A 144,179-nucleotide genomic window follows, 5' to 3' on the forward strand; every position below is an offset into this window, starting at 1 on the left:
AGCTTTGAGAGTGCTATATCCTTGTGTCAGAAATGTAGTACCAGTCAATGGTTTTTGATCATTTTCTATGCCCGGGCTTCTGTTTCTGGTCTTAGGTGGGAATCCTACATAAGGGTAGTCTGTGGATGAGTGTCTATCGTGGATCTGCACAGGAAGTTGAGAACAAGCCACTGTGTGTTGTCATTCCACTAACAGGAAGTGAAAACAAACACCAATCTAGAAGGAAAAAAGGAAATATAACTGAAAAGTCATCTTGCATTCTGAATGGCGTGGATGGATAGTGAGCTTGTTTTTCTAGCCAACAATTAGGTGGCACAGATAGTCCGAATAGGTCATATAAATTTGGAACAGCATATTTAATGTTTTGAAAATCTTTTTAATTTAGATTTTGTGATCATTGAATGTGTAAAAAAGGGGAGCTTTCTCTAGTGTCCCATTTAGATTTTTTTCTGTTTCAAATTCATGGGATAATTTAATAGAACCTTTGCTGCCAAAGCTGACAAAATTGCCTTTTTTCTTTTCTCTGTCTCCTGGTTGCTTTTTGCAGTTCTAGCAACGGGTATCCGAAGCACCTGTTTTCCCATGGAACCCACTCCACTTCTTAACATCTCAAATTCATGACGAGACTGATATTCCATTTCCTGGGTGGGTGTTCTGACCCTAGCTGTGTCTGTTATGGTTAGGCTTGATTCCAAAGTAACAGAGACTCAAGGATAGTGGATTAAAACACATTAAAGTTTATTTCTTATTGAAGAGAAGTCCAGAAAAGGTAATGGTGTAAACTCTTGCAAAGAAGTAACCATTCTATAGATAGCAATTTATCTTAAAAAAAAAAAAAATAGAAAAAAAAAAATAACCATTTGAAGGTACTGGAAAGAGACCCAAAGCAGGCAGAAACTGGAGGAGATTCGACTCTTGAAAGAGTAAAGCCATGGCATAGAACACATTTATAGTGCTTTTCTCTTGAAGGTGTTCTCCAGTCCTTAAGCTGCACCACCTAGAACTCAATCAGCAAGTGCAGTCTTATTGATTTTAGGTGTCTAGAGGGTAGAGTGCAAGCCATGTATAAATTTCTAAAGGGAGAAAATCTAAACAGAAGAGAAACACAGAGGAAAGGAGCTCCAAAATCTGCATTAAAGTCCTCAGCTAATCTTTGGTCGGCACTGTGTATTTGTGACGGAATGAGAGGATGCCAAGGAAGGACACCAGTGGGGAAGACTGAAAGAACTAAGCAGAGATTTAAGGTCTTGGCCATCAGAGGGGAGAACGATCTTAGAATCTGAGTCCTGCCAAGTTAGAATGGCTTGGTAAATACCTCAGGAAGCACTGAAATTCCAAAAGAACCATGTCTTGAGAATTCAGACTGTCTCAGGACTCACATTAGAAGATGAGCAAAACCATGCAGACCCATAAGAGCAAAGGTGAAGCCGTTCTTCCACAAGTACATAGTGATCAGCCAGAGATTTTTATTGCCTGCTAGATCAACAATCAATACTTTCCTGAGGAATGTACAGAATCCCTACAATTCAGACTTCCTAAAAAGTATCATCTACAATTTCCAGCATAAAATTCAAATTATTAGACACACAGAGAACCAGGAAAATACAATCTATATTCCAGAGAAAAATTAGTCAAAAGAAATAGATGAGAAGACCAAGATATGAGGTTTAGCATAAAGGACTTTTAAGGAATTAAAGGAAAAAAAAATGATCACAATGGATGAACAGATGTGGGCTCTCATAGAAACATAAAAACTATCTAAAAAATGAAATAAAAATTCCAAAAGTGAAAAGTAGAAAATTTAGAAAGATAAATTCATTGTCTGGGTTTAACAGCCCCTGGGAAACTCATATAAGCCCCTGAACTATTGCTTCCAGAATCAAAATTCTAGGATCAAATAATGGTTTTTGCCTTAAAATCCCATGATCTTTCTTTCATTGTAATGCTTTCATTTTTTCTAGTAATCCTGACTTTTTATTCATTGGGTCTAAATTGTTTTATGCAACTTTCCTTACTAGATATGTTTCTGAACGATCGCATGCAATATAATATTATATATCCAATTATACTTAAAGAAACATTTACTGACTTTCCGTAATGTTTAAGAAAGGAAGTTGGAGAGAAGACAACTAACATAACAGCTGTGGTTATAAGAGTGTGACTACTGTAATTGTCAGTGTACATTTAAATTTTGTTAATTTTTCAAATCATTACTCATAAGGAAATTTAAAGATAGTCTCCTGTTCTGTAGTTCAATGTATTCAAAAACAAAGTGTAAAATCAACTAGCATTGTGTTTTGACGAGGCAATGAAGACTTCAGAGCAAGCTGAATCTAAGAATATGGGAATTTGCTCAGTTGAGTAAAAAATTTAAAATCAGGTGGGACAGACACGGTAGGAAGGGGAAAACACTTTGCAAGCATTTTTACATGAATATAAAGAAAATTTCTGGATGTGTGTGTGTATGTGTGTGTTTTGTTTTTTAAAAATTTTATTTACTCATTTGACACACAGAGAGAGAGCACAAACAGGTGGAGCTGCAGGGGGAGGGAGAAGCAGGCTCTCCACTGAGCAGGGAGCCTGATGCAGGGCTCCATCCCAGGACCCTGGGATCATGACCTGAGATGAAGGCAGATTAACAGACTGAGCTGCCCCTCTGGATGTGTTTTATTTCATGTTCATAAGCGGAAGGAGCGCTGCTTGAGCTTCTTTTCTGGGGGATATGCAGACTGAAGAGTACTCCTCGGTGTTGAAACGTTACAAATGTAACTCTTTGCTTATAGATACTGGCACTAGAAAAGGAAAAGAAATAAGAAAGCGTCTGAGGCCCTAAGCATACCACTCATGTCAACTAGGTACTGGAATGGAAAAACAGGACAATCACCTCATCGTTTAAGGCAGAAAGGACACGCAGCATTCCAAAGAATGACTGAAGGGGATGTAGAATCACATGACTGGATGCCTTCACTGTCTCTGAAAACAAAAGAATGAACAACCAGTGGCCAGATAGGGATGTGACCTTTAACTGCAATACCAGTAGTAACTAACTGCATGTCTCTGGGCAACAGCCTTAACCTTTTTGCCCCTTTGTCTCCTCCTCCATAAAACGAAGCAAGTTAAGTTTGCTAGATCATCTCAAAGTCCTTTCGATGTTCTTTGATTCCATGAATTTTCATAAAAATTGTAATTTTCCCAGTGTGGCTTCTGGATAAGGGTTAGTGCTGTCTTTCTGTCTGATTCGTGTAAAAATGTATGTAAGGGGATTTTTGGTTGACATTTGAAGCGATGAAGGAGGACTGAATTCATTCTCCACTCACGCCATTTGCTGCCTATAAGTTCACAAAGCCTGTAGCAGTTTGTTTCAGCAATAATACAAAGTAGATATTTAAGGTGAATGCTTCAAGTTCTCAGGCTGTCCAGAATTCAGGTGAAGCTTAAAGCAAAGAGCACTGATAATCACGCCTCACTTTTGGCTTAAACTTTGTATCTCTGTGGAAAAATCATCATTCATAAGCACAGGTGAAATCAACAGTAGGTTTAGACAATGTGATTCTGAATGGGGGATGACATGATGTGGTTTATGGAATAGTGAGCTCTGAGAACCAAAAAATCTTGGGTTCTAATTCTGGCCCTTACTAACTTTGAAACTGTGGACTTTTATGAACTTCTCAGTAAAATGAGGAATCTGAATCCACTCATTTTTTTTTCTCTTCAGTTCCAATACTATGTTCCATTTCAATTTAATTGCAAGTTTGGCAATATTTTCTGTGCTGTGATTTGAAATAAAAATTCTGATCCAAATAACTAGTATTTTGTGAGCAACAAATAAAACCACTCAACCACAAAGATGGCAAAACTGGGGCACATTCTGAAGGGTTTGGGATGGTTTCCCCAAGATATAAATTTAGCAAGCTAAGTGAGCTCTGTGTAGACTTGACGCACCGGTCAATGTCAACTGAGCTAAAAGCATTAATGCCTATTAACATGGGTAGTGTCTGAGTCCTACTTCTCTGCAATGATTTTATTATAGCCATGAAATTTGTTGATTTTTATTGTATCCATGAAATAATCTAATTATGTGGGGGAACTTCATTATCCACTGAGGCACAGTATATTTAGGTGTAAGTTACATTACTACCGACAATAAAATCATTTAAATGGCATTTTACACATTATTACTTATTGTGGGTTTACATTTTCCTGAAGTATTATACAAAATACAGAGCTTACTAAGATTTAATAGGTTATATTAGGATAATTTTGCAATATCTTCTTTGATAAGCACAGGTTATAAAATACCACCTCAGACACTGCCAACTTTCCTAGGTATAGATACATAAAGAGAAAAGAACTTCATTTACTTTACGGACATTGGGGCAGAATCTTTAGGGTAAACAGATTCTTGTAATTAAACTCGTTTTGAGCTGTTGTTGGTCATGGTGTTTTAACTTCAAACCCTTTGCCTGCATTGCGCAGGAATGACTCACTCGGATGCAATGCGGGCATCCATTGTGCCCTTGCAAAACTAGGTTGTGGTGATTCGTTCATAGGAAATCATTAAGCAAGTTGAGAAAATGTAATTTGCAGGTGAACAATTGTTTCTTATTGGGTGGATATGCGTGTGTCTGGAGGTTACCCTGGGATTTTCCATTTTACCACCTTGGCTTTTTCCAACATGTTCTTTTTATTCACCTTTAAAAAAGTAACTTGCCCTTTTCGAGCCTCATTGTTCTATATCGAGTTAAGAAAGAAAAAAAAAATGTTTTCTAAATTCCATGATGACCTAAGTGGTAGAAACACTGGATTAGAAATTCCTCTTGCAGAATCTAGGAGATATCCTTACTCTCACGCTTGAAATGGTCTAACCTCTCTCTCTCTCTCTATATATATATAGATATTTCCAGTTCCCAGGATGAAACATTCTAGGAGCTCTGACTTGCTTGCTTTCTGGCTGAAAACAGTTAAACATGCTGAAGAAAAATTAAAAGAATTTTCTGAAGTGTCTCAATCATTTGACAAAAAAGTACAGAATGCTCCAGTCAAAAGATAAACAGGGGAGACGGCTCATACCTTGAGGGCACAGCTAAACTGAAGTTTTAGTTTTTATGGTTGTTTGTTGGCTTGAGGGATATCAGACAAAACTCGGGGCCTTACAATGGGGAAAAGTTGAAAAGAATCCTCCTAAAGTTGGCAAAGTATATACTCTCAATTTAATAAGCTGGAAATAAACCTAACACTCCTCCACCAATAGTTCTGAAATGAAGAGCACAGGATCAAAACTTGGGCTAGAAGAAAAAAAAAGTCTTTAAGAATTTATTACTACAAGACATCACCTACACTACAGGATTGCAACACAAATCTGTATGTTTGTTGGTCCAAAAACCCCTAAGGAAAAAAGGACCTCAAAGTCTTGGGTGTGGACTGTCCCAGGTTCCTTTGAGAAGTAAGTACAATCCTCTGTATAAAAACACATAAATTTATCTCAAGCCTCAAAGAATTTATAAATTCTAAGAAACATGAGCTTTCAGGCAAAAATTATGACCTCCCTCTACCCCCACCAATGCACCATAAGTGAGAGGCAAAAATAAAACAAAGAGAAAAATTATCTACAGAAAGATGTCAGAATATGAGAATTCCTAATATAAACTAAATGCATATAATGTAATTAAACAAATCAAAAGGGGATTGGCTGTATTAGTACCAATTAGCTTTAGTAAAAATCAGAAGTATGAATAATGACCAAGCAGATTGTACAAAGAACCCAGTGGGACTTCAAGAAATGAAAAATATCATAATTAATATAAAAAACTCAACAAAAATATTTGATAGAAATTTATTTTGGTAAAGAGAAAAACCGTGAACAGGAAGTCGGAATGAAGGGAAATTATCCAGAAGGCAGTACTGAGCAAAGAGGAAAATAATAACTTTTTATTGGCATTCCAGAAGGGGAAGAGAGAAAGAGATAAAAGAGACAGGGGCAATATTTGAAGTCATAATAGTTAAGAAACTTCTAGAATTAAGGAATAACACACCACCTACAGCAGAAGTCCCGTAATACTGGAAACACCTTATGTATTTCCCTGGATACTCGCAGCCTTATCTGTCACCTTGGGCCCCGTCTCTGCTCTGCCTCAGCCACGTGGACAGCAGATGGAGACTGGGTAGACCGAGGGAGGTACTGCCTGCATTATTGGCTGCTTGCTTGAGATGATAAGCCCCTCACGTTTGGTAGACACTGCCCAACCAGACTGATTTTAGAGACTCTTCTCTCTGCCACTTTTGACTTGTATGAACTGCTATTCTGTAGAATGGGAAAGCAGGCCTTTTGTTTTTTTAGAGAGAGAGAGACAGACAGACAGACAGACAGAGAGGTGGGGGGAGGGCCAGAGAAGAGGGAGAGAATCCCAAGCAGTCTCCATGCCCAGTAAGGGCTCGATCTTACAACTCTGAGATCACGACCTGAGCTGAAATCAAGAGTCAGAGGTTTAACAGACTGAGCCCCCCGCCCATCCCCCCCAACAGAAGCCCCAGGAGCTGACTTTTTAAGCTATTACCAAAGGCGCCAGATGATTTAACCTACAAACTCGGACTAATCAGATATAAGAACTGGGAGCAATCTTTACAATTATGCTTTGTCTCCTCTTCCCTCCACCGAACTTTCCGAGGCACTGTTTGCAGGGAAAAAAAAAAATAGCTGTTCTGGAGATGTCCCGAGTAGCTCAGCAGACACACCTGGTGGTGTGTGAGGCTGGCTGTGTCTCACACTGCGATGCTGTATGAATTCATCCCCGGAGTAGGGATGCATCACCTTGCACTGTTTCCCACCCTTCCCGGCCTCACCTGGTTTTTCCCTTACTCCTTCTACTCTGGGGGACTGTCTCTCCAATAAAGCATGACTCTTTAATATAGGTGTGTCCCATGCTCAGACTCTTTTACTAGAGCACTGGGACAAAGATACCATTGAATCCGAGGTCAGATTCAAGAATAAAAACACAGCCAGATGCATCGAAGTAAAATTCCAGACACCCTACACATAGAAAAAAAAAAATCTTAAAAGCAGCCAGGGACAAATGATAGACCCACTTTAGAGAAATGACAATTGCTGTAACAAGTGAGTTCTCAAAAGAAATAAAGACAGAAGAAGGCAAATTTGATACTCAATGTTCTGAGAGTCAATAACTGAAAATTGGGAATATATTCCAAGAAGAAGGACCAACTAAAACTTTTAAAACAAATAAAAAGTGAGAGAGAGTGCCACAAAAAAACCTCACCAGAGACAATTCCCATATATCTCTAGCAGAAGGAAAATGATCCCAAATGGAAGGTCTGTGGTGCAAGAAAGAATAAATGCAAATAAAATGAGAAATGTCCATGTCAGTGTAGATAAATACTGACTTCATAAAACAACAATACTAAAGGCATGAGGAGTAAAAGTAATACATGTAACAGTATTAAAATACACAAGAGCTTTATCATATTCATAAGGAATACTGGACACTGGAGAAAGTGCAGGTATTTAAAATTTTGGAAGGAGGGTAAAGATGCTGATTGAGGATAACGATGTCTACGTGGCCATGTTACACTCAGAGGAACCCAGATAAAATGACTGCAGCTTTCTTGCCTGAAATCCATGAACAAGAAAGCACTGGGACAACTTCTTGAAAATGCCGAAAACAATCGAAAGAAACTGTCCATCAAGAATTATTGATCAAAAACAAATTTCTAAATAAAGATGCAACAAAACCATTAAAAAAAAAAAGCCTAAGGTTGATAGAATTGGACACTAGTGTTTCTGCATTGTAAAAAATGTTCCAGCAAGTTCTTTAGGCAGAAAAAAAAAAAGGATACTAGGTGGTAACATGTATCTATACAAAGAGATAAATAACATGGAAATGGTATGTGTACGACACATATATAACACTCTTCTCATTTTCAAAATTTGTTTAAAAGATACTTGACTATTTAAAGAAAAAACATTTATTATGGGATTTATAACATTTCCAAGTAAAATATAATACAACAGAAGGTCAAGGACCAGCAGGAGGAAGTGAAGTATACTGTTTTGAGATTCTTATGTTTGATGTGAGGGAACAACATATTTTTGGAAGGTACATATTATAAATTTGACAACAACTCCTAAAACCCTAAAATGAAGAGTTATTTATAGTCAATAATCCAATGAGTAGAAACCTTCATTTACGATTTTCGCTGCTCTGATACATTATGCTGGTTAGCTCACCAGAGTCCACACTTCCTATGCTCCTCCACATTCAATCCATCCCACAAGCAAAATGCAACCACCTAATCCAACGTCCCCCAAATTCTCAACCGACTGCAGTATTAACTCAAGCCTCAAATCTCATCTGTGTCTCCTCAGCTCAAAAGTCCCAAATCTCATCATCTAAACCATCTAGATTAGCGATGGTTAACACTTTGGGTGTAATCCTTTCAGGGGTTGAAGCTTCTCTCCACCTGTAACACTAGAAAATAAGTTGACGGCCCCCCAAATACAGTGCTGGTCTAGACACAGGATGAGTTACAGATATTCTCATTCAAAAAGGGAGCAAATTAAAGCAGAAAGGGAGTCACTGATCTCAAGCAATTTTGAAATCCAACTGGGAAAACCCCATCAGATTTCAAGGCCTGGGAATTACCTTCTGTAGTCTGGGGATCTGCCCTCGGGGCCCACAGCTCCGCCCTTGGAGTCATCCTTCTCTTTCCAAGGGAAGGTAGAGCGCGCTTGACGCTGGGTAGTTTTATTAGCTTGTTTCCTGCCTGCAGAATTGAGGGAGTCTCATTTTTTCTCTGTCATTTTGCCTTCTTTCTGTCTTTTTCCATATAAGCTGGCAGGGTGTCCACTGACATACATTCGCCATACCTTGTGGATCTCCCATGCAGGTGTCATGGGAATTCACTTGTACTCAATGGGAAGTACTCAGTGTACCCACTGATCTCTCCTGGGTAATCCCATCTCTAGTTCTTGCTTCTGGGAAGATGGCAGAAGGGATCTCTCAGAGAGGCCTTATCTCTTATATCTCAAGCCTTTGTGTGACTGAATGTTCTGACCTTTTGATCATTTCAAGGCACTAGCAAAAGTTATTCATAAAGACTCTTGGTTTTCTATTTGGAGCAGGCATTTTTTTTTTTTTTAATAGTAAATCTCCTAATTTAGAATCTTTTACATACTGGAAGACTGAGAATTGCCCAAAACATCAAGTCCTGGCTTCTTTTTGCTTAAAGGTTCTTCCCTCAAACTTTTTCTTTCCTTTCCTCTCATGTTTTGCTTTAGGCAGCAAGAAAAAAACAGTCTACACCTTCAACATTATGCTTGGAAATATCTTCAGCTAAATTTTATATATATATGTGTGTGTGTGTGTATGTGTGTGTATATATATATATATATATATATATATATATATATATATTTTTTTTTTTTTTTTAAGATTTTATTTATTTATTTGCCAGAGAGAAGGCACGCAAGAGCCAGAGAACACTCGCAGGGGGGAGTGGCAGGTAGAGGGAGAGAGAGGAAGAAGCAAGCTCCCTGTGGAGCAAGGAACCCCACCTGGGGCTCAATCCCAGAACCCTGGGATTATGACCACAGCCAAAGGCAGAGCTTAACCGACTGAGCCACCCAGGTGCCCTGAACACCCCTATTTCTACCGATAGTCTGTTCAAGTCAGTCTAGGTTTCTTCCTCTATATCACATGCCTCCAAATTCCTTCCATCTTTGCCCATTGTCCAAGTCCAGAGACACTTCCAAATGTTTAGGTACATGTCATGGCACTGTCCCACTTCCACTACCCAAATCTGTATTTGTTTCCTATCGCTCCTGTGACACGTGACTACAGACGTAGTGATTTAAACCAACACAAACCCTTTTAGTTCTGGGGACCTGAAGCTCAAAATGAGTATTTCTGAGATAAAGTAAAAAATCTGGCAGGACTGGTTAATCTGAGAAGTTCCTAGGGAAAAATATGTTTCCTTACCTTTTCAGCTTCTAGTGACTGACCACTCTCCTTGGCTTGGATGCCTTCCTCTCATCCCTCCAACATCTTGCTTCTACCATCACATCTACTACTACTGGCATCCCTTTCTTAATTAATTCATTAAGATACTAAGATACCTTGGGACTATATTGGACCCACCTGGACAATCCAGGAACATCTCCCCATCTTAATTCCCTTAAATTGCTCACACCTGCAAAGTCCTTTTTACTATGTCACTTGGGCCCATTAATGGGTCCTGGGGATTAAGATGTGGATATCTTTGGAGTAACTTTGTTCATTCCACCATAGTAGATAAAATGAAATAGTAAGAAGTTCTCAATTTGAAAGGCAGGGAAGGAGGGAAGAATAGTTGAGACAAATAGAAAACAGAAAAACAGAGCCTCCAAGCCAGACATTTCCGTAATCACATTACCAAAAAATGGCCTAGACTCTCCAAATATGGGACAGAGAACATCAGATTGGATAAAAAAGCAAGATTCAATCATATCCTTCCTGCAGGAAAAAAAAACTTTAAATAAAAATAAAAACAGGGTGCCTGGGTGGTGCAGTTAGTCAAGACTCTCTAAGTCTTTGTTTCCACTCAGATCTGATCTCAGGGTGGTGAGATGGAGCCCTGTGGTGGGTTTGCACTCACTGCAGAGTCTGCTTGAGTTTCTCTCTCCCTCTGCCTTTCTCTGCCACACTCCCTCTCTAAAATAAATGTTAAAAATCTTTAAAATAAAATAAAATAAAAATTAAATACAGTAAGAGCAAATGGGAGGGGAAAAAAAGATACAACATGCCAAAACAAATCATACAAAATCTGGAATCACTGTATTAGTAGCAGACAATAGAGTCATCAGTATGAAATATCTCTCTTTATGCCCAGTGACATACCTTTTCCTGAGTCAAGATATAATATTGCCAAGTATGTATATTATTGATAACTAAGCTGCAAAACCAAGCTTCTTTAAAGCATAAAGACGATGACCTAGGATCTTCTGAGAGGATTACTTCTACTGATAGCTGACATTTCAATTTAAGTGCCCAAAGCCAGGGGGTGCCTGGGTGGCTCAGTGGGTTAAGCCTCTGCCTTCAGCTCAGATCATGATCTCAGGGTCCTGGGATCGAGCCCCACATCGGGTTCCCTGCTCAGCAGGGATCCTGCTTCCCCCTCTCTCTGCCTGCCTCTCTGCCTATTTGTTATATCTGTCTGCCAATAAATAAAATCTTAAAAAAAATAAAATAAATGCCTGAAGCCAGAAGAAAATGGAATAAATACTTTAAATGATGAAATTAATAACTGCTAACATAATTCTGTACACAACGTACATATTCAGAAATGGACAAGCGAATCAAAGAAATCCTTTCCAGTAAATCTGTACTATGTCTCTCCCTGTGTCTGAGTCTGTATCTCTATCTTTCTTCAGAAAAAGAAAAAGATTCCTGATGGAAACATGAAAATCCAGGAGGACAAGAGCAAATATATGAATCAAAAAAACAAAACAAAACAAAAACAAAAACCAACCCATATCAAGGATGGCTAATGAATATAGGGAGTAAAGCTTATTCTAGTTACTAATCAAAGTGATGATAGTGAAAACCAAATCAGTTCCTTTAGATTTAAAAAAATTTAAAAGCCAGACAATATCAAATTCTGGTGAAGGCGTGGATCACTAGAAAGCTTGACCTGCTGGTGGGCATGTAAATTGACACATTTATTTTGAAAAATCTTTTGACATTATTGATAAACTTCAATATAACCTGATTTTTTTTAAGGGCACTAAAAGCCAACAACAAAATTTATAGCAGAACTTTTTGACAGTAGAAAATTGGAAAAAACTCAAATATCCACAGCAGTAGAATAGAAAAATAGACTGAAGGATATTCATACAATGGGTTACTACGTATTGGTGAAATTAGAAATGCTAGATCAATTTAGCCACATGGGTCAATCTCAGAAACATTAAAAAAAAAAATGCCAGAGAATGTCAAAAGAAATATTTTCAATTCAACTAAAGTTAGAAAATGTGCAAAACCCAGTAACATGGCGTAGGGAGGTGTCTCAAATGGTCTGCAAAATGGCTGACAATACTGGAGCCATCTGGATAAAGATCATTCTGTTTCTGTACTTTCACCCTAATTGCATAATTTCTTAATTTATTCTGCCTCACCTCGTCCCATCTACAACCAATAATAACCACAGCGGAAATCTTTTATAAATTTAATGCAAAGTTCAGACGTGGGAGAAGGACTTCAAGAAGCGACTTAAGTACTGAGATTCACAGTTCTGTGCTCTTAGAGTTTCTCGATCTTAGCACTATTGATATTCGTGCTGGGATCATTCTTTGTTTGGGAGGACTTTTTTGTGCAAGTAGGATATTTATTGGCAGTATTTCTGGCCTCTACCCATTAGATCCTCATCTTCAGACATTGTTAATGTCCCTGGGCAGGTGAAGGATAGCAAAATAATTGCCCATGGTTGAGAACCACTCTTTTAGCTACCACTGGTGGAAGATTATATTTAAAAAATGAGCCTTCTTCGGAGTTTCTCGAAGCATGCCAGAGATGCGTATGGGAAAGATTTGTTATGTTAGTATTTGCATTATAGAAAGCTTTGGAGGGCTTCCAGGAAGTTGGACAGTCTTTGAAGTCCTGTACAGAATTTTCCTTTGGTAAATCCTGGTCACCTGAGGAAGAAAAGCTTACTTGGTGTACCTTTAAGATATTCAGGGAAAAGTGGGGAGGGTGCGCCTGGGTGGCTCTGTCTGTTAAGCATCCAACTCTTGATTTTGGCTCAGGTCATGATCTCAAGGTCATGAGATCAATCCCCGAGTGGGCTTGTCCCTCTCCCTTCCCCTCTGCTCCTTTCCAACGACCCCTTCCTCCCTCCTTACCCCCCACTTCCACTTGTGCATGTACACACACATTCTCTCTTGTGTCAAAAAAAAAAAAAAAAAGATATTCAGAGTTTAGGTATATTCCTAAAGTGTCAGGCAGGACATCATCAGAACTGCATGGGACAGGATCCGGCACTATGGCCATTTTATTCCATTTTCTGACTCAGTAAGTGTCATTTCGTGAAGACCTCAGGATTAATGCATCCTGGTTCCAGATTGAAATTTCTCATTAATATTAACACTCTCACGGTCTAGGACATGTTTTTTGTTTTTGTTTGTTTTTTTGTTTGTTTGTTTTAGCTTTCTTCCCTTCCTCCCTTCCTTCTTGCCTCCCTCTCTCCCTCCCGACCTCCCACTTTTCCTTCCGTTTCCTTGTTCCTGCCCCACTGTCAACATTATCTCCTTTCCCTTCTTCTCCTCCCACCCCTTCTCCCTTTTCTCTTTCTCTTTTTCTTGCTTTCTTTTCACAGATCCTTCTTTAAATATAGTATGATATAGTATGTATGCATCTCAACATGTAAAAGAAAAGTTGGGATGTTCAGTCTCCCCTCATCACTCCCCCCATAGCTGACCATCCATGGTGGTCCCTGAAGTAATTCTAAAAAATATTTTTTTTGTGCATGAGTAGATACACTGGAAATGAAGAGAGCTCTATGGTACCCACTTTGAAATCACTGACATAGGAGAATATATATGAATATATACATAAAATACATAGACATACAGAGAAATCTCAAAATCGTAAAAAATGAATGAAAGATACAGGGTTCTGCTCAGTCAAGAAAATGGAGAATAGACAGAGGTAAGTTCATTAATATACAATACAGCATGTAAGTAATTAGTGAAAACAGAATTTTCAATATTCTAGTATTTGATTGACAAGACCTCTAATTCTTTGAATTAATCAGGGCAGGCCATTTATTACAGAAAGCCAGTGTTGTGTTTTGGAAAGAGCTTAGTACCCAAATATCTGTTTTGGCTTGAGCTAACCTCTGTTTATGGCCCTAGGAGAATCCACTGCCTGACTCAGATTTTTGGTCCAGATTGGAACTAAGAGCCATGCCCACCTCTGAGAACAGCTTGGAAAATTACATGAGCTTATACATCTGACAGTCACATATAAAGTGTTGTTCCACAGAGTATTGAGTCAAAAAGATTTTGTCCAATTCCCCTTTTATTCACCCTAGAAACTCAAGAAAGCCGAGTGCTCGAGTCTCTTTCTTATGTATCAAAAATGAAAATCTAAAGTTGTTCTATCTTTAAAATTTATGAACTCCTTTTTCCACATAGAGCATCCGACGAAAGGCAAAAGTAGAGACGTAAGTGTATTTTGCCATCACAGTAGCCCAGATTTGAATCGAGCCCCTTTGTGTTTTTGCTATGGCGCTGATCTGCGCGTGGTGACATGCCCTGGGTTCCTCTTTAGCTGGTGGGAACCGGCAGGGTTCTCTGAAAATTATTTATAAAAAAATTGTGGCTGCTTTGAAACTAGGGCAACTGGTATCTTGGGCTTCATCTGTTTAGTACTTTAGACTTGGTCCTGATGTTACTGTTCATGTATTAAAGATTGGCCGTGAGCCTTCTGAATGTCAGTGTATGCGGACAGATGGCCTTAGGTCCTTAACCATAAATGCTAACTCTAAAAAATGATGATTTTTTTTTTTTTTGTGACTAAATACACTGAAATTGAAAACAGCAGGAAGGTAGAAACAAGATGTGTTTGCTTTCTTTCTTTCTTTTTTTTTTTCCTTTGAGACTGAGCAGGTTTGAAATGTAAATGGAATGAAGAAAGGTACCTTGCAGGTTGCAATGATGTAAACTTGACTTTCCTAAGACTTGGAATAGTTCCTCTTCAGTAAGATGAATCTGATCTTTTCTTAAATAAGGCTCAAGGGAATTTAGAACTATATAAATATGCTTTCAAGAAAAGAGGTTCTCAGCAGCCTTTTCAAACGGTTTCAGGTGAAGTTGTTGAAAGATCACATTCTCTTTTTTCTATGTGAAATTCAATGAATATTTCATTAAGGACTAGTAAATAGAATGTTGAATTTTTTTCTATTGAATGCTAATATAGTTTGTATTGTCATTCTAAATGGGTGAGAATGTTGCCAAGAGATTTATAAACCTTCAGATGCAAGAGATGCTATTATATGGAAGAGCTTTTTTTTTTTCATTTTTCATAGACCAAGTACATAAAGTAATACCTGCTTTTGTGTTTTCCAAGCTGTGACAAACTGTTGATGACTAAGAATTACATTACCATGACCGTTCTTATAAAAGCAAATGAAAAAAATGTATATTTTGTCTTGATTTTTTCTCTAATTTTAAATAATTCTTAAACATGAGGATAAGGAACTCTCTTATGATACGTTCAACAGCCAATGTTCTTCTGGATTTAGGAAAAAGCCCATTTATGATATTTTTAAAACTGTGGCTCTGTCTTTATCAGTTAATTCTGTCACACTTTAAATGGACAAAAATAACATATAAAAAAAAGAATAAAATCTGAAAAGAGTATCTGATTGTTTTCAATGTAACATTTCAAAGTATTGCAATTGCCCCTCAATATAATAACTAATTTTTATTTTATTTATCCGAGCTAATGAAAAAGTAAATAAATACAGTGGGAATGGCACCATCCACACATAAGATTTAAGTTCTTTCCAGTTTGTTTTAACCATTTAAGTATGAGGTCATCCAGGGGCCAAAGTCAGGAAATTCCTAGCTAATGCCTGCATGACATGCCTTCATTTGATGTGATTTTGAAGCTGTTTTGTCAACATTCACTGAAGATAAATCATATCACTTTTAAAACAAGTATAACCTATCAGTTACCTCCACCAATTGCTATAAAATTAACATGAGGGATTTTATTTTGCTTTCTTCCATAATATAACTGACTTCTCCAACTTCTTTTCATAATGAAATGTTCATTGAAAGACAAGTTTTCTGAAATGAGACCCAATGCATTACAAACTGTGGTAGAAAACTTGTCTATCCCCTCTTCAGAGGCTGAAATCAGTCATTGTTATAATTTTCCCATCATCAACAACATTCTGCTTTGAACTAAGTTTACTGTAGGTTTGTTTTTCCTTAAAATCGGATATATTCATTGATATTTGCAAATGTTTTCTATTTCTCAAACTAATGAACAGATTGACCACCACAGAAAGTCCAACTTTTTAGCAATTGTAGGTTAACAATGATTTGCATCTTTTGTATAGTTTCTTTTATTTAATTGGAAACAGAGTTCTTTGCTTCCCTAATATTGAAAATGAATTTTTGAAGTGCGCTAAGTTTGTGTGTTCAGTCTATATAGAAGCTCCTTCTCACATAATCATGTAGGATAAGACTCTAGTCTGGAAATTAGGTTGATGCTCTAAAACATCTTGGAGTATTAGGGGCTGGGGCTATTCAGAAACATCATTCTGATACAGGGATCACAAAGACAAGGTTAGACCGGCTGGGAATTGTGCATAGGTAGGTGTCAGGTGAGAAACTAGGTAGGGCTCAGTAGGAGTTCAAGCCCGGTGAACACACTTCAGACTCAACCACAGAGAGCATCTTTATTGCTTGGTTCAGTCCACCAGTCACCAGTCCGACACTCCGGCTTTCCATCCAACTGGATTATTCATAATGTGAGGAAATTTGGACTCAGAGGAGAATAATGACATGCCCAAGGTCATACTATCACATAGAGCAAGACTTAGATGAGACTTCCTGCTCATAATCGAGGTTTATAAAGCAGAGTCATGTTTTCATAAGCCTAGTGCCACATACACATGTTGCAGATTTCTTGTGGTGCCGTATGGGTGCTGGGGAGATGGGCCACCTACTTCTCTCACACAGAAAATGGAAGAGTAGCATGTGTTGAGTTAGTAAATGAAGTGGTCCTTAAGGTCTAGTGGGATTTCTCTTTGGAGACATGGAGACATACTGTTGGTGTTCTCATTTTCACAAATGTAGACTTGTTATCCATTTAAATGAGAGCAGTGCACGGTTATATCACACAAAATGTTTCCAAAATGATTTTAGAGAGAAAGAGCTTATCCTGTCATATAAATCAGATATGATTTGTTGTAACAGGCAGCATTTAAGAAATCTGAATTAATATATTGTTTCCAGTGCAAAAATTCCACGCGCTTTTAGAAATTCATGAAAGTATTCAAATATATATTAAAATATCTATCGATTTTTATTTATTTTGATGAAGCTAACATCTTGTCCTACTGGAGTCATTGGCTCTTACACAGACCATACCTCAAAGATGTAGCTAAAATCTAAAGTGTTAACAAAATAATGCTTGTGTGTACTTTTATGTTATGAAATGCATCCTCAATGTTTTTGCTTTAGGCACTGCTTTGTTAAAAAAAAAAAAAAATTCCCAAATTCTCAATTTAAGAAAATAAAGTCTCTAAAGGAAATGTCGTAACTGTTAAATTTCTACAGAGGTTAAAAGGAAAAAAAAAAAAAGCTGTGATCACTTGGCAAGAAACTACACAGAACACTCACTTTGATGAAACTTTATGAACCTGAAAGACTGGCTTCCTTACCTCAGTTTGCTCATAAGCAAATCTCCGGGAATAAGAAGAGAGATGAGGTTTTGTTGTAATTGATCTAAGGATCTGATAAGTCATGAAACATATTCTGTAAGCTGCACACATTCAAATTTTCATACATAGCATAAAGGAAAGAAGACCATAGTGTAGACTGACACTGTCCTTCACATATTTGCAGAGGCCATAATGTGAATCATTTATAATTTCACAATTAAATTAAAAATTAATGATATCTAGAACACACAACACTTACATAGAGAACACAGTGGATAAATGTCGAACTGAACTTGTTCTAGGGCTCCTGTATCCCTTTTGTTGTTGCATAACTGTAAATCCTAAGACTGGATCAAAAGAAACAAACAAACAAACAACCTATTTCAATAAAGGAAGCACTTTAGCCTAAGTTTGGCTTATAGGAGACCAGAAATCAAAATCAACCATGTAAATGGAAAAGTCCAGAATTGAAGAAGGACCTCCACGGGGCTGACTGTCAGCACCTCCATTAGTTAGGGTAAAAATACGACCAAGCAATTGCTCCTTTTACTTGGTGTTTTACTTTTCCAGACGTTCAAACCTCAGTCTATCAGGTGGATTCTCCTCAGGGAAGTGATTCAGTTTAGACAAGCCCTGTGGCTGTTCTCTGTCCTCTTGGAACACTCTGGAACCAAATGATAGGTATGTGAAAGGCAGTGGCTTTCCCTTTGAACTAGGAAATAGGTTTAGAGCAACTAACAGAGGTGCTCTATTGAACAGTTAATAATACTGGTGTAATTTCAGTGTTGTCTTATTTCTAATGGTGTGGTTGGTAGGAAAGAGAGGCACAGAGAAAGCTTACAGTTAAGGTCAAACTGCCAGAAATGCTGCTGTTCTCACATAGTTTCACTTTGATCATTTTTTATTAAAGAGTATTTAATCTTATTTTATTAAATTGTCTTCTACTTACAATGCAATAGCTAATGATGTTTATATTCCTAAAACTTCTTTTTTTCTGTTACTTTCAGTTAGCTAAACTTCTTTTTTTTTTTTTTTAAGATTTTATTTATTTATTTGACAGAGAGAAATCACAAGTAGGCAGAGAGACAAGCAGAGAGAGAGGAGGAGGCAGGCTCCCCACTGAGCGGATGTGGGGCTTGAACCCAGGACCTGGGATCATGACCTGAGCCGAAGGCAGCGGCTTAACCTACTGAGCCACCCAGGTGCCCCCAGTTAGCTAAACTTCTTAAACCAAGTTTGCAAATTAGCACAGTCTCACAGTTGTAGGATTGAAATAAGGTTTCATGAATTGAAATGAAAATTACGGTGCGGGGGGCTCCTGGGTGGCTCAGTGGGTTAAGCCGCTGCCTTCGGCTCAGGTCATGATCTCCGGGTCCTGGAATCGAGTCCCGCATCGGGCTCTCTGCTCGGCGGGGAGCCTGCTTCCCTCTCTCTCTCTCTCTACCTGCCTCTCTGTCTACTTGTGATCTCTCTCTCTGTCAAATAAATAAATAAAATCTTAAAAAAAAAAGAAAATTATGGTGCGGACGAGTACAAAATGATACTCAATGTTCTAAACTTGCTGTACTTTGCTAGTAAATTCTCAAACCACTGATAGAGGAAGACAGGTAAAAATGGTATAAAATAGTAAATATTTGCAATTGTCCATTTTTCTAACCTCTCAGTAAACTCCACTAACTTTATAATCAATGTATCAAAAAACTAACAACATAAAACCTATAATCCAATTATTGTAGATATAGTATGGATATATATTAAAAAATAATTTAGGTAGTTGCAATTTTCTGGGGTATGCTGTTTTGGTATTATACTATGTTTCTAAATTAAACTACATTTTCAATGATCTTGCTTCTAATAGACAGAAATTCATTAAAAGCATTTTTTAGTTGGAAAAAAATGTATTTTAAGAAAAAAAATTTTGTTAGAGCTTGACCAAAACACATGTTCAGAGCTAAGTCCAACAGTAGTAAAATAAATCTCTTGTTTATTAGAAATAGGAAACTGGACCTTGCAAAAGAACAAATATATCAAATAAAAAGGGATACAACTTGGTTTAACCTTTCAAGTCGCAAAATGTGTAGAGTAGTTAACCATATTACACCAAAGGTACTAAGTGAATAAACATGTATTTTTGACCCCAAATACCTGACAAAGTGGGTCTGTAAATAAATGTGTTTTTAAGTCAGAGTATTTACAAAGTTGTCCTTTCCTTATCTGTCAGGAATCAACACTAATGTGCTTCTTGCTCCACTGGATAGCATCCAAAGCAACAAAACCATTGAAAGGAATTTAACTTCCTTTGCTGGTGAGGTGATAGTGACCTCATCAACTCCAGAACAGGAAACTGGATAGCTCTAAAATCAGCTGTTTCCAGGAAGGGGAAAAAAAATCTATTTTTTTGGGTCACTACATGGTAATTTCCTTTTTACCTATCTCTCCTTTGTGCTTTATGAAAATGGTAGCTCTGACAAGGGTTATGGGATTTTTGTAGTCAGTAGCATGTCTATTTCACAAGATAGCCTAAGTCACAGGAAAACGTGATTAGTATTTAAGAGTAAGAATTGTGTTTACCTTTCCCAGTTTTTACATTGCAACAAAAAGGTACATACCATGGAAAATAGGTCTTCTTTAGCTATGAAATTCTTTATGTCAATTTTAACATATTCAGAATTTCTCATAATCTAAGTAAAAAAAAAAAAAGATTCTATCTGTTCAAAGGAGAATTTGTGATTTTTGTGTATATCCACTATGTAATGTTATGTTGGATAAATAGCTAGGAAACAGAAGCCCACAATGTGCAAATGAGACAGAAGGTGTGGTCACAAATAAAAAGTACCACGATCTTTCCAAAACATAAAAATGCTCCGCCCACCCCACCTTCCATGGTAAACACGGTAGTGAAAATCCTCTCCAAAATATTAATCTCTGACCTCAGAAAAAAATAACATTACCTGTTTGCTTATGGAATTTATTTTTAAATTTTAAAATTTAAAATAAGGATTAATTGCTGTCTTGCTGCAGTCTTCATTAATGAAGTCAACGATAGATTTCTCCCACTTTCACAGTCTGATCTGTTCAGCACCCAACCACTGAAGCTGTTATGAACCCAGCTTGATTTTGACATAGACTTGGTCTGAGCACCTAGGGAGAGCCACTCAGTAAAAGTGGTAATACCAGATTTCACTTCTCTACAGACTGTAAGTAAATGAGGAGCTGGTTCCCACAACTTGAAAATGCAAACATATTTCAAAACCTTCCGCCGTCCTCTAAATGCCGGTTGCTCTAACACTGGGAGCGGGCTCCTTCCCACGTATGCATATGGGCTTGGGAAGTGTCCAGACTCATCTGTGCTCCAGCAGACTCCGTGAAACAGGGCTCCTGCTCTCTACCTGACTCCTGATGGAGTGATTGCCCAGAACTCCTTTTTTGAGCAAGTGAATTTTTATATTCAAGAGGAAGTGCTTTTTTTTTTTTTTTTAAGATTTATTTATTTATTTGACAGAGAGACAGTGCACACGCGTGGGGGGAATTCAAGGCAGAGGAAAAGAATCTCAAGTTGTCAAGTAGACCCCCTGGTGAGTGCAGAGCCCGATGCCAGCCTTGACCTCAGGACCCTGAGATCATGACCTGAGCCGAAATCAAGAGTCCGACGCTTAACCCACTGAGCCACCCAGGCGCCTCCAGAGAAAGTGCTTTATACAGCAAGCAACACCACCTTAGAGATAACAAAAGGCATCCTCAAGATGCAGGAGAGATTGGGCAGAGCCATAAGACAGTACCTGCAGTGGAAGTTGTGGTTGCAAAAGTGGAGAATGGTAGCTTCTGAATGATTCTGGATGCGTGCGTGCAAAACAAAACAAAACAAAACAAAAAAAAAAAACAATCCCATTAACTTGACTCTCAGATGGTCTCAGACACAGCACAACTGCTGTGTTCCTTCTACTGGGCAACAGGAGTGAACAGGTCCGTGTTCTCTGGACAGCTTGGAGAAGTTTGCAACTCAGGGAAAGTCAGTCGTGTTTATTTTTGTGGGTAGACGTCACGTAGTGTGTATGTGGGATGGGAATAACAACCCTGTTCGAATATCACTTTGAAAACTTGCATACAAGTGTGAAGTAGAATCGCATTACTATGATGTAGCTTTTGGCAAATGTACTGTAAACTATCGTAAATAAGTGATCCCGAGCAGGTACACAAATAAATCTGCTTTTGCAGGAGACCACTCTGCACATTTATTAAAATGCAATTCCCTATTATATTAAATTTCATGTTGGGGAGCTTTTCTTCCAAATCTGGAACTTTTTTAACGAGGCTGTCCTTTGCTTCTGAGAAGGCCACTGCTATTTATTTCTATGTCTTGCCTGGGAAACACAAAACAGATATAAAAATTAAGTCCGTGTACTGCATATGATGCAATAATTATAATTTAGATGACCAAGGTGTAAAAAGGTCTAAGTGTTTGAAAACGGCGATCTTTTTCTCCTATAAATTGTTTATGTTGATTAGATGTATGCTACCATGTTTGCGTGATACTTTTCGTAATTAAACAGGAAGTATATAAATACATTTTTGTATTGCTGTGAACGTTTACAGGAATTCCTCACATTTAAATGGTGAAAATACAAGCTATTTGGTATGAACTGTATCATGAACTCATGGTTTATGTACATTTTCATTAAATACTAATTGAAATATCCTAGGTATGGAAATGTTTAAAAAAAAATAACTGAGGGCAGAATCAAATTCCTTAAATGATTTCTATCGAGGAGCTCAACTCCAGCACTGGAGAATTATTTCTATTTTTCTTTTGATTTATTTTTGTCTTTCTCATATTGAGTTGTAATATTCTTAGTATTTCTTAGTGATATTGAAAAAGATGTTCATACTCCTTGATTAATAGTTGTGATCTTAACATTTCATGAATAATGTGAATTCGGGTATTTGCATCTTTAGGGATTTGACTGTCGTCGCTTTTTCTACAATGACATAAATTCTTCAATGGTAAAACATGTGTGTAGCTAATCTTAGGTAAGATTTCTAATTTTTCTCTAAGTCAGTATTTCTCAGTGGGCTGTAATGCTTGGTCAATTCCTTGGTGTAAAAACACAGCTTGCCCCCCTCCCCATTTTTTTTTTAAAGATTTTATTTATTTATTTGTCAGAGAGAGTGAGCACAGGCAGACAGAGTGGCAGGCAGAGGCAGAGGGAGAAGCAGGCTCCCTGCTCAGCAGGGAGCCCGATGTGGGACTCAATCCCAGGACGCTGGGATCATGACCTGAGCCGAAGGCAGCCGCTCAACCAACTGAGCCACCCAGGCGTCCCCCCCTCCCCATTTTTAATGAAAATTTTCTAAGCTAAATTCAATCCTCCAGTGCTGTTAAAAATTAAGACTTATTATTGGGTGCTTACTCAGTATTTATCGGGTACTTTGCTCAGTATATGAGCACGGGGGTATCTTAGTGAATCCTTACATAAAATCTACTGGTCATTTGTTGCTTTAGTTTTAGTGTTAAGGAAACTAAGGCATTGAGAGTTTAAATAATTGGCCCAAGATTATACAGCTAACGCATAGAAAAACATAGAAAAAAATTTTAACCTGTTTGTCTGACTCAACGGTGTAAAGTTAAATTGATAATTCTCTCTAGAATGACATTAGAGATATGCCTGACTGTAGATCTGTTAGAGATCATCTCACTACCTTCAGTAATCACAGAAACACTCCTGCAATGAATGACTTAAGGTTTGTAGAACATCTGAAGGTAGGACAATGGATGTTCCTGGAAGTAAACTTCGCAAAGTCATCTTGCCAAAATGAATATTTTCATAAGGATGAAGTATTGTTCGTCCAGTTATTAGTTTCTAAAGATATATGAAGATTTTTTATGATGACTTTTTTGCACATGAAATAAATATATTTAGCAATTCATGGCAGACACATGAGGATAGTCGTCAGGTCTTTGCGGTAAGTTATGTACACAGTCCGACTCCACCAGCTACCCAAGCCAGCAAACCCGCACACAGTTAAAGTTAGATTCTGGCTCATGAATTTTCTTATCTTGTTGGTATTACACGGTACTAAGAGTAAGTGGGTAAAAGTTACCAAATTCTTCTGAGTGTCTCATTTTATCTACTTTCCTAGCCCCAGTTTAGCTTCCTTCTGTTTGTCATCCGTACTGTGTTCAGCCAAAATTTCTGGTAAATTCTTGTGCCTTTGTTTTAAACCCTTTATTTTTCCTAACTGATTTGAACTTAAAGTTTAGATTCACAAGAAGTCCTTAATATTCTGGTGTCCGCACACCATTCTAACCAAATTTCTCAATGTATTTGTACAAATTGTCTAGTCCAACCCCTCTGGTTTGTAGTCTTGAATGTTCTGGTCTCTGTGTCTTCCATTTGGCTGGGATAAACTTATTTCCCATTGTGATTCCTTTAAGATCTATTTGAAGAATCATCACCTTTGGGGAAGTTCTTTGGCTGAGTTAAGTGTCCTCCCCTGAGCATTTCCTCTGAAATGTGTTAACATATCAGGCATATTTATAATATACATGTATCACACAATATTGTGCTTATTGTTTTATAACTCTCTTCTAGAATATTCTGACACTTTTAAGGGCTAGGACTCAGTTCTGGTATTTACTGAATTATGAGAAATGTGCTCAACTCCATAATTTCTCAAATGCTTAATATATAGCACAGATGTCCAGTACGCACGAGAACAGACCACTGAACTTAATGCATCCTGTAAAACAAGTCTGATCATTTTATTTTTTCCCATCTGATACAATTTTGTCTTTTTTCCTGTGTTATCAACTATAGTCACCATATTATGCATTAGGTCCTCAGATGATTACAGGTGAAAGTTTGTACTCTTACCAATCTCTTCCCACTCCCCCCCCCCAATTTCAATATGCAGCGATTTCTCAATAAATATTTGATGATTGGGTAGTAAATATTTTCATGGGAATCAACAAAAAAATGTAAAAAACCAAATCAATCCTCTGAAGGGTAAAATGTAAAACTCTAGGTGATCTCTCACTTGTTCCCTTTAACAAATATGAAACAATTCCAACGGTGTATCAGTATGGAAGACTACACGATTCTATGCTACGTTAATGAACACTAAATACACGTAACGGGAATAATTTTTTCCAACCTGAGTTTGACTTATAGTCACTTATTCTCTTTTCCTTTTACAGGTAATAAATCAAGTTTAATACAAAGGCCTGGTTCACACATTTCCTAGGCATCTCCTTCGTGTAAAACCATTGCAAATGGGCTTCGTAGAAAATGAGGTGTTCCATATTTTATGATGATATTGAGGGACGCTCTATTCTTTTAGTAAATGTTATATTGAGGGGGGTTCCCTCAAAAATTTTAGTGGTTAATGTCTAATCTATTAATTCCCTCAGCATGACAGCAGCAAACAAGTTTTTAAGGGCTTCCTGAGTATAAAATCTGGACCCAAATCTCTAGCTATATAATTTCATCAGCAGGAAGTGCCTTTTTGCAGACCTTACTGCTGGTCTGATAAAACCACTGATTCTGCTGCTGTTGATAAACTCCCTACATTAAAGTCTTCAACCTTCAACAATTTTCAATTCCAAGCAAAACCTAACAATTTTATTTTCTGTGTGCTTCTCATTTACCCAGAGTAATATGCTGTCCTTTCCCATAGCGTATCAGGTTGGCTCAGCTCACGATGGTGAGAAAAGTCTCCTAAGGTTCATTTTCCAGAACACTAGCTGCTTAACATTGACTGGATTGAAACTCTTCTTCCCCCAAACTAATAATGAAGGTGCCCTTACATTTTCAGCCACGGTGGAATGAAAAAAGCCAGACTGATGGCTAACTTACAGTCAAACTTTCTCTCTCACCCATGGATTTTCAGAAAAAGCTACGCCATAAAGCCCTCCTAGGACTTTTAAGCAGAAAAAGCTAAAAAAAAATAAGAGAGAGGGACCCTCGCTGAGGGAAGCATGCTTAACTGGGCCATGTGTGACCACGGGTCAGCTGTGGAAGGTGGATGCCAGTATCCAGTGAAATCAGAACTGAGAGGGAGAGAAAATTTTAAGCTTAATTTCAGAAATCAGATTCAGCTGCAAGAAGACCTCTGTGGGGGGGGCAAGCATCAGATGCAGCACGAAACTGAGGCTGGGGTGCCGGACGTCAGATACACCAGAAACCAGTGCAAGTTTAACAGGGACAGGAGAAGAGCTGTGTGTCCGTCTATTCCTCCTCACTGATAAACATTTCTGGAGAGTAGGGTGGTACAAACATGCTTCTCTATAGGCTGACACAGCAATCATTTAGCTTCTGTGGGTCAGAGGATCCTGTGAACAAAAAATTGGGCACGGACGCACATTTTTGGGGTAAGGGTGATGGTGACAATGTCCGGGAGTCTCGGTGCCAGAGGCTCATAGGAACCCTGTCCTGCATCATAAAATGGGAGTGGGCTGGGCGCAAGTGCAGACAACACAGCTGTTTGTCTCTATCTCCAAACCAAGACTTATTTTGGAGCAGAGAATGTGTGAGGGGGCATTTGGAGCTATGCGCTAGCTTTGTTCCTTGAGTTGCAAGATGCATGCTTTAAATACCAGAGACATGTTGGATCCCCGTATTACTTCAGACCCAGAACGGCTGATCAGGTTGGTCATTTGCTTGGAAGCCCATGAGCAAAGCATATTGGCATACACGTTCTGACAGTATTTATGTCAAAGTTCCTTTCCTTTTTTTTTTTTAAGATTTTATTTATTTATTTGACAGAGAGAGATCGCAAGTAGGCAGAGAGGCAGGCAGAGAGAGAGGGGGAAGCAGGCTCCCTGCTGAGCAGAGAACCTGATGCAGGGCTCCATCCCAGGACCCTGGAATCATGACCTGAGCCAAAGGCAGAGGCTTTAACCCATTGAGCCACCAAGACGCTCCCCATCCCCCCGCAATTTTTAAGAGTAAAAAGAGGAAATAATTTGCGAACTCTTCTGACTTCAGGAAATGTCTTCAAATAAATTTGTTTTTCATAATGTTATACATTGATAACCAACTCCCTGTTACATAGACTGTCAGTTTGACTTCCTTTTTTTTTTTTAAGATTATTTTATTTATTTATTTGACAGACAGAGATCACAAGTAGGCAGAGAGGCAGGCAGAGAGAGAGGAGGAAGCAGGCTCCCCACTGAGCAGAGAGCCCCCGATGTGGGTCTCAATCCCAGGACCCTAAGATCATGATCCGAGCCAAAGGCAGAGGCTGAACCCACTAAGACACCCAGCGCCCCAAAGTTCCTTTTCTAGTCAGTTTGGTTCTTCTAATGAAGCCTGGGTTGGGTGCCATAAAATCAGCAATTTGCTTAGTGAAGTTGTCAACAATCGCTTTTTCCCCTCAGCCTGGTGACTCGCACAGACCTCTCCATGGCCTCTCACACACAGAAGTCATTTCAGCTAGAGTCAAAGCAACTTCCCAGAGTTTTTCCACTGCTGCAGGCACTGCTGTTTCAGTTTTTCTTTCATGATTCCCTTAAACCCTCAGCCTTGTCGGGATGACATGAGTAAAGAAGATGCACGGATTGAAACAGTATTTTCATAACTTATACACTGAAAAGGGACGACTTAATAACCAGGGCTGAAGAACCAAGTCTGTACTGTAACAGTACAGTTAGTTCAAAACATACATGAGTGTTTTTAATTTCAGGGATCGATGTTTTATTCCAAAAAGGAAAAACTTTGCATGTGAAGCCCTAGAGAAAAAAAAACCAAATCAGTCGTCAAAGCGTGTGAGAGCCCAAGCACCCTGGTACTTATATATATTCAGTCTTGTGACTCTGAAAACTTTCTTAGATTTAATGTAATTTTCAGTGGGGCTAATCACAACTGACTCATGCCTAATTTTTTTTTAAATTTATTTATGCATTTGACAGACAGAGATCACAAGTAGGCAGAGAGGCAGGCAGAGAGGGAAGAGGAAGTAGGCTCCCTGCTGAACAGAGAGCCCAACTCGGGGCTCCATCCCAGGACCCTGGGATCATGACCTGAGCCGAAGGTAGAGTCTTTAACCCACTGAGCCACCCAGGCGCCCCTTCAAATAAATTTTAAAAGGCATTCTTGCTCGCTGTTAACTTACTGTATAAATTTAGCGATGCCTTGAAAAGACAGAAGAAATATAACTTGTTATTATCTCACTATGCCAACACACAAACTACGTCCTTGTTTTCCCATTCTCTTCTAGTCCTTCACCAGTATATGAAATTCATGACACGACAGTGATGGTGACACCATGCCCTTCCCATGATGTGTTTCCCATCACCTCTACTAAAATAAGACTTCACAGAGCCAGCGAGAAGCCCACTCTCATAATATATATGGCTACTTTGGTTTTAAAAAGCATAACAACCCGAATGACTTTATTTTTTATAAGAAGAAATGAATATAAAGATGGCAGGAAGAATTTAAGTTTGATGTAGGAAAATGATCTGAGGGAGAGATTGGACCAGTGCTCAGAGAAGCAGCTAAACTCCTTAAAGAAAAGATGATCTAAGCACATTTTTCCAAGGTAGTTTAAATGACTGTGTGGCAAAGATGGCAAATGGAGTAGATGACTTTCTGAGGCCTTTTCTGGGCAGATGCATTTAATCATGAATATTCATAGCAAATCATTTCATTAAAACATAGGAGAAGACATGTCTACTTCTCCGCCCAAGAACTGTTGAGTCAGTGAAACAAGTATGAAACAATAATGATTTGGAAATACTTTAAATGAAAGGGTGAGCTCTTACATTCTGTATGGCCCATCATGCATATGGAAATAATGTCCTTTTCTTGGTTAAGGCTGGGGTAAAAACAACTGATTCAGAGCAATTATTTCAAACTATGAGAAATGGAAGTACCGTAAGCCTGACGAGCACCATCAAAGGGTTTTACAATTCATCGAATAAAAATCATAATTTGACTTTTAGACAGTCAGTTGCCCTTGCATTTTTTTCAAGTTCAGTTATTGTTGAGCTTACTCGAGTTATCTCTTTTTGCCAAGTACAGACAGCAAAATTTAAGGCCACAGCGTATAGAAAAATAGATTTGAAGCTTAGCCAGGGCCACTTTGGATATTTCCAGAAAAATAAATACAAACTTTATTTTAGTTGGTGGGGCAGGGGAGGCATGCATAAAAGATAAGTAAATGCATTTTCATGACAACCATAACAGGACTGGCAGAGAAACAGTCTTTGGGATTTCGGAAGTTAGAAAGAGATGTGACGATGCCTCCTTCCTTTTACCTACCAACTTTTCTTTAAAAAGGAAGGGAACAATGAAAGAAGAATAAATTTCCCTGGAGTCTAAGGGATGAGCGTCTGGTAAAATGAACATAACTGTGGTGTTTTCCTTAGGAATCACTTTGAGGCTAGGGGGGCAGTTCTCATAAAGCTAACTGAAATTAAAGTCTTCTTGGTCTAGTTAGGCTTTTCTTAACATGCGACACAATTGTCTACAGTCCCTTGATTTTCCCTGAAAAAGGTTTTTGAGAAAGAACAGAAGAACAGACGAACAGGCTCAGAACACCTTCCCAATCTTGGGATAAAATTTCACTGAACGCAATCATGGTGCCAGTTGTATGGAGAGGATGGTCCGGTTCAAAATAATGTTTATATAACATGGCTGCATGGCTTCAAGATATTTTAAATTCTTTCCTGAGAGCTTCAGTCACTCAATGTTCACTCATCCAAAACCCTTTATATTCTCAAATATCTCAGTCCATTTCACTGTAAAAGCCAAGCCAAGGATTGAGTAGAAGGAGTAAATAAATGTAGGTATTTCAAAGTTTTTATTTTCTCTTCGACTCTTAAAAACTGAAGTGGAGAGCTATTTAACACAAGCAAAATACATAGCTTTCCATTTTAGACTATCACCTCAAACCTTAGAGTTTGGTGCCTTGGAAATCACTCTTTCTTTTTTTCTTTCTTTCTTGGCACTAGGAAAGACTTTGACTTCCTGTATTTTGTCATTGAAGAGATTAAGACTTATAAAGCCCTCAGATTATTTATTTTATCCACAATCAGATAGGATAATAATCTAGTCCTTGTTATTTCAAGTTCATAACTTTCTGTGTTACACAGGCTGCCATTCTCTTTCACTAGAAGTTCAGATCTGGCCCAAAGTCATACATAAGAACGTTTCTTGTTGCTGAGATGTTCAACAAGCAATGTAAAATGAGTTACATTCTTCCAAGGTATTGAATACATTCTGAAAATCATTTAATTGATATCAATTAGCAGTTTTAGATGAGTGGACGAGTATCATGGAGTGAGGATTGAAGCTAATTAATGAGGAATTCTGGGTAGTCATGTTCTTTCGTTGGATGGTTAGACATTAAACCTTGGAGTTGTCAAATGAGCAACACCTTTGCATCAGTATTAAATTCACACACAAAGAAAATTAATTACAGGAAAGCTGTCTCAAACCCACTTTGTCAACTCTCTCGACAGGAAATTCTCACTTAGGCAGGAAAAGTCAAGTACCGCTGTCTTAAAATATCCTTGTTTTTATAAGACTTTTTTTTTTCTTCTGAAGGAGAGATGATGGTGTAGAAGTTCTTTTTTTTTTTAATACAGAGAGCCAAACACATCTGTCTGAAAGATTCAAGTTTAGTGAAATAACAAACCAGATCTTGAGCTAATTCCTATCATCAAGTAGTGTCCCCACTAATGCAAATTGTAAGAACTTGAAATGTTCTGCTTAGCTCTGAATTCATACTCAGATGATAGCTAGGCTCTAGAAAGAGTTATGTGTTTCTTATTTTAGAAAATGGCTAGCCAGGCAGCACCCATACCCCAACTAAGAGTAGGGAAACGTAGTAATTAGCTACAGTCACTCTGGCTCATCTAATTTCCATTTGGAAGCTTCTATTATAACATAATTCCACTTCACTTGTCCTTTTCAAACAAATACATTGAAAGTTTTATTCTTAAGTTCTAATTGCTTGAAAAAGGATCCCTATTTTGTGTAAATATAAATTGTGAGTACTGAATTAAGATATGCTGCTTTAGAGTTTTGATAACCTTGGAAAGGGTATCTGTGACAGTAATTCTCAAGGCCCTTGCTTCAGATCTTCATAATTTTCTGTGAATAGTGCCCTCGGGAACCTCTGTAATGATTCCATAATGTCTTGTGTATTACACAGTTCACCCAATTTTCCAAGGTGGGCATTCTGTTATTTCTCACTTACTCCTGGGAGTTGAAGGCATTGATCATGGTTCTTTCACATTTCTGAGCAAAAAAACAAACAAACAAACAAACAAACAAACAAAAAACCAAAAAACTTTAAAAAACCCATTACTCACTTAGAATTTTGTCTGAGATGTAATTATCTTATTGAAAAATCACCATGTATACTTTGGCCTTAGTAAAATAATAGTGGCAATGCATGGACTTGACTGAACATAAGTTACATGTCTATTAATATTTGAAGGCTATTTCAGATAGCAAATTTTGGTTTTAACCTGAGATTAATAGGGTTAAGTCAGTGGATCACACCAAGTCTTCTACCATTCATCCCCCCCATCCCCCGCAAAATCATCTAGATTTTGGAAGCAGCTCTTGCTTAAATCTCCAATACTATCTAATAACTATGTTGGTAAAGGGAAGACTGGTAAGATTATAAAAATTAAGGAACCTAGATATATACTTGCAGTTTTTACAGGTTAAATTTTAAGGTCCTATGCAACTTCATGTTAACACACATAAAATAATAGATTATTTTGTATAATTCATAAAACAACTGAATTACTTGTTTTACAAATGAAATAACATATATAAAGTTAAAAAATTAAAAACTACTTAAGGAACTTATTTTTCACATATTAATCTTTTGCTGATAAAGTATTATCCATTTGGAAAAAAGAATTACACATTTTCTTTTACTATTCAGCAATAATTTCCTTCATCAAACATATCTTGAGTACAGACTCTATGTAAGCCTGATGAATGGAATATAAAAAGGAGCTCTGAGGAAGAATAGGCAGAGTAAAGAAGGAATTTTTGACAGGGAGGTTAGGAAGGTATGATTGAGTTCTGTTTTCCAAAATACAACCCCCTGATGTGTTGAGAAATACCTCCTATCATAACACATCTAAAAATGAAAGATAAAATCTATGAAACATCTTTTTTCATAGCATGAATGAGGAAGAGGGAAGGAAAAGAGATAATCATAGATAAAAAGAGAAAGTGCTATTCTCTGAAGTTAAAGTAGTGTTGAGTTGGGTTTGGCTTGAAAGATGGGCCAACTTCTGGTGGGCTTTGGGCTGAGTTTTAAGGGAGAACAGGAGAGAAAGCTTAAGTCCCCCAAAAAGTGAGAATTGAAATCAGAGGCCCCTCCATTAAGTAAGAACCTATAATGTGTGACAAGCTCGTAGGGTAAACAAGGAAAATGCACCCATTAAGGAAGAGTTATGTGGACTAACCACTGCCCAGACAAGAATAGAAAAAATCCTCCCCTGAAATCTGCCACTTATAAGCCCATACTCATAGCCGTGGGTGAAATTCACACTATTTGTATGGCCCACAAAATAGCAAGCTGAAAATTCAATTTAATCATGCTGGGTTGGAAGCATCCCAAAGGGCTGGAAGAAGTAAACACAAGTCTCTCCAGTGAAATATATTTTAAACTAGGCCTCAAATTACTTCTGATAAAATTCCAAGGAAATTAGCTCCTATTGAAAAAATTATTAAGTACACATGAAAATAAGCTTTTGTGTCAATAGGAACAACAATTCTTAACTATAAGATCTGCAAATATTTCAGACATTCAAATGATAGCATTTAGAATATAAAATATTTTTAGCTTAATAAAGAAATAAGTGAAAGGTTTGAAAATAAAACATCATAAATAAGAGAACTAAACCTTTTCCAAACAGATCTGAAAAGATATCAAATTGAACATATGGATATTAAAAATATATTAAATGAAATTTTTAAAATTAATGAATGGATTTCTGTTTCCTAAAATATGGCAGACTAAGTTATTTGGACCAACACTGTCACTGAAAATAATTTCAAATGGTAATTAAAATATTTTGTAAACCTTAAAGTCTATGTAGCAAGAAATAATGGGATCAAAATCTAAGAGAAACCAGAAACGTAAGGAGAGAACTCAAGTTGCCTCATCCCTTAAATCATTTGATAATTTCAGAAAAGATGGACTTCATTTCAGATGGATCTTATGTGTATGGAATGAATAAGTTAAAGCCCAGAACTAACAGGAGATTCTTGTTATATTATTGGAAATCTCTATGTAGCCACAATTTTAGAGAAAGGATGAGTCAGAAATAAATCCTCTAATCTCCGGGTCACAAAGAAAGTCATTTTTTCATAGACCATCATAGAAGGAAAAAAAAAAAATAATGCTTCCTAATCCTTGTGTGCATTTTCAATCCAAATTTACATCACCTGAGAGGCCAAAAAAAAAAATTCAACTATAAATTTAGCTTAGATTGTTCCCTGATTGGTTGGGGTGCCTGGGTGGTTCAGTTGGTTAAATGACTAACTCTTGATTTCAGCTCAGATCATGATCTCAGGGTCATGAGATTTAGCCCTCTACTGGGCTCTGTGCTCAACTTGGAGCCCCCTTAAGATTCTCTCTCCTCCTCTCCCTTTGCTCACTCCCACCCCTGCTCATGCTCATGCACTCTTTCTTTCTCTCTCTCTCTCTCTCTCTCTCTCTCTCTCTATATATATATATATATATATATATATAAAATTATATTTTATATTTGTATATATTAAATAAGTAAATAAATAAATAAAATTGTTCCCTGATTAGTAAATTTCCTAGGTGACTGACCAAAGGAAATGCAAGCCATCTATGGAAGAAAGCATTTACTGTCACTACAGGCTTCATAGAGACCTCAAAAATAATTTTTCCAGAACGATGACAGTACACAATCAATAAATAAGTATACAAGGACATTTGAAACCATGGCAATGAGTCATCAGGTTAAGAAAACAAAATAAGACAGACAGCCCAAATGGATGTAAAAACATCAGATGTTAGAAATATCAAATAAAGATTGCAAAACAACGATCTTTACTATGTCTACAAAAACTCTTAAGACAACACTGAAGGGGCACCTGGGTGGCTCAGTGGGTTAAAGCCACTGCCTTCGTCTCAGGTCATGGTCCCAGGGTCCTGGGATTGAGCCCCACATCAAGCTCTCTGCTGAGCAGGGAGCTTGCTTCCTCCTCTCTCTCTCTGCCTGCTGCTCTGCCTACTTGTGATTTCTGTCAAATAAATAAATAAAATCTTAAAAAAAAAAAGACAGCACTGAAAATATCTATATAACAAGCAACTATAAAGAGACAACATATTTGAAAAAGAACCAAATCAATTTTCTATAAATAAAAATTTAATAACCGAAATTAAAAACTCAATAGATGGGATTAGTGCCCTGTTAAACATAGCCAAAGTTATGTTAAGAAAATGTTAGTTGAATGTAGCATGGAGAGACAAAAAGAAAAAAAAAATAGAGAGAGATTATGAGGCATGAACGGTAAGGAGAAAATTCCTACAATGTACTTAATTGGAGCCCTAGAAAGAGAGCAGAGAGAGATTAGGAAGACGATTTTTTTTTTTCTTAGATAATGTTAAGAATCTTCCATAAATGAAGAGAGGAAGGAGTGACACTTTAAAGAAATCAAGCAAATCCCAAAACATACATGCATACATATATACATGCACATATAAATAGTTATATAAATAAATTCATACTTGGCAAAGACATAAAATGAAATAAATATAAGAAATTCCCACCCAGACATAGCATAGTGAAATTGCATCTGGGACTGGGGCTAGGAAAGGGATTACATTAAGGACTGGTAGTTAGAGGAACAGCTTACTTCTCATGTAACAATAAAGCCAAAAGATAGTGAAATAGTATCCTCAAAAACCTGAAAGAAAATAACTTTAAGCTTAGATTTCTATACCCAGCTAAACTATCTTTCAAGACTAAGAAAGAAATGAAGTCAAAATTGAAAGCAGAAGCTGCTAGGCTTCTTAAAACCTAGACCTGGGACTGGCACAGTTTTATTTCCATTGCACGCTATTGATCAAAGTAAGTCACGAGACCAGCCTAGATTAGGCTAGGAGAGGGAAGACAGACAACCTCTTGAAGCATGTAACGTATTTGAAATGGGTAAGGATAGCACTGGTGGTAGCCCTCTTCAGAGGCTATCTTTCATAATGTGAAGAATTCCTCAGGATCATTATGACAATGACAAATTAAAAGAAAAAAATGAGCAAAAAACATGAATATAAAAAACTAGACCTAAGCCAGAATCAATGAGCAGTAGAGTGGTTCAATACTATTTATGAGTGAAATATCATAAAGCAGTGGAAGGAAATAACCTAGGGCTATACTCAACAACATGGATAAACTTAAAATACAATGTTGAGCTAAAGGAGCCATGTATAAAATAATGCAAACTGTTATGTACCATTTATATGCAGTTCAAAAGCAAACTAATGAAACAATGTATTATTTATTCGTTTGTAAATATATGGTGAAATTATTAAAAATGTGACTGATTAAGCCGAATTGCAGAATAGTGCAGAAGAGTGGGAAAGAGAGAGAAATGTGAAGTTCAGTTCCTTAACTGGTGTGTGGGCATATAAATGTTTATTTCATGTTACTACCACTACTACTATTATTATTAATTAATTTAATAACAATTTATAATAATAATAATAATTTAATAATAAAATAATATAACAGGGCGCCTGGGTGGCTCAGTGGGTTAAGCCGCTGCCTTCGGCTCAGGTCATGATCCCAGAGTCCTGGGATCGAGTCCCGCATCGGGCTCGCTGCTCAGCAGGAAGCCTGCTTCCCTTCCTCTCTCTCTGCCTGCCTCTCTGCCCACTTGTGATCTCTCTCTGTCAAATAAATAAATAAAATCTTTAAAAAATAATAATAATAATATAACAATTAATTAGTAATAATTAATACCACCACTATTATTTTTATTATTTAAAATTGCATATATGTGACAGCAACATGCAGAAGAATAAAACTGGAACCACCTTCTAAGATCATACATAAAAATAAATTCCAAAATGGATGAAAGATCCAAGTGTGAGACAGGAAACCATAAAAATCCTAGAGAACACAGGCAGAAACCTCTTTGACCTCAACCATAACAACTTCTTACTACACATGTCACCAGGAGCAAGGGAAACAAAAGCAAACATGAACTATTGGGACTTCATCTAGATAAAAAGCTTCTGCACAATGAAGGAAACAATCAACAAAACTTAAAAGGCAGCCTATAGAACAAGAGAAGATATTTGCAAATGACATATCCGATAAAGGGCTAGTATTCAAAATCTATAAGGACTTATCTAGCTCAACACCCCCAAAACAAATAATGTAGTTAAGAAATGGGCAGAAGACATGAACAGATATTTTTACAAAGAAGACATACAGATAGCTAACAGGCACATGAAAAGATGCTCAAGTCACTCATCATCAGGGAAATACAAATCAAAAGCATGATGAGATACCACTTCAAACCTGCCAGAACGGCTAAAATTAACAGCACAGGAAGCAACAGATGTTGGCGAGAATGTGGAGAAAGGGGAACCCTCTTACATTGTTGGTGGGAATGCAAACTGGTGTAGCCACTCTGGAAAACAGTATGGAGGTTCCTCCAAAAGTTAAAAATACAACCTACAACCCAGAACTGCACTACTAGGTATTTACCCAAAGGATAAAAAAATACACGCATCTCAATGTTTATAGCAGCATTATCAACAATAGCCAAACTATGGAAAGAGCCCAATTGTCCATTGGCTGATGAATGGATAAAGAGAATATATATATATATATATATATATATATATATATATCCATACATACATATATATGGTGCTTATATACATATATATTATACACACACACACACACACACACACACACTGGACTATTACTTCACCATCAAAAAGAATGAGGTGGATAGAGCTAGAGTATATCATGCAAAGTGAAATAAGTCAATCAGAGAAAGATAAGTGTCATATGTGGAATTTAAGAAACAAAACAGATGAACATAGGGGATGGGGAAAAAAAGAGAGAGGGAAGCAAACAATAAGAGACTCTTTTTTTTTAATTAATTAATTAATTTATTTATTTGACAGGCAGAGATCACAAGTAGGCAGAGAGGCAGCAGAGAGAGAGGAGGAAGCAGGCTCCCTGCTGAGCAGAGAGCCTGACATGGGGCTTGATTCCAGGACTCTGGGATCATGACCTGAGCCGAAGGCAGAGGCTTAACCCACTGAGCCACCCAGGTGCCCCAAGAGACTCTTAATACTAGAAAACAGACAGGGTTGTTGGAGGAGGCAGGCTGGGGATGGGCTAAATGCGTGATGGAGATTTAGGAGGCACTAGGTGAGCACTAGGTGTTATATGTAAGTGACGAACCACTCAATTCTACTCCTGAAAACAGTATCACACTATATGTTAACTAAGTAGAATTTAAATAAAAGTTTAAAAAATGAAAAAAAATAAATAAAATTCCATGTATGTTTTATGCATCCTGTTGTACATAGCATATATTTCAGTAAAGAGAAAGAGAAAAGTAAGGTATAAAAACATCAAGTTTTGGGTGGACATGGGGAACAGGGACAGTTCTGTGAAAGGGGAAGATGGTGTTGTCCCATTTCAGAACAATTTATTGATATTTAGTGCCGTTAACCCTGCAAATTGACCCTGATGATGAAATTTAGCTGAGAATCTCTAACCCTAATGTAAAGGAGACATAAACAATGATGCTTATTGCAACATTGTTTATAATACTAAAATCCCAATAAGAAGGGAAATGAATTTTAAAAATTGGCATCATCATACAATTGTGTATCAGTTAAAATTATGGAGCCAGAGTTCGTACCCCAATATAGATAAACTTGGGGAAACAAAATTTAGGCAGTAAAAAAAATCCAGAATGATTTGGAGAATGTGTTACCAATTAAGTAATTTTTAAAATATATAAAACAGTTCTATATAATGCTGATATATAAGAATGAATTAAACATATAAAAGAACATACGACTTTATAATAATGGCTAGCTCTTTGAGAACCCGTGTCTCAGAGACCTCAAATTATAGTTTCCAGTTTACAGGGAGTTTTTATTTCGATGTCAGTGATCTTTAAAATAGAATAGCTGTGCAGTCAGAGCTGAAACAGGTAACCATGGAGTGGGGGGGAGTGTTTATAGGATGTGGGGCACAGTCAAGAAAGGGAAGCAAAGATGCGTAGAGTTCAGGACTGTCTCTGCCTTCCTGTATGCAGCAAGATGGAAAGTAAGAAGGTGAGAAGAGGAAACTGGTTTGACAACTTTGTCTATAGTCTTTGACGAGGTCACTAAAATACTCCAAGGCTTACTATATTTTTGTATAATGTATTCTTCCCAAAGCACTTTGGCATATATTATTAACTACACGTAGAAATGGCCAGGCAGGAAGCATTCTTTTTTTTTTTTTTTTTTTTAAGATTTTATCTATTTATTTGACAGAGGGAAAGAGATGACAAGTAGGCAGAGTAGCAGGCGGGGGTGGGCGGGACGGGGGGGGGGGGAAGCAGGCTCCCCGCTGAGCAGAGAGCGGGATACAGGGCACGATCCCACTGTCCTGGGATCACGACCTGAGCCGAATGCAGAGGCTTAACCCACTGGGCCACCCAGGTGCTCCGCAGGAAGCATTCTTCTAGTGTTACCATTAGAAACCTGAGGACTCCCAAAGTTCAGTGACTTTTCCAAGGTAATCCAACTAGCCAGTGAGACAGCTCAGGGTAGAATTCTTTCCCTCTTAGAACTGCGGTTTTTTCATGCAGCGATCCTCTCTCCCCAATTCTGTTAACCTGCCTTTCAATTCAAAGAGAGTATCACATACGTTTTTATCTCACACAGTTTACTTCCATGTTCAAGAAACGTTTGAATGGAAAGGAAATAGGGTCATGCATTCTACTGATATCAGAATGGAGCAAAGGAAGTTCATAAATCAAGTTGGCAGTAAGTCTTCAGCAGTATATAGGCTTGGGAGTGAGTAAAATACTGCCTCGCTGACTGTGATGATACCTTTAAGGAATGCCGCAGAGTGGTGTGGACTGTGGTAAGGCACACCTGTAAAGTACCAGGTAAAAAAACAGGAGCTGTTTGATCTTTGTTACTCCAGGGAAAAGCCCACCCTACACACCCTCACTTGAAGCCTACGTGTCCTAAGAAAATAAGCCTCTTAAAATGCATCCCTGTCCATATCTCTTCCAGAGATCAAGCATTTGGTCTGATGTGGTTGAAGTTTTATATTATCATTATACTCATTGTGATTTCATAAATACTATATGGGTACCTAAGGTCATGGGGAGACAAGTTCTTTGACAGCCTTACTGAGCTTAGAGCTCATCTGGGAAGTACGCAGATTATATGGTTGTTTTTTTTTAACTGGGAGATGTATTTCCATATACTCAGTTATACAGTTGATGATACCAAAGAGACTGTTTTTATAGGAAGCTTTGTAGCACAGATTTCAGTAAAAAAGTACTCAGAGGTGAAGAGGATGACCACCCCAATCTCAGCAATCTTAGAAAAATTCTGTAGATGACCTTTATTATTAAACATATGAAGAGCTTGAATTTTTCGGAGAATTATAGCTGCTTTATATAACTCAAGGAAGTTTCTCTTAGGGATTTTAGGGATTCCTTTCTACATCTTACCTCTGGAGTCTAGTTGTACTCACTTTTATCATGACCTCCCATCAATAATTCTTCCAAAGATGAAGGAAAGGAGTGAGCAAATGGATGGTCAAGGTGAGAAAATAGTGTAGGGGAATTTGGGGATTCTCAGCTCGTCTAAGAGTAGCAACATGCTTTTCATCTCAGAGTTAAATTCTAAATACACTGGCCTCAGATCTCAGCTCAACACTCTATGTCATATGGGGCATTTCACAACTTGGTCTGCTAAGGACTCTACTAATTCATCTGTTAAATGGGAGTAGAAAGACATTAAGGAGATGTTGCAAATACTGAAGAGGACAACACGAGTAGCAAATAGCAAAGTGCCTGGTACATAGGAAGCATCAAATAATCACTGGCTGTCCATTCCTTTTTTTTTTTTTTTTTTTTTTTTTATTAATTTATTTAACAGAGAGAGAGAAAAAGAGAGCACAAGCAGGGGGAGCAGTAAAGGGAGAAGCAGGCTCCCCAATGCGGAACTTCATCCCAGGACCTTGGGATCATAACCAGAGCCCAAAGGCAGAGTCTTAACTGACTGAGCCACCCAGGTGCCCTATCCATTCCTTTTTAATGTAAATTGTGTTACTGGGAGCGTATTTTTATGGGGGCACCTACTCTTCATCACCAAATGACTCCTCTCTCCATTCCTAGGACACGGATTCCATACTAACCTGTAAGAAGACACCACCTGGTTATGGGACCCCACTGCATTAAGGGCGAGAGTAACTTCAATCTTAACCAAGACTGTAAAACATTAGTTAAGGCTGAAAATGGTACTTAGAAACGAAGCACTGAAAACGGTGCTCTGATTCTTTCTGTCATCTGAGGGAATGTTTTATGACCAGGTGGAGAGAGGGGTGTGAACCGGTGGCAGTCCTAGAACTTTGAAGCTCAAGACTTTGGAGACTCAGACTTACTCCCACAATGCCTGACCACACCCTTGAGTACCACACCTTCAGTTCTCAGATGGGAAATTTCCATTATGAAATGTGTGCATTGCTTAAACTTCAGGGCATTCTTCTCAGAAAACACATGTTTAATTGCATCTTTTCCACCATCATTCTTGAGAAGGCCACCTACATGTTTTCCCCTAAACTTAATTTCTCCTTAGTTTACTTTCATCCCCACACATCCCTAAACAGCTCATGGTGGTTAAGGAAGCTTGATAGGAGCATTTAAAGAACCAAGACTGTTGCAGTTTAAAGAAAAGAAATGATGAATATGTAAGCAGGTAGTTACCATTGTTGACTACTCTGACCATGATCAGAAGGATTCTCTGAGAGACCCCCTGAGCAGGAATTTCGAGGGAGTCGCTCTGCTTCTGCTTCAGATGTGCTCATTTGTTTTCTAAATTGGGGTTTAACTATTCTTTCAGTGAAGGCTGCCAATTTGCTCAAGAGTGACTACAACTGCCTGAGAGACAGACCCCAGGCAATTACCACACACTACGTTATGAGTAAATAAGATGCTTTCTTTTAAAACCCCTCTAAAAAAGAGCTTTACTGTGGCATAATTTCTTTGCCATATTCATCCCTTTAACGTATACAATTCAACACATTTTAGTAAACTGAGAATTGTGCAACCATCACCAAAATCCCATTTTAGAATCACCTCATAAAGATCCCTCAGGCAAATTTCAGTAAAAGCCTGCTCTCACCTTCAGCCAAAGGCAACCAATAATCTATTTTCTGTCTCTATAGATTTACATTTTCTGTACCTTTCATATTAATGAAATCATATAACGTATAGTCTTTTGTCTATGGCTTATTTTACTTAAAAGAATATTTTTGGGTCCATTTATGCTGTAGCAGGGAATATTGGACCAGCCCTCATCCAATCCTGAGGAGCCAAGACTGAGGTGGCTCAAAGAATGAATTCTTCCTTAAGCTGATAACAGAAATCCTGTCTAAGTTTCCAGCCTGCTGACTCGCCCTACAGATTTTCACTTGCAAATTACTAAAATGTGTTGAATTGTATACTTTAAAGGGATGAATATGGCAAAAAAATTATACCACAGTAAAGCTCTTTTTTAGAGGGGTTTTAAAAGAAAACATTTTATTTACTCATAACATAGTGAGTGGTAATTGCCTGAGGTCTGTCTCTCAGGCAATTGTTGTCAGATATCTGCCAATCTGTAGGGCAAGCGGAAATCTGTAGGGCAAGTCAATCTTAAAATAAATCTGAATCTGTGTGTGTGTGTGTGTGTGTGTGTGTGTGTGTGTGTGTGTGTCCTGTTGGTTCTGTTTCTTTAGAAATCTCTAACACATTATTAAGTATGATGTTAGCTGTAGGTTTTCCATATATTTCTTTTAGGAGACTGAATAAATTTCTTTATGTCCCCAGATTTTTAGATACGGGTGTTGTCATTTTTTTTTTCCCCAGGAACTGGTGTTGCAATCTGTCAAATAATTTTTCATGGTCTTTTGAGATGATTGTGTGATTTCTGTCTTGTATTCTATTAATGTTGTAATTTATGCTAATTTAAATTTTGCATGTTAAATCAGCCTTGCATTCCTGGGATAAATCCTACCTGCTTACAGATTGTAGTGCTTTTTATATATTGCTTTATATATGTTCCATTAGGTAATATTTTGTTGACCATTTTTTTTTAAGGTTTCTTTTTATTTATTTATTTTTTTTACATTTTTTTTTAAATTTTATTTTTTATAAACATATATTTTTATCCCCAGGGGTACAGGTCTGCGAATCGCCAGGTTTACACACTTCACAGCACTCACCATAGCACATACCCTCCCCAATATCCATAACCCCACCCCCCCTCTCCCAACCCTCCTCCCCCCATCAACCCTCAGTTTGTTTTGTGAGATTAAGAGTCACTTATGGTTTGTCTCCCTCCCAATCCCATCTTGTTACATTTATTCTTCTCCTACCCCCTTAACCCCCCAATTGTTGACCATTTTTTATGTCTGTACTCACAAGGGATTATTGTTCCGTAATCTTCACTTTTTGTGGGTCTCTATTTGGCCTTAGGGTAACACCATATAGAATGAGTTGGGAACTGATCGAACATATCCTACTTTGCTGAAAGGGTTTCTGGGATATCAATATTGTTCTTCAAATTGAACAAAATTCTTTAAATAGAATTCACCAATGAAGTCATCCAGGCCTGGGCTTACCTTGTGGGTGGGCATTCCATTCTAATTTAATTTTTTTCACCCCTTATTGGTTTATTCAGATGACCTATTTCCTCTTGAGTCACTCTTATTAATTTTTATCTTTCTAGGAACTTATTCATTTCACCTTAATCAATACATTTGTTGATACACAGTTGTTCATAGTGTTATATTAGAAACCTTTTAACTTCTGTAGTGTTCGTCCAGGTTTCTTCTCTTTCATTCCTGATTTTGTTTGTTTGAGTCTTCTTCCTTTGTGCCTGGTTTGTCAAGCTGAACCTTTGTCAATTTTGCTCATCTTAAAAAAAAATTAACTTCTGGTTTCTTCGATTATCTCCATTGTTTTTCTTTCAACTTACTTCTTTTCACTTTAGTCTTCATTATTTCCTTCTCTCTGCTTGATTCATGGGGATGTCTAGGAGCCTCTCCAGTCTCTCCTTAGTGTGCACGCGTGCTGACGCATGTGTGCAGGCTTCCAGACCACCAGGAATATGTGGGAGTTTATCAAGGCCCTTTGTTGTTGTTTTATTATCCAGCTTTCATTGTTAAATTCCTAGGTCTCCTGTCAGTCTGACAGTTTCCCCAACCAGGTCTCAACCTCACACTTGCTGAGACGCTAACATTCCTCACTCATCTGCTACCAAGATCATTACTCTCTCTGACAATGCCCGGGGGCACTGGATCTGCTCCGAATCCAGTTGGCCTCTTTCAGCAGCAAAGCTCGTGGTTCCCAGGACTTGTCTCACCCCAGGAGATCTAACATATTGATCCAACTGAGGGAAAGGACTAAATTGGCCTTAAAGATACTCACTAGTTTTACCTGAGATTTAGTAGTTTTTCTTTAACAAATACTTCTCAGTTTGTTGTGTATCTTTGGTTACTTTCCTAAGGACTGGTAGAGGGGTTTTTGATAATTTTGTCCAATTAGCATTGCTTTTTGTGGAGAGGATTGTATGAGCTCTCATTCTGAAAATCAAGATTGTTGTTTTAAGCCACTAGGTTTGAGAGTCATTGCTTTTTCATTTTCATTTTTATTAACTTTTGGCTATTATTTTAACTTTGAGTATAGTTGACACATATGCTACATTAATTTCAGGTGCACAACATAGTAATTTGACAAGTTTATACACTATGCTGTGCTCAGTACAAGTGTAGTTACCATCTCCCCATATATCAATAGGACAATATCATTGCATTTATTCCTTATGCTGTGCCTTTTATTCCCATGACTTACTCATTCCATATCTGAAAGCCTGTACCTTCCACTCTCCTTCTCCCACTGGGGTAACTTGTTACACAGCAAAAGATATAATGAAACAGTGGATCCTTAACAAGTACTAAGTCTTCTAAGGTGAACATTTCAAATTCCCACTTTGAAGGACAAAGCACACAAAGGCAAAGTAATAAGGCTAATGCTATTAACAAGATGACCTGTTTCCCAGATAAGAAAATCATATTACTAAAGGCAATGACACTTCTGTATTTGAGTTCTATTATAGCACACCTGCATGAGTCTTGCATAGGATTCTACATAAAGATCCAAGAACTTTGTATGTCCTCTATGGCGGAGTCATTCTCTAGCATTTATATGTTGAAACATATTTTATTAAACATTAGTTTTCTTTACATAACTTTAATGTTATAGTCAGCTTATTATATAGATTTTTGAAATTGGTGTGTGAGTATATTATATTTATATTATATTAATAATATATAAATTATATTTAGTAAAGAAAAATTGTAAGGCATCTACTATGAAAAGGGTACCAAAGTTATGGTGTTGAGAATCACTAGAGTAAACAGTCTCTAAGTTAAGACAACATTAAATGTGCTAAATTCTGCTAAACTAATTTCTCTTAGATGTTTGATGAATAGGAAACTTCAAGGAAATTGTTTTAGGTTCTGGCTTGTGACTATAACATCTTTCCTATTTTAAGTATTGATTAGTTTACATGTTGATGCCTGGCACAACTTAGAGATAAAAAACAGTGATAGTAATTTTTTAACCAGCTTCAAAGGCTTAATGAAACTCTTCTTTATAAAACTTCTCATGTCTAAACACAAAGAATCATGAAGAATGTATACGTGTGTGTGTGTGTGTGTGTGTGTGTGTGTGTGTGTGTGTGTGTTTCAAATGCTCCCAAAGTTTTGAGCTTTGTTATTTGGCTCCTTAATTTTTGTTATTTCATTTAATTTAGTAACAACAGTAAAAGAAATCATTCTTATTTAATTCAGCATTTTTTCCCTGTTGTTTGGAAGCATATGTATTATATACTAAGTACTGCTCTAGAAACTGGGTTCTATTGAATAAGACATGCGTATGATACCAGTCTATGTCAATAAATAGAACCCCACTTGGATTGTTCCACCACAGAGACCTGAAGGACTATTTAGACTGATGAGCAGGTTTAAGAGAATAGAGCTTCCCTATGGCCCTGCAACTGCCCAAAGATACAGATGTAGTGAAAAGAAGGGCCATCTGTACCCCAATGTTCATAGCAGCAATGGCCACAGTCACCAAACTGTGGAAAGAGCCAAGATGTCCTTCAGCAGATGAATGGATGAAGAAGATATGGTCCATATACACTATGGAGTATTACACCTCCATCAGAAAGGATGAATACCCAACTTTTGTATCAACATGGACAGGATTGGAGGAGATTATGCTGAGTGAAATAAGTCAAGCAGAGAAAGTCAATTATCATATGGTTTCACTTACTTGTGGAGCATAAGGAATAACACAGAGGACACTGAGAGAAGGAGAGGAGAAGTGAAATAGGGGAAATCGGAGGAGGAGACAAACCATGAGAGACTCTGGACTCTGACAAACAAACTGAGGGTTTTGGAGGGGAGGAAGTGGGGGGTTGGGAGAGTCTGGTGGTGGGTACTAAGGAGGCACGTATTGCATGGAGTACTGGGTGTGGTGCATAAACAATGAATCTTGAAACACTGAAAAAAAATTTAAAAAATTTAAAAAAGAAAAGATGTTGAGGGCCCTGTGACTGGTAACAAGGAAAAGTATTACCACCCAAGGCTTAGAGGAGCAACGGTTGGAAACAGTTACCAGAGATCCTTGAAAATAGCTCTGTGGAGAATGGGATGCCCTGCAGGAACTGTAGTTACCAGAACCAAGGCCCAAATTACAGTGACAATAGAGCAAAACTACACTGGCCACAGGTTCCTCTCATTCTCTTACTTCCTGTTTGTGTTTCCATGGGCTAAGCCCAAGCCCAAGGACCCAAAGAGTATTCTGAAGAACATCACTTCCTATATAGGTTTCTTAAGAAATAGGTTTTGTAACTGGACATATTGGAAAGAGGCTGGGTTAAAAGAAAGTCAAAGAGGCACCTTTAGAGCATGACGTCTTGGTCTTTATTGCAGTTGTACCCATAACACCTGAGACAACTACATACACGTCAGCGTCTCCCAAACTCTTTTGAACACAGAAACCATTGACCAAGTGTTCTGAGGAACATAATTCTAATATGTGGCAGGTATAGTTCCCAAATTGAGAAAAAAAAATCCAATTATAAGATAATAGAAATTAGTAGTCAACCCCCAGTATTTAAAGGATGCCAATATTTTCTGTTTATGGGGCATTAAGAGTCATTCATTTTTATTTCCACACATCTGGATTTTTTTTTTTTCAGTTTTAGTTTTCAAGACATTATGCTGTGACCTTCAAGGACTGAAAGACAGACCTGAAACAGAAGGCAGAGCTGCCTGCAGAGACAGGGAAAATGTTGGGGGGCTTTGACCTCTTACATCATTTTCAACATCAGCTGGAACCCTAGTAGAAAAGGTGCCAATGAAAGTTAGAGGAGTTTGTTGTTGTTGTTGTTGTTGCTTTTGTCTTCAATGCTATGTATCTATTTTCAGTTCTGGGCTCAAACAAGAATGACTACCATTGTTTTCTACTTTTCAAAATAATAAAAATTCACTGCATATTGATCTCAACTCCAAAAACACGTAAAAAAGTTGAAGAAGGTGAATGCATTGAGCAGAAATACCAGCATTAGAAGATCTGGGTGCTTGCTCTTTTTTGTTGGCTTTTTTTTTTTAGGGCTTATTTATCTATTTATTTGAGAGAGATGGGAGGATGGGGTTGAGGGACAGGGTGAGAAGCAGACACCCCACTGAGCACAGAGGTGAGGCAGGGCTGAGATCATGACCTGAGCTGACATCAAGAGTCAGATGCTTAACCTTTAACCAACTGAATCACCCAGGCACCCCTTGTTCTATTTAATAAACTTTCCAAAATGTATCTTCCTCTATTTGACTGTGTAGATTTTCCATTTGATAAAGAATGATATGTAGAGTGGAGCCCTTTAAGTGTGTAAAGCATTTCTCTATTTGATACACCAAGCTTTTTCCTGCTCCCGATCTCCTTGGTATGGGGAAATGGCAAAGAAGTTGAAAAGATAAATATATATCTTTTAGTATCTTTCAGCACATACAGCCTGACGAAGCAAGATGTACTAAATTTTGGAAGAAGTCTGGTGTCTGCCCCCACGATAACTGGAGAGAAAGTGTTATGGGTTGACGCAAATAGACTTAGTATGCCAAAGAAATCATAAGGAGAGAGGAACATATTTTACCACAGTGTGCGGTATAATACCATCTTTCCAAGTTAGATCATAAGACAAAAACCCCCTTAACTCAAAGAGCTCGATAAAACCGGTCCCTGGTCCAGGCAGTTCTATCAGCGACTTGCTATTCAAGTTTTGTCTGGGTCATTTGGATTTAGTCTTTTACACCAAAAAAATGCGGGGGTAGGGGAAGGAGAGGGGGTGGTGTTGGAGGAAGACTAATTTTCCTTCCGTAGAAGCTCAGAGAAAAATGGCTTGCTGATTGTAAAACGCTTTCAAATGGCAAGTGCTTCTCCATAAATGTGCATCTTTATTCATTTTTATGTAAAACAGATCACATCAAAAGAGACAATTATTCCCTGAAACTAGATGTTGCTTTCTTGATCACTTCTAAATTGAAATCCTCCTGCAAGTGGAGGGTAGACAGTGGAGGGAAGATGAAAGGATCAGACTTCTATGGGGCACTAATTCAATCAGAAGGAGTCCATCACTGGGTCTGCTGCTTCAGAACTGTTCGGGGGGGATCAAAAACCCATGCAGCACACCCGTTGGAACAATGACTCCGCATTTTGGTGGCCGTGTAATTTTCGCAGTTACTGATTGGTGTGAATAAGTCTGACGAGGGGCAGGATGATAACACCACTGACAACGAGTGATGAGGTCCGCAAAGATCACAGGAGTGGGAAATCCCTCCGTGATGGGGCGTCTCCATCACGGTACAGATCTCATCAACAGCGCAAAGTGACCTTTAGCGAAGGAAGCGTTGGGTAGAATTCAAGTCTTTTTGGTTCTTTTCTTTTTTTTTTTTTTTTCCTGGTTTGAGTTATGAGGGTACAACAGCCAATCACAGCATGTAGAAGCTGGGTCGGTGATGCTTCCTCAGAACGACCTTGGTCCATCTGGAAATGACAGTCTGCACAATACTCAAATTCTGAAGCCCACTCACCAAGCACCATGGGAACAGACAGAACTAAAATCAGAACTCAAATCTGTTTTGAATAAAATGTGTGGAACCTCAGATGAGATCAATCTCTTTGGGCAGTTTTAAACCGGTGACATTAAGGGTAGACATGGTATTTTTCTGAGAATTCATGGAGTTTTATTTCCTGCATGGCCAGTGAGCTGAGAACTTGGGGAAACCTTTATTCTTCTAGTTGGTATATTTTGCTTGCATTTGGATCTTTTCTGAGGTTTTGTTTTTACTACCTGTTATTGAAGTGGGACATACATACAGAAAAGGAGACAAATCATCAGGGCACAGTGCTATGAATTTTCATAATGTGACCAAATTGTGTGACGTGCGCCCAGATGAAGAAATAGAATTTACTCGAATTCCAGAAGACTCCTTCTCCCTCCCAGTCACTGTTCCCTTCACAGGATAGTCATGATCTGATTTCTAATACTGTATATATGTGTCTGAACTTCAGATATAAATGAGTTACATAGTATGTAAATCTTGTGTCTGGTTTCTTTTGCTTAATATTGTGATTAACCCATAGGATCATGTTAATTCTCACTGCTGGATAATATTCCATGTACAAACATACCACAGCTTATTTATTCATTTTACTAGTGAAAGACATTGGACTTTTTTTTTTTTTCTTATTTTGGGCTGTTGCTCAGAGTATCCTTGCAAATACTCTTCTTGTTTGGGCACATACTGAATATCAGAATTTCTGGGACATAGGTTAAATGAATGATGTGCTGTAGGAATTTTGGACACAGCCAAGCTGATTTTCCTTCTTGCAATCCAGAGGAATGAAGGGTACAGCTCACGTTGACTCAAATGCAGGAACTAAACACGGATGTAAAGTGAAGGTCAGGTTTTGCTTTACAGCAGGTTTGTGAGTTTATGTTTTATTCGGTGCCAAACTGAGGAGCACAGTTGTTCCCAACATCATACCCTAGTGTTTCTCACACTATTCTAGAAACTGGTTGCTTTCCTGAAATCACTGGGTATCTATAGTGCAATGAAATGTTGCCACAAGACACCTTTTAATGTACTTAGATTTGGTGGTTGATAGTTGAAGTCTCATTGCTATTACGTATATATTTTCACTGTTGAAAGTTAGCCCAGACAGATGTCAAGGAGTCTCCAACTGGAAAACCTTTCCAGCTTTGGGGGCAGAAAAGGAGGTGGGGATGGCGTGCAGATAGAGTATTCCAGAAGAATACTGAATTTTGTTGAAATGCTCCTGAAGAATCATGGTATAGTTACAGTCAAATGAAACCTAAAGATAACCTGTAATGTCATATCAGAAAAAGAATTTTTCAATTTACATGAAAACAATGACGAACTAAGGGTAAAACTCTGCCATTAAATGGGTAAATAGTGGTAGACCTGGAACCTGGTCAGAAAATCATACAAAGCCAAATGCCTTCTATACACAGGCCTTTTCCAAAGGGAAACTGGAAGACAGTTTTTTGGCGCAATGAAATTGCATCGATTTGGATGCAAAGTAAATTTCTAGATTGTGTAAAGTTCTGCAATCATCTGGAAGGATGTTGAAACATGCCAGTGAATGAAACCACCTCTTCTGTATGAGGAATGTAGCACATGTGGGGTCTCTTTCAGACCCTGTGTCTGTAAGGTGCACCTTGCATAATTTATTACAGACGATTTACGGACCACAAAGCTCTGATGCACAACTTCAGGAAATGAATAATTTATCAATCTTTGAAAGATATTCTGGAGCATTTCTAAAGGCAGATGGGAGAATCTGCAGTGTACTACCAACAATTTTTCAACAATAGTAGTGTAAAATTAAATGACCATTGACAAAAATACAGGCATGGGATGGTGAAAGTGTACGCTGAGATAGAAGGATTCCCTTCTCTATTGGGTAAAATGGATCTTTATTGGCTATAAAAATATCCATTGCACTTAGAGAGATTTCCTTAGCAGATGAGTATAGCAGTTCTATTTGTAGTCCCCTTTTAATAATATTGAATTTAATTGACTTATATTTATTTGATTTATATTCCTACCTAACTCTTCCTAGGACATATGCTGCAAATTGACTTAGATTGATTTTTTAATTTATTGCTTTGTTTAAATTGTCTGGAAAAAAGAAAAGATCATTTTTTACATTTCAAAATTTTCGAGAAGAAAATGCTGTTTTAAGAGGGGTAGATTGATCACTTGATGTGCTTATGGTTATGAATGAATGAATGATCATATTTAACTGGAACACAGAAGAGAAAATAGTTCTTATATAAGTTGTACAAAGACTTAAAAGTATGAACCTATTTAATTTATGGTTAGTTTTTAAAAAATGTTTAAAAGATTTTATTTATTTATTGAGAGAGGGAGCACAAGTGGGTGAGGAGGTACAAAGGGAGAGGGAGAAGAAGACACCCTCTGGGCAGGGAGCCCAACTTGGGGCTCGATCCAGGACCCCGGGACCATGACCTGAGCTGTAGGCAGATACTCAACTGACTGAGCCACCCAGGGACCCCCGATTAAGTATTTTATTATTTACTGCTAATTGCTAGTAGGTATAAGCCCAACTACAATCTTCAAACACAACACATGTGTTTTGTTTCAGTAAATAAGATACCATATCTATTATAAGCAGGTCAAATCATCCCAAACTTCGCAAATGGAACCTGTTAAAAAATTCAGATATGTTGTTTAAACCTTAAAATTTATTGAGTCCATAAGAATTAAATAGGAATGCCACGCCACTATTCCTTGTGCTTTACCCAAAAAGTAAATAAATAAATAAATAAAAAGTAAAACTACTATTGTTAGCATTTTTAAATGGTTAACATCTCATTATTCCTAGGAATAAAAATGTGGTAAATATTCAGTTAATAGTAGCACTTAGCTTTTTCATTAACTCATAAAATTTGCACTGGTGATATTTATATTTACTGTCATAATGCTAATATTACCTAAATTCATCTAAAGAAATGATTGCAATTTATTGAGCATCTACTAAATTTCAGATGTTGTGAGAATATATGTGTGTGCATATATACACGGATATAGCAATAAAAATACTGTTGATTTTCAGTTATAATTGGTAAAATTTATTTTAAATCTTAGGTATGGCTTCAAAATAAGAATTTGGGAGTTATATTAGATCTTATTCTTATATATAAGGAAGAACCAAAGAAGAGTATGTTCTGGGATATTATTTTGCTTTTATCTTAGTTTTGTACATAATAGTAATAATAATAATAATAATAAAAGTTATCATTTTATTGAATATCTATTATGTTAAGTGTCATACGTGGCATCCTATATGCCTTAGTAATGATACAAATGCTCTTCTGTAACAGTATTTCAAACAGGATGCCTACTATGTGCCAAGAGCTTTGTTACTTTGGTGACAGCTGTGAATAGTTCTGATATAGACCCTACTCTCCTGGGAGATGGTGTTCCGATCAGAGAGACTAGAAATCAATGCAAACAAAGGAAATAATACATTATAAAGATAGCAGTTAAATACCACAAATGATAATAAATAATAAAATGAAATAAGTAGCTCAACAAATGAAGGAAAAAGAGAAGGATAAACAGAGCAGGATAAGCACTCTGGAGAGTGGTGGGAGAAGGTTTGACTGAAGAGGTGACACCAGAGCAGAGACCCCAAGGGATGGAGGTAACAAGTTGTATGAAAATCTGTGGGGGAGTCCTCCCGTGAAAAGCCTGGGAGTGGCAGAGGCCTGGGCATTTTCACACCAACATCAGCAAAACAAGGATAGAGAGGGATAGAGACAAAGGGAGAGAGAAAGACGCAGGCCCAATCTTGTCAGGTCACTGGAGTCATTTGAAATTTGCTCTGAATGGGATGGTGACGGCCTAAGGACTTTTAATCAGAAGAAGTGGCATGATCTGATCAGCATTTGAAACATGCCTCCCTGTGACTCTGTGGGTAACTGAGTGGAGAAGGAAGGGAACAGGGAGATAATCGGGTGCCTGGGTGACTCAGTCGGTTAAATGTCTGACTCTAGGTGTCTGTTCAGATCATGATCTTAGGGTCATGAGATCCACTCCCACCATGGGCTTCTCCCTCAGCATGGAGTCTGCTTGGGATTCTCTTCCTTTGCCTCGTCCCCTGCCACAAATAAATAAATCTTTAAAAAACAGAAGCAGGGAGAGGGGAGAGTAGCCACGGCTGAAGTGAAGGATGACAGTGGTCAGGATGAGAGAGCTGGTCTCGGAGAAGGTGGGAAGTGATCAAATTCTGGATATAGGCTTGCATCGGTTAGTCTCAGTAAGAAACAGGTGGTACACCCAAATATGGATAATTCACGTGGAATCTATTAACAAGAGGGTCCTTTACAGAGGTGGGGGGATAGGAACGCTCTACTACCCCTTATTTTGCACCTCCACATTGCTCACACTTTGGTAAATTACTATGTATATTAAATTCTCTCCAGATAACCTAATTTGAATTTACATTCAATTTCCTGCCAGACCCTCTTGGATACATTACTGAGCCCTCAGCTTTTGCCTGATACACAGTAGGTTCTCAGTAGCTATTTGAAGAATGAATGAATCAATGAATCTATAGAAAAGCTTGTGGTAAGATAAAAGTAATATAATTTACCAAAGTACTTGGCACATAGTAGTCTCTACTATGAGACTACTCAACTCTAAAAGTGTTGCATTTTCTAATCATCAAAATTAGTCTCAACTCTAAAAGTGTTGCATTTTCTAATCATCAAAATTACTACCCCCGACATTTGCATTCATCCAGTCAAGAAATTTATCAAGCAAAAGCCACAATGTGAGTCCTTAGGAAAGAAAAAGATAAATACACAATCCTACCCTCAAAAAGCATATACGACTCTAGGGTTCTACTGTGAGACACGATTATTATGTTTACTATTATGGGATTATGTGCCAAAGGCTATGGGTGTAGGAAGACAGTTTCCCACAGCATTGGGGTGCCCTGGGACATTACCAGGGAGGATCCAAAGAGGTTAGATCCATGATGGGCCCTGAAAGGTAAGTAGGAGTTAACTACTCCGTCAATGGACTCAATGGCCAGGGTCAAGTGTGGTATGCAGGGAGCTAGACGGAGAGTTTTTCGTAAGGAAATGGCACATATGTAACTAAGGAGATCTGCTGACAAGAGCTCTTCCGGGGATTCCAGTTAGCTGGGTTTTGGCTGGAGCATTTGGCTAGTGGTGAGAGATGAGTTGAGAAAGGTAGTCAGACACCTGATATTAAGGGTCTTAGAATCTTCATTAAACATCTGCCCTTTATCCATCTGTATTAGGCAGTCATTAAAAGATTTTAAGTGAAGAAACATCATATTATACTACACTGCCAGGACAAAACAGGATGGGGTGCAGTACGGCTTTAGCAAATTGTTGTAGTAATCTAGATGAGAAATGATGAAGGTCTAAACAAGAGTGTTTGGGATGGGAATGGAGCCAAAAAAGAAAAAGAAAAAAGAAAGAAAGAATTCACAAAGGGACCAACAGGGCTTCATTACTGAACAGACGAGGGAAAGGGGGATATCTCTAAAATCTAATTAAAATAATTCATCGTAAGCCCTGCGTCATTCTCCAGTCTTTAACACTTTCAATAAAGACCTCATCTTTAAAATACACATCACACTAGCTAATTAACATGATTTTCCAATTGGTGGATTGTAGGAAATTATATGATGGGCTTGTTAAGAATTTGTCAGAATGGTTGGTGGTATTTGGTTGCTCTTAAATCACACTAAGTACTCTCAGCTTCTCCTAAGATCAGCCCTGGGGAAGGTCTTGACTGGATTAAAATAATGACTATTGGTCTACAATTAAATTTGTTTTATGTCTGAGAAGGCTTAGGCTTCATTTTCACTTGGTGGTTTTAAAAAATTATTTGCATAGAGCTATTGAAATGAATGATTTTTTTTTGCATTTGCATCGAGCAACCTTTATGTGGGAACAATGGTACGTATAGCACTTATTAGACAAATAGGTTCTCATAGTGAGAGTTCAGTGGTTACTGATCATTTATCTGTTGGGTTACATGTTCCCCCAGGTGTTCTTATTTAAGAACTGCATTTCTCTCACCAATTTCTTTTAGGTTGAAGTATGCAAACATCGAGTCTTTCGTTTTCCAGGGTGATGGTAAAGAAACTGGACAATACTGTTTCCTCAAAATCCCCCACAATTTCCTGAGATGTACAAAATACATTTCCAGTTCACAGAATTTGATTGATGAAATCTATCATTCTGGGTATGTTCCTCAGACGATTTTACTGGGTGTCTTTTTCTTCTTCCAGAAGTTGGTCACTCCACGAAACATGAGGTCCTACATTTGTCCTGGCTTTATTGTTGCTCTGGTTGTATTCTGAGGCAGGAACAGGCGGCTAGATAATATGTACCCAGATCATCACTCTGTGGTTTCGTTACTATATGCGTGTTAAGTAGAGATTAAAAATATTAAACCAAATTTTAAGGATGCTTATGTGAACAACAGCTACCCACTTCCTTGTGTGCATGTGTGTGTGTGTGTGTGTTTTTAATTGCTACTTTTTTCAAGATACAAGATTTTTATATCACCATTTGACAAGTTACGGAAAATATCTTGTATGCAGTGGATTTTAAACAAACGTATGAATAACTATAAACATGTATTTAGAACCCGTGAATGCACATTTGTATTTTAGTTCTTGAAACTTGATTAGATGGACCATTTAGCTGGAAGACTGCAGTGATCTTCTGAAAAATAATTACAACGATCACTGCTCATGTTATAATGTTCAGCCCTGAGTCATTGTACTCCTGATTCTACTGTTCAGGATAAAATAAGAGTGATATTTCAGAGTTTGTACTGGGGTTTTGTCCATTTTTCAACTCTGCTTTCTTCTCATCTCCCATTCCATTCTCATAAGCCATTTCCCATAAAGACCTCTTTCAAATTTTGGCTGAAATTCTCGATTTTTCTGGAAAGAAAGACTACATAATTATAGTTGAGGTGGAAAATGCAAACATCCTTAAAAGTTAATGTACTGAATCAAAGGCACACTATAAACATGCATATCCTATGAGAGGTTTGCAGAGAGGAGTTTCTAATAGCTTTGATTTGCGCTCAAAGGAGAGATGGAAAGAAAGTGCACAGAACTGAATGCACAATATGGTGGCCCACAACATTGCAAAACATAATTTTTGCCCCATATTTTGTATCTGGAGTACAAATTATTGGCCAAAGCCCTGCTCTTTTCTGCTAACACCCCTTAAGTCATATGTGTTACTTGCCTGGCCTCTGTAGGTTTTTTAGTATGTACCTTGAATTTATGAACACTGGGTGCCTACAATGAGCACTTGATTCTATAATCAGATAACAGGACTTGAATTTACCCTCATGCATTACATAAGCAGAAAACCAGGCAGAATATGTGAACAGTGAGTTTCATTTATTGGAAAACAAGCAGCACAGAACACTGATTCCCAGAAGAAGGAAAAATGAGCAAGATAAGTGCTACAAGGGCTTCAACTCACAACAGGGTGAGAGTTTCCAGCATGCAGATCAGGGAGGGGAAACCCAAAGAGCATCTAGTAGTCGCAGTGAGTTGAGGAGATCGAGCTCAGAATTATGGGGAGAATTTGGAGGACATAGTACCAGAGAGAAGGCTGATGCTTGAAAAAGGAGAGTAAGCTTTAGAAATCTGTAGAGAGTGTCTCTTGAGTCTTTGACTCTGGGTTCATCTACACAGATGTGTGAAGAGATAGAGGAGGAAAAGAATCGCTGGAAAGAAATCGTTGAGACAATCATGTGAGACAGAGCTGGTAATATTTTGTATTCCTGCCAGATGGGAAGAGAAGATTGTACAGTGTCCTCAGAAAAGTCCTGCCTTAGGAGAGGTGTCACATGAGCCCCAGACTAAAGGTTGTACTGGACCGACCTTAGCACAGTTTAAAGGTGATCTTGGAAAGAATCGAACTGATTCCACATAACTTAACTACACACAGCAAGAAGCCCAGAAATAATTGAAAAGAAAAACCAGCATCCAACAATGTAAAACTCATAATTTCTATAACCCAATCAAAAATTAACAAGCCTGGATAAAAGTAGAAAACATAACCCATAACAAAGAGGAAACAAAGAGGAAAAAACAATGAATAGAAACAGAGCCAAAATAAAAGAGATGACAATCAGTAGACCAAGATGTGAAAACAGCAATTATAAATGTACTTCACATGTTCAGGAAAGTAGAGGAAGGAAAGACTACAATGAAAAGAAAAGAAGATATAAAAAGATGCATATTTAACACCTACAATGAAAAATAAAAAAATCTGAAATGAAAATAAAACTGGACAGGATTGCCAGCAGGGTAGACACTACAGAAGAAATCAGTCAACTGGATGACATAGTAATGTATACCATCAGTTTTAAGTTAAGCAATTATGATGTGAAGAGTGAGGGCAAGGTTGAGACTTTTTTTTTTTTAAAGATCTTATTTATTTATTTGAGAGATACAGGAAGAACATGCAGGGAGAGTGGCAGAGGGAAAGGGAGAAGCAGATTCCTTGCTGAGTAGGGAGCCCGATGTGGGACTTGATCCCAGGACCCTAGGATCATGACCTAAGCCAAAGGCAGACACTTAACTTACTGAGCCACCAGGTGTCCTGGCCTTTTTTTTTTTTTTTAAGATTTTATTTATTTATTTGACAGAGAGAGAGTACAAGCAGGGGGAGCAACAGAGAGGGGGAAGGAGTCTCCCCATTGAGCAGGGAGCTCACTCAGCTCAACCCCAGGACCCTGGGATCATGACGTGAGCTGAAGGCAGATGCTTAACCAACTGAACCACCCAGGTACTCCAAGGTTGAGGCTTTAATCATAACAGAGGACTTCAGTATGCAAGGGAAATGTCACAACAATTGGGTCTTCTGAATTTTCTGAAAATGTCTGGGTTTTAATAATTGCAGAACCACAAGTTTCACCAACAGGAAATTTATCATGTTTAGGAGATTTGAAATGGGAAGGTGGTTGTGTTAGAAAGTTGGGACAACATAGGGAGATCACCAGGGAGTGAGAGAAAAGAATAGTTTGGTTGTGACATAAGGAACATTGTGGTAGGATGTTCTGAGAGTTGAGAAACAAGCTTCAAAACGAAGTCCTCTTACTTGTCCTTTCTGATATACTTTTTCCTTGTGGTTAGAAATTCTTCCCAAAATAAATGGAAATCACGATACATTTTGCTGCACTGTGGATTACTATTATTGCCAACGTGAATTTATGTCCCACACATATTCACACACATTTTTGGAAAACAGAACAGACACCCAACAGATGATAAAGCGTTGTGAATAAAGCAGTTTACCTACTAAAGGTTTATTGAGGTGGGTGCCAACGTTAGCTTCACATCCGCTCACACCCAGCCACATACTGGGGTGTGGGATTTGCAGGGTTGTTGCTACATTTCTGTTCCAGCTAGACCCAATCTAATGTCAGACAGTAACAAAGGGACATGAGTACCAACCACTACAAAATAAACCAGACAGATGTGAAACCACAGTAGCTGAATTGACTGATGGTCTAGAATATTCCTTTCCCTGTTTTTACTGTTGACTCATGATGGATGGTAGCAGACTGATAGGACTCTGGATGGGACAAGTAGTTGCCTGTGAAATTGAGACTGCATCCATCATACACATACTAATTGATTCATTAATATGAGTTACATAGTGGTTTTTTCCCTTCTCCTTGCTGTGTTTGGACCTGTTGTCACTAACAGAAATAGAATGCCTTGTTTTTAAAAGCTGGGTAGAAATGGCCTTAAGCACAAAGCAAACAGTCTGGAAAATTAGAGCAAATATTGTTCCCACACTTCTATTTTTCACGTAAACAAACTCCAGTATTTCTCCCCTCTTTTTACATATGTAAAAATGTTTTCATGTAAATACACATGTGAGATACAAAATCAGGGACATTATGGATTTACGTGGTTTTCTACAGCGCCGTTTCTAAGTGAAACAGGGTGTTGTGCTTGGTACCCTGGAGATGAAGTAATAACTCTCCTATTGTTCTGGTTGAATCCCCCGCTGAGGCATGAAATACTCTGTGTATCAGACATATATTACATGGTTAACATGTGTTAGACGCATCTGAGGGACAAGGTCTCCATTCGCAAGTTCTTACGATGTAGTTGGAGGGACCAAGGAAACACATGAAGTAGTCACAAAGACTAAAGAATAAGCACATGAAAGAGTAGAATGATGAATTCTGTGTTGTGCTAAGGGATAGAGGGGGCGATTTCACGGCGGCCCTAATGAAGAGGAGACTGTTTTATGCAGACATTCACCAGGAGCAAAGACACGAAAAGGAGCATGAGACCAACATACTGTGGGAACAATGATGACAGCCCAGAAGCCAGCCTCAATATTGGAATAAGGGAGCCGCAGACAAGTTAAAGACAAGGTAAAACCCCTATGCTTGGTGAAAAGATAGCTATTTAGCATCTTATGGATTGGTAGAATAAAAGAGGAAAAAATACAAGAAATAAACCGTCTTTGTGAAAACTAAAATCCCTTTCCGTATCAAGGTAGTTTCATCCTGACATGACTAATCAAATGCCAAATTGAAGCGAAGCCACGTCAAGAAATTTTCAGTTTCCTCTAAATTGTGTGCCTTTTATACGTAAGTTTTAAATTTTTATTAAGGATCTAAGAGGTTTCAAAAGAGCCTTAAACTCCAGACTGTTGAGAATCACCAAAACTTGTAAACATTTTGCTTTGCTTGAGTAAGAGTGGGATTCCGATTTCTCCTGCATGTACACGTGTACGGCCATTCTCTAAGAGTGTAAAGTCCTCAACAACGTAAAATAACAATCGTACAGCTTTCTCTATATTCTGCCTATCAGACCCCAGTTCAGCTATCCCTACACTCCCTCTTTTCACCATGATTTATTCACGCGCTGCCATTGTGCTGGGCACGGAGGGTATATTCAGATATACCGAATTCTGATGAACTAGTTAAATGCTTTGGTTTATGTTGGATCCAGGACAGTGAAGCATGATTGAGGCAGTGTTGCTATTTTTCTGTCATTTAAAGTTCCCTGCAGGGGCGCCTGGGTGGCTCAGTGGGTTAATGCCTCTGCCTTCGGCTCAGGTCATGATCCCAGGATCCTGGGATCGAGCCCCGCATTGGGCTCTCTGCTCAGCGGGGAGCCTGCTTCCTCCTCTCTCTCTGCCTGCCTCTCTGCCTACTTGTGATCCCTGTCTGTCAAATAAATAAATAAAATCTTTAAAAAAAAAAAAAAAGTTCCCTGCAGAGTAAAGGGGATACCTTCCGATCTCTCTCTATTACATGCATCACGTAATGAGTACATTTGCATGTTAATGGGTATTCGATATTTTCCATCCTTCTACAGTTGAAGAAATAAACCAAACACGTTTCCCAACTTTTATGTTGATGTGGCCACATGGATGTCATTAATCCATAGAAAAAGGACTTATTAGAAATGGGCTAGAGGGATTATTTTTTAATGGAAATCTGATTAGTATATTAGGAAAGTAAAATTTATAGCAAAACAAAAGCAATGAGAATCTCAACATGATCCCTACCCCCCAAAAAACCTAGCAAACAGGAAGAGCTTCCCCCTTCCGAATTATATCGAACTTGGATGCATATATTGAACATGAGTACAGCTTAGCTTAAATTCTTTTAGGCTTAGAAATGATTCTAGGGGAGCGTGAACAGGGTGCAGATATATTTGCTGCAATCCAATAAAAATTGGGGTAATTATACTGAATGTTGAACAACATCTAACTTGTTAAAATATACCAGCTTAAGGTTATTTTAGTAATTATCTTCATTTTTTTTAGTAATTATCATGAGGAGAAAGCCAATGAGCTGTTTTGAAAATTCAAGCAGAACTTGAATTGGGGAAAACACAGAATAAAGAATAATCTTTCTTTAGGCCCCCAAGTATAACTATTTGGCTTCAGTGATAAGGTGGCATAGGTAGTTAAGATGACTGTAAAGAAACCTTGTATAATCATCTGTAAAGTTTACTCTGAATGATTTACATGTGGACCAGATGTCTATGAAACGCCTTTCAATATTGACTCATGCAAAAAAAAAAAAAAAAAAAAAAAAAAAAAACTAGGATAAGTCCAATTATTGAACTTTATGGGAACCAGGAGCTGTTGCCAAATCTAAAACATTAGGAAGAGTTTAATAATACGTTCCAGTTCAACATCATACTTAGGGTTAATACTGGTCCCTGGGCCTGAAGAGTTTAAATCAATCCAAAGACATGACAGTAAAGGGTTTGTCATGAGTGTGAGTGCTTTTCTTTTCAGAGGCCATTATTCATTCTGTTTGGTGGGCATTATTATGGAAAGATACATCAGCCACTGGGAGGAGGACCCTCTATGTTGGGGAGCCCGAGTCATCACAATTCATGGTGAGATGTGCTACGATTTCTATTTCCTCGGCAATACTGAATAGACAATTCTCTGTCACCTGTTGACCATATCTCTACCATTCTCATCTTAAAAATAAGAAAGAAATATATGTCAAAATACAATTTTAGATTGCCCTCTATAGATATAAAAGCTTCTCAGAAAGAAAGCATCACAAAAATATTGAGCTGATACATTATACACATAAGTATGGTTCCTTGTCTTTGAGGGATCTATTGTGTACTGCAGGAAGGAAAGTCTCTTTCACACTGTCTCTACATCCGTCCATCTATCTACCTGTATGAATATTTATCAGTTCACCTATCACATATCATACATGCAGTATGAGGTCCCCAAAAGGTACACAGATTGTACTCTGGGAGTTAGGAGAGAGGAGAGGCTGCTGGAGGTTGGAAGATGAATTCTTACTCTCAGAGGTGTCAGAGCAAATGTTCTTTGGGTCTGAGAGCTCTAACAAGAGTCGACATGAACACGAAAGGTGGAATTCTTGGATTCTTCATTCTTCATTATTTAGTTCTGTCACTTGGTTGTGTGACCTTACACAAGTCACATGACTTTTCTCAATTTGAACTTCATCATCCATAAAACGTGAATAATTACAGATTTCCATTTCCTACACACCAATGGCCATAGCAACTCTCCAAAGTGAATAGTATTTATTACAGTGGAAATAGTAGGATATGGAGGCTTACAAAGGCTAGGTAATGTCCCCAAATTTACAAAGACAGTCATGGATTCAAACCCAGGCCTTATGCATTTCACTTCAACCTTTTCTTTTTTTCTACTCTGCCTTGCCTGTTTTGCTCCCAGAACAATTCTGAGGATTAAATAAACTATAAAATGCTACAGACAAGTGACATTTGCATCTATTGCTGTGAAGAGGACTAAAATGGTGATAATTCTGCAGCAGGGTCGGGGGAAAGACATTCCATCCAGCACAAATCGAACCGCAGAGACCCCATTTCAAACATCACGTGGTCATGGTGATCGTAGCGTTCTACCAAGGAAAGCAGTGAAATCACAAAAATACTTGTAATTTCTATCTTTTGGGTTATAGCGATGACTATGTAGCAACTTGCTGTCAACTTACCGTGAGTGTGTTGTGTTTCAAAGGTCTAGAAATGTGCCTCTGGTTTATCAACAGTGTTGAGGTATCTCCTTAGAAGAGCCTCTTTCCTAGACCCCGGCCCTCACCACAAAATCCTTTTGAGTGAGTTTTTTCTTCAACTTCATGAGGATGCTGGGTAACTTTTAAAGACACTATTTCCCTGTAGCTCGAGCTTTGCAGATGCTGGTGCGTGTCTAAATGCAGACCAAGTCTGCTAATAGCACAGTGTTTACCTACTGTTGAATCTTAAATCAATCACTAAAGAGTCCAAAAGGAAGGTCAGCTGTAAACATTTCTGAAAGGTACTGGGTTGCTACCATTTATTTTGGATAAAGGTATTCAACATTTTAATTTAGTTTCTGCTGGAGTTTGGGAGAGAATACTGATTTATTATTCTGGGGTATTGTGCACAATATTCTTAAATACGAATTTCTTCTCTGTTAGCTGGAAGATTTAAAAAATACTAGAAATACAATTTTTATGTTTCCATAACTTTTTCAATGTTTGTTTGGATTAATTCTAAATGACCCACTGAAAATAAGTAAATGAAAGCTAATGGCCAGTGGCCTAAATATACCCCAGGCTTTTATGTACATGTAGATTGTATTGCTGGAAGAAGAAAAATCCTTTTCCTTTAGGGCTGTCTGCTTAAAGATGGAAAAAGCCTTTTGTCACTTTAAGGGAGTTCCACTAAGGATCTCCTTATGGCAGTTTGGGTGATGGTGGGAACACTGATGTTTCTACTGGAGCTCCACTCTACTGAATGGCTCATAGTTACAAGAATGAAACAAATCCTAGAACCGTCAGGTCACAGGACTGAGTGAAAGATTCTCTAATTCTGCTGCTTAAACCCGATCCACCATTGGCTTTCCCTTGAATTCTGACAAAGGTATGCCATCCTCTTAGGAACAAATTTGATGCTTATTTAAACACAATTACCTAAAGGCCGTTTTGTCTAAACATTCCTTTTAAAAAGCACAGAGCCCACCTTGGAAGCTGTTTCACTTGGGACCTGTAATACAGAATAATGGGGACCCTGAGCACTTTTCAGTAGTATGAGTACAAATGGCATGTACCATTTTTACAGAAAATTACATTGTTGTCATCCCCTAATTCAGGAAAGAAAATGCTTTCAAATTGATGAAATATTGCCATGTCCTTAAAGCAATTTCAAAAATTGCATTGAAGTCAGTTTTGTTCATTTAACTCTATGGTCTTAGCTGGCACTGGCAATAGGCAATCTCTCCTTGTAAGGAAGATGGGTCGTAAAAATTGCCTTTTCTGAAAAGATGATCAGTCTTTGTGTGTGTTTCTTGTGCTCTATGTTATAATTTGTCCAGAACTTACATGACATAATGATACCTAAAGAGGGTCAGTGTCTTGGATTTCTCTTCTTCAGGACTTCTCTTTCTTTCCCTCTCTCCCTTTTTCTGTCTCTCTCTTATTTAAAAGACTATAGGTTATACATAAAACTAAGTCCAAGCATAAACTAAATCACCTTATTTGCAGCTTTTTTTTTTTCCCCAATGGAAAGAATATTAACAACTAGCTGCATTCTTTGTAATGGGTAAAGGGATAAAATATTTAACGAATAGTAATTTCTTTAATTGTGTAATTTTTTAAAAGGTAGTCTGGCTATTCATATAATCTGGTATTTTTTAGTATCTTGCTCTGGTGATTTACGAAATGATAATCTTAATGAGTTAGGGGTATTAGAGGTCACCTAGTCCAGTCCCTGGACTCTAAATTGCCATTTTCCCAAGGTGACCTAGGAGTAGATGTAGGGCCTCATCACTCCCAACATCCTCTTTATAATTTCTGGTTGTCTTAGTGTGTTCTACTCTTATACTTTAGGAATGTCTACAGTTTTGTGATATTACTGAAAATTAACACAGAGCACATCTTCAGAGTACATCTTTTCCCCTTTACTCTCTTTAACTAACCATCAACTCATCACTTAGCTATTTTCATGCAATTCTTACTCCCAGATGCTTGACCCTAGAGAATTAGGGCACACAGCAGCTCACCTGAGAGACGGTAGGCTGACTCCCTGCCATATTTTGCATGAACTTCTCTACCCTTTTACTATTAGTTTGAATGCTTGAATTTGCTGGTGAAAAAAACATATATTCAGGTAGAAAAATCAGACTTCAGTCTGGATTTCATGTAAATTTTCTCTCTCCCAACTGCTCTTGAAACACCATGATACTTTTTACTAAGTTTCTTAATTTTCAGTCAATAAGTTCATCAATGGACAATTTATAACATTATTATTTCTTCGGGTGACTGAACTTTAGGACACAGATGCACCATTGTTCTGGCCAAGTTAATTGTTTGCAACGCTGGAGAAAACATTTGCAGATGAGTACATTTTGGGAAACTCTGCAGAACATGCGGGTATAAATAAGCTTCCTATGCGTGACTCACTGTCGTATCTTCGCAGACAGACCGACGAGAGGAAATAAAAACTCTGCATTTTGGCAATTCTTTTCTTGCACAGCAGCTTGTTAATACACAGAAAGGCATTTCAACCTTCGATTTAAATGGGAATAGGTTAAATCAAATGAATAATTGGAATGCCATGTTCACATATTAACAGGTATAGACTATTTGATACCTTACAAAACGGTTCCTACCTTTAAAGCTGGTGGAGCCAATGCCACTAATCCGTCAGACAGGTGAGTGCTATTAAGTTGAACGGAATAGAGCATAAACTGAGGCTTAGGGGGTTGGAGATATGATTGACGGACACATTTATCATGATGCTAGTCAAAGATAATGCATCAATCAACTCTATTTGATGAAATCACATCCATGTCTTGCTTTCTGCAAAGGAAGAGGTATTTTTTTTTTTTTTTGTAGTTACCCTTCCATTCTCACCAGGATATTTATTTCTGTCATTCAACAACCAGTCTGAACCATTTTTAAAGTTTCACCTTTTCTTCCCTGGATCTCGTATTCATATTGGTATTTTCACAATATTGGAGGGCTAAAGGAAACATGTTCTGTTCTCAATCCTTTGGTTGCAAGGAGACTCTATGAACTACATATTTAATGCTTTTAGCTCTACTTGCTTTCCTCCTAGGTATTCATTCATACAGAGTTCAGATAAAATTTCACCAAAGGATATGAAAAATATTTCAATACTCAAGACCCACTTGTTAATGGCAATATTTAATTCATGCTACTTACCAAATTGCATAATGTCTGCTAATTATAGAACAATCTACATAATTAAATGCAGGGTAATTTTTTTAAAAAAGGAGCAAATGTAAGAGGCATACATTTCCCACTGCTACATCCCTATAATGTGTTGGAGCTCATACACAGAAAGGGGCAAGATTTCTGCAACTGTTGAACATTATTGTGGGAAAATGTCCTTTTCTTTATATTTAAACTGGAAGACACAATTTAAAGAATGTCAATCCAGGAGATCACATTCCTTCTTTGGGGGAAAAAAAAAAAAAAGAGCTGATGAGACTCTTGCTTGCTTCCACAATTCAAAGAACTGAATGTGTAGAAAAGGAATAAGAAACAAAGTTGCATATCTAGGAAGACAGCAACTGTAGTCTAGGTAGATAGAGTTTAGGTATTATAGTATCTAAATATTTTTTCAAATATTTTCCTCGCAGAATTGTTTCACTCAGTCATTGCAAAAGGTCTTGAAATTATTACGATGGGATTCTGTTCCCAGATGACTCAGTTGAAACTTGCAGGTGTATAGCTCGGCAAAGATCATACTCTCTCCTCTTTTTTCCTCCATTCTTGTTATTTGAGTCACCAATTTGAAATGCACCATTACCACCAAATAACTATTTAGCAGTATACAATCACACAATTGTGTGAAGAGACAAACATAATGAGGGACACTAGGGAAATCGGATCCTTTATTCAGGGCACCTATCCCGCACTGAAATGATTGAGAGTTCTGTAGCTTTTGTAACAGAGTATCCTCTCAACAATTACCTTCAACTAATGGTATGCTAAACTGAACAGGAAATCAAGTCTTGGAATGAATAGATCCATTGGTCCAAGCAACAGAGAGCCCAGCACTGTTTTCAAATTGTTTCAAAAGAGGCAATGTTCTCATTATATAATTATAGCTCAACTAAATTAAAGGATTGATACCTTCTCTGATTTTATATTATTGCTTTTTAAATTCAGCATTAATGATGTATCTTATTGTTTGCATTGGTGAAGCTGGAGATCTAGCATTTATTTTCTCACCCTGGCACCCTTCTGTTTTATGGCTAACATTGTGTTTGTGAGCTGAAAGTCACATATAAAACTTAGGGAGGCTGCTCACGAAATAATGCCATTGTTGTATAAAAATTATTTTTCAAATCTGAAATCATTTTCTGTACATGCTTCTAGAAACAGTAATTTCGGTGAATCTTACTAAGGGAGTAAGAAAATGGTAATGTTAAGTAATGAAGGTCAAGGGCACAAGGAATTCATATCTAAGACATTATTTTTCAGTTAATCAGTTTTTAACCACATTTAGGCTTCAGAAGGATGTTTTTAATTGTATGTTCATGTGAGATAATTTCCCCTCTCTTTAGATCAGCAGTTGGAATCTTCTGCTACCCTGTCTTCAGAGCATATATTGTCTTGTGAAATAAAATGGGAAATTTGGACTGCATGACCCAGAGACCCTTACAGCACTTCCTAATAAATTTAGAATTGGTCAAATTTGACAAGTCATGAAAAAAATCATTCCTAGAAAACTCCCCTGTACTGAAATACCATTCATAATACAACTAAAAAGCCATTCTTTCAGATATTAGAATTCAGGAAACTTTTTCAATTCTAGGTAGAAAGATTTAGAGAAAAAAATCATAAATTATTTTGAGGCATGATGTTTTTATTATGTTCCTTGATCTCTCATGAAGATATGCACTATAAAGGAGACTAGAAATGGCATAAAATTGTAAAGAAAGCAACTGAGGATCAAGTTAGAGGCAATGAGTTGGCTACATAGATTTTATTGGAAGAATTTAATAATATTAAATATAATTTCCTAAAACCTTATAAAATCCCATGTATCCATCAACAAAATGATTTATAACATTTTCTATATCCATTCTATGGAATGTCATCTAGCTATTAAAAAGAAGTGAGTTAGATCAATGTGCTCCAAAGAATATTCATAACATTTTAAGAAAAACAAGTTGTAGTACATTACATAAATTAAAATCCACTTAAAAATTAGCATTACAGTAGCGTCTGAGTGGCATGGTCGGTTGGGCATCTTGTTTTTGGCTTAGGTCATGATTTCAGGGTCATGGGATTGAGCCCCATGTCTGACTCTAGGCTCCACACTCAGCACGGAGTCTGCCTCAAATTCTCAAATTATCTCTCCCTCTCCCTCTGTCCCTCCCATTCGTGTTCTCTCTCTCTCAAATTAATAAATCAATCTTCAAAAAAATAAACATAACTCCCCCCAATTGGCACTACCTATGTATTTTTGTGAATGTTTACGCAAGCCTATGAAAAGGATCAGAAGGCTCTGCCAAGTTAGAGTTTCAGACTTGCAAAAAGTAATTTTTTTTAAAAAGGATTGTTTTTTAAACTGTCAAAATCGAAGATTTTTTCAAACATTTCTGTAAAAGTGTTTTTGTGAGTGAGTGCATCTTCTCTTTAATGGGTTTATTTAAGTCTGATTGGCAGGTTTCTCAACTTCTGTGGGATTGTTTCTCTACCCAAAGGGATCACAGCATCTACCTCAGATGGTTAGTGCAGCAATGACTAATACCTACGGTTGCTAGGCAACAGGCTACGTTCACAAATTGATGTATCTAGTTATACTCCCAATACATAGTGATGACCGCTACAGTATTTTTTTTTTTTAAAGAAAGAAATGATAAATGTTATAGCCAGGTGACTAAAAAGTTAACCATTTCTGCAGACCATAAGTGGAACTAAAATACAAAATGATGAGTGGGGCTGAGGCCAAGGCTTACCAAATTGGTTTGTATTGTTTTGGTACACTGTACTGCTTTTAAACACCACTCCCATGGGATGATAAAAACTAAGAGGTATCTGTAGGAGAAAGAGGACATAAGCTAGTTTTTTTGGTTTAAAGTGAGGTGCTGAGGTAGCTTTCCTTGCTTAACAAAAGCTGAAAAACACTGTTGCCCCATATGCAGAGTATGTGGGGTAGCTGGTCTAGAAAGATAGAGGAACACATATATTCTTACAGCAAGAACTGAATCTACTGGATTATAATGAAAATAAATGTGAAATTAACAACAACAACAAAAAACCTTAGAGATTTTGGGGCTAAAAAATGCATTTCTACATAACCCATGATTTTAAAGGAAAATCTTAATGGAATTTATAAAATAGTTTTCATTAAATGAAGAAGCACTATTTAACAGAACTTACATGCAGTTAAAGGTATCTGTCCCTTTAAAGGTGGTTATATAACCTTACGTAGATCTAAAAGATTGAAAATGAGTATGTTCAGTTAGAGAAATTCACCTGATTGAATATAAAGAATGCAGAATATAGGGAATTTTTAAAAAGAAGATGAGAAATACATAACAAAACAATATTAGACTATTTCAAACAAATCAAAGTGGGTTTTTTGCATTAAATATATACTGGAAATAAATACATATCATGTTCACTAATGAGAAATCTCTAAATCACAAAAATTAATCTACACGAAATTAATCTACAAGTCAAGTAAAACCACTGACCAGAAGTTTCCATGACATTTAATGAGGTGACTGAACTCATATGGTAAATGGCTAGGACACCCACCAAGGAGAATAAAAATTAAGGATGACTTTCTCTCCTAAATATCAAGACTTGTTAATACTATAATGAACAAAATGAGATAATGTTGTAGTAAGAATAGAAAAACAAGTAGAAACACCTAGAAATAAGCCTCAGTATATGTGAAAAATCCATATACAACTGATGTAGAATTAGCAATAGATTACTGATCTCTCTTTATACTCTTGTTTGTTCTGAGAATGCCTTAATGAGATAGAAAACTCATGAATGATTATCCACTCCACCTTCCCATGTTTTAAAAAGTGCTGATTGAGGGGCGCCTGGGTGGCTCAGTGGGTTAAGCCGCTGCCTTCGGCTCAGGTCATGATCCCAGGTCCTGGGTTCGAGCCCCACATCAGGCTTTCTGCTCAGCAGGGAGCCTGCTTCCTCCTCTCTCTCTGCCTGCCTCTCTGCCTACTTGTGATTTCTCTCTGTCAAATAAATAAATAAATAAATAAATAAATAAAGTGCTGATTGACCTAAAGCTCTAGAGAGAATGACAGTGATGGAAATTTCCCTTTGGACAAAGAAGAAACCTAGATGGACGCAAACTTGACTTCTTACCTCTGGTCAGCATGGTCTTTATTTGCAAATAGCATAATACAGAAGAAAGACAAGTGAACCCAATTGTACAACCACCTTCTTCTTTTCCCTCTTCATTGAAATCAGTAGTCCTTTATATTCTTCAGGATGAACTGACTGTCAAGTGAGAAAAATTGGATAAAAAGACCAGTATCAATGAGCGAGTAACTTTGTCCCTATAGGTGTTCTTCCTTTTGGAGGTTCTGAGACACAGAAGTGACGAAATTGAGAAAAGCAAGAGCATAGCTAGGATTTCTAACTCCTTGTTGACACTTTCATACTCTAGCTCACATGACTGATAAATAGACTGCAAGTTCCTCATGGCTAAAAATTACTCTTGAATTGCTTTAGAAATCAAACGATAAGAAACTTCTTTCTTTAGTCTAAGCTGTCCCTCACTCTATGGGACAAATCTCCAGCAAACTGTCCATATCCCTACACTCACAGACTTTCTTGCTTAAACCAGAGCTTTTTTTTTTTTTTTTACTCTTTTACAAAGCTCCAAAAAATGTAGTATAGTGCCTACATTGTTTCTTAGTGCCACTGTGAAAAGAAGGGAGATCCTTCAATACTAAGTGAGTCTCAAGACTGTTAAACCCTGGGAACTGATGGATTAGATCATTAGGTAAAATGCCTCTATAAGTAAGATTTGCCAAGTTTCTAATGTTACTAATCTTTAACGTACCGTAAAAATTGCTGTGGATTTACATGGAGCAATTATTTTGAGTACAAGGAAGAAAACCTCATTACTCAGAGTTATTACTAATAATCACCATCATTAACATTACTGGCAAGAGGGCAGTTATATGGCAAGTTAGACTAGGTTAGTACCAGAGACAGAAAACAGAAAAACCCTCCCCTGAGGGCCTATAGTAAGTTTACAATTTGCATAGAGAGTCTGTAGTAATGAGCTGTCTGTTAAGAAGGTCTGGCGCTCTCTTATGAGTCTCTTCAAAGAGGTGAATCTCCCATGAATTACAGTCGCTGTCTTTAAGCAGGTCTGAAGTTTTAGTTCTGTAAATGCATTTGTTGCCTTGACTGATGTTTTTAAGCTAAGTGAAATTCTCATCAAGATGGGAAAACTTTGCTTGTTCTCAAGGGAAATACGTTGCCACGAGAGCAAATACAAGATGAGAGTTAGCCTCACTCACACATACATGAACTAGACCATTTTTCCAGAAGACTGTACTCTAAGTAGATTCCATTGCTTATAGGCTTGTTAATCCAAAATCCTTCTTGAGAGAGCCCAACAACCAAGAAATGTGGTACTTGGACGGCATTTGAAATGAAGTATGAATGGTACTTTAACTTTACAGGACAATCTGTCATAAAATTCCTGTCTCTTTCCTGCCTCTCAGTATACTATAATTTTTAGAAAGGATATTTTTTTTTTTTAAGATTTTTTTTTTTATTTATTTATTTGACAGAGAGAGATCACAAGTAGACGGAGAGGCAGGCAGAGAGAGATAGAGAGGGAAGCAGGCTTCCTGCCAAGCAGAGAGCCCGATGTGGGACTCGATCCCAGGACCCTGAGATCATGACCTGAGTTGAAGGCAGCGTCCCAACCCACCGAGCCACCCAGGCGCCCCTAGAAAGGATATTTTGCCATGGACCTGACTACAAGTTAACTCATTGAGATTTGATATATTATTTTATCATTTTAACATTTTCTGGTTAAAACTGAATGCTAAAAACCTTAAAGGATTTGACATACCGGCTAGAACTTAAGACTGATGTGTCTGAAGACTTCAGTTTTGACATCTTAGCATGTACATGATCAGATGAAAGAAAAGAAATGTACTAAACACAAAGATGTTACACTGAGATTAAAACCACCAAAGGCTAGAGCCTACTCTGTGCATGATAACTATCTCTGTAAGAATCCCAAGAAAAGAAATGCCTACGTCAGAAAGATGGGTTTGATAAAATATAAATAAGAGGTACAACCAATTTGTGGGGTAATTTCAAAGAATTGTACTGTGAACCAGAAATTATCTAAAATCTCTTACATATTTGGTAATGCATTTAGAAACACTGATGACATAGAATTTCTTACTAAAATCATATGTAACCCAGGCCTTTAAAATATGAATGCACCTTTTATATTTATTTTATTTTAAAGTTATTTTGGTTTTGCTAAGGGGCTAGGGTGCTTATACTCTCTTCTATTTGGGTTGACATTCCTAGGAAATACTACTTGGATAACTGTAGCAATTGAAAATGTAAGGGGTCTTTTCCAGAAAGACATTTAAATAATTTTAGTATTAGAGAATGTGAGATGAGAACTACTTATTACATGTCCTCCTCCGATAAATAACTCATAGATTTTCACTGGCCTCTTTTTTTTTTTTTTTTAATCCATGATCTTTCATTAATCCCATCTATTTCCCAGGGTTTAAACACTGGTTTATCAAATTATTTACCTTGCACTATTTATATTATTTTTAAAATGTTTGTTTAGGTTTCTGTCTCAAAAGAGATGTAGCAAAGCACAGTATTTGAGAAGCTAAAGGTGAGAGACCTGTGGTGGACTTCTAGTGCCAAAAGACTGGTTTAATAGTATATCTCATCTCGCAAGTTTGGCGAAAGGATGGGTTGAAGTCTGCACATAAGGCAGGTACTAAACACAATTATTCCAGCAATCGCTAGCATCAATAAGAGAATGATTTTCTTTACTAAGATGGTGTAAGTGGGGAGTCTTTCCAACGATGTGCCATGACTTACCTGTGTGCAGGTGTGCCCTGGTGTCAATCCATGTATCCTCCTCCATACATAGACAGGGGCATCTGGAGCCCTGCATGACCGTGTCTTGCCACAGGCTGCCTTATGATTCCCCCTAACTATTAGCATTTTTTCAATTTTTTGTCTTCATATGAAAGTGATGAGAAATCATGGGTTAAGGACTCAGAGAAGATAAATTTCTATGTTAAAAAGAAGTTTCTTTAAAAGAAAATAAGTACAGAAAAAAATCATTACTTAAGAACTTTTATTTTATTTATTTTTTTTGAAGATTTTATTTATTTGACAGACAGAGATCAAAAGTAGGAAGAGAGGCAGGCAGAGAGGGAGGGGGAAGCAGGCTCCCCGCTGAGCAGAGAGCCCAATGCGGGGCTCGATCCCAGGACCCTGGGATCACGACCTGAGCTGAAGGCAGAGGCTTGAACCCACTGAGCCAGTCAGGCACCCCAAGAACTTTTAATCTGTACAGATTGATGTTCATCCTAAACTCCTAGGTGGCTTGATTTCCCTTCCTGTGTTAGCCCCTCTCTAGTTTTCTGCCTAAATAATAAATTTCGTAAACTTAATCGAGATAAGGACTTCAATGAAAACCCTTTTTTGGGTGAATCTTTGTTGACTGCTTCACTCATTTTTGTCTTTTATTTTGTGTGATTAACTTCGAAATCTTAAAAAAACATTCCAACCTAAGATTTTCAATATTTTGGATGGAAAAAAAGCATTATTTAATCTAATTTCTGCTCTGATCTATGTGTTTTCTCATCGATAAATGTAGTATTAGAAATACTGTGAAATACTTGCTTCTTAGTATCTCAAAATTTTTACTAAGGCATTTAGACTTAAAAGATAAAAGGCCATGGAAAGAGCTGAATTTTGCAATTTTACTTCCTCCTCTACCTCTCACCCAGAGAGTGTTTTCTAGGCCCTGGTGCTTTGGGGAGAGGAGACTGAAATATTGACACAATTAATTTAAAAATAACTAAATGTGTAACTTCATTAAGACAGATTCATTTATACAAGAGTCTGGTATATATGTACTCCCAAAGGCTGAAGAACAATGTAGAGGAAAAAATAATCTAAAAATTGGAAAATCACATCATGATCTTTTTCTTTCTTTCTCTCTCTCTCTCTTTTTAACAATATTTGGGAGGTGTTGTCACTCTGGGCAGACTGTCTCAGTCCAACGAATTAAACACAGACGTTCCCTTGAAGCAGAGTCAGAAAACATCTGAACTAGAAAATGTATTAAACGGCATGGTCAGAAAACCAGTTTGCCACCATTATCTTTTTTGGTGTGTGAAAATAATGTCAGAGAGTTTGAAAAATGAATCATTTACATAATTTCTTTAATGATCATTATTTCTGGGGGTAGGTTTATCCATAGTCTCAATATATCCTTTCTTCAGTCCCTCTGCCGTGTTTTGGTTCGATTTTTGAGTTTTTGTTGTTTTTTTATTTTGTTTTGTTTTTTGTTTTTTGCTTTTCTTGTCTTAGTGAAACACATACACAAAGGTAGGTAACTGAATTTTTCTGTGGGAACAGGTTCAAGGCACAGCCTCACATACTTTGGAGGTTCTGAAACCATGTTTCTGAAATACGGGTGAGCTTCTACATTCCCGAAGAAATTTTACCCATCTTAGGTCACTGTATCAGGCATGAAACATATGTCGCTAAAGACAAATTACATCAGAAATTATAAGTCATAATCGCAACCATGTGGGGAATTTCCATCATGTGGAAATATAATTCTAGCAATTTCAAATGCTAGAAAATAAAGGGGATTGCACTGTTTTGCCCCCTGTCACCAGAAGAAAATGTCACCAAGGACATCGGTTATATCACCTACTTCCCGTTAGTTCTGTTTACATTTATACACTAACTGGGAATTTCAGGGCTCAAGAGCCTGTCCTCTTCATGTGGTCACGGCTAACGCTCAGGCTACTGCATGATGTTCTTTACCTGGGTTTAATGGAAATGATCTTAAGGCAATTAAGGCATTTTTAAAAGTGCAAATGAAAAATCACCAGCCTCCTCCTGACAATACACACGAACTGACCTGAAGTCTTTCTCAGCAACCATTTGCTTTCGTGTCATTTGCCCAAACAGCTCTAACTATGAACCTCTTCTCATGGTCCCTGTTTCTAGACTCTCATTTGTCACTGGAGGGACCCGCTGGGTTTCCTCAAATGTCACTACATCCAGAAAGTGCTTCCCCATGGGAAAGGGCTGGGTGCATGACTTTGACTGAGCTGCTCCCATAATTACTGTTAATCCTATATTTTATGGTTTGATTATTTTAAAAAATATCTCATCTACAGATCCACCTAGAATACATCCTTCTGTCTTGCCTTAATATTCCTTAGGTTCCTTCATAGTCCTTACATCACCTTGGATTCCTTTCTAGTTCTTGATGTTTTTGCCCATATTTTCAATTGTTTAAATATCCATCAGCATTTCTGAAATCTCGGAGGAAGAACAACAGGCAGGGTATAAAACTGGATATTTCTCACCTCCTGATCAGTTCCTCTTATCAAGAATAACTAAAATTAAGTTTAAGTTGGTCATTGCTTCAAATCCCTGTACCATAGTTAAAATAGACATATGCTCATTAGGAGATTATTCAAGATTATTTATCTTGTACCTCGAGTTGTTAAAATAATGTCATGCAGTGATTAAACTGTGCAATAGCACAAGGCTTAAGGGTCTAATAGCTTTTTAAAGTAATGATGGATGCTTCCTTATTGTCTACTTGGTAGTTTTTAATGTTCTTTCTGGATTGCTCATGCCCGTGAATGGTGCATTATGTAATGAACTTCTAAACAATCCCTATTTGTCTGTTAATATCCAGGTTAACAGCTTCCACAACATCCTGCCTGTTTCATCACTGGAAAGTTATTTAACCTCCTGGATGCCGAGTATCCACATCTACAGAAATGAAGCTGATGAGACAGACCTTATGGTTATTGTGAAATTTAAATTAGGTAGGAGGCATTTGCAAGATTCTCAGTAGGTAAAAGGTAGTCATAGGCAACAGAATGGTTTATAGTAAGTTTGCTCCCATCTTGCTGAAGGTGAAGGAGGAGAACATCAAGGAGAAAAGGAGCAAAATGTTGCAAGTGGTTAGCTGGGTTTGGTGCCTTTGGTTTCCTTTCATCGGGTTTTCTTTTTTAGAGGGACGCCCCTAATTTAGATCTTTGTTCTTGTCCCCTGTGGGTGCTCTAAACTCATTATCAGCCTTTGCATGGAAGGAAGTGGTGTTAGGTTAGTGGAGGACATAAATGAGAGGCCAAATTAGAGTGAGCATTGTTTCAAAAGATGTGATGAGGGAAGTAGAACTGAACACATGAACAGGGCAAGACAATGGAGAAAGAAAGTTATGATGAGTAAGATGTGGAGAAGAGATATAACCTAGGAGCCTGGTCATTAATAGTCCTTGCTAGTTTCTTTTTCTTTCTCTCTCTCTCTCTCTTTTTTTTTTCCACACTGTGGGTCATGAGATCAGTTTAGTTGGTTAGAACCAGAACTTCTTCTTTCCAATAAAGGAAAGAGGAAAGAAAATATCATGGGGTTGATTTTTTAATTCGAGTTACGTGTATGCTTACTATTTGGTTACCATAGATTATTGTAAAATAAATAAATAAAAATATCAAGAATATTCTTAGCTTCATTATCTTCATAATGCCAGGCCTTAAAAACACAGGAATATGAAACAACATTTTAGCTGAAGAATGACTCTCAATGCATTTAAATACTAAGTTTGCATAAACCACAGTCAGTCATTCACTAATATTTGCTCAAAGGTTTTTTGTGGGATCTTTTTAGTGTTCCCAGTGACTGCTTCTGAAAGTAGGGATGATATATTCTTTTTTTCAAAGATTTTATTTATTTATTTGAGAGAGAGAGCTAGCCCGGCGAGGGAAGGGGGTGGGTTGAGGAAAAGCAGAGGTAAAGGGACAAGCAGATTCCACACTAAGCATGGAGACCCACACAAGGCTCCATTCACAACCTGAGCTGAAATCCAGAGTTGGACGCTTAACCAACAGAACCACCCAGGGGTCCTGGGATGCTATGTTCTTTATGAAAGTTGGACATTTCGTAATTCAACCAAGTGTGAAATAATATATCATGATCCTACCAAAAAGAAAAATCAAAATCCATTTGCTTCAATAGAAGGACAAAGCAGGACCCGGAAATTTCCAAGGTGGGCTTGGTCAGCTGACAGCTGTGGTCTCAGATGAGCACCTTGGATAGCTCCAAAGTAAATCAGTGGCTTTGCCCAAGGGGCAACAGGCTATTTCATCTGAAGTTTGTTGAGATTCACAAGATCCTCACTACTCTCAAAGTAGACCCTGTTAATCTTAAAGTGGCAGAACCCACTCATTCAGAGCTTTGTCTTCATCCCTGGGAATCATCTTAGTTTTATTTTCTATGGCTGGTAATCTGTATTTTCTGTGGGTAGTAATCCAAATATCTAAGGAGATACAGACCCACAGTTGGATAAACAGAGATGTTGGTGTCAACCATTGAGTGTCTTGAGTTGACCTTCAAAGGGTCTCTCTCTTTTTTGGAGCATTATGAGGAATCTAATTCTCTACCCAGATAGCTCCCTGCCTTCAGAATAGGAACAACCTAATGTCATGGAACTGTCTTAAGTCAGTGAAACATAGTATGAAAAAACAGATTTAAAGTATGGAAATGGTGTATGGTCTCAGATCTGTCCATTTCTAGCTGTGTAACCTTGAGATAGTAACTTAAATTGCCTGGTCTTACATTCTCAGCTATGCACTAGAGCTTTTAATACTGTCCTATTTAATTTGTAGACCACTGGTGAAAATTAGATGATGCATATATAAGAATTTAGTAAGAGTTAAAGATACTCAGAAATAGTAGCATCTCCTATACATGTATTTAGAAGTTTGTTTTTTTTTTTAATATCTAATTATGGAATTTCAAGCTAAATTAGATTTAGGATTATCAGGTAAAGTGGGGTAATATTTTGAAATATTACCTCTAATTCTTCTTTCTTATATTCTATGGCATCTCCTTCCTAGAAACTTCATGGTATTTCCAAGTAGGAAACAAGCTATGACATGATCTCATTTTCACCTTTAGGAAAATTATTTCTGTAAGATTCTGGGATAAATGGTGAATGAAGACTGGGCCTAGGCATTGTTTGCTAGCCATATACCTGATTCCAGAATCCTGTCTTATCTCCTCTGGGGATCATCCTTTAGACTGTTCACATGGTTTTTATATGCTTCTTCTCTCCCTAAGCTCACACGTGGTCTTTTCTTAATTCCCTTCCCATTTCCAAAGGACTTTATGGCTGGGGTCCAGGTCTGTCTTTCTTTTTACCCTTCCCATCATTTTCTATTGCCTTTGGAGAACTTCCTTCTAACTACTCTACAGGATATTGATGGTGTCTACTGTCTAACATCACAATTTAAGTCTTATATGGCCCACAAGATAAAAGCTCAAGCTTAGTTCTCCTGTATCCACAGTTTCTGTGTTAAATAGTGAGAGCTCGGGCACCTGGGTGGCTCAGTGGGTTAAGCCGCTGCCTTCGGCTCAGGTCATGATCTCATGGTCCTGGGATCGAGTCCCGCATCGGGCTCTCTGCTCAGCAGGGAGCCTGCTTCCCTCTCTCTCTCTCTCTGCCTGCCTCTCCATCTACTTGTGATCTCTCTGTCAAATAAATAAATAAAATCTTTAAAAAAAAAAATAGTGAGAGAGGAGTCAAGATGGCGGAGAAGTAGCAGGCTGAGACTACTTCGGGTAGCGGGAGATCAGCTAAATAGCTTATCTAAAGATTGCAAACACCTACAAATCCAACGGGAGATTGAAGAGAAGAAGAACAGCAATTCCAGAAACAGAAAATCAACCACTTTCTGCAAGGTAGGACTGGCGGAGAAGTGAATCCAGGGCGACGGGAAGATAAACCGCGGGGGGAGGGGCCGGCTCCCGGCGAGCGGCAGAGCAACGGAGCAAAATCAGGACTTTTAAAAGTCTGTCCCGCTGAGGGACATCGCTCCAGAGGCTTAACTGGGGTGAAGCCCAGGCCGGGTAAGCGCGGCCTCAGGTCCCGCAGGGTCGCAGAAGGATCGGGGGTGTCTCAGTGTCACAGAGCTTACCGGTATTACAACGGGGAAACCGGCTACAGAGACAGAGCCGAGGAGTGACTCTCAGCTCAGGGTTGCCTTGAACCGGTCGCAGGCTCGGTCAGCTCGGAGCGCGGCCGGAGGTCAGGGTGACGGGAGTCATTGGGCGCTGTTCTCTGAGGGCGCACTGAGGAGTGGGGCCCCGGGCTCTCGGCTCCTCCGGGCCGGAGACCGGGAGGCCGCCATCTTCATTCCCGTCCTCCGGACTCTACGGAAAGCGCTCAGGGAACAAAAGCTCCCGAAAGCGAACCCGAGCGGATGACTCAGCGCGGCCCCGGGTAAGGGCGGTGCAACTCCGCCTGGGGCAAAGACGCTTGAGAATCACTACAACGGGCCCCTCCCCCAGAAGATCAACGGGAAACCCAGCCAGGACCAAGTTCACCTACCAAGGAGAAGGGCGGAATTCCAGAGGAGAAGAAAGCAAAGCACGGAACTCATGGCTTTCTCCCCATGATTTTTTAGCCTTGCAGTTAATTTAATTTTTTTTTCTTTTTCAATTTTTTTTTCTTTTTCTCTTCTTCTGCTAAATTTTTTTTAACTTTTACCGTTTTCTTTTTTTAACGTTTTTTAAATAGTTTATCTAATATATATATATTTTTTCCTCTTTTTATATTTTTTCTTTATCGGCTTTCTTTTTTTTAATAGTTTTTTTTTCTTTCTTTCTGAACCCCTTTTTATCCCCTTTCTCCCCCCTCACAATTCAGGATCTCTTCTGATTTGGCTAAAGCATATTTTCCTGGGGTTGTTGCCACCCTTTTAGTATTTTACTTGCTCCTTCATAAACTCTTATCTGGACAAAATGACAAGGCGGAAAAATTCACAACAAAAAAAAGAACAAGAGGCAATACCAAAGGCTAGGGACCTAATCAATACAGACATTGGTAATATGTCAGATATAGAGTTCAGAATGATGATTCTCAAGGTTCTAGCCGGGCTTGAAAAAGGCATGGAAGATATTAAAGCAACCCTCTCGGGAGATATAAAAGCCCTTTCTGGAGAAATAAAAGAACTAAAATCTAACCAAGTTGAAATCAAAAAAGCTATTAACGAGGTGCAATCAAAAATGGAGGCTCTCACTGCTAGGATAAATGAGGCAGAAGAAAGAATTAGCGATATAGAAGACCAAATGACAGAGAATAAAGAAGCTGAGCAAAAGAGGGACAAACAGCTACTGGACCACGAGGGGAGAATTCGAGAGATAAGTGACACCATAAGACGAAACAACATTAGAATAATTGGGATTCCAGAAGAAGAGGAAACAGAGAGGGGAGCAGAAGGTATATTGGAGAGAATTATTAGAGAGAATTTCCCCAATATGGCAAAGGGAACAAGCATCAAAATCCAGGAGGTTCAGAGAACCCCCCTCAAAATCAATAAGAATAGGTCCACACCCCGTCACCTAATAGTAAAATTGACAAGTCTTAGTGACAAAGAAAAGATCCTGAAAGCAGCCCGGGAAAAGAAGTCTGTAACGTACAATGGTAAAAATATTAGATTGGCAGCAGACTTATCCACAGAGACCTGGCAGGCCAGAAAGAGCTGGCATGATATATTCAGAGTACTAAATGAGAAAAACATGCAGCCAAGAATACTATATCCAGCTAGGCTATCATTGAAAATAGACGGAGAGATTAAAAGCTTCCAGGACAAACAAAAACTGAAAGAATTTGCAAATACCAAACCAGCTCTACAGGAAATATTGAAAGGGGTCCTCTAAGCAAAGAGAGACCCTCAAAGTAGTAGATCAGAAAGAAACAGAGACAATATACAATAACAGTCACCTTACAGGCAATACAATGGCACTAAATTCATATCTCTCAATAGTTACCCTGAATGTTAATGGGCTAAATGCCCCAATCAAAAGACACAGGGTATCAGAATGGATAAAAAAACAAAAACCATCTATATGTTGCCTACAATAAACTCATCTTAAACCCGAAGACACCTCCAGGTTTAAAGTGAGGGGGTGGAAAAGAATTTACCATGCTAATGGACATCAGAAGAAAGCAGGAGTGGCAATCCTTATAGCAGATCAATTAGATTTTAAGCCAAAGATTATAATAAGAGATGAGGAGGGACACTATATCATACTCAAAGGAACTGTCCAACAAGAAGATCTAACAATTTTAAATATCTATGCCCCTAACGTGGGAGCAGCCAACTATATAAACCAATTAATAACAAAATCAAAGAAACACATCGACAAGAATACAATAATAGTAGGGGATTTTAACACTCCCCTCACTGAAATGGACAGATCATCCAAGCAAAAGATCAACAAGGAAATCAAGGCCTTAAATGACACACTGGACCAGATGGACATCACAGATATATTCAGAACATTTCATCCCAAAGCAACAGAATACACATTCTTCTCTAGTGCACATGGAACATTCTCCAGAATAGATCACATTCTTGGTCCTAAATCAAGTCTCAACCGGTATCAAAAGATTGGGATCATTCCCTGCATATTTTCAGACCACAATGCTCTAAAGCTAGAACTCAATAACAAGAGGAAATTTGGAAAGAACCCAAATACATGGAGACTAAACAGCATCCTTCTAAAGAATGAATGGGTCAACCAGGAAATCAAAGAAGAATTGAAAAAATTTATGGAAACAAATGATAATGAAAACACAACAGTTCAGAATCTGTGGGACACAACAAAGGCAGTCCTGAGAGGAAAATATATAGCGGTACAAGCCTTTCTCAAGAAACAAGAAAGGTCTCAGGTACACAACCTAACCCTACACCTAAAGGAGCTGGAGAAAGAACAAGAAAGAAACCCTAAACCCAGCAGGAGAAGAGAAATCATAAAGATCAGAGCAGAAATCAATGAAATAGAAACCAAAAAAACAATAGAACAAATCAACGAAACTAGGAGCTGGTTCTTTGAAAGAATTAATAAGATTGATAAACCCCTGGCCAGACTTATCAAAAAGAAAAGAGAGAGGACTCAAATAAATAAAATCATGAATGAAAGAGGAGAGATCACAACTAACACCAAAGAAATACAGACAATTATAAGAACATACTATGAGCAACTCTACGCCAACAAATTTGACAATCTGGAAGAAATGGATGCATTCCTAGAGACATATAAACTACCACAACTGAACCAGGAAGAAATAGAAAGCCTCAACAGACCCATAACCAGTAAGGAGATTGAAACAGTCATCAAAAATCTCCAAACAAACAAAAGCCCAGGGCCAGACGGCTTCCCGGGGGAATTCTACCAAACATTTAAAGAAGAACTAATTCCTATTCTCCTGAAACTGTTCCAAAAAATAGCAATAGAAGGAAAACTTCCAAACTCATTTTATGAGGCCAGCATCACCTTGATCCCAAAACCAGACAAGGATCCCAACAAAAAAGAGAACTACAGACCAATATCCTTGATGAACACAGATGCAAAAATTCTCGCCAAAATACTAGCCAATAGGATTCAACAGTACATTAAAAGGATTATTCACCACGACCAAGTGGGATTTATTCCAGGGCTGCAAGGCTGGTTCAACATCCGCAAATCAATCAATGTGATACAACACATTAATAAAAGAAAGAACAAGAACCATATGATACTCTCCATAGATGCTGAAAAAGCATTTGACAAAGTACAGCATCCCTTCCTGATCAAAACTCTTCAAAGTGTAGGGATAGAGGGCACATACCTCAATATTATCAAAGCCATCTATGAAAAACCCACCGCAAATATCATTCTCAATGGAGAAAAACTGAAAGCTTTTCCGCTAAGGTCAGGAACACGGCAGGGATGTCCGTTATCACCACTGCTATTCAACATAGTACTAGAAGTCCTAGCCTCAGCAATCAGACAACAAAAGGAAATTAAAGGCATCCAAATCGGCAAAGAAGAAGTCAAACTATCACTCTTTGCAGATGATATGATACTCTATGTGGAAAACCCAAAAGACTCCACTCCAAAACTGCTAGAACTTGTACAGGAATTCAGTAAAGTGTCAGGATATAAAATCAATGCACAGAAATCAGTTGCATTTCTCTACACCAACAACAAGACAGAAGAAAGAGAAATTAAGGAGTCCATCCCATTTACAATTGCACCCAAAACTATAAGATACCTAGGAATAAACCTAACCAAAGAGACTAAGAATCTATACTCAGAAAACTATAAAGTACTCATGAAAGAAATTGAGGAAGACACAAAGAAATGGAAAAATGTTCCATGCTCCTGGATTGGAAGAATAAATATTGTGAAAATGTCTATGCTACCTAAAGCAATCTACACATTTAATGCAATTCCTATCAAAGTAGCATCCATTTTTTTCAAAGAAATGGAACAAATAATCCTAAAATTTATATGGAACCAGAAAAGACCTCGAATAGCCAAAGGAATATTGAAAAAGAAAGCCAAAGTTGGTGGCATCACAATTCCGGACTTCAAGCTCTATTACAAAGCTGTCATCATCCAGACAGCATGGTACTGGCACAAAAACAGACACATAGATCAATGGAACAGAATAGAAAGCCCAGAAATAGACCCTCGACTCTATGGTCAACTCATCTTCGACAAAGCAGGAAAGAATGTCCAATGGAACAAAGACAGCCTCTTCAATAAATGGTGTTGGGAAAATTGGACAGCCACATGCAGAAAAATGAAATTGGATCATTTCCTTACACCACACACGAAAATAGACTCAAAATGGATGAAGGATCTCAATGTGAGAAAGGAATCCATCAAAATCCTCGAGGAGAACACAGGCAGCAACCTCTTCGATGTCAGCCGCAGCAACATCTTCCTAGGAACATCGCCAAAGGCAAGGGAAGCAAGGGCAAAAATGAACTTTTGGGATTTTATCAAGATCAAAAGCTTTTGCACAGCAAAGGAAACAGTGAACAAAACCAAAAGACAACTGACAGAATGGGAGAAGATATTTGCAAATGACATATCAGATAAAGGGCTAGTGTCCAAAATCTATAAAGAACTTAGCAAACTCAACACCCAAAGAACAAATAATGCAATCAAGAAATGGGCAGAGGACATGAACAGACATTTCTGCAAAGAAGACATCCAGATGGCCAACAGACACATGAAAAAGTGCTCCATATCACTCGGCATCAGGGAAATACAAATCAAAACCACCATGAGATATCACCTCACACCAGTCAGAATGGCTAAAATTAACAAGTCAGGAAATGACAGATGCTGGCGAGGATGCGGAGAAAGGGGAACCCTCCTAAGCTGTTGGTGGGAATGCAAGCTGGTGCAACCACTCTGGAGAATAGCATGGAGGTTCCTCAAAATGTTGAAAATAGAACTACCCTATGACCCTGCAATTGCACTGCTGGGTATTTACCCTAAAGATACAAACATAGTGATCCGAAGGGGCACGTGCACCCGAATGTTTATAGCAGCAATGTCTACAATAGCCAAACTATGGAAAGAACCTAGATGTCCATCTACAGACGAATGGATAAAGAAGATGTGGTATATATACACAATGGAATACTATACAGCCATCAAAAGAAATGAAATCTTGCCATTTGCGACGACGTGGATGGAACTAGAGGGTATCATGCTTAGCGAAATAAGTCAATCGGAGAAAGACAACTATCATATGATCTCCCTGATATGAGGGAGAGGAGATGCAACATGGGGGGTTGAGGGGGTAGGAGAAGAGTAAATGAAACAAGATGGGATTGGGAGGGAGACAAACCATAAGTGACTCTTAATCTCACAAAACAAACTGAGAGTTGATGGGGGGAGGGGGTTGGGAGAGGGGTGGGGTTATGGATATCCGGGAGGGTATGTGCTATGGTGAGTGTTGTGAAGTGTGTAAACCTGGCGATTCGCAGACCTGTACCCCTGGGGATAAAAATATATGTTTATAAAGCTGTAAAAAAAAAAAAAAGAAAGAAAGGATGAATCCCCAAGTTTTGTAGCAACATGGACGGGACTGGAAGAGATTATGCTGAGTGAAATAAGTCAAGCAGAGAGAGTCAATTATCATATGGTTTCACTTATTTGTGGAGCATAACAAATAGCATGGAGGACAAGGGGAGATGGAGAGGAGAAGGGAGTTGAGGGAAATTGGAAGGGGAGGTGAACCATGAGAGACTATGGACTCTGAAAAACGATCTGAGAATTTTGAAGGGGTGGGGGGTGGGAGGTTGGGGGCACCAGGTGGTGGGTATTGTAGAGGGCACGGATTGCATGGAGCACTGGGTGTGGTGCAAAAATAATGAATACTGTTATGCTGAAAAAAATAAAAAAAATTAAAAAAAAAAATAAAAAAAAATTAAAAAAAAAAAAATAGTGAGAGCTCTGAGCCCTGACTAGGTATTCAGCCCTGGATCAGGTGTTTTTTCCCTACTTTCCCCCAGGTATTTTTCCTGTTGATTACTAGGTAATTTCTCCAATATGGTTATCTTTTCCTATCTTCTAGTTGATATTCTTACTAGTATCTGGTTCTCATCTTTTTTTTTTTTCCTTTTCAGTCTTTTTGGTTTAAATCCTCCTAATCAAACAGGCAGTATCTGTGTGATTTCCAATCTCACAACCCATGTCTACTCGAGATAATCAGTTGCAGTTTGTTCTGAGACATTAAGATGTCTATATGAGTCCTGTGCATTCCTGGTCTTTGCAAAGACTATTTCATTAAGTTTATTTTAATACTGGACTCTAACCCCAGTCTGAAGGTACATGTTTTAGAGGTCATTGTTTATAGATCTGTATCTGTTTCATAAATAGATTCTGGTATTTTCTGATTTTTTTTTAATAATAAGAGACTTTAAAAATATTTTTTTCTTCCTTCTATACATAAGAAAGAAGATATTGAATTATGTTTCAGAAACTCTAAATCTCCCATTTATAAGGGGAATGTGGGGCTTCTGCTCATAATGTCCATGACACAGGGCCAGAGAAAATAGTAAGTAGATAGTTTTCTGTCCTTGTAAATGCTAATTTATGGTGGATGAGACAGAATGTAGAAGACCCAACAGCAGAGTAAGAAGATCCACTATTGCAAATAACATTGTGTATAGGGAAAACATAATAGAAAATAGTAAGAATTTTGATAAGAAGGAAAGAGATAAACTTAGGTCTTTTTTCTTTTTTTTTTTAAATGAGTAAATGTGGTTTTAGGCCACAGATGTTTCCTTTTACAGAACTTCATTTCCACTCAGAAACAGAAACATAACACTCTTCATGGTAGGAATTCAGTCACCTTGTATTTAAATATTTATTCTGTGAGTAACTAATCACATGAGGACACATCCCTCCCCCTGCTAAATTCCCTAATTTCTGACTCTTCTTGGTTACCTCTGGGAAGGAAGAGGGGAAGGTGCTTTCCTAGCATCAGGAGTTGGTGATTGTTTGCTTTGCTGTCCAGGCCTTGGATTGATTGCAGCATCTGCTCTGCATCCAGCTCTGATGTTCCCAGTTGTCCTGTGTTCTCCACACTGTGTTACTGTATGTGTGCACTAGTCATGTGTGCACTTTGTTATAATCATGAAGCCTCTTTCAGTTGGATGGTGCTCTTGGCCACCTCTTGGAGATGCATGTGAAACTTCCAGATCCTCATTCACGGCAGAGGAGAGATGTCCTCTACTAGCCTTCACTCTCTTTTCTCCAATCCGAGATTTCTCTAGTCTCCTTCCCACCGTCCAGATGTTACATCCTCTCTCAGTGGGAAAGTTACTCATTTTCCCTTGTGCATTCTCCTCGCATTTCGGTTTATGATATAAACTCTATAATCTGATTCTCTCAACATTTAACATTTCAAATGAAAAGCGCGCTTTTGGAATTCAAAAATGTCCTTTTGCTCCCCTCAAGCCATTGACTGCCTGATCTAACACTCACCCACTAAATAAAGTTGAACTAGTTACTAATAATTACAACCTTCTGGATGCAAGGAAAGCAAGAGAACCTACCTACTGAACTATTTTCCAGATTTTTTTTTTTTTTAAGATTTTATTTATTTATTTGACAGAGAGAGATCACAAGTAGACGGAGAGGCAGGCAGAGAGAGAGAGAGAGGGAAGCAGGCTTCTTGCTGAGCAGAGAGCCCGATGTGGGACTTGATCCCAGGACCCTGAGATCATGACCTGAGCCGAAGGCAGCGGCTTAACCCACTGAGCCACCCAGGTGCCCCTGAACTATTTTCCAGATTAAACAAAGCTGACAACCATAAAGCTCTAAGTAGAGTTCCTGACTAAAGTAAACTTTCAATAAAGATCAAAATTGAATTTGATATACTTAGCCTTCCTGAGGAGCACCCATAAGCAATGGTATGATTGGACTTGTTTGGAAAACAGTTTTAAGTTTAAAATTTACACCTGAGAAAAATACAGTAAACCCTTGACATTTGAAATTATAAACTTTAAGTGTGATTTGTAATTTTACATAGCTGTGAGTCGGAATGTACCAGTTACCTGACAATGCAAGAGTAAGTCACTTAGATAATTAACTGAACTTGCAGTGAGAAATACCCATATCAGCGCCTCAAGATAACTTTCTGGTTTTTTATGCGTTCTCTCATTTGGTATTGGGGGAACTCATCAAAGCTATCTATGAATATACTTCATATCACATGCTAGTGTTGTTATATAACTGTTCCTATTTTAACCACTGTTCTGTGAAATAGATGACAGTTTTCTCCTCTTTGACTCAGTTTAACAGGTTCATAACAGAAATAAAAGGAAATGCTTTATTATGAGCTAATTGGCAATAGAAAAATACATTAAGATCCTTGGATATAATGTTTCAAAATAACTGAAATTAAATTATTATAATATTAATATATTTCTATAACAATGTGTTTTGATTATCCTTAATTTAATTACTATTCTTGATGATGTCTTAAATATGCATTTATAAGACATGATTATATTTCCCCCAAAGTTGGTTTCTGTTATCTTCTTATCCACTGCATTTTTGCTAATTAAACATTTTATTGCACGTTCTTAACCCAGACATGAAAATAATTTCAGATTGTTATACCAAACATTCAATTATAATGTAAGGATTCTTGAATTATGATATATTTAAAATATCTTTGCAGCTGCCCTTCCAAATCTTAATTACTTAATCCTGTCTATAGCTATAGGCTGTTTTCAACACATAAGCCATAAATAATAATTATTTCACTCTCCAAATTTGTTTTCCTCCCTATTCCATGCAGTTAAATCAAAAGAATTTTAGTTACTAAATTGGAACTTTCCGTATTGCATATTACTGTGTCAGCAATACAGCTGGTTACTAAAAAATAAATTGGTCAGTATGTTAACAACACGAAGGTGGCATGTGTCAAGAGGTGTAATTAAATTTGAGTATGTGTCGTAACCTGATTTTGTGTGACCTGCCATTCTTAGAATCCCAGAAGAAAGCTTAATAAAATTTGGTTTTAGCTGCTCTGAAGTTTTAGGAGCTCCTCTAGAATGGGTAAAGTTATGGGTGAATCTTGAAGAACAGAGCTTATCAGGTTTGTGCCTCATTCTTAAAATGACTTAAATTTATAAACTGAATTCATACAATACATATGGTCTCCAGACGTTTAATTTCAATATCCAGCATTGCAGAATTGGAGATGATTTTTCACTCCATCTACTCTAGTCTATCCCTGATGATGGGCGTCCTGTCTGGAGGATCCCAGCAATTCTGATGCTCAATGCCTCTAGTGAGGAATAAAACTACTATCAATGAGAACCTATTAAATTTTTGAACAGTGGTGACTGCTAGAATGTTCCTTCTCTTCATAACCTAGAGTAGGCTATTCATTTGTTTTAGTATTATTTTCTGATGCCACACTAATTAATTCCTTCTAGATATAAATTTTCAGATCTTTGGAAACATCTAACACATATTTTCTGAGTTTTCTTTTATTCCAATAAATTCCATTCTTTCTTTGTAGTTCTAAAAGAAAATGTCCTGTAATTGCATATTTATGAAATTGCTGTTGAAGATTCTGGCTCCCGCACCACCTTTTTTTTTTTTTTTTTTAGGTTTTACTCAACATTTTTTTTTTAAGATTTTGTTTATTTATTTGTCAGAGAGAGAGAGCGAGCACAGGCAGACAGAATGGCAGGCAGAGGCAGAGGGAGAAGCAGGCTCCCCGCCGAGCAAGGAGCCCGATGTGGGACTCGATCACAGGACGCTGGGATCATGACCTGAGCCGAAGGCAGCTGCTTAACCAACTGAGCCACCCAGGCATCCCTTTACTCAACATTTTACCTAGCCCTAACAAACAAAACACCAAAGCACACTTTATATACTTCCGTTGAGAAAAATAGCAAAAATTATGAAAAGTCAGAGATGTCTGCAAATCTCTGTAGAATACTATAGATCTTACTGTTGGATCATCTTGAGTACAGTTAATCAATAATCAGTGAATTATCTTAATTTTCCTAATGGATCTTTTTTCTAATTATCTATTTAATGGATTTCAAATTTCACATGGTTTCTTCCGTTTGCTTTTTTTAGTTTTTTTAAGATTTTATTTATTTATTTCAGAGAGAGAGATCACAAGTAGGCAGAGAGGCAGGCAGAGAGAGAGGGGGAAGCAGGCTCCCTGAAGAGCAGAGAGCCCGATGTGGGGTTTGATCCCAGGACCCTGAGGTCATGACCTGAGCCAAAGGCAGAGGCTTAACCCACTGAGCTACCCAGGCACCTCTGCTTTTTTTAGTTTTTGAAGAATCTCTCTAAGTGAACTCTAACATAGAAGTCCACTAATGAAGACTGAATATGTAACTGTTCTAGAAGCAGAGGAAGGGCCATGGTCCATTCTCTGGGCTGTCTTCTATCTCCTGAAGTGCTCAAGGAAATTATGAGACTCAAAAAACTCTGGATAAAGCTACTTTAAGACCACTGATCTAAACTTATTTCTCTCCCACTCATTGAAAAGGAGGAGATCTACAGATGAAGGGGATTTTAGAACTTCCTAATTTCACATATGAGAAAAGGGACAGATAGTGAATGAATCAGGGTTCTCTAGAGAAACAGTACCAATAGGAGATAGATAGATAGATAGATAGATAAAAGGAGATTTATTATGGAAGTTGTCTCATCATGATTATGGAGCCAAGAGGCCCTGCATATGCCCTCTGAAAGCTGGAGACCCAGAAAAGCTGATAGTGCAATTCACTTCCAGTCCAAAGTCCTGAGAACCAGTAGCTTCAATAACCCAGGACAGGAGAAGACGCATGCCCAGCTCAAAGAGAAAGGAAATTTCCCTTCCTCCATTTTTAAAAATTTTCCTATTAGGACTCTCAATAGAGTAGATGACGCCCACCCATGTTGGTGAAGGCAGATCTTTTTCCCTCAGTCTACTGATTCAAATGCTAACCTTTTCCAGAAGCACCACACAAACACTGCCACAAATAATGTTTTGCCAGTTATTTGGGCATCCTTTGCCTTAGCCAGCCAGGTAGATACAATAAAATTAACCATCAGAGAGATGGGTGAATTAACTAGATCTTTGAGATATTTTCAGAGTAAAATACAAAGAATAATCATCAACAAGAAACAAAGTAAGACAGTTCAAGTATTTCTAAAAAGGAAAGAAAATAAAATGAAGAAAAAAATATTAACCCAACAGATGGGAAGCTGGAGGAAAAAAACAACCAGACTGGTTGAAAATACAAATTATGATAGAATTAATAATATATGTTAGTAATAGATATCCATATAAACATAAGACTAAATTCTCCAGTGGACAGACCAAAATTATTACACTGGATTAAAAAGCAAAGTTTGGTTGAATGATCTGTAGAAATACTGTTCTAATAAAGGGGCGTTGAACAGGCAAAGGTAAAGAGATTAATAAAGATAAAACCCAAAGAAAAGTGATGCATTTGTAATAATGAATGAAGTATTTTTTTGTTAAAAGCATAATTTGAGTAAGATGAAGTAATTATTAACTAGCAAAGGAATATAATTTTAATAACAAAATAATTCAAAATTCTCAGGAGTCTAGTAACAAAGTATCAATATACATGAAGTAAAAATGGGAAGAATTAAAAGGAGAAATTTAAAAAATCGTCACAGTAAGATATTTTTATAGATGTTTCTCAGAGAGTGATAGATTAAGAAAATCCAAAATGCTAGAAGCTTCCTGTGATATTGTGATTTATAACAAATACATACTTGTCTTTGTCCTTGTCCTTGACAGGGAGCCCTTGAAACCCTAGGAATTTCCCAAATGAAGCAAACAACAAATGTGTCTATTGTTATGTTAATGAGGTGACGTTTGGATACTGCCTAAGGGTGGGGCTGGTTGTCAGGAGAGCCAACCCTGTGTCTAAAAGGTTGAAACTTTTAGTCCATAATCCCCTCCCAACTCCACCTCTGGTCAAGGGAGAGGGACTGGTAGATGGAGTTCAATCACCAATGGCCAATGATTTAATCAATAATGCCTATGTAAGGATGTCCCCATAAAAACCCAAAAGGAAGGGTTTGGAGGGCTTTAGGACTGTTGAACACCTGGGGATCTGGAGAGAATAGTGGGCCTGGAGAGGAAATGGAAGCTCTGTGCCCTTCTCCATACCTGGTTCTTCCATCTGGCTGTTCGTGAGTTTCATCCTTTCACAATAAACCGATTATCTAGTATGTCAAACGTTTCTTTGAGTTCTGTGAGATGCTCTAGCAAATTAAGTGAACCCAAGGAAGGAGCAGGTTGTGGGAAACTGATTTATAGTCAGTTGGAAGTTTAGGTAACCCAGGCTTGTGCTGGTTGGCATCTGAATGTGGGAAGGGGCAATCTCGTGGGACTGAGCCCTTTAATCCGTGGGATCTGATGTTCTCTTGGGGTTAGATAGTATCAGGATTAAGTTGAACTGTAGGACACCCAGTAGATGTCCAGAACATCACTTCTTGGTTGGGGAATCCCTGGCCTTCCACACACATCAAACTTGGCTCCAGGAACCCAAAAGCTCCTGTATGTTTTCTAATGGCTCTTTGTGAGCTCAATTTCCATGGCAATTATTTTCCTTTGGACACAATTTATACAGCCTTGCTTTGGGAGTAGTTTCATAGTTTTCTCTAACACCTGCAAGATTCACAGGCCTCAAACTAGGTTTTAATGTTCTATTTCAACATAGAGTCATGATACTATAACAAGAAGAATTTGATGAATAGAATAGATCTCAGTCCCTCACACTATAGTGACACATATTCCTGGCTTTGAAGTGATTTGGGCTCTATTTCTACTCATGGTCAGTGGTGGGCTCTTTGCATTGACGGTGATCTAGGAACGTTGCTTGGGGATATTCTGAATTTCGAGTCTGTAAACAATAACAGCAAGTTGCTGGATCCTAGACTCATGTTGTTCAATACTATATCTCATTTTTTTTTAAGATTTTATTTATTCATTTGACAGCCAGAGATCACAAGTAGGCAGAGAGGCAGGCAGAGAGAGAGAGAGAAGGAAGCAGGCTCCCTGCTGAGCAGAGAGCTCAATGCGGGGCTCGATCCCAGGACCCTGAGACCATGACTCAAGCCGAAGGCAGAGGCTTAACCCACTGAGCCATCAGGTGCCCCACTATATCTCATTTTGAATCCACAGCTACAGTTTCAAAAACTTCCGCCCCATTATCTCAGCCACTCTGTGGGGCCACAAAACTTGAGGCCGTATTTACTGATATATTTCCTTTCCTGCTTTCAAACCAAAGTATTTGTTTTAAATATGTATGCATATATATTTATATTTATTCATATTAGTATAAATTCATAAAACTGCATACATTTTCATGTGATTGGAACAGAGGGAAGGATTTCCACATGTGTTTGATTTATCACTTTATCTAAGAACTGGTGACCTGACGTTTTGCATTTACATATCTCCCCTGAGGGAGAACTCAAACTAGAATCCTGTTCACTTATTTTCACTTTTATTATTGCTTCATGACTTTGAAAGATATTGACTAAAATTTTGGCCACCTGAAGGTTGAGAAGGTAATATCATTTCCCAGGTCAAGTCTTCTAGGACCATCAACCTAAAAATGAGATTTTTTATAATTTATTTGCAGTGAATTTATGCAAGTTCCTGATGGTCACAGTTTGGGGCTGGCTTTACATATTTAATTCTCCCTCGAGAACTTTTAGATGAACTTGGATCATCTCTATGTTGGCAAAGCAGAGCCATCTAATAAATTCAGTACAAAATGTGATTGTAGAATTGTCTAAATCGACTTTCTAGGCTGTCCAGATGATTGCCCAAGCCTCTGAAATATTGACAGTTTAGATGTGAGTTTATGATAATAGCATATTTTATTGCCTATTTCTGAGAGATTAAAGTACTGACTTTCCTGAAGAGATATGCATCAGATATTATCTCTTTTGATGACCTTAGGGGCTAATTCTGACCAACTTGAATTGATCACAAGTTTCAAAGAATAAAGGAAAAGATTAGGAAGCGGGAATATTTTCTATTATCTCCTGAAATAGGGCAGAAATATTTATAAACCCAATTTTCTCATGTATGATTTTTCAAGGGATTCATAAATTGTAATATCAACCTCTTTTATATGTAAACCATTAGGAAACATACAATATTTATACTGTACTTAAAAACTATACTTCATCATGGGGGATGTCATTCCCATTCAACAGTCCTTGTTCCTAGCTCCAGCATTCTTTTCATTATACCAGATTTTAAAAGCTAAGAGAAACAAAGCACTCAAAAAAAAAAAAAAGTGGAGATTATGGGTGTATTCTATTCCTATTTCTAATATTCAGATATGTGTTACAGCCTCTAGACTTGTGTAGACACAGCCAACACAGCTTTAACAAGGGCAGAAATGTACAAGCCCTTTTTTTCTCTTGGCCTTCATGTAAATCTCCCCTACACTTTAGGTTTCTGGGTAACCAATTAGCATTATCACCCATGCCAGTCTCTTCCCGCCAAAATTTAATACTGCAAGTTCCTGCAAAAGGATGTCCAGTCTGTCTCCCCTGATATGCACTAAAGGTAATTTTTAAGTGCTCTGAGGTTTTGATTTTTAAAAGACATTTGCCAAAACAAAAATCTGTTTTGATCTTCAATCAAGCAATGGAGGAGCCAGCCTCCACCTACGGTTCCTTCACCTCCAGGTGGATGCCAGCCCTTTCCAGAACTCCCCGTGAAGCTCCTGGGGAGAACCTGCCTCGGCCTGCTCCTGTACTATGGGTACCTACCAGCCTGCGGGATGCCAGGAACGAAGACAGCAATCGTCCTTCCAGCCCTCCTCCAAAAGAGACAGCACCAAAGCACTTCGGGCTGCTTAGTTTATTTCTAGCTTGACGATTTTCAGAAGTTGCCTCTCTTTGAAAGACCTTATAATATAACACATATTTGAACATAAGAATTCTTTTTTTTTTTTTAAGATGTTATTTATTTATTTGACAGAGATCACAAGTAGGCAGAGAGGCAGGCAGAGAGAGAGGAGGAAGCAGACTCTCCACGGAGCAGAGAGCCCGATGCGGGGCTCGATTCCAGGATCCTGGGATCATGACCTGAGCCGAAGGCAGAGGCTTTAACCCACTGAGCCACCCAGGCGCCCCTGAACATAAGAATTCTTAAGGCCGTTCCTTGGAGCAATTTCTAATATGTAAGTGTAGCTGAACTCAGGGAAGGTGAAGGAAAGTATGTAAGTGAACTTGCATTTCTTTCATTTCCAAACATTTCAAGAAGTTGATTCTGCCCATTTCATCTATGTTAGTGGTTGTTCTTGTTTTCTAAAAAGCTGATGTAAGTATTCCTCCCGGAAGATTTTCCCTCTATTTACTTTACTCCAGGAAGCATATCTTTCTGTTTTGGCTAATTTCTTATGGTGCATCCAAAAATCGTGGTATAATTTCTTGCAGAGTTCAAAACAATTTCTGTCTTTGCCCTGTAGAGCTCCCTTAAGTCTTGCGGTCTTTGGTAGAATCAGGGCACCTGATATTTGTCCCCATCTTTATCATGTTTACCACTTCGTTGGTCTGTTTTCTATCCACTATTCTTTTCTCTGGAGAGGCCGGCACCAAACTGGTTTGATTTGGGAATATTATCATTTGTTAATAATGTGTTTAAGTTTTTCTCACATGATTTAAGAAGGTAATTATAACATATCATCTCAGGGTAATAAAAATGTACAATACACATTAAGTGAAGTTTTATTCTAGCCTTTAGCAGCCTTGAATTCCTTCCAGGTTTTTTAGGGGAAATTTTCACCCCGAGGGGCAGGGGAACTTGGCATAGAACATCCATTAAGTATAACAAGAGTCTGGTTCCCAGTAAACAGCAATGAGAACTTGCCTTCAAAAACTCCCTTTGATTTCACTTCAACAGATAGAAAAAAAAAATTATGCTTTGTGTTTTTTGTCCTCAGTTTATGATTGGACAAGAAATAGAATCCATGTTTTATAAAGTAGTTGCTATGTCGTTTGCCCTGTACTTTGTGTTCCAATTTACTAAAACTCATTGTTTTTCATAGATATGTCATGAATTGAACAAAACTGTGATAAACATTCTCTTTTAGCAACTCATGCGTGATTTTCCTGGGTCTTCAGTGCCTCCCACCCCCTGACTAGATGGTGTGACTTTCCCATGGAGAGGCTAATGGGGTGCAGGGATGGAGGTGGAGGAGAACGGCAAGGGGGCTCCTGGTCTCCCACCGAAGCACAGGAGAAGTTCACTTTGGAAGGAACATTGTTCTGTCAGCCTCATTCTTAGCATTTTTGCAACAAACCTAAGTGCCTGTGACATTATACTTCTAACAGACTTTCATCTAATTTTATAAAAATTCATGTTAAAATGGCTGATAGAGTAGTAATGAAATCCAGGAGAGACTTCATCCTAAGGAAGAAGGGCAGGTTTGGACCACCCCCCTCCCCAACTTGGTACTCTAAAGCCAAGCCCAGAAATACCCTCCATCAATACCTGAGATTATGTTCCTACAGTTTTAATGTTTTGCAGCTTGAGCTGTTAAATGGACCTAAGTGATCCCAGGATTGGGAGTGATGAGAGGATTCAGAGTATGATACAACGGAGGTAATGGAACTTTGAATATGAGCAACATTTTTTTTTTTTTAAATTACAAAGCATAATGGTCTTCCTTTGACTGGCATGATTTAGGAGTTTGCCAAAATTATTTCTACATATGTCTGGGAATGTAAAAACTAGAAAGTAAAAGGAACCAACAGTCTTTATCTTTTCCTTCTCTTGATATCCTTTCCAACAGATTTTTTTTTTTTTTTTTAAGGAATACCTAAATAGTCATTGAGGGCTCAGGAGAAGGAAAGCAAATAGTAACTTTCAAAGTTTTTAAAATAATAATAATAATAAATATATAAATAAAATTTAAAAAGAAGCAAAGGGACACAAGACATGTTTTGCAGGTGATGGATAGGTCTACTTTCTGTGTGTTAATGGCCTCAGAGAATCACAGATGCATGCATATGTCCAAACTCATCAAAATGTATACATTAAACATTTACAACTTTTCATATATTAAATATATGCCTTAATAAAGTTGAAAGAAAAATTTATATCTCTATGGGGAAATTTAAAGGGTGTTGAAAAGGTTTCATATTGAAAATATTCCTCCATGGGGCACCTGGGTGGCTCAGTAGGTTAAGCCTCTGCCTTCAGCTCAGGTCATGACCCCAGGGTCTTGGGATTCAGCCCCAGGGTTAGAATCCCTGCTCAGTGGGGAGTCTGCTTCTCCCTCTGCCTCTGCCCCTCCCCACTGCTTGTGTTCTCTCTCACTTTCTTTCTCAAATAAATAAATAAAATCTAAAAAAAAAAAAAAACCAGCAAAGAAAAATATTCCATCTATCTTGACGCCTGAAATTATACCTTAAAATATCCTTCTTCTGACTCAAATAAATTGTTTTAAGTTAAAATATATATACACCTGCTACAGGAAAAAAAATCTTACGTGCAATGGCAAAATTACTGTAAGGTAATTTATCCATCCCTCCTGCATCTTGATAACATACTTTTAAAATTCCCTAAAACATGAGATCTAAAGTTGTTTGTACCGAAATGAGAGAATGGCAAATTTGAAGCCCAGAGTTATGGTTCTGCCCTGGAGCTTGGGAGGGGCTTTTTGTCAGCCAGAGACCTTGGAATCTATTACCTAAGAAAGAAATAAAGGGAGGGGCATAACTAAAGAATGGTGCATGAGCGATTAGAATTCTGATGGCAAAATTGGTTTCATCTGCAATTTGCATTAGAGTTGGTCTTGGGCCTGTTTCAGACTCAGAAGAACGTGCTTTCTGCTACACTACATTAGGTGTTATCTACTTTGATTTTAACAAAAAACACAGTGGTATTAACATAATTATCCTCATTTTAGGGCTTAGAGACTAATTGGGGGTTGTCTACTGTTGGGCACCCTGATGTTGTTAACCTGCTTTTCTGGGCCTCCACTTGATTGTGAGATATTGGAGGTCCCTTACTTTTTAATTTATCTTGGGGTCTACTGTTTCAAGATAGCTAAAGGAATGGCTAACTAATCGGATGCATTGAGTTAAGGTTCACGTGCTTGAATTTCATTTGGTTCAATGTCTCTGAAAAGTAAAATTTGAGTTTTCAAAGTTGTTTCCTTCAATATTTTATTCTGGATTATGTGAAAAATATAATAGCCAAGTGGAAGTGAATTAGGGGAAAGCAGGGCCTATACCAGTATATCAGAGTTGGCCAGTTCTCTGCAGAACTAAACATTCTTCCTTGGTGGTGAATCCTCAGTTTTGGCTTGCCAAAAGACCATGCTTCTCAGTCTCCTTTGCAACAAGATGACTCCATGCGCTTATGGGATGTAAGCAGAAGTGTGCAAGACACCAAGCATGTCTCTGCCAAAGGTTCAGGAGTGAGGTCATGTGTTTGAAGAACACCCCTTACTCTCCCCTATTCCTGGGAACAAAGGGATCTGGAGTAGGAAATTCAGACCTTTCAGCAACCATCCTTTTGGGTTTTTCTGTGATGCATCAGTGAACCTAATTCTAATTGGAGAGGAAAACTAGAAGCTGTTTTGTCACCCACATAGTCCCTTGAAGAACAAAATGGATGGAGTGATCGGACGTGTACACCGGTCTGGTGACCAGGCAGCCGTTATCAGCCCAGGGTTGACCTCTGACCCCGAAGTTGCCTTCTTTATCAGCCTCTGAGGTGGTGCCTGGTGTGAGAGCTCTGATGGGAGGGCAGTACATCCAGATAGAACAACAATTGTGTTTTTGAAGCAGGCAGAGAGAGGAGGTATGGGGAAGAATGGAGCCATCCAACCAAACTGCTAAAATGATTGTTATATACTGACCAGTTTTCCAGACCTTCTTGAGGCCTGGCTCTGCAAAATTACCCTGTGTGTTTCATGCACTTGCCTGCATGCTCCAAGGACTTCTGGCCACCTGATCTGAAGGACAGCCTCCGACCCACGGTGATCTACATATGTGTGTCTCTGCTGTAAATACACAGAAAAACGTCGAAAATAGCAGTGTCCTGGAGTCCTTGAAAATATTCCCTGAAGGTATCTATCAAATCTATCTATAATGCTGCCTGTGGCAGAGCATAAAAAAACAATTCTGTCTTACAGAGTAGAGCACAGAAAGAACATCAGCATTTGCACATCTCCTCTTGTCTTTGATCTGAGAAAAAAAAGTAAGTCTATTTTGGCTTAAGTGACTTTAAATATATATACACACACACACACACATACACATATATAAAAATATATACTTTTCATCTCTTTATATATAGATAATAAATTACCTAAAGATAAATAATACATCAATACAAATAATACATAAATTTTGTCTCCTTCTAGTTTCAGAGACCGAGACTCAACATATGAATTCCCCACAGACTAATGAGCCCATGGCAAAGCCCTGTGGCAGGGTGTGGAAGTAGACTGTGGAAGGCAGAGTGTGGCAGAAACACTGCCAACTCCTGCAGGTCTGTAAATGGACTCAGTCTCATTTATTGCCCCTGTCACCTAAAACTAGTTAGCCAACTGCAAAACATTCAAAAACTGGGAAATGTATCTATGCACTCAACAGGGTCATGGTAAGGGACATGGGGGATGGTTATGAAAGTGCCTCATAAAAGGTAAATTTGAACACAAGCAGACCAGGGAATGACCAAGTACTCATTGGCTATGCGTCACAAGAGTTCAGAGAATCGTTAAATCTAGTTCAATTCACTGACATCACAGACATAGATATGGCGGCACCAAGAGACAAGTGTCCTGCCCAGAGTGTTGTGTGGCTATGTAGAGATAGAGACGCTCTGTTCCATATTTCAGCCATATCATGTTCCACATTCATAACACGTGAGCTGCATTACCAAAAGTCCCACAACTAGAAAAGGCAGTACTGGCATTCCAGCTCAGGATGATTTGAATCCAACTAAGGATGATTTGCTCCCTGCTGCTCTAAGGTACCTGTTATTAAGGGCATTCAATGGGTAGGCAGAGCTCTGGGGAGGGTCAGAGGTTGGAAGGGCTTCTAGGCAGAGGAAATGACTTCACCGAAAGCACAGAGTAGAGTATACGCACGTGTTCAATTGTTTCATAAAATGTGCGAGAAGGGATTGTCATAAGAGAAAAGCAAAGAAACCAAAGAGAAAAGCAGCATCAAATTTTATGCTTAAGGGCTTGGGAGGCCTTGGGAAGATTTAAAGCTGGGAGCTGCACCATATATTAGATCCCCTCCTTGGAGACACTAAGGAGGATGGTTTTGAGGGTGACCAGGATGAAGGCTGAGGGTTACCAGTGAGGAGTTTGCCATTGTCTTCCAGGTCAGCGCTTATGAGGACCTGAGCTACATCACTGTCTGAACAAAGAACATGAGACAGATCAGGAAACTTCTTAGACAGTTCACACTGATGTAACATGTGACTAATCTGGTGTAGATGGCAAGGGAAAAGGATGCCAAGATTTCCACATTTTAGATGGGAAGGGGTTTACTAAGGTGTGATAAAATGGAATATAGGAGGCAGAAAAGACTTAGGGAGAAAGAGACTTAGGGTAAAAGAGACTTAGGGAGGCTTTGGAAATGTGGTCTGTGAGATTCCAGGGACACCTAAGTGAGGTTGGATATTCACTTGGATTCCCAAGTGAGCTTGCCCACTTGGCAGAGGAGTGTAGGGCCAAGCAAGAAGTCTAAGATGGAAAGAAAAATTGGGAAATCACCAACACATCCATGGGCATTCGATACCAGGAGAGTGGATGAGACTGCCCTTTGAGAGTAGTGAAGGGTGTACCTGTTTGACTTGTCCTTCTTCAGAGAAGTGGGGCAGAGCTTGCCAGGAGGGACCCGGCTCCAGCATAGTCTTCCCATTCTCTGTTTCACTTACCAAAGAAGCAAGATACTCACTGGATACTTATTTAAAAGGTCAATTTAGGGACTTACCCTCAGGTTTAATCAATCAGAGTCTCTGAGAGTCTGGTCCAGGTCTCCAATCTTTAAACCAACATTTCAGGTGTGAACCAGTGGTCTACCAGTTGTATCCTAAGGTTTTCTTTGTTAAAGAAACACTTTAGCTGGCTCTTGGCACAGAACTTCCAACTGTGGGTAAGGGAGGACATTCCCCAAAAGTCCTAGACACTGAGGGATCCTTTTCCGAATTTAGGAAGCTCCAAGGACTCGGCAAAAAGCGCTGGAGTCTCAGCCGCTCATTGTTTCCCACCCACTGCCAAGAGCTACGACCTTCATCCTGAGCTCATTCTCAACTACAGGTTTTCCCTCTGGTCCATAGGAAATGGAAGTGTTCATTTATGAGAGAGCGTGGTGTTAGAGTGTGGAGTGTAGCCACATCAGTAAAAAGGAAAAAGAGGCAGGAGGACGCCATGTTAGTGCTGTGGGGTCAGATTGCCTTGCTCTGAGCCTTACTTGCCTTATCTGTGAATGGGGAGAAAAGATATCGTCTGGTTGTTTTGTTGCGAGGACTAAATGTGACCCTATGTCTAAGGTGTATAGTCTATGGGAAGCTCTTAATAAAAGATGAGCTATTATTAATACGTGTACTAAGAAACTAAGTGGGGCCAGAGGCTCACAGACTCCCAGATGGGTAGTTGACTCAGATAGTGCCATAGGCTCTGAGATCTTGTCAGGCCCTCAGACTCCCAGTGGAGGGTATGATCTGGGCAACCACGATTACATTATTTTTCTTCCTTACACTTATTTTCCTAGAAGATATTTCTCAAGGAAGATGAGAGCCTTTGTAATGTTCAACCTTTAAAAATCAATTATTCCTGAGTTATTTTTGCATTTGTGAAAAGCACCAAATTAATTTCTACTGAATTTTCTTTTCTATGATCAATGAGGTCAGCCGGTAGAGAATATGATATTCTAACAACACTGCGTCTTGCCCCTCAGAGTTCTAATTGCCTTAATTCTCTATAATTCTATTCTGAAAACTAGCTTCTTTTCATACAGTCTTAAAAATCTCAGCTTCTTAATATATGCATGAATGCCAATATGCTAATATGCAATTCATGTCGCTGGGTTTACATGTTATAATTCTGCACAGAGAAAAGCCTTAAAATCCAGAAGCCTGGTCCCGAATGTTCTGCATTCCCACAACACAGAAAGAGACAAAACCTCAGAACAGAGGTGGGATCATGGTATCCCTTTCTCATTCATTATATACAATATCTGTGCTCCAGTCTTTAGGTTTCCCTGGACACCTTAGGAAAACGTGGGGAGATAGATTTGAACCAGCGTCTAGAAGTGAATGATGCCACATTCCATTACCTGAGTAACTATCTCTCCAACAGCCCCCCCCCTTTTTTTTGTCTCTCTCTCTCTCCTTTTTTTTTTTTCCCCCAAAAGAGTACATCTTTGGAAATTGAGAATATTCAGTGAACAGAACTCATAAATCAAATCATTATCATTAATAATCAAAGTGAGACGTTGTAAGAAATAGCAAATTAATCACAACTGGCAGGTGAAGCTACTTCCTGAGTGTGCTTTCTGCATACTAAAGCCAACAGAATTTTCCCCAGTGGGCTTTTCTTTTTCTTTTTTTTATTTTTATTTTCTTAGTGAACACACAACTTTTTTGTTGACTGAGAACTATATCTGAACCCAAGTTTTCATACGAATCATGTGACTGATTCCATGTAATGACGCTTTATTTTCAGACCCCCTTTTGATCCATAATAAGTTACGTTATGATCCAAAGCACTTCATTAATACCGACGTTGTCTATTTAAAATCGAAAGCATTTTTCTAGAGGAGAAAAAGTACCGATCGATGATACCACAGATCTGGATTTAGACTGACTTACTTTCCATATTTTGGGTCTTAATTATTTGACAGTCTGTAATCTCAGTTTAAATGCCTTTTTGGTGGCAATGGAAGAAAAATCGAAGTATAGTATTTCCTACTGTCGTAACCGTTTCATGATCGTGGATAATAGCGATGCCTTGAATTTTGACAACACCTTATTTCTCCAAGGAATAAGCAAATCTCATCTACCATCATGTTTGCCTTTCCAGCGTTTCTGTGAAGTAAGAACTACTTTCTTTAATAGGGAGAAAGTGAGTCAGGAACGGTTAAAGATCTGCCCATGCCTCATAGCAATTCTGGGTTTGAATTTAAATTAGAACTCATATTCCTGACCCAGCCCTAGACAGTGCTGTCAGAATTTCCAGTTTTGAATGACATTTGGAAATCTGTGGAAATTTAAAAAAAGAGTAGAAAATACATGCTAATTTCTGGCTTATATTTTGACTTGTATATTTAATTAAAATTCCCTGAGTGAGAAAAATGCATTAGAGATTTCAGAAGGTATAGACAGGCTCTGCCCCACACCTAGAGAGAAAGACAAACAAAATATGTGGGGATTACAAGGAAATAGAAAGGGAAAGCAGAGTGTACTTGAGGATTGAGAAACATAATATTTCAGCAAAGCCCATGTGGTTACAAGAGTCTGTGCTTTCGCTAGGCACAACTTAGCTAAGAAATGAAGGGGAAACACTGAAACTCATTTTCTTTTACCCAGAATCATTTTTCCCTTCCATGACTGTTACCAATTACCTTAGCTCAATTCAATAATCCTCATCAGTACTCTACGAGTTGAACTGGAAAGCAACACGAAGCGTCTAAATGTTGAGGTTTTGTCGAAGTAGGATTCTCAAAATCTTTTCAGCAGATTCCTGAATTATTCAAGAGTCAGTGTCTCTTTCTTTCGTGTTACTTATATATGGGTATTTCCTTCCGTATGAAAGCATCTCTATTTGGCCAAAAAGCAAACTTAAAATGATTCTCTGATGTTTATTATGTGGAGACAGACTAGGAAAGTGGTTTAAAAATAGACAAATGCATTTTCTTTCTTAAACATTACACATGTTGGTTACTCTTTCCTGGCAATTTCTGGATTTTTTTTTTTTTTTTCAGTTTCTGTTTGTGGCATTATTTGTCACTCTCCTCGCATTTCTTTCTCTACTAACCGTCTGCAGGGAGACGTTGATGGGATGAGGTTAATTTCTGGACCTGATGAGCCCTTCACTGGGGACCCCATGCTACCTGTGAGCATCCTGACATACTTAAAGCCCCAAAGGCCCTCCAAAGAGATGAAATCCCAACTCAGTGATGTAGAGAATAGGTTTCTCAGGTAATGAGATGATTTTCTATTTGAATAGATTATTATGTTAGTTACCTGTGAACAAAAGATTTGCTCCTTTTAGGAGGGAATGTGTAACTATATTAATTCAATACTGAACTTCAAGGGAAAAAAAGCAGAGTAGGAATTATGGGATAAATTTGACTTTGTTGTCTGTTTTGCAATATCTGAGACAACTTGTTAGAAAGTAGAACGTCTCTCTTATTTATTGGCTGCAGAATATGCTAGAAACAAGAGAAAAATACACAGTGTTCCATAACGTCTCCCCTTGGATCTTCCAAAGCATGTAATTTATACTCCCTTGAACTTGAAGCGCTGCTTTATGTGGTCTGAAACCCAAGGAAAACCATTTCCTGATAGTCGAGAAAGGGGTCAATCAGTTATAACTTCCAAGGAGGACACAGGCGGGTTTCTTGACTGTTAGTATGTTTTTTCTTATCATCCCTGACTTGTGAATAAGGAAACTGGTTGTGAAAAAAAATCCCTAAATAAGATGGCAAATCACAGGCGAGCAAGAAGTAAAACATTCTCTATCATGAGTGAGTGGCTAATATGAATCTTCCTTCCTCCTTCTCCTCTCTCATCTCTGACTCCTCTTCTTCCCTCCCCTCTCCATGCACATCCTTGAGTTCTGTTTCCCATAACTCCCACAATGCTTCAGCATAAAGTTAGACTTTGTGGCTTATTACTTGCGATTCAGCGGCATGGATGTAAAAAGTGCCTGAGCAATAATGCACGATAGGTTATTCAATAACACAAGGAATGTAAAGCGATTTCATATCTCCTTGAATCAGGAACATTAATTAATCATAGGATGGAATGCAACGTTCTATTTACCAGTGCAAGAGGCTGCCAAGATCTTTCTGACTTTAATAATTGCACATGCTGTTGTGGGAGGAAAAAATTAATTTAGTTATTAAATTGGAGGGTGCTTTTTTTTCTATCATGGAGAAGCTGGAGAGTAGCCAGGCCATAACGTTAATGTTATGAGGGTTGGGATCTGGGTTATTTTAACTAAAAGCTTTCTCCATCTTTATTTAAAGAAAAGGATAAAAAGTAAAGTGTTGGAATGGTATACAAAACTTGTTTCTCATGAATGCTGGTAACACAGCAATCAAAGCTTGTATTTTTTTTTCCCCCACAGTCACAGATGGATTGCAATGGAATGGTGCAGGGAAGGATGACAGTCTCTTGAGGTGTGGATTTCAGCTTGAGGAAATGCCTCCTGCCCTATCAGCTGCAGTCCTTTGATGGAACAACGCTTGTCTTCCCAGAAGTGTGATGTTGCTGGTGGCACAGATCTTCCAGAAGAGGCAGTATGACAGAGGAGAAAGGGGGTTGAGGAACTTACCATTGGACTTTCTTGCCTCCTCATTTTTATACATTTTTCCCTTCAGTAGAAATATTTTTCAGTTCCTTTTCCTCTTCGACCCTCAGTTTCCCAGTGCCCTCTTTCAAGGATTATCTCAAGTGACTCCCCTTCCAAGAGATTTTTTACTGGTTGGCTAAACCAGAAGAGATCTTGCTTTTATTTTCTCCCTCATCCTTCTCCTTCCTCTTCCTCTTCTTTTCCTCCCATTCATTGAATTTAGTTTAATGTATGGCCCTACAAGTATAGTCTGCATTTATGTGTGTACCTCTTTTTATTTCCTGCTAAACTAATGAAGGGTGGGGATAGATTTTCATGGGTCTTTGCAATACTAAGCATAAGGTACGGTCATTTTGAAACATTGGTTTTGAACCTTTACTGGTGGCCTTCAACTGGAAAGAAAACAGCATCAGCTCAGAAGTGGAGCTCCTAGTCTCAGCAGCTTATTAGCTATATGTATCCTTTGTCAATCTTACTCCTCGCGCTTTCATTGTAAAGAGTACTGTTCTGTAAGATCTTTATGTTACTAATGTTGTCTGATTTAATACTGCATGCCAATTTTTATTTGGCCCATTCAAACTACAGTGTTTTCCCCAAGACACTGGAAAGTTTTAAGAGAAATATTTTAATAGAAATGGAAGACAAGAGCTAGAATCTGGGGTGAAGGGACTATGTATTTTTGGTATATGATTTGTTACATACACCTTGAATTTATATTTAGAGTTGAATATAATTTTTCTAGGTTTTCTTTGTATATAATAATTTGTTAACTAACAAGATTTGAGCATGACTTGTAAAGAGTATATAATATGCATGCTTAATTAATAGATATGCAATAAGTTGCATTTGTTAAAAAAAAAAAAAACATTATGTATGGAATCTAACTGGCTCCTCTTGAGAAAATATGATGTTCAGAGCTTCATTGTGAATGATTTTCCAAAGTTGACACAACTTTAAACATTACTTGAGATTCTAACATTTAGTTGTTACCTGTTAAATGATGTTGCCCCAAATTTCCTTCCTACTCCTCAATTCTACTTGAATGTCCATCTTTACTTCATGCTGAACTTAGAAGGAATTAAAAGAACATAAGCATTTACCTGAAGCCCAAATCCCCACACTTCCTTCTCTTGACACAAGTTTCTAGACTTGCTTCTAGGGTAGAGATGAAGACAAAAGAGATTCAATGATGCTTTCTGAGGGGGAGTCCTAAGTGTCAGCAATATCAAACATCTAATACATGAACGAATTTTAAAAATCCAGATCCTGGGGCCAGTGATTAAAAGGAGCACTTCAAAATAAGTTTATTGGGGTTACCTATGTGAGACCAGAATCACTGCTTTGGCTTGGGGGATACTGTTACATTCATTAAAAACTGACTACCATGATTGTGATATTTTGACAGACTGGTAGATTGCAGAACAGACTAGGCAGCCAAGAATCAGACTCACCTATTTAGGAACAACTAATGTCTGATGATCGTGTAAAGTCAATTCAGTGAAAGAAGGACAGTCAATAAACGGTACTGGAAAAATTGAATATTCATGTGCCCCAAATGTGAACTTTCATCCATACCTTGAACCATATGCAATATATTGACTATAATTGTATAAATCCTCCAAAAAAAAAAAAAAAGGAAGAAAAAAGAAACTCATTCTATCAGCCCTTCACTGACGGACAATTTTAAGAGTAGAACTGGGGAAATGATCAAGCTGACAGTCATGGTACTACCAACCTGTAACAAAATAAGGAGGCAGGGCTTTGGCTGAAGGGAACTGAGAATGTGGAGGTGAAGAAAAGTGTGGTAGCAGAGACTGGACAGCCCTGATGGAGCAGTTTTGCAAAGGTGCTCACAACCGGGGCTGGTGAGCTGTTGGCATTTCTTGCTATTGGCCAAGATCCATGATGACACGCTCAGGAAGGAATAGGAGTCAACATTAGCAAGTCTCTATTAACTGATATAACCAGCATCAGAAATACATCATAAAACAAAGACTTCTGTAATACAGTAGAGACAAATATTTTACCAGGTAGAATTTGCTTAAGTTAAGACACTGGGAATTAGATGGGTACAGTTCAGCTACCCTACAATTGGTAATTCATTGACCCCTTATGTCTGGAATACAGAGCAGCATGGTAAATCGAGTTAAAAATGGTCACTAAGTAGCCACATCCAATTCACAAAGTCTGGGAATTAGAATTCATTTACTACTTAAAAGAAAGCCCTCAGGTTTCAGAACCTATTTATACACACTTTACACACAATTCTAGCAAATGTGACCAACTAATTGCATCTTAGAGTGAAGAAATTAAAGAGAGGGAATATGTGTCCAAGAGTAGTTACACTGACAGTGGCTAGTGATAGCTGCCATCTTAGTTCAAGGGAAGAGAAGTAGTTTAAAAAATAATAATAATTACTGGGCCTTTTATTGAGAATGGTAAACTCCACTTAGAATTCCTCTGATAATATCCAGCAACGTATAATGTATTTCAAGATGTCTTAACCTCACTGACTTTCTTAAATATTGTTTACAAGGGGTAAATTATTCTTTGGAAAGCCTTCGGTTGAAAGATTATTCTCTAAGAATTCTAAACAGCAATTACCTTATACTATTTACTTTCTCATGCAACCATTGTTTGCCAGCGCAGAAAAATGTTAACCAAAATACTTAGAAGTATACAGGTTACTAATTTCAACCACAGGGGAGAATTTTTGTTTGTTTGGCTGGGTTTTTGTTTTTGTTTTTGTTTTTGCAAATGACTGTTAAGCTGAATCACTTTTGATTTCTATTTAATTCCTTAGAGTCATTTTTAGTATTTTTAAAGGGTACTCAATTTAAATATTATGAGGACTGAACATCTTATTCTAAATTCAATATCATATGTGACAACTTTTTATCAACTTCTTAATCAATAAAACCCATTGGAAGCATCTTTATGTACAAAGTATTATGTGATAGGGGTAATTCAAGTTGACTTATTGCTCTGTGCATAGACCCAGAGCCTCACATTCTAATTTGAAAGACAGGACACAGCCATGAAAAGATAACCAAGGAAAAAATGGGTGGTTCGTGAATGGAGTACACAACCTATACTGGGGAAATAAGGAAGAAATCACTACATTCAGAGATGCAGAACTCAAAAACCAGCAAGCCCATCCACTTCTATCCACATTGCCACCTCTTTTCCTGTTTACCCATTTCAAATGTATACACAGAGTAAGGGGAAAAGCACCTAAATGGAAATCAAAAGAACTTTTTTTTTTCTTATTCCATATGATTTCGGACAAGCTATTTAACACACACATAGTTCAGTTCTGCAAATCAAGAGGGTTAAGCCAGATGCCTGTTTCGTACCGAAGATATACATTGACTTTTACTAAAATTAATAGTTTGTTGACATGAACACCTCTTTATTCATATAAACCAAATCAGAATTGAAAGCTATTTGGGGAGGCTGTAAAAGCCACTGACATGCATGAATCTTTAGTCATGTTTTCCTCACTATGGATATTAAAGACAGGAGTTCTGCATGGTTACAAGGTCCCTTCCAGGTCAAGAGCCTGTGAGTCTATGGAAATCATTAACTTTATGATCACGCACAAGATTTTTGTTCAGATGTATGGCATGGAAAAATATATTCTCAAAATGCTGTTTAAAAAGTTTGCTGCTTCCATTGCTGGTAATAAACTTCTGCTTGCTTTTTTTTTTTTTTTTTTTTTTTTTTAGTTTGAAATGAAACACCAAAATATTGACAAATTTCTTGAAAGAAATTTGGCACAGAATACATTTAGGGACAACATACCAAGTACACCTAAAACCAAAATTCCATATCTTAAAAAATTTTCCCTTCCCTTCCCTTCCCTTCCTTCTCTTCCCCTCCCCTCCCCTTCCCTCCCCCTCCCTTCTATACCTTTCTATCTCCACTTTCACTGTTTCTACAGTCAATCAGTATCTCCTGAATTACATTAAAAGGATCTAGGTGCCAACAGAGAGAGTATAATGAAACATCAACCCAAATTTGTAACCACAGTCTAAGATTAAAAAAAAAAAAAAAACAGTGACTACTGTCAAAAAAGATACAATCATACTCTGCTTTATGCAAAGAGTCACAAAATGAAGCATAAAAGTTTTGTAAATCAAATTCCATTTCAAATTTACTAGTCTTCTGGAAAGGTATATAAATCCTATTGAAAGCACTGTTTAAAAACCACTTAAAATTAAGTAAAAAGTGCTTTTTTATTATTTAGGAAATTATGGATTTAAAAACATTAGATTTAAGAATTTTTAAAAAGCCAGAACTAGTTATTAATCACATGCATCAAACTCCAAAATATCTGGAATATGCTGTTTTGATCAACAGGCCTAAAAGAAAAGGAGCAAAGCTAAAAAATAGTCCCAAATTACACAATTTATCACGTGACTGTAGAGTTGCCCTTAAATGCACTTTGTACCCTAATAATAAATTCATATGACAAAGCAACATTTGAATGGTGTGAGAGACAAAGAGGAAGATGATTGGCACAAGGAACATTTTATAATTAATCAGGGTGTTGGTATAGATCTCTGATCTTAATTAAGGAAAGAGACAATGGATTCAAAATAAAATTATTAAAAAATTTATGTCATCATCCTTAAAAATCAAACCCCAAAGACACCATCAGAAAGGACTCTTTTTGTGTTTGTTTGCTTTTTTAAGTAGGCTTCCGTGGGGCTTGAACTCACAACCCTGAGATCAAGACCTGAGCTGACATCAAGAGTTCAATGCTGAATGGACTGAGCCATCCAGGTGCCCCCAGAAAGGAATCTTATACTGATGCATACTGGCTTAGGAAACAGGCCATGATATTGTGCAATTAAACATCTAGTTTTCCTTCCACTGAACTCCAAATACCTGGGAGACTTTCTGATTGACTTGCTTCACCTGTAAAATGCGACAACTGGGCAGGACTGTTGGAGGTATTCACTGCTGTGAGATGAGCTGTAGGGTCTTCCTTGAGGTCTCTTTATCACCTACCTCAAAACTTCCATAAGGTACAAAGTCATCAGGTTTTAACTCTAATCTCAGGGATAATGATGGAGGGACAGCCGCCCATATTGCTACCATGCATCCATTTTACTTTTCTCATCAACAACTGGATTAAAGAAAAATTATGATATATTTTGTCTCTTACCTTCTTACTTGCCTTCTATTTTCTTTTTTTTTTAATTTCTCCTTGAGAATTGGAGTCTGAAAGGAATATTCAAATTTTAATGTTGCAGACAGAAACCTGTGGTTTAATGGTGAATTGTTTTGTTGGCAATAATTTCTTGATTAGGAATAACATTCTCTGAGTTCTACAAATCTTGTATGTCAATATGATATACTGACAAACAACCACTAGGTTTAGAAACTTGGAAATGTGTGCGAAATAACCTAGTAATAAAACAGTTCAATGGTGGACAGAAAAATCTGAGTTCTAGCCTTGTTTCTGCCATTAACATTCTCTAAGATGCTGAGCAAGTCTCACGTGATTCTGCCTATATTTTCCTCAACAGAAAATCCTGGTTGGTCTGTTAATTGAAGGGTCTTTAAAGGATCTCTGGTTTGAAAGGTCTAGGAGTATATAAAAAGCATCACAGGAAGGAACTTCTTCAGTCAACAAAACCGAAAAGTATTTGGGGAGCAAGGACTTGTTCGAATTACTTCTATGAATTCTAAACTTCTCTTTTTATGTATAAATAGAAAGCCAGTAAGTGGGATTATCCTCCTGACATTTATGCCACTTTTAGGAACGCATAGGAAAGGTATCCTTTTTGAAATTTCAGTATTATTCAATTACATTGACATTAATATTAATCGTGCTACCTCCATATAATTCATTATGTTAGTACTTTCTTAAGACATTGCCAAAATAGATCGATAGAACAGCTGAGCCAAATAAACTGATGATTTCTACTAGGAAATAGTCATTTAATAAGTATCCATAGCTTTGTTCTCATCTAGTCACTGGGTATGATTTTTTTCCCAGAGCTTCTTCTCTCTCACATGCACTGAAGTTAAGATCACGCTATCAATTGCCTTTGATTCCAAAGCGCCGGAAATGGTCACCTCTGCAGTAATTTGGGGCCCCTGAGCAGTTCCTGGTGGACTCGCTAGATTGGTTTTATGCGTTCATGTCATTTCAGTAAGACCAACACTAAGACTGACAAAGAGATCGACATTTCAGCAAGACTGACACCTCTAAGAAGTCAAACAAGTACTCTAGCAGAGAACAACTCTCTCCTTGTAGTTACGTATTTTGACTGGTCTCCTGTCACAAATTTTGTATGGTATTTGTTCTCAATGTCTTAATGTGTCTCTATTTTCATATTTTTCTAGTTATTATTTTAATGAGTATTGGAAAATTAAATTAAAAGTTTCAAAGTCTTCCCCTCCCTGGCTTTATTGAGGTATAATTGGTCTATAAAAACTGCACATAATTAATGTATAATATTTGGTGAGTTTGGACATAGGCATACACTCAATGTTACCATTACCGTAATCCAGGTAATAAACATCCTGCAGTCTTACGGAAGGGAAGGAGAATATGGGCCAGTCGGAGAGAGACACTCAGGATGAACCCATTCTTTGGGGAAGGTTGCTGCTTGCCATGTTCCTGGAAGGAGAGACATGTGGATTTATCATCCTGAAAGGGCACTGCCACAAAGAAGGAAGTTGACTGCAGAGTGCCTGATCCTCAGTGGGAGGTCCCCTGAACATAAACTTGACCACGTGTTCTTAGAAAACTAAAATCATCATCTGATACCTTACAATTGATAGTCGGGATTTTTATTCTCTTCCATAGGAGCCAGAATTTCTGAATTCAGTTCCTACCCTTCATATACTAGCCCTAGAATCTTAGGAAAGGTTCACTTCTGATCCTCAGTTACACAATTTGTAAAATGACTATAATAGCTATAATGTAAGTATACTTGAAAATCAAATGCTACAGTAGACATATGAATACACTGTAAACACACTAAAGGCAATATTAAAACAGGAAGGTATTATTTTCCTGGCTCGTTTCTTGCCACAGCTAAATGAAGGCATTAGTGTAAATCATTGCAGGGCTAAGATTTGCTCCTTTTAAAATATTGTGACTATCATCCTTAGGTAAGTCACAATGTGCACATTACTTTTGCAATGATCTGCCTTTGTAGAGTAGACATTGCTTGCCTCCATTAGAACAGACCATAACTTGAATTTAAGAAGCTTAGGAAGGTAGAGAATTGGTGAAACTATTGTGCATTTTTTGGACGCACTACCCTTGTCACTACAAAGAAAATGACCTTTGTAGTCCAAAGGCCTATGGGGGGCCATATTTATAAATTGTAGAGAAATTCAACTTTACAGTGCATGTGTTCCAAATCCTCACGGTGAGACAGGACATGTCGCTATCTTTTAGGGCTGATGGAATTGTTGGATTAGTTCTGCCCAGAAATCCAGTCAGAGGGTAAGAGGCCCACTGCCTTCCTGAGGCTCTGAGTGGACAAGAACCATAAAGCAGGGAAAGATTCTCCGAAAAAAAGTGCAGCAGCAAAGCTCTCCATCTGCAAGGGAGAGTTTATAAAGCAGCCTGTTACATAAGCACACGCACAGGATTTGTCTACTGTGATTAACAACACAAACAGACAAAAATGATCCTGGCATTTGGAGAACGAAGACGAGAATATCCCATTTTAAATGTGATTTTGAAAGACACTTTCTGTAATCTCAACATTATTTAGGAAAACTTTAAGAAGGTGGCTTTGGTATTTTTTTTTCCCCCAGGTTGTTTGTTTTTCACACAGGAAAACACATCGTCCCTTCTGGTTCGTCCTGAGAACAAATTCTTCCAAAATGGTTTAGAGAATATGAGAGATCTCTTATCTTGCTAGATTTAATAGAATAATACAAAATTGTAAGTTTTGACTACTTAATAAGGAAAAGATCTTCTGCCATCATGTGGAATGTTGGAGAATCTTCCCTTGTTTGATGTTTTTGTTCCATTGCTAGCTTTTCCATGAAATATATTCAGTTTCCTGACGGAGGGGGCATTATTCCTGCCACCAACCAATGTGTAAAAACAATGAAGGAAATCAAGTGAAGATATTTCCAAAAGTGAAATCTTGAGAATTTAATATTTTCCATGAGACAGAAACTGAAGGGAAGAAAGTCAAGAAAAAAACATCACACAAATCAGAGATGCAAAGTATCTTTTGTCTAGTATCTTCGTTCCACTGTGGGATTTTTTTTTTTTTTAATTGGGAAACATATATGCTGGGTTGTCCCAAAAGATTGAATAGTTACACTTTATTTTGCTTCTTTCTTGGGTTAGGATTTTCCAGCCCTGTAAGTATTTATTGCAGAATCATTTACTGTTACCAGCACTCCTGTTTTTGAGTCTTCCTCCCTCCTGCCTAGTTGTTAATACATCTCTCCCTTTTCCTCACCCAGATCTCTCTTTTCATCCCATCAATTATTTTCAGGGTGCAGAGGAGTGACCCACTTCTTTCTAATAAAGGTTAGAGATGTCAGCTAGCACGGAAAAGGCTCCTGCTGATACAATGATAATACTTGATTGTACCTGCCACACAGGGACCACTTTCAGAAGCAATTTTGGACCAACCTGTCATTCAAGCTTAATTTATATGCTAGAAAGGGCCTTCACCAGATGCCACGTACTTCTCATTGAAATGATTCATCATATTCTACAAGTAATGCAGTCCCCTCTCTTGTGAGAAGAGCAGTGGGGGAATGCAGTATGGAGGGGAATACCATTAAATGAAAAGGTGAGTGGGTCCAAATTATCCCTTATTATTGACGTAAAAAAATATGATGTCAGCACACAGGAAAGACATTGCTAAAGAATTGCTGCGGACTTTGCAGGTACCATTTGTAAATAAAATTTCCAGTTTTTCATGGAGGAATACATCCATATGTAGAGGACTTACATGGCAGGTGCAATTTTCCACTCCTTCATTGAATTTTCCACATAGATTCATCTCTCTTTCCTCCTTTAAATACCTTGTGGAAAACTCACTTTCCCCTCGCATTTCAGAATGTTAGGAATGAAGGAGTTAAACCTATTTCTTTAAGTGGGGGAAAGTTGTTTCCTGCAAATATATCTCAGTAGCCTAGGAGAAATGCTCCGCTAGATTAGGCTGATTGAAAAACTCCACTGATAAAGCAGGAAATGAAGAAGAAGTACCTGGAAACGTTTCCCTCATCCTCTCTAGGAGACTGTGGTCTATCCATCATTTTAAACTATTGCTCACAACTCATATTTTCAATGGGGTCTTCTCCAACTAAATTATATATGATCCACATTATAAATACCCAATCCCTTTAACTTTTTCAAATACATGCGATTTATTTTTTTAAACACATCTGTGGTCGTGTGTGTGTATGTGTGTGCACACACATTTTGACATAGAAATGACTGTCCCGGAGTTATGACAGGTGAAATGACTGGAAGACGGCACAGTTATTTCAATTTCATTCACTGCAGCATGTTGTATACCTTCTATGTGCTCAGTACATTGTTCGTTGCTGGCCCACGGAAATACTTGCTGTGGCATCTAGTCGGCAAGGACTTACCAATCAGTTGGAAATTTAGGACGAATTAACGTGAAACAATGGGTTGGAAAGCTTGTCCAGGGCTTTTCTTCTTGGCATAGTCACAGGATCAAGTTCAAAGCCTGTTACGTAATGAGTGAAGGAGGGTAACAGCTTATCAAGTAGAGGGGACTTTCTCCCCATGGAGTTCTTACAATTATTTGTCCATCGCTGTGCTTTGACCACAAAGCACGCTGGCATGAGGTTGGTGGGTACTAGAAATATAGCCTGTTGATTCACCTCCCGTTAGTGATTTTTATCTGGAATCTCTAGTTATGAGCCAACTTTTTAGGAGTCAAGGGTGAAATCCTCTCTATTTTCAGTTATGGATCTGTAGTGTTCAGTAAAGTGTTATTATGTCCACTGGACATACTTGGTATGTGTTTATCACAATGACTATGGGAGAGGGAGAAAGAGCTAAAAAAAAGTGTGTGTGCGTGCATGTGTGTGTGTGCGCGCGTGTGCATGTGCATAAATGCTTGGGTCAAGGGAAGAAAGACTGGAGAAGAGAAAAATAAGAAGAAATGACATCAGAAAGGGCAAATTGTTGCTGTTTGTTGTCACTGCTATCCCAGCGAGACCTATTTAAATAGAAGGTCACGGATAGGAATTCAGTAGCAAGTCAGTTTAGTCTGTGTTCCAAAGTCATTCTTTGATAATGAAGTACTTGAAGGCACCCTCCACTTTTGATATATGGCCTTCTGACTTGAACTGATAAGGTCCCCGAGGACGGAGACCTTACTAATCCCTTTCTTCAGTTCACCAAAGAACATAATGGCTCTGTCCACTAATGGCACAAGGATGCCAAATTATCCTGGCTTCTTGGTGGGTTGGTGGGTGTGGTAACTGGATAGTTCTACGTTTTCTCGGTTCAAACATTGACAAGCTGTCAATGCAAATCCTTTAAAGTAAAAACATAATTTTACATTTCTGCTTCATAAATCAGAACATAAATGTTGGGACATTCAGGATGCACAGTTAGCCTCTCTGGAAATTTTAAGAATTATGCAGCACTCAGGAGAATAAGGACTTGGTCATTTAAAACATCCTCAACTTTAGACTGTAGATATCTATAAATCTTTTCCTGATGTCAACAAAAATAAATCCTTATTGTGATTCCAAAAAAATCCTCAAAACAACAACCCAAAAAACCCAAAATGTAAACATGAGTTATTTGTAGATTTTCTTTTTTTTTTTTTTAAGATTTTATTTATTTATTTGTCAGAGAGAGAGAGGGAGAGAGAGGGAGCACAGGCAGACAGAGCGGCAGGCAGAGGCAGAGGGAGAAGCAGGCTCCCTGCTGAGCAAGGAGCCCGATGTGGGACTCGATCCCAGGACGCTGGGATCATGACCTGAGCCGAAGGCAGCTGCTTAACCAACTGAGCCACCCAGGCGTCCCAAGATTTTCATAGACAAAAAAAAAAAAAGAGAGAGAGAGAGAGAGAATGAGAAATAAAGAAAGGATAAAAACTAGATGAGTCTCCATAGGACAACTGTCATTACTCTGACTGGAAAAAAGGAAAATGGCATCATTCATTTTTTAATGGTGAGTTAGAGTGAGTTTAAATAAATAAAATTGTGAATGACTTTGAACAGCAATAGGACAAAATTAATTATAAAAAGTAACACAATCTTTGTGGACGTCGTTCTGAGATACTCAGTGCTTATGACTCTCGATATTTTTTTTTGTTAAGAGCTGGTAGGACATTTCCAGTAATGTAGAGATTTTCACATGTGACATTGATGACAAAGGGCGATCTGACCGACTTTTCTTAGATAAGCTCTGCAGGAAATATACTCTGCTGGATTTTTACTTTTTGAAATACAACGTAAAAAATTCGTGTTGATTTCCATGTGGCCATTCACTTCAGAGAATTTGTAAAAGTGTCTCAATTCAGTAAAACCACAGCAATCACACACACATATACACACGTACACACAAACGCATGTGGGAAGAACTGTGTCTGAGCAAAAGAGAAACGGAAATGAAGTATAAAAGGTTCCTATTACTGTTGTTTCTGTTTGCAATGTCATTAGCCATGCAGTAAAGACTTAGATTTTCCTCATTATTCATTCTGACGAAGAGGCACAGAAAAGCAAATTAACTACAGATAAAATTTTCCTTCTAGTTTTCTCTAGACATTAACCTGATGAGTAAGGCTGTCTAGGCCCTATGTCAAAGGTTTCCTAGTTTAATTCAATAAACAAGCTGGACTATTTCCTCTGGGGTGGGACTGAGGAGCACGAACATTTCCCGATGGGCAGTCCGGCAAGGGAAGCTGTTGTTAGCTCCTGCCTTGTGGCTTCTTATTCGCCCTCTTCCAAATGTTACATAAAAAGTCCAAAAAGAGGCCTGTTTATTGGGTGGTACAAAAACGCCTCTGGGCTATTCCATTTCCCCAAACTACTGTCTAAATGTTTTTGAAGACTTCAGATGGAGTTGTTGTGGCAAAGTTCAAAGGCAAAATTTACCATTAACAAAGTAAGAATTACATGGTGACCTGGAATCAGTACAGGAATGTTCTAGAATCTATGTTGTAGCAAGTCCTTGGCAATGTGTGGGGCTATGTGTATATTTGGAGTGAATGCTAACACAGGTGTTTTGAGAACACTGTGTACTTCGGCTCAGAATTGCTAAGTAACTGGAGCCAAGTCGCATAGATGATTTGAATTTTGAGTGATCTTTTTAAACTGAGATTATGATTGTCCCAAATAGAAACAATTATCTTGGAGGCTGTGTACAAAGACACGTCTGTGTGAAAAATAAAAGTCAAATCCCTCCTGAGAGAGAGATGATATTGATGTGGTGAGTCACTTACTTAAATTAAAAATTTATATTAATTAATTAGTTAATTTTCAGTAAGAATTTGTTGGGTGCTGGAAGAGTAACGGTGACTAAGAGTAAAAAGCTCACATCAAACAGGAAAGAGAGATATGCAAGCCAATAGCTGCTGTAAAAGATAAGGATAAGGAATATGGAGAGGAAAAGAGGTAGCTGTTGCTTCTGCCTAGACACAGTGTTATGGGCGGGTCTGGGCAGGGAAAGCTGTGTCTTGAACAAATTAGCCCGTGAGTATTCTATATGTATGAGTTAGGGTTCTTCCTGAGAACTGCAACCAGTAGGAAATACATATTAAGAGATTTATCACATTATGCTAAATGAAATAAGTAAGACACCAAAGGACACATACTGCACAATTACACTTACATGTGATACCTAGAATGGCCAAGCTTCATAGAGAAGAACGTAGAACAGAAGTGAGCAGGGGCTGAGGGTGGGGGTTACTGGGGAGTTAGTGTTTAACAGATACAAAGTTTCTGTTTGGCATGAGGAAAGTTCTGGAGAGGGATGGAGGTGATGGTTACACAACATTGTGAATGGGCTTCATGCCACTGAATTTTATACTAAAAAGAGGTAAAATGATATTTTATATTGTAAATCCTTTACCCCAATACAAAAAAAGCACGGCTTCTTTTCCTCAGAGAAAAGGTATTGCAAGGAATTAGTTTATGCTGTTGCAGGGGCTGGCTAGGTAAGTCGTCCAAAGCCCACAGCGCAGGTAGTCAGGAAGGATGAGCTGGAAGCCAGGTATGGGCTGAAGCTGAGATCCACAAGTGAAATCTATTCTTCTTCAGGGAAACCTCAGTACAGCTCTTATGGCTTTCAACTGATTTAGTCAGGCCCACCCAGCTTATTTAAAATAATCTGCCTCACTTAAAATCAATAAACATCAATTGCAGTTATAACATATTTTCACAGCAACGCCCAGATTAATGTTCGATTTATTAACCAGAATATCATAGCATATAGTCTGTGGACACATCAAAAGACCAGCACATCACACTTCTAAAAAAATATGAATATCACCTAAGGCAAAGAAGCTACTTTCTGTGTTGCTCTCTCTCTCTTTATCTGAATGTTACAGCATTCAAATAAAAAGTAAAACAAATACCAATTATTGATGTTATATTAAAATCATGTTAAGTTTGTTTTCCAATGGCCATCTGAACTAGTTGATTGAGCGTCTTTCTGTGAGCTATGCTTCATTGTGTTTGAGTTTGTATTTACATCCATGTATGGCCTTTTTATAAGTTATGAAACATTCAAAACCAGTGATTACTTTCATTTTACTTTGTAACCATATACAATGTATTAATATGTTCTTCACAAGGTATTTTGAAAGGAATTTCACAGATGGCACTACGTTCAGGGATACTTTTCCTAACTAAATCCAAAAATAGTTAAGGTTTTTATGTCTTATCTAAGATACCTTCGTTTAGTCACAAAGTCACAAATCTTGTCTCCGAGCAGTTTTTACTTTTTGGTTTTAAATTTAGATCTATCATCCATTTTGAGTTAATTTTCATACATGGTTCAAAGTATGGATTAAAGGGGATTTGTTTGTTTTATTTTGCACAAAGATATTCAATTATTCTAAAACTTTTATTGAGAGACTATCCTTTCCTCACGGAATTGCCTTTACATAGTTGTCAAAAATCAGTCGTCTCCAGATGTAAGGGCCTATTTCTAGGCTCTGTGCCATAGTTCATAATCTGTTCCCTGATCTCCCATTCTGTCTTGACACCAGCAGCACAATTTCTTGATTACGGTTGCTTGGAAATATATCTTGAAATTAAGTAGTAATATTCCTCCAGCTTTGCTCATTTTCAAAGTTGTTTTGGCCATTCTAAGTTATGAACATTACCTTATGAATTTCAAAATTAGCTTGTCAATTTCTATTAGAAGAAACACTTCTGGTTTTTTTTTTTCATTTGTAATTGCATTGAATTTATGGATCAATTTGTTGAGAAGTGAAATCTAAACAATATTGCTATCTTCTGGCATCTGAATATGTCTCTTCTAATATTTTAGGGTTTTTAAATTTCATACAGCAATGTTTTATTGTTTTTAGTATATAATGTTTTAAACTGTCAAGTCTGTCCCCAAATATTTCATATCTTTTATGATTTTATAAATTTTATTTTTACTATGTTAATATCTGACTTCTGGTATCAGCTCTGATAATTAGAGAGCTTGGGAGTATCCCTCCCATACTTAACACAAGAAAAAGCTAAAGAAACTGAAAATCAAGGATGCCTTTTAAACCCAGCAGAGCACTGAGGTCTCTGGACAAATGGCTTTGTGGAAAGCCGGAGTGTCAGGTCAATTCAGATCCATCCCAGTGGAGATCTATATGTTGGTAGCAGAAGCCACAAAACCATATAATGATAGGAGCAATTAAATGATAATTTCGACAAACTGCTAGAGGCTAACTGTGTATTAGTTTGAGAGTGAGAAAGCCTTTAGATTTGGGGGGGAGACCCTCATTTTTGTGAGTTTCACCTCTAGAATCCCAGGAACCCCACTAGGTTTTCATGATGACAATCTACGCTTGTAGCTCTGGCAGGAGGAGGAGAAGGGTAATCGTTGTGAAATCTGCCCTAAATATTCTCCCTAACTCAAGGAGACAACGAGGATCCTCCTGGGTTTCCTGCTCACCTAGGAAACCATGAAAACAGTGAGCTGGAACAGCTATGATGCTCACTTTGCTTGTTTCCAGTCTCTTATGGATCACGGTCCTTTACTGCCCGAGATCCAGTGCCTTGAAAACTGTTATCCCATGTGTCCGTTCCATTTTTAAGTTATTCTCAGCTGGGAGTAAATGTGGGCTTAGTTATTTCATCCTAGTCATATGCAGAAGTCCTAAATTCACGCTTAAAGGAAGCAATTCAGGAATTTCCTTCATTTGCTCTTTCGTACCTTTACGGGACTAGCAATTTAAAACACACTTTGTACTGACACAAGAGAAAACAATTTATGAAGTCTGTTGTCTGTTCCTAGTTACAATATCTCAGTGGTTAACCTTTGTTTACATTTCATTTGTAGTTTTTTGCTTGCTGCTTGTCCATAACTCTTCTCAACAATCTTTGTTTCATAAAGCCTGGAATTAAGAGAACGCTTGAAAATATTAAGGGAGTATATTTGATCTAGGTGAACCAACAAACTAACATTTATAATCATTGTTGCCCCGTCTTTTTTACATCCCCTGAACTCTGATGTCACTTAGGGTGTGCAATATAATTAATATTTATAATAATCTATTGGGATTATCTGATTGTCTTTCAGTTTTCCTAACTAGACTCTAAAGTCATCAAGCGTAGTGAAAATATGTTATTAATCTTTAACCCCTAGTGTCTAGCCCAATGCCTGGCACTCAACAACCCTTAATGCATATTTATTGAACTAAACTGAATTATTCTGGGTCCTGGGTGAGTATAGTAGGTTAGTGTGCTCCTTTAAATGTTAATGTTTTATCTTTTACATGAAGAATAAAAACCTGTTTCGAAAACTGTCTACTCTGTTATTCAAAAAAGTGGAATTTTTCCAAATTATAAATCTTTCGTTATATCCTTTCACATTAAAACCCTACTTTGCTCTGGTTTTTCTCTTCTATTTTGGCTTCTAATTGGTATTCACTTGATTTATAAATCCCGTTGGCATTATTCTTCTTAAATAAGGCATTTTGTCTATCTAAATTAAATCTCATTCATTTGATTTTCTTTTACATCTTAAACTCTCAAGATCCATCTGCAATTTTTCTGTTTTTCACTTGCTAGTCTTGAGTATATAATCTCCTCATTTGCAATCATCTCTGGGGTTTACTCAAGACTCTTTTTTCTCCTTCTTCTAGTTAACATATTAGAAGGATATTGACCATAGGATTAGTTACCTTTTGAAATCTCCCTTTAATTTTTGGGTTATTCTTGACTGTTATCATCAGTGTTCACTATTTTCAATACTGAAGCATCATTAATATGCTTCATGGCTATAACAAAGTAAAAATCTCCTTGCTTGTTTGTATTTCAGAAAGATGATTAATTCAGCCTAAGTTTGGCTGGATCTAAGATACCACAAGGGATGACCCTACCATCCAAAGAAGCACTATGTTCAACCTTCAAGAAGCTTTGGACTTACAATGATGCCTAAGTTACTAGATTAGAAAAAACAAAAACATGGTGTCCTTTAGTACCAAATGTTCATTTTGAAGAAGATAAACTTTCCTGAGGGACTTAGAAGGATAATTACTATTTCTAGGTCATGGTGATTGTTTAGAAATTGCTATAATATATATTATTATATAAAATACACTAAATATATTAAAATGTATAAAAATAAAATAAATATATATTGACAAATATATTAAAATAAATTGTAATACTAGCTTTGTAGGCACTTATTTAAATCATTGTTTAATTTGTTCATGGATGATGCTTTTTACTTCATGGAGAACCAAGAGACAGGGGATATCAAATCCCCTGCAACATTCTCCAGCAACAGGTAACAATTTTTTAATCAAAATTTTTGCAGTTCAATTATAATTTTTAATTTAAATATTTTAAATGATAGTTTTAAGTAGTCATATCATTTCTAATGTTTGGAGGAATAGTTATGTGGGGCTAAGAGTGCCCCCCTATTGTAATAAGGGTTCCCTAGTTGCTATGAAATCATGAGACTTCTGCATAAGCTCAACTAATTTCTCATTTTTTTCTCCCATGTGGCAATAAAGGCTGAAATTTATAAAGGAAAAGAATTAAATCATGTAATAAAACACACTTGTGAGAGAACGAAAAAGCAAATGGCTTGTGTGGAACCTTAAGAGGACCATGTGTGCTAAACCATTCACAAAATTACAAATAATAGCCAAATGTAAGGAATTATTACTAGTCATGCTTACTCCTAGTTTCCAGTCCAAGCCCCAACTAGAGGCAAATACCCCAAACTCTTATTTTCCGTGAGGGCCATTCAACAAATTAAAATGATATTAATGATATATTAATGTAACTGATGTAATAGTTACAATGCACAAAGTAATAATTAAAAATATATGCTATCAAGCAGGTTGTTTGCATGCATAAATGTATTAGTATTCTTATTACAGCAATAGTTCAGTTCAACAGATACTTACAGAATTGTGTCAGACGCTGTACCTGACACTGTGACTTAGATATACAGATATATGGTCTTATTTTGTGGAAATTCGAGTCTGTTGGATGTAGAGAGATAATGGTAGTTGTAAATAGATAATAACATCATGTGATGACACATTTTTCTCACTTAACAGATTTGTGCAGTAGTTGCAAAATAATTATTGAGCACTAGCAAAATTCCAGTCCCTCTAATAGGCTCTGCAAAGGCATAATATTGAACACAAAGGCAAGTTCTTCGGGCAAAAGGAAGTAACTTAGGTAAGAAACTTGGATCTAGATGAATAAAAGAAGAGCAGAGAGAAAGGATAATTGAAGGCAAAATAAAATGTCATCTTTTTAATTCTTAATTGAACTGAAAGATAATTACTTAAGGTTATAATAGTAAAAAGGTATTGTGTGATTATAGCACATGGATAAGGGAAATGGATGCTGAAAGGGATAGGAAAGGGGAATTGGAAGAGTCTGTGATAAGTCACTGTCTACACATGAAGTAGTGCAGTGCTATTTGAAGGTGGACTTTGATTAGATAAAACAATGAACTGTAAACTCTAGGACAATCACTAAACTCTTTCAAGAAGTATATTTAATATCATAAGAAAGAAGATATGATGGGGTCATATAAAATGCTCAGTTAAACAAGGGAAGACTGAGAAAGAAGGAAAGAAAGAAACAAAGAACAAATACAACATGTAGAAAAGAGATATGAACATGATAGGTTATTCATCCAAATGTACTAGTATCTACTTTAGATGTGAATGGTCTATATATACCGATTATGGGACAAAGACTGCCAGAGTAAATAAAAAAAAAAAAAAAGTCAAGACCCAGTGACTTTAAATTAAAAAAGACTTAGGTTAAATGCAAAGGCTACGAGAAAGATCTATCAGGCCAACACCAATCAAAAGGAAGCTAGAGTAGTTATGTTAATTGCCAACGAAGCAGACTTCAGATATCAGGGATAAAGAAAGAGATTACTTGGTAATTAATGTGTCCATTTTCCAGGAAGACGTAGCATCTTAAACCTGAACACGCCTAACAAGAACTACTGGAGGAAAGAGACAAAGGCGTTCTTATAGTTGGAGACTCCAACTCTCCTCATTCAATAACTTACAGATCAGACGGGCAGAAAAATTAGGGAAGAAGTAGATGATCAATCACGTGATCCACCATTTACATGCCTCCATCCAACGCAGCAGAAAACACACTCTTCTCAAGCTCACATGGAAACATTCACTAGATAGCCCATATTCTGGGGCATAGTACTCCTTAACAACATTAATAAAATGCAAGATTATACAAAGTATGTTCTCATACTACAATGGAATTAAAATAGAAATTAATAACAGAAAGACTGAAACCCCTCAATTTCTAAAAGTTTTAAAAGCATACTTCTAAATAACCCACGGATCAAAGAAGTAGTCTCAAGAGAAATTTAAAAATATTTTAACTAAATAAAAATAAATACAAAACAGCAAAATTTGTGAATGCAGCAGTGATAGCAGTGCTTAGAGGGAGACTTATGGCATTAAATATTTATAGAAGAAAATAAAGTCTTAAAAAATCAATAACCGTAGCTCTTACCTGAGAAAACTAGAGGAAGAAGAACCATTTAGGCTGAAAGCAAGAAGAAAGGATATGATAAAATTAGAGAAGAAATACATGAAATTGAAAACAGAAAAATAATAAAGAAAACCAAAGAAACCAGAAATTGATTCTCTGAAAATATTTTTTAAATACGATTTTTTAAAAAATTCTGATAAACCCTTAATATACCTCCAGCCAACCTAACCAAGAAACTAGACTAATATCTCTCATGAGCATAGATGGAAACCCTTAATAAAATATTACCAAGTTGAATCCAGTGATGTAAAAAAACCATATACTGTGATCAATTAGAATTTATTCCAGATACATGAGATTGGTTCAGCATTTGAACATCGATCAATGTAATCTACCATATCAACAGACTGAAGAGGGAAAATCATATAGTTACATGAATTGTTGCTAAAAGAGCATTTGATAAAAATCCAACACATATTAATGATTATAAACTCTCAGCAAACTAGAAATAAAGTGAAATTTTCTCAGCTTGAAAAGACATCTACCAAAAACCTGGAGCTAACATACTACTTCACGGTGAGATGCTTTCCCCCTAAGGTAAAGAAAAAGGCAAGGTTGTTCTCTCTCACCATTCCTAAAGAATATTGTACTGGAAGCCCTAGCCAGTACAATAAGAAAAACAATAAAGTGTATACAAAATGGAGAGGAAGAAATAAAACTATCTTCATTGACAGACAGCAAGATTGTCCAAGTAAAAGAAATCTCCAAGAATCTACAAAAGATTCTTGGAATTAGTACGTGAATACAGGAAGGCTGCAGGATAACAGGTTATTATACGTGGGTAATTGATTTTCTATATGTCAGCAATAAACAACTGGAATTTTAAAATATACTATTTATAATAGCTCTAAGAGTGGAATACTTTGGTACAAATCTAAGAAAATACACACAAGATCTATATGAAGAAACTACAAAACACTGATGACAGGAGGGAGAAAGGTCCAGAAAAATGGAAAGATATTCCACTTTCATGAGTTGGAAGACTCAATATTTTTAAGATGTCAATTCTTCTCAATTTGATCTGTGTATTCAATGCAATTCCAATAAAAATATTAGGAACCTATTTAGATATAAAACATTGACTCTTAAGTTTATATCAAGAGGAAAAAGCTCAGAATAGCCAACACAATCTGAAGGAAATTGAAGTCAGAGCCCTCACACTACCCAACTTCAAGACTTACCATAAACTAACATTAATCAAGAAAGTTTGGTATTGGTGAAAGAATAGACACATAAATATTGTCAAATTATCTCCGACAAAGGAATAAAAAAAAATTCAGTAGAGAAAGGAGAAAGGATAGTATTTTCAGCAAATGATGCTAAAACAATTAGGTGTCCATATACAAATAAAGGAACCTAGATACAGATCTCTTCAAAACTTAAAAATATATTACAGACTTATATGTAAAATGCAAAACTATAAAACTTGTAGAAGAAATCACGGAAGAAAATCTGTGTGATTTTGGGTTTGATGATGAGTTTTTAACATATGGTACAAAAAGCGCAACCCATGAAAGGAAAAAAATGGCAAATTGAACTTGTAAATTAGAAACTTCTGGAAAACTCATATCTGATGAAGGACTTGTATCCAAAATAAACAAAGAACTTACAAAACTCAACAACTAGAAAACAAACAAAAAAGATCTGAACAGATAATACTTCACCAAAAAAGATAGACAGACGGTACATAAGCATATGAAATGATACTTACTCTCATTTGCCATTTGAGAAATGACATCACCTGCCATTGAGAAAGACAACATTATGCCCCCATTAGAATAGCTAACTCTTAACCCCTCTTGCCACAATGTCAATACCAACTGCTCGCTAGGTACAGAGGAAGAGAAAGTTTCATGCACTGCTTATGAGAATGCAAAGGGGTAGAACCATGTTGAAAGAAAGTATGACAATTTTTAACAAAGCTAAATATGGTCTTATCCAGCAGTCCTGCCCCTAAGTACTTAACCAACTGATTTGAAAACTTATGTCCACACAAAAGCATGCCTGCAAATGTTTGTAGCAACTTCCATTCATAATTGCTCAAAACCAGCAGCAACCAAAATATCCTTTGATACATGATTATATAAGCAAACTGCGGAACATTGGATGAACTGCAAATGCGTATTGCTAAGTGAAAGAAACCAGTCTGAGAAGTCTGAGTAATACTATTGATGTGATATCCCGGAAAAAGCAAAACAGTAAAGATGCTACAGAAACTGAAACTAGTCAGTTTCCAGGGTCTTCTGGGTGGAACTGTCAAAGTACAGGAGATATTTTAAAGTGCTGAGAATTTCGTGTGTGATATTGAAATGGCCAACACATGACAAATATTTGTCAAAACTCAGAGAACTTTACCACAAAAAGAAAGAACCGTAACGTACACTAATTTAAAAAATCATTAAAAAGTCAGGATAAAATGTGGATAAAGTGTGGAATGCCATGATGACTCCAACCACATTAGAAATGTACAAAACAAACAAACAAAAAAGCATATGAAACAGTATCTCTGAAGAGGGAGAGGAGAAGGTACTGATGTAAGTAACTTTGGGAATGAGTAGTCTGTAAAAAGTTAAGGCAAAGGAACTGTACATAAGAACTGTACTCTAGTTGATAAATTTCTTTCCCAATGGACCGACAATTCTGAAACCACCATACATTTATACTGCAGCTCTCAGTATAAATGTACTGCAACTCTCAAGTAAAGGGATGGTATGTGGTGGAAGCCAATTTCTTATTGTTGGAGTGGAACATTTAAATTAGCAAGAGAAGTCTAGAATCATCCACATGATGCTGGATTGGAATTATGGACATGAGTATGAACATATGCTTAGCTTAGTACAGATACAGATTGTTACATATAGAAAAAACTGAAAATGTATATGAGATATGTGTATATACACAGGTTAGCATAGATGCATATATTTCCTTGCTTTGATAGCTCAGAAGGCCTAGAGGTAATGACATAGTAGGAGCAACAAGGGGACCTAGTGCCTAAATCTGGTTTTCTAATTCCGTTCTCCAATACAAGGAACAAGGGCTTGTTGGACAAATGGCAGATGCTAGGATAAACATACCAGATGAGCTTGGAACATCTCATTGTGTCAGAGTATAAAACAGTGCTAAAAATAACACTCACATCATGATGAGGAAACAGGAGATACCATCACAACCGGAGGAGGTACGGACAAATGTACGGACAAATGATAACCAAGTGTCATGTGATATCTTGGATGTGGACTGTGGAACACAAAAAGAACATTAGAGAAAGACTAGAGAAATCGGAACAAACCATGGATTTTAATGAATGACAATGTATCAATACAGCTTCATTAAATGTGATAAAATGTACCTGTATTATAATAAAATATTAATGATAAAGGTAACATGGTATATGGGAAATCTCTCAGCTATCTTCATAATATTTCTATAGATCTAAAATCACCCTAAAAACACAGTTGATTAAAAATAAAAATAACAGGGGTGCCTGGTTGTCTCAGTCAGTGGGGCATACCGCTCCTGATCTCGGGATTGGGAGTTCGAGTCCCACATTGGGTGTAGAGATTACCTAAAGAAAAATCTTTAAAAAATAAAATAATAATAATAATTAGAAAACATTACAGGAGGGAGAAGGCATATCTTACAGAACAAAAGTCCAAATGAAAGAGAATGGGATTGAATGAAGAGTAAAGATGGAAGCTGTGATTTTGTACAGGAAGAAAAACACCTCGGACAAACAGTAAAGAAGCAACGATGGCTGAATTAATGCAGCTTGTCCTCTCCTTGATGAACTACCATGCAAGCAAAGCCCCAAGATCAAATGGAGATTGAAGAATGGAGAGGAGTGTTGTCATTTCGGAACTGTAACTGAGCAGAGGAAAGTAAAACCAAGTGGCAAGGACAAGGAAGAGTGGGTGTCTGGCACCATATGGTCACTTGGGATTAGAGATGACGAATTCATGGCTTTATCCATTGAATTCTGTTCTTTAATCTAGGGGTTTGACTATTAAACTGTAAGAGTAAAAAGACAAATAGTTCTACTGATCTAGAGGACAAGTGTACCATACAGACAGTTGGCAAAGCCTGGGCACAATGCAGTTATAGACTTGGTGAAATGTACTGCAGTGATCAACCGTGGGGCTTGGGTTTGATATATAAGAAAATTATGGAATTATGGAATGATAGGCTCCAGAAAAAATGCAAAAATAAAGGGGCTATCAGGTAAAATTCTAGTGCATTGTAAGTAAGGATGTGAGAGATGTAGGAGGGAGAAAAACACTTTTATTCATGGCAAAGACCATAGGATAACATGAAGAGAACATTAGAAAGATCTGTGTTGTGGGCCACTTGGGTGAATCAGTCAGTTAAGTGGGTGCCTTTGGCTCAGGTCATGATCTCAGGGTCCTGGGGTTCAGCCCCATGTCAGGCTCCCTGCTCGGTGGGGAGTCTGCTTCTCCCCTTACCCTCGCCCTGCTAGGGTTCTATCTCACTCACTCTCAAATACGTAAGTAAAATCTTTAAAAAAAAAAAAAAGGAAAGAAAGATCTGTGTCCTTATTAAGAATAATGGAATTGTTCTATGCCGGGTTCAAGAAAGAAAAAAGAAAAGGAATCGGAAGTCCCCATGTATTGGTAAAGATCAGACTATACACTTTTCATATCATACATGCCAAGTCTTGATTAAAGGCTGGAAAGCAAAATGTGTATCTTTACCCTTCTTTGGGCAGCAAAAATATCTATTTTAAGAAAAACACCCAGAAGAGAAGAGTTAACCGTTGTCTGGCTCTATGACTAATTTTTTCCTAAGTCTTTCCTTGGGAGCATTTTTCCCCGCTCTGTTGAAGATCTCAGATAGATAAAATAACTTTGATTTTAGGAATACTGGAAGAATTAGTGATATAATTCATGTAATGGGTTTTTAACTCAATGTTCTTTGAATACCCCTTCCTTGAAGCAGTATCTGATAGCACTTTCCTCATCCCAGGTCTCCTCCTCACTGATTTTGTGCCCCTTGAGTGAAGTAAGTGCTGCTCCAAGCCCATTTTCTTATCATTAAAATGAGGATAAGAGTTGTGGTACTTCCCTGGATTGGGATGAGGATTGCATGCGATAATGCAGGGGAGGCTTGGTTCTTTGCCTGCACATAGAAAGCAGTCAGGAGTATCAGTTGTGATGATAATGACAGTGATGGTGCAATCAAGATGACAGTTTTGTGGCTATATCCTTCAAATTTTCTGCCTTCAAAAGATTATAACCAGTGGAAGGAACTTTCCATCCTGCTAGTCTGTGTGTGTTTACTTCCTCTTTAAATAAAATCTGAGATCTTCATCCCAGTGATCGAGGGTCACCCAACCTTCTTCCTACTGTGATTTCTCTAATTCTTCATCTCTTTCACCCATTCTGCTTCCCATGTCCCAGGCAACTTTCAAATTCCTTTCTGCTTTCTTAGTGCCTTTATTCAGATAGCAGTCCAAGACACTGTGTACTTCAATAATTTATATCCGTTCACATTCCTCAGGGCCCAATTTCTCCTAGACCTTACGTTGGGGGCTTCATTTTCCCAAAACCCCTGGATTGCTAGTATTATTATGCCTATTTTATAAACAAGAGACCCGAAGCTCTCAAAAAAGATGTGTGGAAGTAACCACAGGTGACTAGTGTGTGAAGAGCTGAGTTTTGCAATGAAACCCAGTGCCTTACCTACAAGGTTATATTGTCAGCTTATATGCTTAGAATGGATTTCCCCTACTGACATATTAATTCTAGTTACATTAATGTTTTTCCATTTTGAAATTATTGAAATAGCTTTAAATTAAGTCTTGCCTCCCCAGGAGATTTTATCTGTTTCTGCCAAGATTCATTTTCTTCCAAAGATTCTGCTATTCCATTAATTTTTGCCAACGTCATTGACATCCATGTTGTTGCTAAGACCAATGAATCTTTTTTAGCATTTATCAAGTCGTAGCTCTCAAATGACATTTCTTAACTATAATTCTTTCTTATTTTGTTTTTAATAATTTCCTAATTTCACTGTTACCTCCTGGCTTTTTTCGATGGCCCTATTTTCTCTGTTCATGGTTGTTTTTTTTTTTTAAAGATTTTATTTATTTATTTGACAGACAGAGATCACAAGTAGACAGAGAGGCAGGCAGAGAGAGAGAGGGAAGCAGGCTCCCTGCTGAGCAGAGAGCCCGATGTGGGACTCGATCCCAGGACTCTGAGATCATGACCTGAACCGAAGGCAGTGGCTTAACCCACTGAGCCACCCAGGCGCCCTGTTCATGGTTGTTTTTTAAAGATTTTTATTTATTTTGGAGAGGGGAGAGAGAGAGACAGAAGGAGCGGGAGGGGCAGAGGGAGAGAGAATCCCAAACAGACTCCACGCTGAGCACAGAGTCTGATGAGAGGCTCAATCCCGGGACCCTGAGATCATGACCTGAACCGAAACCAAGAGTCGGACGATTAACCAACTGTGTCACCCAGGTGTCCCTCTCTGTTCATATTTTATGTGTAAATATTTACAGATTATATCCTAGGCCATTTTTTCCTCTCGCACTGTCCACTCCTCCTAGAAGATCACATTCGCTTTCATGGTTTCGATGATTTTCCATAAGCAGGTGACCAACTACAAACCTCTGAGATCCGCACACACAGCTGCACACTGAACATCTCTACACAAATGTTCCACAGGTGTGTAGATTAATACAGGCAAAACCGAACTCATCAACTCTCCTTCCTGCTGACCAGACAACATGCTTTTCTCATTTTTCCCCATTTTCATGACTACTGGCACTACTGTTTACTCACTTAGGAATGCAGATGTCATATTGCACTTTTATGTCTCTCACTTACATGCTTATCTAACCCTGTTCATTCTACCTTCTAAATGTATCGAGAACCAAGTCATTCCTATCCCACCCAAACTGCTGACACAGCTCTGCAACTAGTTTTCTTGCTTCATCCTTGTCTAAATTCCACTCAGTGATAGACTGATGGCTAGACATTAGAAGTACCAATATTCCATAATTTGGGTAAATATTTTCACTTCTTTTTATAGCTCTCAACTACATTCTTTTTTCTTTATGCTTTCTGACATATAAGTTCCATGATAAAAAACACCATGTGTCTTATTTACAATTTAGGTCCTGCACAGGTTTGTATAGTGCACTGAATGCTTGACAAAAGTGGGTTAGATAAATGGATGGATGTGCTCAATGGTTGCATAAAAATTAGCATGATGCAAAATTTCCTGATTCTACTTCTTAAGAATGCTTATGCATTCCTGATTCCAGAAGATTTTAATGAAGGTAGAACATCAAAAATCAACACCACTCTCTGGTATAAGATTTGTAGATGTGCACTTATCAAAGGGAAAACGGAATGCAATATTGAGAAGAACTGATGTATTAAGGTACCAGAGTAGGGGCAGGGCATGGTGTGGGGAGAATGGGCTCATCTTCTATACCACTGCTGGTAGTACGAATGATGTTACGTCTAATAAAATACGTGATTACATTCCTTCATTGAGTATTTATACATTCGATATTCTGGGTGCTGGGCTTGGTGGGTGTCCTTCAACGGTTCACAGTCCTGTGGAAGAGGCATATTTTAATCCAGTAATTTCACTTCAATTTATCATGGAGTTCATGATGATACTAATTTAAAATTTGGCTTTCTGCCATCATTCATTAATTCACTCAAAAAGATTTAAATGAGCCCCATTGGTACCTTAGGAGTTTACAGTCTAATAAGTAATTACTATATGTTGTGATTGGTTCTGTGACAGAATTATGGCAGGAGATAAACTTTTATGCTATTTGCTCAAGGATTTCCCTGAGAAGGCATTTTGGGGACATTTTCAAGGACTAATAGGAGTTAACAAAATGGAGGAGAAGAAAGGGTACTCTAGGTAAGTGGTGGTAACAGCTGGGACAAAGGCGTAGAAGAGAAAGCAGAGCCTATCTGGAAACCACAACTTGACGTGGAGAACGGGGAAGATGGAAGAGATCTCGGGGGAAGGCAAGAAGAGGCAGCTGGAGAGGCAAGGAGAGAGCCAATCAGGCTGATTCTCGAATGCTGTAGTAGCTATCAGTCCTTGTCCACAGTATTTAATCATAAAAATTCAGGGCACTTGGAGTCATTTGGTATCAGGAAGCTAATTACTGACCCTCCTCCTTACATATGAGAGTCAGGGCTGGTCACAGGTTCTGGGAAGAGGCAAAAGTGGTCAGCTGAATCTGGCAAAATGGAAATGACTGGCGTAATATTTTTGGATTCAGTTCGGTGTTTGAATCTTTTACATCTGTGCTTCCAACCGAATCATTTTAGAATTGGTTCTCAGACACATTGAACAGCTTATAGAATTTCCTTCGTTCAAGGACTTGTTGCTAGAGTGGAAACGAGTCAATTTCCAAGAGTGACCTATTGCATTTCGTGTGTTGGTAAATTTCTCTAACTAGAAATAATACAGAAAAAAAAAAAAAGCAACCAAATGTTTCCTACTCCATAAATAAGTATCTGGAAGTAAAGCATTCATCATTCCCTTTGCATAGCAATACTTTAGCATTTATACTATTTTTCTTCCAAGTAGACTGAAAACCTGATATTTATAAGTTCATCAATCCCATGTTATCATTTGCTGGAATGTTCTCATTCATTTTATAGAATCGGGAAGTACATACATTTAAATTCTAAAGTCCTGGATTTAGAATATAAAATCAAAGAATTTTGTTTACTACACATTCCTAAGGAAATTGCTTTGTCATTTTTTTTTTGTGCTTTCAGTACAAATTACGTGCAATACTATTAATAGCATTAATTGATATATTAGGGCCTGAATTCAGCATTGTGCTATCCAAATGCAGGGTTTATTTGGTTGGGTTTATTTTAGTGTGTTTATCACTTCCAGCACTGGGCTGACAGGGCCATTTGGAAGCACATTTTAAAGGAGGAATTCACCTTCACTCTTAGCAACTCTCTCCATTGGCAATGTATTCCTTGAGCATCCTACTTGAGTTTATCTTCTTTGCATCTTGAAGGGGAACAGAATATGCCACTCCAAAATATGTCCCTGGCATAAGGATTATGTTAGGCTGATTATTTTTAGGCAACAGCAAATATAAGAAAAGCTCTGACTATTGGGTCGAAGTAACCTTTTGATTCTTATAAACCTTTACATCTATGAGGGAAATATTCATTTGTAAGGGTATCACCCTCTCTGTACCAAGAAGAGAAAAATGACAAAATCTCCAAGAAACTCTTATCAATGGGGAAGGAAAAGACCTAAATCTGCATGACAACCTTACCCTTGTTTGCTGTACTTTTTCTGATAGCCTCCCATAACTCCCATACCCCATCTTCTTTGGTCTTTAGTTGGAGTTGGTATTTAAGGTGGTTTGAGCCATTTTAGGGAGTTACTCAGTTTTCCTGGTCTCTCCCATGCATACAGGAGGTATATATGTTATTAAATTTGTTTGTTTTTCTCCTGTTAATCTTTTTTTTATTAAAGGGGGGGTCTCAGCCAACAATGTAGAAGGGTAAAGGGAAAATTATTTTTCCTCCCCTACAACCCGATGCCTCTTGGATAGGGAGAACCAGTGGAGCTGCCCATTAACCCTTGCCCCATTTAGAAAGTCCCGTGGTGTTAATCACTCACCACATAAATTTTATTATCCCCGGATGTCACCGATGTCAGCAACTCTGTGTTCACTTGTGAATAAAAATAGTTTTGCTTTCTATTTCAAGAGACAGACATTGAAACAGCTTTGGGGGAGTCATTCTAATCCATCTTTTTAACTCAATAATTATGCATTTGGTGCCTACCAAATACGGGGAGGAAAATGCAAGGGCATTTTTGTTTCGATATTTATCTCCTTCTCTTACAACCTCAGCATGGGAAGTCCAAAGTCTACTGGGTCAGAACTCAGGGGGTATTTAGAGACCGGAAGTTCTTTTGGTATCTTCAAGTCATTCTGTTGTTTGTGGCTCACTGCCTGTCCTATCAGTGTGGACACTGGTTAGGGCCCAAAGCAAGGACGTGTTACTTCATCTTCCTTCTCACATTCATCAGAGGAGCCAGTTCCTACCTGCTCATGTAGCTTGCTCAGCCATATACACCTTTGAGTAATGCCCAGGGAAGGAATTTCCCTCCTAAATCTGTGTCAGGTCATGGCTAGCTACCATTCCTTGCCCAGACTGTTTGGGAGCTATCTGTTCCATCATTCAGGATCCAGTCTCCTTCTCATCATGGTTTTAAAAGTCACCCTATCCATGTGCCTCAGTTGGCCAAAGGAGAAAGAACAGGGAGATATGAGAAAGCCTTTGTGGGGCTAGAGGGCTTCAACCACTTCTGCTCATATTCCATTAGTTAAAAATACATAAGTCAGAACTCATTTGTGCTGCCACATTTAACTTCAAGAGAGGCTGGGCAATGTAGCCTAGCAAATGCCTAGGAAAAACAGCAAAGAGGATTGATGAATATTTAGCCCATCTCTGCCAAACCCCACTCATTTGCTATCAGCCGAAGGGTTGAAGATCAGGTTCCAACGGTCTGGTGAGAACACAGTAGTTAGTAACACGTCAGTCTGTGCTTGGGATCACCTCCTCTAGGGCAGTGAGAATCTACTTCATAAAGGGCTATGCTGTCCTGGGAATATTCACTTTCCCTGAAGTTACCAACTATCTTCTATGAGCACGAGAACTGAGATAGCAGCGCAGTATAGAACATCAAAGCCTGTTGATAGAGCCTTCATTTCTTGGTCAGTTATTCTATTTGGAACACACAGTAGCCATGTGTCTCCCTTCTTTTTTTTCCTCGGATTTACTGAAGTATAATTGACAAATAAAACAGTATAGATTTAAGGTATACAACGCGACTATTTGATATGCATCTACATTATGAAATGATTATCACTATCAAGTTCATTGACCCATCTATCACCCCACACAGTTATCGTGTGTGTGTGTGTGTGTGTGTGTGTGTGTGTGTGTGTATGTGTGTGGTGATAATACTTCAAGATATAGTGTGTTTGCAAAGGTCAAGTATACCATAGAGTATTATTAATTATAGTCACCATGCTATAAATTATATCCCCAGAACTCCTTTATCCAATAATTATAAATTATATCCCCAGAACTTCTTTATCCAATAATTGAAAGTTTGGACCATTTGACCAACATCTCTCCATTTCCCCCACTCCTGACATCCTCCACTACCACATTCTGTTTTTTGTTTCTGAGTTTGACATTTTACTTTTTTAGATTCCACATATAAGTGACACCATACAGTATTTGTCTTTCTCTGTCTGGCTTTTCTCACATAACATAATTATCTTCCAGTTTCATCCATATCATTGCAAATAGCAGGATACCCTTATTTCTTATGGATGAACAATATTCATATCTATCTACCTACCCATTGCATTTTCTTTTTCATTCATCTGTTGACAGACAGCCACTTAAGTTGTTTCCATATTAATGCTGCAATAAACATGAAAGCGCAGATATCTCTCCAAGAAACTCTTTTCAATTCCTTTGCATAGGTATCTAAAGTGGGATTATGGATCATATGGTAGTTCCATGTTTAATTTTTTGAAGAATTTCTTAAGGAGAAAGAATTTTCTCTGCCCTTCAAAGTCCCTTTAAGGACTTGAAGAATGGAATTGACGTGGGACACAGTAACAAGTGAAAGGAAAATTTAATAGCATATGTAAGGGGAATCCACAAAGACACACCATGCTTCTATAGAGAGGAAGGAGTCTGAAAATACAAAGGGGAGAAAGACCATTAGCAAGAAGGTGAGAGGAGTTGTTTGGAAAACAAGGGTTGCTTTCTTATGTATATAAGTTTTTTTGTGTTTTTTTGTTTGTTTGTTTGTTTGTTTGTTTTGTTTTTAGGTAAAGAGGAACCTCTTAATAGCTCTTTTCCTGGTACAAATAGGCAAGGGATGGGAAGATAAAGAGCTTTTCCTGAAGCTGCTGGGTTTTGATTGCTTTTAACTCAAAATTATATTCCTACCAAAGTAACCCAACTTGGGGCAGTCTGCCCTTGGCCCCTAAAACCTCCATATGGTTTTCCACAGTAGCTGTTCCTATCTACATTCCCACCAGTAGGGCATAGGTGGTCACTTTTTTCCACATCCTCATGGGCAAACACTTCTCTGTCGTCTTTTTTAAAAAAGCTATCCTCACAGGTGTGAGTGATGTCTCACTGGGGATTTGATTTGCTTTTCCCTGATGCTGAGTGATGCTGAGCTGCTTTTGTTGTCCTTCGCATGTCTTCTTTGGAAAGATGTCTATCCATGTCCGTTGTCCATTTTTAATAGGATTGTGTCACATTGTTGCTGCTGCTCTCCCTCTAATTTACTTCCCATTGTCCATAGAACTCCAGATGAGGAAATGAAGAGAGGAGGGTAGTAAGTACTCACTACGCATGCATAAAGGCATTTTTCTAGTTGCTTCATGTGCATTATTCTGTTTAGGCCCCACAGCAATCTTATAGTCAAGTACTATCCTCAGTTTTTAGATGTTAAAGTGATCCTTAGAAGCTTTAAATAAGTAGCTTAAAGTTATGTAGAGAGTAAACAGAAAAGGCAAGATTTTAATCCAGATTGTTCCGATTTCTGTGTTTGTGTTTTATCGAACCATCTTATTACGGTGCCTATCATCCCACCTCATTCACCGAGGCTTCACGAAAGACATCATTTGATATCTCTCTTTCACGAAGTAGACACCTCCTGATGCATATTTATTGAGAAATGCCTAAGGTGGGTGACTTCTTTTGGTACATCTGTGCTGGTTAAACTTGTGAAATATTTTATTCTTTTTTCCTTTCTCTGCTTTTCTTCTTTTCTCCTCTCATCAGTCTTCTTCCTTTGCAGAAATTTTCTTTTTTTTTTTTCTAGGTAATTATCTGTGTTGAATTACGCTTGGCCATATGATCATTTCCTTGTTTCTTTAACAAGTATTTTCTTAAAGAGTCTATTGTACGTAGGTATTCTGCTACATAGAGGAGAGGCCTAGGGTATATAAAGATGATTGTGACCTGATTATTTATTCATGAAAGATTCTCTGTTTTCTTGGGAAAAAGGTATTCCAATACTTAAAAGATAAAGGATTACATGCTCTTATAATAGAACTACAGTTCACAAAAGTGTTGATTTCATCTTCTGTATACTGCAAGAGAGTCAGTTGCTTAGGAATGCATATTAATAGTCTGGAGGTTTTTAGTATTTGCATGAAATTCTGATTCATATTATGCCCAAGGCATGTTGAGAGCTCTTCCACTTTTTTGGGGGGGCACCTCCTCACACTTTTTTTGGGATCTACTATTTGTTCACATTCAACAACTGTATTTACACCTCTGGTATTTGAAATCTGAACAACGTTCTTTCACTACTTTGGAGAACATTCTTGATCATGGCTCCCCACTTCCTTAGACATGAACTCCGCCACGGTCTCCTATGGTCAGAACCTGGTACTTCACCAACCTTCCCTCCCTATAACAATACCTTGTTCTCCACCTGGTTTGCATGTAAAGAGGCCACACTGCTGAGCTGACTAAACAGAAATTTATGGTGCTTTCAACTTGACTATTGACTAGTTGTATGAAATTCAGCTACTTGACCTCTTAGGACCTTCATTTCCTGAGCAATTAATACAAACTGGAAATTCCATTCTTCGTTCTGGATTGTTCCACCCAGGAATTTTCACTAGTTTCTCTCTGAGTTTCATAAAAGTTTAAGTATGTGGATGTTTTGAAACTCACCAAAGCCTAAAATCTTAAGTATATTTACCATTTTCAATGGGGCAGAATGCTATGATGAAATGCTCACGGGGCAGGGAATCAGGAAACCACATTAAGGACTTGCTTTAGTGGAAGTCTTTGGGTGCATCATTCAACCTCCCTGGCTCAGTTTTCATCTGTTTAAATAAAGGGAATAAACGGGAGGCTCTCCAGATCTCCAGAATTCAGATGCTTTGAGATACAATAGCCATTTAGGTTGTTGAAATTGACAAGACAGGAAATTAACTCCTACCTGAATTGGTCACTTCTTTCCATGTAAACGAGATGCAAGTAAACTCTCATAATTTTTTTTAATTAGAGGCAATTAGGTGAGAATTCATCTGTAATAGGAATAAAAAGTAGACATTTTTACTGTTCTTTTCTCAATTCTCATGATTTTCCTGAACTGTATCTAAATGGCTAAGGCATACTGATTTTAGCATATTTAAGCAAATCCCAACTATGCAAATACAAATTGAAAAAAAAATAGATGATATTGGAAATATTTTTTCTCACTTAAAGAAAAAAGCATTTCCTTTAATTCAGTTATACACAAAGGGGTTTCTTGTTTTTTCAGAGAGTTTTTGGAAGGACCAAATTATAAACTAAGGATGGAAACATAATTTTCTTTTATTTTTTTTTAATTTTTTAATTTTTTTCAGCATAACAGTATTCATTATTTTTGCACCACACCCAGTGCTACATGCAATCCATAATTTTCTTTTAAAAACATGCTAATTCTTATTGAGAGTCTTATAGATGTTTTGTCGATTTCAACCTAAACAAGACTAAATTTCTCTCAAAAGAAAGCATTTTTAATGAACTCAAAGGTTGCCAAAGGGTTTGTTCATGACTCTTCTTGCATTAACCATCTACACAGTTTACCTAAGAGCAATCTTCAACAGTGTAGTGACACGACATGAACGATCAGCTCTCCCTGGAGTAAAGCAGTGATGCTATTTCAGAGGGTGGTTAAGGGTCACCTGGGACACTTCTGTGTATAATACACCTAAAGAGAAATTTATTTTCCAATAAAATTCCTAGATTTGCATTGCTCTGTTTAAAAGAAAAAGACTACCAATCAAAAAGAAGAGGGGGTGATTGGGTTAGGGTAATTTCCACACACCACAACCCAAACTGGTAAAGAGATATCACAATTTAATCATCCTTATAAGGTTACAATGGTGTCTACCCTTACCCTAACTACATGTGTGCTACACAGATTGAATTCTGTAACATCTGGATACAGAGGATATAAAATAGTAAAGTAAGCTCATTCTCACATAGCAATATTAATTCTCAGATCCAGAAAAGATAGTAAGGTCTTTTCATGTGCTCCCTCTTGGCATTTTGCATTCTTCTCCTCTTTGAATTCCCTTTTCTCACCCCTTCCCAACTCCTAGCTATTAAATTTTACTGTTCCACCCGTTTCCAGGGTCCAGTGGCCTCATACTCTTCTTGTCCAAATATATTTTAAAGAAAGTCTCTGAAAATAATTTTTCCCCCTGGACTAAAGCAGCAACTTAGAGTATTGCTATGCCCAGGAGATTTGCATTTTAACAGGAATCAAATGCTTGGGGCTAAGAAATGAAACTCTCACTGTGTAATTTCAGGCATCAGTAAGCAGATGGGACATTTATTTGGGTGGCCTGAGGGATTTTCCTGAGCTTCTGGAACTACATGGGTCTTCTCCAATTTAATCTAGGTAGAAAGTTATTCTGGACATTGCTAATATTATCATCATCTGAATCATGTTTTGGATTACACATGTCATAAAATTCAGCAAACTCACTTTCCAGTTGCATCTATGAAGACCTGGGAAATATAAGTTCCCATGTTACTTACTCTACATTCCCCCCCACCGCCCGCAAAGAGCAATTTTCAGTGTTGACTGACTTATTTTCATCTAGTTCCTCTACTACCCTTAAATGGAAGAATCAAGTTCGGGCAGAGAGAAACATAAACTTGAGAGGGAGATGAAGAAGAACAGGAATAACCTACAAAAAACAAAAAACAAAAAAACCCAAGCAAGATAAAAATGGAGAACATTATCTTGACCCCTCAGGCTGATTTCCAGGTACTATTTAGTTAGTGTAGGCTATGTCACTATGGTAGTGGATTCTTTGAATCAGATAATGGTCTCAATACGCCATTTTCCTGTTCCTCGTATAGATAATAACTTTAATAGTCATGCTCCCTAGAGCATAGTTAAATTGATAACAGTGAGGTTGCTTTTAGGAGATCTTCCATGGCAAGTCAAGATACAGAGTACCTCGGGACACACCACTGAAGTACAAAAAAAAAAAAAAAAAGCAAGCAAGAAAGCATGGCAACTTCAAGGTAGCAAATTCAAAAGAACTGGTTGCATGACAGCCATTGCTAATCTGATCACTGGGACTATCTTCATGATTTTGTGACCATAATCAGTTCTGTTGTGTATGGATCAGAATCAATGTGATTATAATTGCTGAAATGAACATATCGTTAATCCATCTAATTTTACAGATACTCTTTGATGACCATAGTTTTATTCACCCCCTACCTTTCTAAGTTAAACATCTTCATTCTGGGTTATATTCTAGATTACCCTGGTCTTCATGTCTTCGGAGTCCCCCATTGTAATAGGTTCTACACAATAGTTACCAGTTTAATCAAAATGCTACATTCATTGTGTTGTATTATTTCCCCAAATCTGGTATAATTCCTGAAAGATGAAGACAAAATCCTTCAGTATATCCCTCCTCAGTCTACAGATCACCTCTATCTTTCCAACCTCCTTTCTCATGAATCTTGTGTATTAACCCTCTAGTCTGCACTAAGTTTTTACCCATTCTTCTCCAAATTCCCCCCAAAATTTCTCACTTCACTGTCCCTTTGTTCACTCATCACTATTCCAGAGATTTCTTCCTACCATGCATTTTAATTATTCAATATGGAACTCAAGTCATGCCTCTTCTAAGAAACCTTCTCAGCCTAACTCTCAAATATTTTTTCTTCTTTGGAAACTCATATCTCTTGTTTTCTTTATTACTCAACTGTAAATTAATTAAGCACTACCTTGTGATTGTATATTTATATTTGCCTAAAACTATTTGCCTTTCCTTATAAGTATGTCTTAAAATTTATGCACTTTGTCATTATAGGTCATGGAGCAGGGATTCACATACAAGAGATGTTCAATAAATATTTTTTGATAAAGAAATGATTCATTATATATGACCAGGTTAAATCCATTTATTTTTGAAGAGTAGGGAGGGGGTATCTGTTGACCACACAATTATGTCTTCAAAAATCTTTAGTTATAGAGGAAACAGGTAGGAAACATTGAACCTGCATATAAGTATGAGTTGAGCTTTTTATTTAGTTCCATTAGCATATAGACACTGGATTGGTGTCATGAAAGAATTAGGCACCTACGTTGCTAAGTTGAATTTTCTACTTTTTTAATCTATAAAATGAAGGGTAATTAGGGTATCTTCCTTAGAAGTTTATGCAATTTAACATAAATCAAACAAGGTAAGGGTTTTACCCTTGAGGAAATATTTGGCAATATCTGGAGACATTTTTATTTGTCAAACTGGAGGAAGGGAGATGGCTACTGGCATCTAGTGGGCAGAAAACGTGGGAACTCCTACACATCTCACAATGCACAGGGCAGCCCCACCCCAAAAATTATCTACCTGAAGGTGCCAACAGTGCTGAGGTTGAGAAAGTCTGATATAGATAATGGTTTTGGAGTGCTTACATAGTGCTCACCACACATCTAGGTGTTTGATGAATGTTAAATATTATCATTACTTCATATTATTTCAGGATGATATATTTGATCTCTCTGATAAAACCATAAGATCCTGAAGTTAAGAAATTGTTTCTTTAATTATTATTATATTCAGATCTCTGTCTATTCCCAGTACAGATATTCTGCACATTACAAACCACATGAAATTTGCTATTGAATGGCAAGCAAATATATCTGATAGAGGAAAAAAATGCAGAAGGTTGCATATCATTTACTTAAACCTTAAAAATGCTTTTGTCAACAGAATCATTTATGAGTATTAAAAGAATAGTATTAAGTGGCAATACATATCATATGCTAGGTTCACTCAGACATATTTTAAAATTCAACCTCTAGTCCACTCACCAAGTTTCTGTTGGGTGCCTACAGGTTCTACTTGATAACAGAGCTACTGAAAGTGTCTCTCAAAGTAAGCCTTGTGAAGCAGAAAATCCCTCTAAGAGATCTCACAACATCTCTACTGAATCATTTCCCATAGTATACACACATGCTCTTATTTCTCCTTAAAAAACAATCTTTTGTCCTTCCTTTGCTCTGCTAGTTACTACCTTATTCCTTCGCCTGCTGTTGGAGCAACACCCCCTGCACACCCCCAGAAATATGGTTTATACTGATGGTCTGCAATTCTTCTCCTGGTATTGTCTCTTAAAGTTGGCTTTTACCCACACTTTTCCACAGAATTTTTCAAGCCTAGGTCACCAGGCACCGCCATAGTTCAAATCCAGTGTCACCTCTCAGCTCCCATCTTCCCTACCAAAGCAATAGTACTCTACCCAGCTGATGGTTCCATCTTCCTCAATGAATTTTTTTCTTGTCTTACACAATGCTACAATGTTCTAGTTTTCCTCCCACCTAGGTGGCAATTCTATTTCAATATTATTTGCTCTTATCCCCTCTCCTCCCTGGTCTTTAATGTTTGAAGGTGTCAGGACTAATCTTTGCTCCCCTTCTATTTTCTGTTGATACTCATTTCCTTGTGGGATCCCTCCAGGTTCATGTTTTATACCAACTATTTGTAAAGATGTTCAAGTTCAGGCTTCAAGTCCACACCTGTTCCCTAAACTCAGCCTTGTAGAGCCAGCTACTCTTGGATATTGGATTTGTTGCAGGTATTGTTGGTGCTCTACTAAATTCTTTCAGATCCTTTTGAGTATTTCTAAAGTTTATCTCCCTGCTTCTGTCTGCTTGGCTTGTGAGGGCTCACTAACACTGTTCTGGAGCTACTGGACCTTTTCTGCCCACAGGCGCAGAGTGATGGAAATGCCTGAACATTCACACACCTGTTGGCTCTACCTTCCAAATTAATCCAGAATCGAAACTTTTCTTGCAACTTCCTCAGCTGTCACCCAGGTTCAAACAAATATCAGCTCTCACTTGCAAACTAAAGTAGTTTATGAATTGGTTACCTTGCTTCTGCTTTGCATTTTCTAAAATCTATAGTTATTCTCAAAACAGCAGCCTGAGAGAGGTTATTAAAACTTAGATCATGTCATCACATTTTAAACCCTTGCACAGGCTCATATCATTCAAAATAAAAGTCCTTTCAGTGTCCAGAAGACTCTGTGTTTGCCCTCCTCCTCCCGTTATATCCTTGACTTCATCTATTGCTTTTCTATTCCTGTTTTATTCCGGCCAGACACAACGCCATCCTTCCTACTCGTTAAGTGACCAGGTCTGCATCCATCTTAATGTCTTTATACAAATTCTTCCCGCTGCTCAGACCACTCTCATCCTAGATATCCCACGAGCTAACACCCTCAGACCTCATTCAAGCCTTAACAAGACTTACCCTGACAATCGTATTTAAAGACTGTATTCCCTTTTTCTAATCTAGCCCCCCTCTTCACTATTATTCCTCTACATTTTCTTCTAGAGAACTTATCATTTTCTAACATACTACACAATTTTATTGTTTTTATTTATTTTACCAGCCGACTCTCTACCCACTCATACCCCTCATTAGAATATGAGGTAAGAGAGGGTAGTGCTGAATAAAGGGGTTGGTACTCATGTATGAAGTATGGTTTGTACTTGTACTCTCTGGAGATTTAAAATTTCCTGCCATCCAGTTGTGGCTGCACTCCTGGTCTAACTCTCATTCCTGTGGTAAGAAACAGAGAGTTAATGGAGCCAAGCTGGATAGATTGGACTTGATAAGCCCTTCATTATTTTGTATATGACAGATAAGATTATTACCTAACCATTAACAAACAATGTATGAGGCACATAACCTACTATTATGGAGGTAGGAGTTTCACTGGATGTACACCCTAATAACCTACAAGTATTTACAGTATTTTTTTTTCCTGAAGGTGGTTGGTCTTATTGTTATGAGAGAGTCAACAGCAGATTGAGAGCTAATTGACATAACTGAGAGGTGGCATAACCCAGGCAGAAAGAATAAATTGTCAATAAATATTTACTCACCTGATACTACCAATAGTATTCAACAAATGCTATTCAAAACCAAGCATTCCACAAATATTAACTTACATATACAGTATGAATGGAATTTTGAGTTATTTGTTGAGTAACTAGAGCCAACCTCCATCTCCCCACCCTTATTCTTGGTGAACTCCTACTCATTTTCAAATCTTTCCACAGAACTAACCCCGCTGTAAAACCTTCCCAGCTATCTCTGCCCTTCCTGGCTCTTGGCATAAATAAGAACTTCCTCCTCTAATTCAACAGTATCTTGGAACCTCCCCCTTTTCACTCATAATTTATTGTACGGTAACTATTTACTCTCCTGGGTCTTCCTCCTCCCTAATTCCTCCATCTCCACCTCCAACAAACCCATGAGCCTGTCGAGGCAGGGTCTCAGACTACTTTGTCATTACAGCTCTAGCATTGTGCAAAAATAGGTGCCATATTGATTATATGACTGAACAAATACACATGACATACTGAGTTCCTATTTCTAGGATACAATGCTGACTTCCAAAACAGATTAGCTTCAGGTGATATGTTAGAGAGATGTATTTCTTCTTCAAGAACTCAGTGAAGGTTTGGCATCTGGATAGTACTCAAATTTTTTTGTGCATAGGACTTTACTGTTTTATCTCTAAAATAAAACTTACACAGTGCCAAAGCCTGTCCAAGGCCCTATTTTTTCTGGAAAATCCCCTCATTGCTTTCCTCACCCACTTCATGGCCGGCCCTTGAAGGAAGGATGGCTATCTAGAACACCTCAGTGATTCCTGCGTGATGAGATGACAGGACAGCTAGAGGCCGAGTGAAGGTTAAATTAAATGGGCCTCTGGCATCTTCTTTTTGATTGAACTCAATGAAAACAGACTTGTTAAAATCTAACTTAGGGGCACCTGGGTGGCTCAGTGGGTTAAGCCTCTGCCTTCAGCTCAGGTCATGATCTCAGGATCCTGGGATCGAGCCCCACATCGGGCTCTCTGCTCAGCAGGGAGCCTGTTCCTCCTCTCTCTCTGCCTGCCTCTCTGCCTACTTGTGATCTCTGTCAAATAAATAAAATCTTAAAAAAAAATCTAACTTAGAACAAAACTGCCATAAAATGATAAGAAAGAGGGGCAACCCCCCAACTCACCCCATAAGCAGTAATTATGGCATAAGACGTAGGACTGTTTCCCATGCAGTTGGGATGTATGTTTCAGAAGATGCATGCATGAAGCTGGCAGATTTGGGAATCATACAGCTGGGATGCCAGTTGCTTTCTCCCACTCACTAGCTGGTACCTTGGGCAAGTCATTTTCTCTCTGTGCCTTACATTTATCATGTAAGGCACCTACCCCAAACTGTCATGGTGAGGACAA

This window comes from Lutra lutra, chromosome 8 (assembly GCF_902655055.1).
Source record: "Lutra lutra chromosome 8, mLutLut1.2, whole genome shotgun sequence".
Taxonomy (NCBI): domain Eukaryota; kingdom Metazoa; phylum Chordata; class Mammalia; order Carnivora; family Mustelidae; genus Lutra; species Lutra lutra.